Genomic DNA, 144,179 nt, shown 5'->3' on the forward strand with positions numbered 1-144,179 from the left:
GCTGCCTATTCCGTATGTTATTTTGCATTGCTCCAAGGACAAGTTGGAGAGAAGATGCATGCATAGGCTAGAATGAGCCGGTGCCAGCTGGTAAGTGATAACGTTGTTATGGAATCTGCTAATGCCGAAGGGAAGTCATGTCATTGTTCATTTGCTGCTTTCTTGAGAAAGGGAAGAGTTTTGCCTTTTGGGGTTGCCAGGGGTAACTCCGGCCAGGGGCCCAAGAGAACTGTCAACAAGTAGAGAATTAGAAAGCCACAAGGTTCTGGAAAATGCCATCACGCATTTGCAGATAGTTTAAAACGAGGCGCGCCAGGGCAGTCAGACAGAAAGCTCCACTGGAGGAAGGGACACATCGCACCAGGCCTGTTGATGCCAATATCTAACCGCCTGCCTGTTTGGGAGCTGTACAGAGACTGCTGGTAAGATGAGGATGTACTTTGTAGCTGTGTCAATGATGATGTAATTTTGTCTAGATTTCGTTTATTCATTTATTCATATATTTATTCATATATTCATTCATGTATGCTTTTTGTGAATAAAGGGGCCATATAAGAGCCATTTTACAGCTTAGCTGAGTGTGTGTGAATATTTTCTCTCCAGTGTCCAAATGTATTTTCATTCAGTGCACTGCTGGAGAAAAATAGAAATATATCCATGCACTCTGTGAAAAGCAAAACATTTGGCGCAGTGAGCCGAGTCCCTTGTAATGTTAATATTAAAGGTTACTTGTACCACGCACTATCAGCACCAGAGTGGTCCCCTGGCGTTCTGACAGATCTGAAAAAGGATGGTGTGAAACAGGGAGGCTGTGGGAGCAGTTAGTAGGGTGCAGTGGGAATAGGAAAATGAGATATGATGTTCTGTTGGAAGCTTCAGTTCAGTTTGCATGAGCGACACAGATGTGCTGTTGTGCATAGTTATGTGTTGTTTGTATGTTGTTGCAGTGTGGTGAAGTACATGTGGTTTGCTGTGCAGATATGTGGAAGTCTGTAGAAGAGTTTGCGGTAAAATTAGGTTTTGGTATTGGGTTAGCAGGGTTTTTTTTCTTACCTCTTTGCTTTGGTTTCTGTGGTCGGCATCCATGACCTTTCTGTGTTTGCTTTGATATTGTTTGGCATCCTAGTCAGCAGGTACATTGTGGTGTGGTAATTATTTTCTGTAGAAGTCTAGCGGTATGTGGGCATGGGTCCTGGAGGTGTGTTCCCCCGCCCTAGGGTTAGAGATGGTTAGATTTGGAAGGTTACGGGTCTCTCCCTTGACTTCTAGCGGGGGGACCCTGCCTACTGTGGTATTCCTCTGTAAACCTGGCAGTGTGTGTGCATGAGAGGTCCAAAATGTCCACCCTATGCCCACCAGTTAGGTATGGTTAGGCAATGGTTTGGGTGTAGCTGAAGGGTGTCGAATTCCAGGCATCAAGGGTTCTGAGCTTGAACGCTGGTGGGCAAGATTTATAGTGAAAGTTCATTTTTTTTTCTTTCTTCTTTTCTCTTCGCGGAGGAAGTCAAGCTGTGTTAATAAGTGTTTTGTATGACTGCATTTAGGTTATAGTGAATACGTTATTGTAGATAGATTCTTGTGATTTATGGTAAATATGAACAATTTGTTTAAGAAAAAAGATAAGGGGTCCTCCGCTGGCGGAGACTGCCTTGGTGTTATTATTCCAGGGTGGGCAAGCATGGGCGTGTGGTGCCGGGTTGAGTGAGCCATCGGACAATAGCTTAGGGAATGCAGGACCGGCACAGGTCGTGTTTTGTTTACAACAAGGTTCAGTGGAGAAGGGAAAAGAATCTGCAGAGCTACACAGGCGGGGGTTGATTCTATTGCATGCATACAAAAAAAATCCACCAGAGTAATGTTGAGCTAAATGAAGATATTTTGCATTTAGAGAAAGAGTTAGCTGCTGAAAAACACATAACACCAATGCAGCAGTTACAAATGAAACTTTGTCATGACAAAGCCGATAAATATCAAGTAGTGGCTGAGCGGGCAGCCATAAGGGTAGCCCAATATAAGTACAAAAAAAATGAGCTAACAAGAGGAAAGTGGCAACTGTAATTGCAAAAGCAGGGGTAGATTGTGACCCCAATCATTGGGATGGTGATATTTGGAATTCCACCGACTTGGAGTGTAGCTCGGAGGGGGGTGTAAAATCTGATTTGAAACCTGACAAAAAGACAGTGGGCCTCATTACGACCCTGGCGGAAAGTGACTGACCGGACCGCAACAGCGTAAATAGCGTTTCCGCCATTGCACGAAGGAGCAAAGTGCGGCTAATTACGACCCATCGGGCACGAGCATTACGCCATGGCGGAATCCGAAAGGCTGCGATGGCGGAAATGACCCCAAAACGGCCCTTACCGCCGCCGTACGCTGCACCAGGTGCAATACCGCCACCCATCTTAGCGGTCACCGTAATGAGCGGTCACCGTAACGAGCGGGCACCGCAAATTACGGGCACCGTAAATATACGGAAACGGAAGTAAAAGCATGTGGCCGGAACGGGAAACAGCACGCCGCACAACTATAAAATCCGAATCCCAACACAACCATTAAAAATCCGACCCTGACACACATCCCAACCCGTTAGCAACCCCAGTTAAAAAAATAAATATGGGAAAGGTAGCCAAGAAAGCGTGTGATCGCAAGCGGCAGGTCCACTTCTCCCGAGAGGAACTGACCGTGCTCACCGAGACCCTCCAGGAAAATGCCGCCGTCGTCTTCTCCAGTCAAATGACCAGGACGGCCCTTGCCAACAAGAAGGCCATATGGGCCCTGGTGGCACAGCGCGTAAGTGCGGTGGGGACAACACCCCGCACGCCACAGCAATGTCGCAAGCGGTGGGACGACCTGCGGATCCGCGTACGCAGCATACTTTCTGCGAACAGGAACATCGCCACAGCTACCGGGGGGGGTTCAGAGTCGCCCATCAAGTTGACCCCCTGGGAGGATATCTGCGCCTCCACCATAGGAATGGAGAGCATAGAGGGAGTCGGAGGGATGGAGAAAGGAGTGCCGACATCCGGAGAATCAGGTAGGTTGGCCAAGAGAAACAATGCGAAATCCACAAAACACGAACATGTGCAGTACCATGTGACCCCATAGTGCAATACATACTTTGCCCTGACAGCGCCCTCTAAAAGTCAGAATGAATAAACAAATCAATCAAGATGCCATAAACAACCCCTACATGTGCAGCATGCACCCCCTAACTGCAGGCAGCCAAATGAATGCATCCTCAATCCACACGAAAATGAGACCACCTCCAAGGCCCAGTCCCAAATCAGCCTCATGTACCACCCCAATGCATTTGATACGTTGCCATTCCAAATCCGACAGACCCATAACTAACGCTCGCCCCTCTTTACTCCACCACAGGGTCCGATACCAACGACGAGCTGCAGGACACCCCTACCAGCACGCCTGCAAAGAGGGCCAGGACCAACGTCCCAAGAGCCTCCACCTCAGGTGCAAGGATCAAGACACGGCAGCAGCAGGAATCAAGTGGCAGCACACTGGAGGGGACTGCAACAGGCACCCCAGCAGCCAGCAAGTCCACAACCCCAGCACCACAGGTCCCCCCAAAGAACGTATCTGATGGCACTGCCTCTGGTGGTAGCAGCACCATAGGTGACACAGCTGTCATGCCAGCATGCTCCGACACGGAAAACAGTGCTGGCGACGTAGGTACCATCCATGACCTTTCCCAATCCCCCTGCATGTTCCATCCCCTACACCATGACGAAACCACGCAGGGGCACCCTGAAGACGACGACTGGCCAACCCCCACAAGTCCTGTGCCAAGGCAACATGTGTTGAGCAGCCCCCCTGTCACACCACCGCAAATGTCCATGGCCCAGCAGAGGCAACAGTCCCTCGACCTGCTGATCGAGCAACAGCAGGAAGTGTCCACGCTACTCAAGGACCATGCAAATGAATGCGGGGGTTCCAGGGCAGCCATGGAAACATCCACCGAGACACTCAGGGCACAAATAGAGAAAAGTAGTGAGAGCCTCAGGGGAGAAATGGAGAGAAGCACCGAGAGCCTGAGAGCACAAATGGAGAAAAGCACCGAGAGACTGAGAGCACAAATGGAGAAAAGCACCGAGAGCCTGAGGGGGGAACTGCATGCGACGTCCAAAGACGTTTGTGCTGAACTTGCTGCTGTGCGCCGTGTGCTCTCGGAGCTCTCACAAACCCTCAGAGACATGCATGGACGCGAGCAGGCAGAGACATCATCCGTGGCAAGTTCCGTCCAGGGCAGCCCCCAACGCAGATCTGGCAGGAACCTGCGCTCCACGGGCAGGGGTGCCCCTGATACCCGTAGAGGGGGCTTGCAATAGCGTCTACCCACGGACAGCATGCATATTTGGACACTGGTGTTGGGGGGGGAGGTAGTAGGGTGGAGGGGGTGTGTTGGGCTTCACTGGGTGGCGGGTCCATAGGGTGTATAAATCAAATCACATTAACAATACAGCACCTCTTTATCATCCAATGACATGTGTGGACATTGATATTTGCGTACGAGGCCTTCATAGGCGTACAGTCCACAATGTGCCTGTACTACACACACACAGTGCCACAGGTCCCCTTTCCGTGTAATAGGCACCATGCGTGGTTGCTAGAAGCATGCATCTATGATGCTCTGTCGGATTGCACGTGCATCCTGTGCCTCATGGACTCCTTGAGGTGCCTCCACATCCCCACCCTCATCATCATCATCATCTTCAGGTGCATGCAGTACAGCGTCAGGGGGCATGGGCACATTCCTACGTATGCACATGTTGTGCAGCATGACACATGCCATGACCATCTTAGAAACCTTCTCATGGCTGTACATGAGTGCCCCGCCAGACCTGCTGAGGCTGCGGAAACGAGCCTTCAGTAGGCCGAATGCCTGTTCAATGACCACACGGGTACGTGAGTGGGCATGGTTGTAGTCCTCCTCATGCTCGTTCTGTGGGTTCCGGATTGGTGTAAGGAGCCATCTCTTCAGTGGATACCCGGCATCACCTGTATGAGACGAATAAAGGGTGTCAGTGGAATGATAGTGCTAAGTAGCCCCCCCCCCCCCTCCTGCAAGGTCATTGACGCATCAAATGGGCCACGATGTCATGCATGGAATGAGACTCACCGAGTAGCCAGGATCTGTGCCCTGCGTGTCGCTCCATGTAGCGTGGTATTCTTGTGTTCCTCAGGACCATAGAATCATGGGTAGATCCTGGAAATCTGGCACAACAATGCGTAAAGATCTTGTTGGAGTCACACACCATTTGCACATTGATTGAATGAAATTGTTTCCGGTTGCGGTACTGGACCTCCATGGCATGTGGGACAACCAATTCAACATGGGTGCAGTCGATGGCACCAATGCAACCCGGGATGCCGCCAAGTGCATGGAATCCCACTTTTGCGTTGGTAATCTCCTGGTACGTGCGTGGTAGTGTGATGTGGTCGTCGGCGTGCTTCAGGAGGGCATCGTGCACTTGGAAGAGTGTCCGTGAGAACAGTGGCTGTGAAATGCCATGCAACTGTCCCACTGTGTGCTGGTAGGTGCCTGTGGCCAGGAAGTGGAGTACAGACACCACCTTCAGTAGGGGTGGGATGGCGGTTGGGCTATCTATCATGCTCACGAGGTCAGCATGTGTCATGTCCACAATGGCGATTATGGTGTCCCGGTCCAAACGGTAGAGGGTGTGGATCTGCTCAGCAGTGAGGTTGAACGGATCAGCTCGGAGGCGTGGGATTGCGGGCCGCCTGCGTGGTGGTAGTGGCAGTGCTTGTGGGCCTTGCTGACCCTGCCTTGCCCTCCTCCTCCTCCTTCTCCTCCGTCTCCCCTGTGCGCCCGGTTGTTGTACCTGTTGTTGTTCGTCGTCTTCTTGTAGTTGTAGCACTTGCAGTGCTATCTGGTCCCCCAGGCCCAACATCGCTAGTCCTGCCGGTAGCATTTTGGAGTGGGAGTGGTTGTGGGAGGGGTTTGGGTCTGCTATATATGTGCTGTCGGCCTGTATGGCCTCCACCTGTGCTGATTGAATGAATCTGTGGCAGATGCAATCCCTTCTGGCCGAGCACGTCCCGCACGTAAGGCTGCATTTGGCCGCATGGCATCTTGGGATTGGAATCATGTATCAAATCCCGATGGCAGTGTGATGTACTTTGACTGATTTTCATGCTATGCTCCCATTGTTACACATGCTATAATTGCAGCCGCTTACATACCTGTGAAGAGTCAGTGGTATGTAGGGCTCGATCGATGGCCGACCCTCATGCAGCACAGTAACGTACTTCACCGACGGGCGTGGCGTCCCATTTGTGATTGCAGCCAGTTAGCATTATGACACACAGCCGCACTACATTGATGTAATTGTGAATGCAAGCGTTCACAGAAGCCTTTTCGACGTAATGTTGCAAGTGAGGAATTCGAAGGCCAGCATTTTTGGTTTTGAAGTAGCGGCGAGGATACGCCCACAGGTCTGGCTGGAAATGTAACGTTCTATTGTAGAATGTCCTTGGGACATGGCCCATAACGAGCAAGCAATGAATGATATGAATTGAATGGGATGCGCAATAGCGTAGTGGACGATAAGGCAGGACGTTCCCAAATCCATCTTGCTTCACAACACTACAGATCCGGCCAGGAGCACAGTGGTTTTTGCAGACTGCATTACGCACAGACGCGATGGAAGTTTCACATATTATGTGAGTGAATATTCATGCGTTTTCATTGCGGGATGAGGGAATGATGAATGGATGCATGGACAGATGATTCCATTTAGGGTCTGCCATGTACATGGGTTTTTTGAATCACTCCCCTTCCCCTGCGCTATGTGATGCAAGGCTGCCATAGTGGGACTTACGTCTATCTGCCCTTGTCGGATCCTCCCTGTCTCGACGCGCCTTCATACACTTGTGTCTAGGCACGTTACTAATCCCATGTCATGGGTTCTATCTTGACGGACGCATGCACAGTAACCGACGTTGCCAATGGTGTATTTACCTCGATTGATTTCGTTATGAATCGATACTGATTTAGGGGTGTGTATATTCCTTTGGAGTGGGCTAGCATGCATATGGGTGTGGATTTGGTGTGTTGAATGAAGATTGTAATGCATCATGAGTCCCGTAATGCAATCGGTTAATTTGTGTTTCATTTGGGTGACAGGTATCTCCTGCCCTATTGCAGATGCCATCTCTACGCCACTCCTCCAGATGGGTTTTACTCTCGACACCTGCAGCTTCGGGTGAATCAGTGGAGCACCATTACGATCTTATGGGACGATCGCCAATGGGCCACATGCCCTTACGCTGTACTGGTGGCTAGGTGCAACATTTCGGCCTTTCAGCTCGACTAGTGCCTGCCTCATGGGACGGACCTGCGGTTCTTGCCGCTTCCATGTTGCCTTTTGGAACGTTGATGTAGGCCCTGTGTGCCATGATGGTACAGGGCGTCACACAAGTGGAAGCTGGTCAATTATTGCAGATGCAGCCCTCGGTGATGATGGATGTTTTGGTGTTATTTTGCAAATTGCTGTGGGGCCTTTGTCATTTGGATGTGCATTTAAATTGTATTCCGATATTTGTCGTGTTGCGTTATTCTTTGCAGGTGATGTGGCGATTTTCGATTTGTGGCGGTATGTATTGCGAGATGATCTGCATTGTGTTCCGCCTTCTGAGTTGAGTTGTGTGGTACAGTACTGGCCGCGTTTGCCTACGTAGCACAGTATGGTCACGGATAGGGGCTGCCATTGTGACTGTTTACATGATGTGCTGTTCAGGGGCGGGGGATTGGCTTTTGGCCGACTGGTGCCTGTCAGCCAGGTCGATTGGTGGAATGATGGGATGTTCAGAATGTGGCTGGTCACAGGTGCCTGTGTTTGCCTGCGTTTGTTGGAGGGGGACTGGGGTCATGTCCATTGGAATAGCTTCTGTATTCATGCCATCTGTGCCCTGCAGCTCCCATCGGCCCCTCTTGGGATGAGCCTGGCTGCTCAGTCACTCTGCCAACTTGTGTGGTACATGCTTCTGCTGATGGTTGGTTTGTTTACTGGCAAGAGTACAGGGCTGGTGCAATCCCCCTCAGGATGCTGTTTTGGATGTTGCCTTGCGCTGGTGGCAAGCGATGGGGGACTACTGTTGTTTTGTGTCATGTGTTCTTGATTTTCATTTTGATGTATTGTACCTTCACATGCCTGTGCTGCATCAGTACGGCTATGGTGACATGCCGTACATGGATGCCCACTCACGGGGCGCTTTGAGCCCCTGCATGCATTTCTACGTTGGCATGCATGGGTGAATTGTGGATTTCACTGGTTGCATAGTGTGAGTACATTGCGCCTGCCAGGAGTTGTGCAATGTGGCCAGGGAGTGGAGTACAGGCACTCAGTGGGCCATTTACGGTTGGTTCACGATGCCGTATTTCTCGCCATGGCGGAATGGTACTTTACGACGTGCTTGATGGCGTTCAGTACATGTCCGCTAGGGTCAGAATTCGCGTACCGTTGCGCCATGGCGGTGATTCCGGTTTTGCAAGGCGCGCGTGCGCGTACTTGGTGCAGTTAGCGTTGTCGTTCACTGCGGTGTCGCTAATGGCATCGTACTTTACGGTGACGGGTCATAATCGCAACGAGCGGTGTTCGATGGCGGTATTGCATTTCCGCCATCATTTTTCCATTTCCGCCAGGGTCGTAATGAGGCCCAGTAACTGACAAGCCAGTAATGAGGTATAATGCTGGACCCTATCCACATAACCCAGGAGGGGGTGTTGTGGATTTGACTATGCTAGAAGATTATACACAACAAGAGGTTGGGGAGATTATTACTTGGTTGAGGCAGATAACAGACGAGCCCTTGCTTACATGGATGGTTTGAATGTTTAATGCGTCTTTTGGTAGACTCCACAGATTCCCTGTGTTTCTTACCTCTGTCCAATGACACCAATATACAAGAAGTATTGAGGGCAGGGCCTCCCCCAGACACAAATGGCCAAGCTTCGCAGGAGTCACTGTTGCCCCTTGCGGCCCAAGGGTGTAATTGTAAGTATCCTATCACGACTGACTGGCCCAGTGAGGAAAAGAAGTGGTACATGTTGAAAGATGCAATTCAGAAAATCAGGGAGCATGCCATGAAGGAAGCAATTCATGTAGACAAACCAGTACATGTGGGGGTGGTGCCACTGTCAGTGTCAACCAGAAATATGGTTATAAGAATTGCCCCACCTGCATATCAGAGTGTCATTATGACTTTGTTGGTAGGGATAACTGGAAAACCAACTGGTGAGGTGGTTGATGCAATTCGGAAACTGTCAGACCTCGGTGAATGGGACAAATGTGAGGATAAACAGAGAGAGAGAGAGAGAGAGAGAGAAAGAGAAAGAGAGAGACAGAAAGAGAGAGAGCGAGAGAGAGAAAGAAAGAGAGAGAGCGAGAGGGGGGGCACAGTGAGAATAGAACACAGAGCAAGAGACAGGATAGTAGAGACTCCCGGATGTCATGAAAGGACATGCTTTTGGCATTGTTAAAAGATGGTGTACCCCGATATTAGATTGTTGGTATTGAAACCAGGGATATGTATGAGTTATACAAAAAGAGAGGGCTTGCTGGGAAGTAGCGCTATAAACAAGTTAAGAGGCAGGTGGTGATTAAGCCAAAAAGGGACACTTCACCTTCGGGTCCTCCTGAGGACGAAAAGGAAGATGGGTCTATGGGGACCCCTTGCCCATACCAGCCAACATGTTCATTTCAGAAAAGTGGTGAGTGCAATGTTAGAGTCCGGATACACTCATTAATAATTTGACTAGGATTATAGGAAAGCCCCGGCAGCGTCTGCTCATATAAAGGTTGACAGATGACCTCATATTAATGTTAAGATATTTTGGAAGCCTGGAAACACACAAGAGGTCCGAGCTTTGATAGATTCTGGGGCAGAGGCCTCATTGATTCATGGAAATAGTTCAAGATTTAAAGGTCGACCCTTTATCATTACCGGGCCGGGGGAATGGTAAGACCCACATTACAGATGCAACCCTACTCAGTTGAAGAGATTCTGATATACTGGGAGATAATGCCAGATTCTGCGCAACCCCAGAATCTGCAGGGGTAGACTTGCATTCTCATCAATAGATCATGTTACAATCAATATGAATAATAGTAATTGAAACTGGGATTGGAGTACAAATTCCACCAGAACATATGGGATTGATTGCACCTAGATATGGATTAGCATTAAAGGGCACCTTGGCCCGTGCTGAAAATGTGGGGAAGAGAACCTTATTGCTCAATCATATGGAGATATCATTTGAAGACTAATTTTTCTTTACATATACATTTTTCCCATGCACATTTGCTATATTAGTGTAAGGGCAGGCAATAGGTTTTGTTAGTATAGTCCATTTTCATTTGACTGGCACCACTATGACTGTTTTTAACTTTTATTTGATGGTTGAGCCTACTGCCATCCTTAGATGCACAGCTAGATGGGCATTTTTCCAACTCTCATTGTTCGATTAAACACCCTTGAATTTTGCATCTCTTGTGTCTGTCATCACTCAGGATACTATGCCTTCCTTACACTGCATATACATTATGTGGATATGTTGCAAACATGCAATGGCTACAGATATATGTTAGTAGTAGTGTGTACTTTTTCCCACTGGATTAAGGCAGGTCCAGGCTTGCACCCTGATGCCACATGTGCTGCCAAGTTTCTTGTAGGTGAGGTGTTTCCTAGATTAGATGGAGTGGATGCAAAGTCCTACAGTCTAATAATTGGTCGCATTTCATAAATGAGATGTTCAAACAAATTACGTTTCTGTTAGGCATAAAGCATAGGCTTTCATCTGCTTATCACCCATAGGCAAATAGTGTTTGTGAGCATTTAAATGGACTCCTTAAAGAGAGGATAGCTACAGTAAAGGTGACTTTGAAGAAGGGATGGCTACATTGCCTACCCCTTGCTCTATTCGCATTGAGAAATCAGCCTGCCTCAGATCACGACTTGACTCCTCATGAGTTGGTGACTGGACACCACATGAGATTACCACTTGCTCCTGCCACTCGAATAGAAACTGATGCCCATAGTATAGAAAAACATTAGGAGATGAGATGCATGATTATCTGATGAATATGACCACTAGTGTTTTTTTTATTTCCCAACAGGTTAGACATCGGAGGGAAGGGTCGAGGAAGATTGAAGAAGACAACCAAATGCTCAATCATATATAAAAGCCACCTAGATTTTGTCCAGGGGGACCAAATGCTTATTTTTTTATTTATTTATTTATTTATTTATTTATTTAGCATTAGGCGCTTATACAACTATTCAATTGCATTTAAAAGCGCCCATAGGCCAACAGGGAGGGAACATGGAATAGAAAACAATTATAAACTGGAAGATAAAGACAAACCTACTAGGCCTTGTGAGCATTCAGAGCGTGCAACTACACAGAGAGGAGATAGTGAGAGAGGGAAGAGGGAGAGGGGGATAAGTGCTGGAGTGCATGTGCCCGTGAGTGAGCAGCAGGTGTAAGTGCTCAAATTAGCAAGTGCAAAGGAATAATCATCTGTAAGAAATACATGGGGATATGCAGGCCTACAGTGGTGAAGGCCAGTAAGTTCCAGAGCAAGTGCTGTGTGTGGTCAGAGGCTGAAGGAGACTGGGTGTGAGATGCCGAGGGCCCAGAGCCAACAAGATCAGATGAAACAAAAACAATTTGAACTTTCGATTATTCTCAAGTTTAAAGGGAAACAAAAACACTTTTTAGTGCTTACAGAAATATTCCTGATTGGTTAAAGAGACAATGATTTGAAGACAGAAAAAGAAGAAGAGCACACAACACTTTGGGCCTCATGCTGACCTTGCCGGCCTGGAAATAAGGGTGCCGGTAAGCTCACTCAAGTTACCGGACCAGCAAACTATGGGTTTACCTGCCAGAGCCGATGTGCACGACAGGTCTGACCCTGCCGGGCACAGCGGTCATGGTAGGCAAAGCCGTCACGGAAGCACTGTCACTGTTAGCAATTGTTGCTGGTGCTTCCGTGTCCCCAAACCAACAAAATTACCAGCGCATGACTTCCTGGCTGCTGGTCTTGTAATGGCCCGGTGGCACCGGGAAGTGAGGTGCCAGTAATTTTTTACAGGTCTGGCGGCAACCCACCCATAGCACCGGCAGGTTTACTGCCAGACCCATAATGAGGACCTTTATGTTGCCTATAACGTTGCACACATTCTTGTATGTGTGTTCACTTATATACAGATAAGACCTAAGACAGCCCCTATTACAGGATCATCATTGCAATATTATTACAATTTCTGCTACAAAAGAGTGTGGTTGTTATAAAGAACAAAAACTAAACGTTGACAAAAGAGAAGAACAAGTTACTCACCAACTGGTAACGTTCTTTCGATTGGATGTTCCTCCAACGTATTCCTCATCTTAGATGTATTCCATCCAGCTTTAGCTGCTTCAGAAAAAAATGTCGGCAGGGGGCGCCGTGCATCAATGTCATCGAGTCGATGGTCCCTCAAAGGCCTCCATCGAGGGTGACATCATCGGGTGTATAAGTAGCATGCGCGGTGCCCTTTGGCCTCAGTTCTGTTTTTCCCCCTTTATTATTGATTTTTCACTGTGTAGACTGTGCCGGCAGACAGGTATTTGCCTTGCGAGAGTTAGAGTGGCAATAGCTCGGAAAAATCTACAGAGGGGCAGGATGGGAGGGCGATGAGGAATACGTTGGAGGAATATCCAATCGAAAGAACGTTACCAGTTGGTAAGTAACTTGTTCTTCCAGTGGATTGTGTCCTCCAATGTATTCCTCATCTTAGAGAGACTCTCAAAGTAGTATGGGCAATTTCTCTGGAGGAGGAATCAGATTTTTTCGATACCCTTAGATGGCTGAATATAGTACTGCTTTACCAAAATTCAGCTCCTTAGACTGGGAAGCATCCAGTCTATATAATTTTGAAAAAGTATGCAGCAAGGACTGAGTTGCAGCTTCACAAATGGACCTTATAGGAACACCTCTTTGTAGGGCTGTCGAAGAGGTGATGCCTCGGGTGGAATGAGCTCTTAGACCTTCTGGTGGGTCTTTTTGTGCTAATCTGTAGCATTCTGAAATACAAAGCACAATCCAGCGTGATAGTGTTTGCTTTGTCACTGACTGACCCAACTTCTTTCCTGTGTAGCCAATAAACAGTTGATTGTCCACTCTAAGCTTAGAAAGCCTAGAGATGTAAAAGCTTAAAGCTCTTTTTGGATCCAACCTGTGTAATCTTTCCTCCTCCTTACTAGGATGAGGCGGAGGATAGACTGCGGGTAAGACAATTATTTGACTTAAATGAAAATCAGATACCACTTTTGGTAAAAATTAGTGTTTAACCCTCAACACAACTCTGTCCTTATGGAACATAGTATAGGGTGGCCCAGAAGACAGTGCCTGCAATTCGCTCACTCTTCTTGCAGATGTTAAAGCAACTAGGAAAGCAGTTTTCCATGTCCGTTATCTTAATGGACAAGTGTGCAAAGGCCCAAAAGGAGCACACATTAAGAATTTTAGGACCACATTGAGAACCCAAATTGGGACTTGAAAAGGGTGAGGAGGAAACACATTAGTGAGTCCTTTTAAGAATTTCAATATCAAAGGAATTTTGAAATAGGAGCATTCTTCCAACGAGTGCTTGAAGATGGAAAGCGCTGCAAGATAACCTTTAATGGTTGCAACATTTAGACTGCTATGTGCTAGGGACAGGAGGAAGGACAATACTTCAGGAATAGAACATAAAAAAGGATCAACATTCTTTTCTCTGAACCAGTTGCAGAATGTTTTCCAACGGCAACGGTATAGAGACTTCTTTGCTGGCCTTCTTGCCGCAAGCAACACCTCCATGACGTCATCTGGGAGGTCCCAATCCTTGTAACTCAGCCTTTTAGATACCAAGCGTGAAGGTTGAGTGTTTTGACCTCTGGATGGAGAACCTGACCCTCCATTTGAGAGAGAAGGTTCTCTCTATGAGGAAGACAGATGGGCATGTCTAGAAGGTCCGGTTCTCCTGGCCCAATCCGGGACAATTAGAATCATGCGACTCCCGAAGCGTCTCTGTTTCCTGATGACCTGAGGAATGACAGGAATTGGAGGGAACGCGTATAATAGTGGGAAATTCCACTCCACTACGAACGCATCCCCCAGGGCTCCTCTCGGGGGAAATTTCCTTGAGCAATACCTTTCGCACTTCCGGATTATTCTGGTCGCAAATAGGTCTACTTGAGGGGTTCCCCAAAGGGCGAAGATCTCTTGAATGACTTGCTGAGCCAGTTCCCACTCGTGGGACACCGTGCTCTGCCTGCTCAGAGCATCTGCCGTCATATTCTCCTCCCCGGCTAGGTGAACTGCTGTTAAAGAGATTCCTTCTTGAATTGCCCAATACCAGAGCTGCATTGCCTCTCTGCACAGAGGTAGTGACCCTACACCTCCTCTTTTGTTTAGATAATGCATGGCCACTGTGTTGTCCGTCATTATCAGGAATTGTTTTCCTCTGACAGACGGCAGGAAAGCTTTCAGCGCTAGTCTGATTGCTCTCAGCTCCAGAAGGTTGATGTGTAGTTTGGACTCCGATGGAGACCAACGACCGCTGATTGTCAGACCATTGGCATGAGCTCCACACCCCTTGAGTGAGGCGCCCGTCACTGCTGTGATCTCCGGTCATGGTTGCCAAAAAAGTTCTCCTTTCAGGATATTCTCTGAACAAGTCCACCATAGAAGATCTTGACGTACCTAGTTCGGAATCTGGAGAAGATCCGTCATTCGACTTGAGAACTAGGACCATTGAGTCTTTAGAGCCCATTGAAGGGATCTCATTCTCAGACGTGCAGGAAGATGCAGGATGCCATGAGGCCAAGTAACCTTAAGAAGTTGTAGGCCTGAAGATTTTGAGCATTTTGGAATTTGGAAACCATCTGAAGAATGTCTTGAGCCCTTGACCTGGGAGGCAAGCTCTTTCCAAGGGATGTGTCTAATATGGCTACTATATATTGGAGCAGTTGAGAAGGTGTCATTTGTGACTTGTTGAAATTGAGGGAGAAGCCCAGTCTGTGGAGGAAGTGGCAGGTGACTTTCAGGTGATCTAGTAACTGTTCGGCAGAACGTGCTCTGATCAGCCAATCGTCCAGGTAGGGGTAGATGTGAATCCCCCCTCTCCTAAGGTGCGCTGAAACCACTACCATCAGTTTGGTGAAGACCCTTTGGCGGAGGTCAATCCGAATGGCAGGACTCTAACTGATAGTGTGAGTCGCCAACTACGAACCTCAGGTATTTTCTGTGCTTGGAAAGAATCAGCACATGAAAATAAGCATCCTGGAGGTCCAATGACACCAACCAATCCTGGAGTTGAAGGGCCTGAAGGATCTGAGAAAGGGTAACCATCTTGAACTTGTCCTTCCTGAGGAACTTGTTCAAGTTTCTTAAGTCCAGGATGCGTCTCAGTCCTCTGTCCTCTGTCCTTTTTGGGGATCAAAAAATACGGGGAGTACCATCCCTTGTTCCTCTCCGCTGCAGGTACCGGTTCTATAGCACCTTTCTCCAGCAGTGTTAAAACTTCCTGCTAAAGGAGCGTGTCTGAAAACTTCAAAGGGTGTCTCCCTGGTGGATTGCCTTGAGGTTGCGTTAGAAAAGGAAGGCAGTAACCTTGGGCTATTATTTCTAGAGCCCAAACACCTGAAGTAATGGCTCGGCATTCTTGCAGATGCTGTGACAGCCTGCCTCCTACAGGTGTCTTGTGATGTAAGTCCTCAAAGCGGTTTTGAGGCGGTTGCTGCAGCAGCTGATGGCAGAGAGGCTGTAGCTGGAGCTGGCTTTGCACGTTTTCCTCGTCCACCGCGAGTGGCCTTTCTCTGGCCTATTTGACTGGCCATTCCTCTCGCCTTTCCATATGAGGAGTAGTAATGATAGGATCGTCCCCTCCAAGATTGACTTGATGCACAAAAAGGCTGAGGTCACCTGATGGCAGCTCCCAAAGACTTGGCAGCTGCCTTTGAGGTCTGCAACCTCTCAAGGCGCTCGTCAGCCTTGTTGCCGAAAAGGTGAGACCCGTCAAAGGGCATGTTTAGAAGACGGTTCTGCACGTTTGCTGCGAAACCCGACTTCCGTAACCATGCAAATCTGCGCATTACTGTGCTAGTGCCCATGGACCTGCTCACACTATCAACAGTGTCCAATGCAGATTCAAGGGATTCCTGCATAGCCTCCTTTCCATCTCTAACGATGGCTAGGAATCCTTCCCTTTCGTCCCCTTCTGGTATGTGCTCCGCCGCCATCGCACTGCACTCCCACAGAGTGTACGAAACCTATGCCAAGGCACATGTGGAGTTGGCTGATTTTAATGCCATACTCCCAGCTGAAAATACCTTCCGTGCCCAGCCATCCACACGCTTATCGTCCCTGTCCGGAGGGATAGAAGGGTACGCCAGTTTGTTAGAAGCTGTGGCTGCTTGTATGACCAAATTCTCGGTGGGTGGGATGTTTAGACAGATAGCCCGGGTCGCTACTGGCAGGGCGGTATTTTGAAGTAAGGGATTTATTCACTGGCGGAATAGAATCCGGAGTCTCCCAATTTTTGGCCACCCTATTTTGCAAGGCTACGTGAAAAGGTAGCATTGGGACTTCAGTAGGACCATGATCCAATATGTCTGTTAGATCATCTTGGACGAATTGGGCTCGAAGTCTGTCCCATCCTAAATAATCTATTACTTTTGTCATTAGTTGACGGTATGATGGACTGGCATGTTCTCCTGGTCTGGTCTACCAAAATCATTTTCAAGAGACGTATCAATACCACTTGCATTGTGCAGTGATTCAACCAAATCCCTCATCCTGCTTTCTTCTGAAATCAGGCATTCTGGGACATTTGGAGTGCCATATTCTAGCCCAAAATGTACATTCTCTTCATCGGATTTCTCCTGTTCATCAAAAATTGAGGTCAGGGACTTGAAAAACTCTTTCCTAGGAAGAGGTTTGAAAACCTTTTCCGGGAGAGGTGGAGGAGGAGTGTTAATGGGTCCTGAAGGCATCACAGGTCTTGTAGCCTTCTCTTTCGCTTTTTCTGGCTGACCTTGCCGAACTGGAGGCTTTGGTGTCGAGGGCTTCGGGGCATTGATGGCGTCAACGTAATACCCGTCTTCGATGGCGTCGGCTTCGAGGTGCTCTTCGAAGACTTGCCCTTCAAGAGGTGTTCGATTTCTCGGATGGTGTCGTTGACCTCGAGCGGTCGACTCGACTGGCTTTTCTCGGCATCCTAGAAGGTTCTCTATCCTTCCTCTTTCGATCACCTGGGCTCAAGGGCGTGCGAGTGTCGGAGCGATGATGCTCCCGGCCGGCTTCCGAGGAAGGCGCGGACCGAGGCTTTGTTTTCTCGAACACCTCCATCATTTTGGCTCTGAATGCTTCCCATTCTTCGGATGATGAATGTTTAGTGGGACATTTAATCCTTTTTGGGGATTCGTCCGAGGAAGAGGTGGAGGGGGACCTGTGGCGTCGCTTCTTCGATTTTATCGTCGAAGACGACGAGCGATGGGAATCGCTTCGGGACCTGGACCGATGCCTTTCGCGTCGAGGAGATTTTTCCTCACGGGACTTCGACTCGACGCTAGTGGCTTTATGGTCGGATTTACGACCTACCTGTAGTTTTCCCCTCCTCTCTCGCAAGGCCTTCCCCATCATCGCCTGACATTTTGTACATGCCTCCATGTTGTGGCCTTCTCCGAGGCACCACAAACACTCTCGGTGCGGGTCGGTGATCGACATTTTTGAGCCGCACGACTTGCACTTTGTGAAACCCGATCTCGGAGTCGTGGTCGGCGTCGATGACGTGGACATATTTCGTATTTATTCTTTATTTTTCACAGAACTCGAGGCGCACCGAATCTCCGAAGCAACGTTTACTGCAGAAAAACTGAACTGAGGCCAACGGGCGCAGCATGTGCTACTTATACACCTGATGATGTCACCGGAGGCCATCGAGGGACCATTGACTCGACGACATCATCGCACGGCGACCACTGCCGAAAATGTTTTCCGAAGCAGCTAAAGATGGATGGAATACATCTAAAATGAGAAATACGTTGGAGGAAACAATCCACTCGAATGGGAATTTTCCAGTTCGTAAGAAACATATTGCCAGCAAGAACATCTATGAATTCTCTTGCAATATTTCTTGTAATTATGTTTTGTAGAATGTGCTATCTTTTTTCCTTATATTCATAGCATTTTTCATGAAATTATGTTTTATAATATAGATGAATTGTCCAACAATGAGACATCTATTGTTATCCCTAACAAAAGCACGAGTGATATTTTCCAAACAACTTAACCAACTTAAGAGGGATGCTGGAGAAGGTATAAATACATACCTTGATAACTCAGCCCATTTAAAGAATAACAAGTGATACCGTCACATGAGAGACGTGGGGAGCAAAACGTCAGATGAGAGCTGCTATGTATGTTCTCTCATCCCTTATGCCATGAGCACAGCCAGAATATTTATAGCAAGAGAAATACCTACACATGATGCAAAGTTTCTCATCTTGCAGCATGCATGATAAGAGGACAATTTAAAGGAAAATGGGCAACCCTACGAGGGATGTCAAAGAGAAAGTTCCCACATGAAGCTGCTTACATGAAAAAGCAGGAGATCATATAAGACCCAGGTTTGAAAAGCACAAAGCTCCTGTACTCATTCAGTGGTCTGACTTGAGGACAGATAAGGATTGTTGGAAAAAAATAAACTGGATTGTGCTGACACTTAGGAAACACCAGAATTGACATGATGCTGGGAGAGACCTCAGGTATTAGATATGGACAAGTAGCCACCAGTACAGGATGGAAGAAGGAATGATGGGATGCAGTGTAGACTTATTGATGACAGCACCAGTACAGATAGTGCAAGTAGTAAATGATGGATGCCCCAAAGAATGGGCCAAATTTTCAAAGTTACTAACGTGGGTTGAAGATGAAGCAGCAGTATCCATACTGCCAATGAAGAATGCAACACTGTTTCAGAAACCGTGTTCTCCCCAAAGATGGAGAAATTGATGTGCCAGAAATAAATGGAGGAACTGGTGTGCTAATGGACCACTGTTGGGCCTGTGCATCCAAAGCTTATGTGAAGCTACCTAAGAATTGGGGAGGAATATGTTCTATAGTAATGATACGTATTCCTGCGTTGGTGATTCCCCCAAAGTGATCCCCACACCGCAGACTTTCCAAAAATGGATACACACCAAAGGAAAAAGAGGTTGCTCAACCACAACCAACAGAAGAGAGAGAACTATTTTTTGGCAAAATTAATAGATGCTTATCATTGTTAATTGATAATATCATAAATGTCAATAATAAAAGTTTTTTAAAAAAGAATAGACGCTTATCACGACATTCCAGATGAGCAAAAATTGTTTAACAGAGCAGCAGTGATATTTACACTATATTCCTGCCAGGACTTCAGGCTGCAGCAAATGCCAAGTGGTTACAAATCACCAGATGGGAGCTGCTGCAAACGATTAACACGACAAGAAAAGGATTTCATCTGATTAAAGAAGAATTGAGGCCCATCTGACTCATGACCCTCCAGAACTGGTATGTCCTGGACTTAATTACAGCAATGGAATGCGGCGTGTGCAAAAATATCAGGCCTTCTTGCTGTACATTCATACCTACCCATGATGTAGAAAATGGAACCCTGACAGAAGCAATAACTATGCTGTCAACTCTGCATACGAAAATGGTGGAAGAAGTAGATGAGACTGAAGATGAAGAATGGTTTTCATCTCTATTCTCGTGGGTTCCAACCTGGATTTCAAATGCCTTCAAATTTTTGGGAGCAATAATAGTGTTGGTGTTGCTAGGATTCTGTCATATAAGAAGGATCATAGGACAACATAAGAAGACAGCAAAGAAAGCTATTGGGATGAAGATAATGATCGATGTGAATGCTGTGGCTGACGAACACACGCAGACTGAAAGCAACACCTGAAAGCAAGCCCTTTGGGACCATCAGGAACACCGTTTTATAACTGCTCCCCTGAACACCTGTGAAGGATTACTCCCTAACATGGACTCTGTCACTCCCTCTGTTCTGATCCTCCTCACGCTATCTTTTGCCTTTGACACAGACAACCACTCCATCCTCATAAACCATCTCCATGATACCCTAGGCATCACAGACTGGCCACTGGCGTGGCTGACCTCCTTCCTTTCAAACAGACTTCTCAAGTGCATATGGGCACTTTTCATTCCTTCACCTCACTCTCTACCTGTGGCATCCCTCAGGGCTCTATCTTATCGCCATGGTTTGTCAACATCTACCTTGCCTTTTTGGCCTACCTTATCTCCACTTTCTCCCCTCATTTCCAGTGTTATGCAGACAACACACCGCTCTCATTGAAGCTCTCTCCCCCTACCTCCTCCTCCTCCTCCTCCTTCTCTTCCTCCCTCATACCAGATGGCTTGACTGCTATTCAGGCATGTTGCTCTGCCAATGATCTTTGCCTTAATGCCATTAAGACAGAGATCCTTCTCATTGGGACGCCTGATCCTGTTCCCTCCGCCACTCTCTGGCCAGACTCCCTGGGTCCTCTCCCCTCATGCACTTGTGAGGTAAAAAACCTGGGATCATCTTTGACTCTTCTCTCTCTTTCTCTACACACATCAAGAACCTTGCCAAGAAGTTCAATATTCAGTTGCATCTCCTCAGGGGCATTCTACCTTTCCTCACCTTCCTCCAGAAGCTCAACATCTCCAGAGCCCTGGTTCTCTCTAGGCTAGACAGATTGGTATGATTTGACTGTGACATAATTGTTTGTGGTGGATTTGACCGTAGTCAATTTTGACACAAACCCAATTTTGACGCGGGCAAAATCATATTAATCCATCCCCCTCCCACCCTGACTCCCCCAATACATCACCACCTCCATCCCGCCCACTTCCCCCAATACATCGCCACCTTCCTCCCCCACTTACCTTTCACTGTCAGCTTTACATCTGACCCTGTGCCGTTAATTCCGTCCCTGCAACGCGACTTGGCCTTTCCAACCCAGAGCTGCAAAGCCTTTGATAAAAGAATAGTAATACAGAGAATTGCAGCTAGCGATTGGTGTGACAGATGTCAACGGTACATGTGGCCTTCCCGCACTTATATCCGTTGAGTCGGAGGAAACCGATAGTTGCCTGGACTGTGTTAAGTTCGGAGTTGCAGTGGCAACATTCACATAAAAGAAAAGAAATTAATAGACAAAGGTCTTTTGTGGTATTAGGATTAGAGTGGTCCGGCGCTGCGTTGGCGCTCTTTCGAAAACAACGAATATCCCACTCCCGAACAAGGAGGATATGTTAAAGTGAGGAAAACTACAAAAAACAAGAGGCGCTAGCCGAGGCAGGCGTAGAAGTCAAAGTGGTCATACAAAGGCCAAACCAAACCCCTTGTAAAGTCAAAAGTCTGACACGTTGTGAAAATGAAGTGAAATGTGTTTCTGAGGGGAAGGCCATGAAAATTGTGATAGCGTGAAACTTGCACTGGCCAAAGAACCACGGAGTGACCCTGCGAGACTTAAATGCCTTCGGAAGTCTCTGTGTGAACCGGCAAATGCTTTGGGAGGCAGGTGTGGGAAAGACTGAGCCCGAACAAGTGGGACCTAAGTAAAGTGGAGAAGGTAGCCCAGAGGATCGTTCAAAAGACATTAAGATTCCAGACTTTTGTTTGTTGTTTGTGATATATCAGGCCCTCTGAAGCAAGAGACTTTGCATAAAAGAAACTTGGGCAGAGAAGCCCTGATATTGAAAAAGGACTGTAAACTCGGGCCGGAGAAACGCAGAAGTGTGCTGTGCTTGCCTTTTCCCGTGCTTCCAACGTGGGGAAGGGAAGGGAGACCCCGATCATAACATGCTGACTTATCATTTGAGAACACTTTCTTTCTTTGTGAACATTAGCCCACACTCTTTTGTAGCATAGCGATGAGAATTGGCAGTAATTTCTTTTAGTATAGGCCCTTTCTATTTGACTACACTGCACTAGGACTGTATTATTATTGTTTGATGGTCGTCGCTTGTTCCCATCTTAGATTTAGGTTTAGATTAGGGGTTTATCTCACCCATTTTTACAGTTCAATAAGCACCCTTGAACTGTGATCACTTGTGTCTGTCTTGCTTTGATACCATGCCTTCCTTACATATGGTGCCAGTAGTGGGATGTGATTCAACTGATAGAAATGTATACCCATGCTGATAACTGTTGTACCACTGGAAAGGTAAAACAAAATCGTCAAACTTCTCGACTCTGACCACATATCCACACTCAAAGAGGAGTCATTCTCCCAATAAGATTTTGGAGGCATTTTGGAACCACAGCCACAAGGACGTAGAAAGCTAAGTAGGCAAACCTTGAACTTGCATGCATTTATGACCGCATAAGGAATAACAATATTTTGGTGCATCATCAGAGTAGAGATTAGCCTTGATAAATCCCAGTGGGCGAAACTGATGGCCATGGAGTCAGCCTTTTTGCAAACACACACAACAGTATACTTATTTGACTCAACAAATGTTTATATATACGGAACAGTGTCTCTAGATCATTTATGTGATACAATGTGTAGATTCATATATGTATGAACTGCAATAGATTGTTAGGAGACAGTGTCAAGTAAAGTATTCTCATAAAAACAAGTACTCCAGGTGCACTGAGTTTATCTAAGGAGCGCTTGTACAGGAGCCCACATAATCTTGCTAGAATATAGAGGTGCTATGTTTTGCAGGCATCATGTTGTTTGTTCTAACACAACAATTGAAAGATAAACAGTATTTGTTCAGAGTAAAAGATTGTGTGCATGATATTACTAATGAACATAGAAAAGTGCTTTCCTACTAAAACAAATCCCTTCTAACTCATCATGCATTTCTAATGTAATAGAGCTTAATGGATATGCCCGAAGCTTCGCATTTGTCATTTATAGCTGACATGTGTGTACTTCAATTCATGTAATATACAAGGAAAGAGGTGTGTTTTTGTGCGTTACATGTGTTGGCATAAACACGTGTCAATCCCAACAGTTATGAATTCACAAAGTGTCATGCTTAACACCTTGCTTTGGCTAATAACATGTTCGACGTGGAAACATACACACAGTATGTGACACTTCCTGCCTCTGCAATAGCAACCCTCTCTAGCACCCCAGGGTCACCTATGATGAGTGCACTCCACTATATCACTGAGTGTAAATGCTTCTCCCCTGTGCACAGAGGCATCGCTGCAGGGTTCTCAGCAGTGGAATGCGGGGCTTATGTCACTGCTGCCTGAACCAAATGACATCAAATGACAGAACCCCTCTGAGTGCATCGTTTTCAGCAAATAATCAGCGGTCCTGCTGCCATCTGGACTTTGCACATCAGTGCCGAGAGGTGGTTCCTTGGTTCCTTCTGTGGTGTGTGATTCAGAAAGCATCTCGCTCGCGCTCTCTCTCTCTCTCTCTCTCTCTCTCTCTCTCTCACACACACATGCATGGAAATAATTAAAGCAAAGTGACATCTTCTTGCATTGAAGAATACACGCATACAGAGTAGAGAGTAGAGAATTAATTTATTTTTGTTACAGTAGTATATTATATTTATATTTTTAGATATTTCATAGAGTGTTACATGCAACATCATTCTACTCCTGTGCATCGAATTTCTATGTCTTCAGTACTGCATGCACTACATCAAAAGTTGTCGAATTACCTAACTGGCTGCACAGTGGCAAAATTGAGCTTTTAAAAAAGATGCACGCCCCATGCAGAAGACATGCTTCCAGTCCATGCTGCAAGGTAGAGTATCGGAATGATCTCATCCAGACCCCCTCCCCCACCCGCCCCCCCCCACGCGATTAAGGAAGATCAAATGAAAACAGCACATTTCCTAGTATAATTATATCAGAATCTTGGGAACCGCCTCCACGCGCTGAGGATCATCTCATGGGATAAGTGGAGCGATGTTGGCACGAGGATCAGCTTCATTCTGATTCTGCATCCGGAACCTACTTGTGGTGTGGAGGCCCTGCAGACAAAGAATAGAGGGATGGAGTCAAAGAAAGCGGATGTGGTTTCGCCTTGTGCTTCCAGTGGGCATTAATAAATGAGAAAGCCTGATTTACACACATAATACACACATAATACCCATTGAAAAGCGATATTAACCTAGCAATCGCATAACAAGGTGCACTCCACTGAAACAACCTGTTTCTGCCTTTACTGGGGTCCCTGCAGGAAACTGCTGAGTTCTGGAATTGAACCCGAAAGGCAATTTTAACATATTTTAAAAATGTCAAAATCATTCTCCACATAGATAATAATTTGTACTATGGCAACACTTGCAGGATTAGGCCGCCTTTTCCAGTTTGTTGCAATCTTTGCAACATATGCATGTTTCCAAATTCTGCGGATTTGAACCTTGAACTTACACTTACCATTCTACTCCGACCTGGTTAGAATAGCAGAGTAGGAATTCTAGTTCAAGGCAGATGTGGCAGCAAGTAGAATGGGGCTTCATGCTGGGGTCCTCCGATTGGTAAGGACTGCACATATGTAACCTTATAGACAGAGAAGGATCATGATCAAGGGATAAGGGTCATTATCAAGGGATAATGACCTGACACCAAGTTATCCGAAGGCCATAATTTGGGCAAGGGGCATAATGCGATAAGGACCCCTCCCGAGGTCTACATGGCTATAAACACATAGTGGTAAAAGCAACACATGTTTTGGGGGAGAAGTATAAACATTACTTTAAATACACAAACTGAGCAAGTAAATGAAATGTTTTTATTTTTTCTGTTTAAATAAAGTTGTCTTCATAAGTTTAGCATTTACATTAAAAATCTGGTTATAATGGAGCGGGATTAACATGTGCAGTTAGATTAACATGTGCACTTATAAGGGGGCATGTAAAAGTAAACCATTTCTCTATAAGAAAGTTAAAGCATTTTCCAGTGTTTTAGTGTTGTCTTTGTTTTGGGAAATGGGATGTTGCAGCAAGAAAATCTCCTCCCAGAGAGGAAGTGGCTTGTTGAAAAATATCTTGCCTGAGAAAATTGCATAGTTGTTTCCCTGTTTGCTTTTGGAGAAATAATGCAGTCAATACCAGTAGTTACTGACTGCATTCTGATTGGCAGAGAGGAGGTCAATAATGAGTTCCATGTGCTAATAGGTATTATTATCAAAGTCAATGTGCAGGATTCAAGATTAAACTGTTGAAGGGATGAGTCCAGAGGTAAATGCCCTGCTGGGCAGGTTGCACGCCTACCATTTGCTTTTTGCCACAGTGCACACCCGGTGGAACGGGGACGACATAGAAAGAGCAACGAGAAAGCAATGGCCACCTAAAGACTGACACTCTATAACAGAAGTCCCTCAGAATTAAAACAAGTTCAAAACTATGTAGGCTTCAAGGGGGCTGTTAAGAGGCTTCAAATTGAGTAGTAGAACACCCAGTGAGACGTAGCAGAAAGATAGAGATAGATAAGCACCAAGCACTCACTATCACCGATGACTCAGGTTCCCAGGACCTGGCATGGAATGCTGTTACCTTGTTTGTTCCCTTTATATCCTTTGTCAAATTGCTCTCAGCTTTCTATGTGATCCTCACCAAATTCCATATCAGTAACCCTGAAAGAGCACAATCTTACAGATCATAATAAATATATTAATAAACTTGTCAGCAAGTGTATCCCATGTATGTTGTTGTCTTGTGGCTATGGTGCCCTTTAAGCTAAGACCCCCCTGCCCCCACCCTTAAATCTGCTTTAAGACACTGCATCAATTATTTCTGGCTTGTTTTTGCGACAATAGCCCTAACCTACTCCTAATTCTGGACTAGGCTTGTCACTATGGAGAAAGGAGGAGGTAACATCTGTGGCAGATGTTGTGGGCATGAGGCATCATGACTCAGTCCCTGGAGATGGCCCGGGAGAATATATCCCACGACTGTGGGCAATGGAATCCAGAGGCAGGAGTCTGGGACTTGCATATATCTGAGTGTCCATGTAACAGAGGCAGGATTCTGGGTCTTGCATATATCCAAGTCCCTGTGTAACATCGGCAGGATTCTGGGACTTGCATATATCGGAGTCCCTGTGTAACAGAGGCAGGATTTTGGGTCTTGCATATATCCAAGTCCCTGTGTAACAGAGGAAGGATTCTGGGTCTTGCATATATCCGAGTGCCCATGTAACAGAGGAAGGATTCTGGGACTTGCATATATCCGAGTGCCTGTGTAACAGAGGCAGGATACCGGGTCTTGCATATATCCAAGTCCCTTTGTAACAGAGGCAGGATTCTGGGTATTGCATATATCCAATTTCCTGTGTAACAGAGGAAGGATTCTGTGTCTTGCATATATCCGAGTGCCCATGTAACAGAGGAAGGATTCTGGGACTTGCATATATCCGAGGGCCTGTGTAACAGAGGCAGGATTCTGGGTCTTGCATATATGTTCGAGTGCCTGTATGGCAGGATTCTGGGACTTGCATATATCCCAGGGCCCGTTTAACAGAGGCAGGAGTCTGGGACTTGAACATATCCGAGTTCCCTTGTAACAGAGGCAGGATTCTGGATCTTGCATATATCCGAGTGCCTGTATGGCAGGATTCTGGGACTTGCATAAATCAGAGGCCCCGTGTAACAGAGGCAGGAGTCTGGGACTTGCACATATCCGAGTGCCCATGTAACAGAGGCAGGATTCTGGATCTTGCACATATCCGAGTGCCTGTGTGGCAGGATTCTGGGGCTTGCATATATCAGAGTGCGGGTGTAACAGAGGTAGGATTCTGGGGATCTGGTAGGGAAACCAATTGGGAAGCAGCTTAAGCGGCTGGTTGATGCTCAGTGAGCAGTTGTGCATTGATTGTAATCCATTTTTGGTCTGTTTCATGTACTGTAGTGGAGGGGTTTGAGTGTTTTTTCAATCATTTTTCTTTTTAAACTTTGGTTTTATTGGTAATTTTTCAGAAAAAGAAACAAAGACAACACCGGGAGCAATATGAATATCACATTTAACATCGTCATCAAACCCCCGTGGTCTCCTTCCCCTCCCTCCCCCCTGCCCCCTCTCATCCCTCCCCAACTCCGCCCCTCCCCCTAGATCAGTGTCCCATCGAAAAATCAATCGCAGGAGTCGTCCTCATTACTCATAGTTCGGAGTCTTGGAGCTGTGCTATGCGTTCCCGTAAATACTGGCCTAGACGGATCCGCTGTCTCCCGGGCCATGGGTCACACCATTGTCTTTGAGTGGTACTCTATGGGCTCCATCGCCCTCACGGCCTATGTTGTCCGCATAATGTCAGTGAGCATCCCACCCCCATGCCTTGTAAACCCCATACCAATTTGCCTGGAAGGTGCTCGATTCATTGTTTACCATGGCCGTCAGTTTGTCCATGAGGAACATGTTCTTAAGTTTTTTTAACCAGTCTTCCTTAGAGGGGGTCTCCGGGCTTTTCCACCTTTGCGCTAGGGCCACTCTTCCTGCTCGCAACATGGTCTCCCACATTCTTGGGTACCTGTATATTCCCGCTTCCTCCGGCGGGAGGCCCAACAACATTCTCAACGGATTGAGTGGGAGTAGTTCCTCGGTGACCTCCGCCATCCATCCCCGTACCTTCTCCCAGAACCCCTGTACCTTAGGGCAGAACCACCACATGTGACCCCTCGTCCCCACTTGGCCAAATCCTCTTGGGCATCTGGGGGACACCCCTGAGAACATCTTGGATAACTTCAATGGGTCTCTATGCCATCCCTGTAGGATCTTAAAGTTGTGTTCCATGTCCGATGTAAACAGGTTCCCATGGAATGCTATTTTGAATACCCTGGACCATGCGTCCTCCGAGAGAGCCTCTCCTGCCAAGTCATTCCAGAACCCCCGAAACCCTCTCCTCCCTTCCAAGTTAACAGTATTCAGTATCTGGTATATTTTGGATACTACCCCCTTCCTTGTTGTGGCCGTGTCTAGTAATTTTTCAAAGGGGGTCAACTGTCTCTGCAGATTCAGGCCCCAAGTCTGGTCACAGAGGATGCCCTTTAGGCGCAAGTATTCAAAGACTGAGAGAGACCCTCGCCCAAGCGCATCTCGCAGCTCCTCGTATCCGAGGAACTCACCCTCCTTGAACAGTTGCCCCGCCCATTCCAGCCCCCCATCCGACCAGGACTGGGCATTCCTGAATCCCCTGCTACCCAGTCCGAGCGGGTGGCCCCAGAGCGAAGACATCGGGGAGGGCCATGAAGTGAGGTGTGCAGTTGTGGGACCTTCCTTCCAGATCGAACAGAGTATTCCTAGGGTTGGGTGGGTCTGAAATTTATTTGGGATGTGTTTGCGCGGCAACCATAGGAGGTTGCGTACTTTCAGAGGATGGGCATCCATGTCCTCCAGATAAGACCAATAGGTGCCCATCCCCTCCCTCATATGCTCCAACAGGACCCTTAGCTGGGCGGCCCGGTGGTAGAGAAGGAAGTCCGGCAGCCCGAAACCACCTCCTCCCTAGGTAACGTTAGAATGGCCTTCCCTATCCTCGGGTTCCGCCCTTGCCATACAAACTCTCGGACTGCCCTCTGTAAGTCTCGAAACATCTGGTCAGGGACCCCGTTGGGAGTGCCGTGAAAAGATACAGCAGTCTTGGGAGGATGTTCATCTTCACCGCTGTCATGTGCCCGTACCAGGACAGGATCGTACCTCCCATCTCCTCAGATCTGATTTAATCTCCACCATAATGGGCCCATAATTTGCCAAAGCCAATTTTGAGAGATCCCTCGTGAGGAGCACACCCAAATACCTGATGGAGTCCCCCCCACCACAATCCCCGCACACCTATCCCGGTGGTCCAGCCCCAGGTCCTGAGCCCTCATAGGGAGTAACATTGATTTGGATGCGTTAATTTTTAGCCCCGAGAATTGCCCAAAGGTCGTCATCAGGGCCAGGAGGGGGGGAGCGAGGAGCTGGACTCCACCAGGTATGCTAAAATGTCATCAGCAAATAGGGAGAGCTTGAACTCCACCTCTCCTCTTTTAATCCCTTTAATGTTGGGGTGGGGTCGGACCGCTATGGCCAGGGGCTCCATCGTCAGGACATATATTAGAGGGGAGAGTGGGCATCCTTGCCGCGTCCCCCGCGTGAGAGGGAATGAGTTAGAAAGTTCTCCATTCACCTGCACTCTCGCCTTTGGGTCCCCGTATAGGGCGGAAACCCAGTTCCTGATGTGAGCTCCGAAGCCCATTCGACGGAGGAGAAGTTGCATGTACCTCCACTCTATCCTGTCAAAAGCTTTCTCGGAGTCCAGGGAAAGCAGACTTGTATCTAGGTCTGATTCTTGGGCATGGTGGATTAGGTCTATCGTCTTCCAGATGTTATCAGAGCCTTGCCTGCCCCCTATGAACCCCACTTGATCCCTGTGAACCAGCTTGGGCATTATCCCCTCCATCCGTTTGCCTATCACCTTGGCCAGGATCTTAACATATATATTGAGGAGGGAAATCAGGCGATATGAGGAGCATTCAGTGGGGTCTTTGCCCTGTTTGGGCAGAACCACAATTATGGCCCTCATCATGGTATCCGGCAGAGAGCCCCCCTCTAACACCCTGTTAAACACCCTCACCAGGTGTGGGGCTAGGCTAGCCCGAAACCTCTTGTAGAAGTACACAGAGAAGCCGTCTTCCCCGGGGGACGTTCCCAATTTCATCCCACTGATCGCGTGCTCCACCTCCTCTTCCGTCACCCGGCCCTCTAGACCCTCCGCCATTTCACCATTTCAGTCCAGGATACCCTCTATCTGGGTGTCATCCCCGTCATACTCTGACGAGTATAACTTTTCATAATAACGCGAAAGGCTGCTCCAATGCTCGGGGTGTCGTGATCCAGTGATCCCCGATCATTCTTCACCGCCTTCACCGTTCTGTTCCTCTGAAGCTCTCTGAGTTTCCAGGCCAGGATTTTGTCGGCTCTGTCCCCCTTCTCATAGTATTTCTGTTTCACTAGTTTGAGGCTCCGCTCGGTCTTATGTAGCAGGAGGTCTTTCAACTGGAGTTTGTAGTTTTCTAGGGAGGCAATCTGATCCCTTTCCAGGGGTGTCTCCGGGAGGTTGCCCGCCTGAAGTTGGGCTATCTTTTCCCTCAGGGACTTTTCCTGGGCCTCCCTCTCCCTCTTTTTCTGGGCTCCCATTCTAATGAGGACACCACGTAAGATCGCCTTGAAGGCGTCCCACAGCACGTGCATGCCCACCTCTCCATTGTCGTTCAACTCGAAGTACTCTGAGATGGCGTTGTGCACTTCCTGTGCCAGGATTTTGTCCTTCAGCAGGGAGTCATTACATTTCCATCGCCCTCTGCTACCACTCCGCCATCCCCCTATTATGGTGGTGCGGACCAAGTCGTGGTGGGACCAAGGGACCGGGTCAACCCTGTGGCCAGAGACATGTGGAAAAAGGGATTTGTCTACCACGATGTAGTCTATACGGGAGTATGATGTGTGGATTGTTGAGTAGTATGTGAAGGAGGGGAGCCCTGTCCTGGGAGTCGGAATGGTGTCCACCAGGCCCAGCTCCGCAATGACCCTCTGGAAGGTACGGGCCATGGTTTCATCTGCCGCCCTAGTGGATTGGGGCCCCAAGCGTTTTCTATCCGCAGGTGGGTCTAGGACCATACTGAAATCCCCCCCCACTACCAGCATCCCGTGAACAAACGTTTCAGTCTGTCCTTCACTCAATCCCAGAATTGCGCCTGGCCTTCATTGGGACCGTACACAACTGCCAGAGTCAGAGGGGAGCCCCGCAAAGAGCCCCTTGCCAGCAGATATCGGCCCTCTGGGTCCTTCACCGTGGCTTCCACTTCAAAGCCAACATCTCTTGCTAGCAGTATGGCTACCCCCCTTTTCTTGGTTCTGTGAGATGCGCTGAGGACCTCCCCGATCCCGCCTCCTCGCAATTTTGGTTCCTTCCCCCGAGCCCATTGTGTTTCCTGAAGAAATAGCAGGTCAAGCTTTGCCCTCCTGAATTCCCTGCAGACTAAGGATCTCTTGGTTGGGGTGTTCAGTCCCCGCACATTAAGGGAACCCACGCCCAGGGCAGGCAAATCCTCAGCCATTGTCTAGGATCAACCTCTTACTGGATAGCTGGCTCATGGCACTTTTCCTTTCCTGCTCCTTTTGTGTTATAACCTGATCTCCCTTGCCCCCTCCCCCCGCCCCCGAGGTGGGCCTTAAACCTGACCCCAACTGCCCCCTGCTCCCCCCTTCAAACTGAACAACCCCAACTATTCCCTCAACCCCCACCCCCCACCCCGGCGTCCAGCCAAGTAGTTCCACCATTGCTGGTAATTGGCCGGACCACCAGCCTACCGCCTCCGGCTGGGCTAATGTCAGAAATCGCTTCTCCTTGAGCCCCCACCTTCCCCCTGCCCCCCCGAGCCCCCTCCCCCAGGTAGCCGCCATACTTGCTGTTTTGTGAGGCCCCTTGCGTCCTTAGTCCCCATGGTCCTGGAAGTCAACTCGTCTTTGAGCCAGGCCGGACGTCGTGATCGTGAACCAAGTGCTTTGCCCGGTTTCCCCGTACCCCTTTTGCACTTCCGGATTGGTGTTCAAGCTACCAGACTATCCCAGGCCCGACCGACCCGCTTCTCCGTGGCCGGGGTCGGCGTCCTCCCCGTCTGTCATCGGGGACGGCGGGTTCAGTTTCTTAAATTTCTGTGGACCCGTCTTCTTTCTCCTCTCTCCTTGTGACCTGCGTTCTCTGGCTCTTTCCGCTGCGAATCCCGTGGGTTCCCTCCGCAGGGACGGGTCCGACACGTACTCTTGGATGGCTCCCCTTATGTCGTCCTCTGTAATCAGGGTCAACCGTTGACCCTCGTACTCGAACGAGAGGGAGAAGGGGTACCCCCATCTATAGCGCACCCCCTTCCCTTTTAGCATTTGTGTCAGAGGGCGGCACATCCTGTGTTTGGCCAGCATGTATGAAGAGAGGTCCTGGAAGATAGACACTTGTGCATTGTTATAGGTAATCTCCCGTGTCTTTCTGGCCTCCTCCAGAACCTTTGAGTAGTATTGACCGGGGCCCCCAGCTCTGCCCCTCGCTCTGTGGACCCGTTCAAACGTTGGTTCGGTCGTCACCCATTCTGAGAAAAGGAGAGTGATGTCCCTCACCACCTGGTTTAATTCTCTTTCCGTTTCTCCCTCCGACTCCGGCACCCCAAAAATTCGGAGGTTGTTCCTCCGTTCTCTATTTTCAAAGTCATCCATTTGCCTGGCCCTCTCCTTGTCTCTTTTTTCAAGGGCGGTTATTCTCAGGGACATGTCCATCTCTTGGGTCACTGCTGAGGACTGGTTGGCCTCCAGCTGTAACAGTCTGTCCTCGACCTTGTCCACCCTACGGTCCATGTTCTCCATTTTCTGGGCAATGTCCGCCCGCATGTCTCTGATCTCCTGCAGGACCGAGGCAAAGCCTTTTTCCATTGTAAGGGTGGGCGGGGGCGAGTTCTCGGGCCGGGACATTCTGGTCGACCGTTCCGGGTCGCTAAACTCCCTTCTGGCGTCCTGGTAGCGGTACTCCTGGAGTGTATGGCGCCAGCTCATCCGATCTCCCTTTCTCTCCCTCTGGCCGGTGGTCCTCGGGGGCCGATGATCCCGCTGGGGGACTACCCTCTCTCCTTCGGGCAAAAACACTCCGTGGGGAGCTAGCTTTGAGTGGGCACATGCCCCACCAGCCTCCGGTGGGGGCCTCACACTCTTTACACTCTCCCTTTTCCGGCTGCTTGTGGTCGTCTGTCCCTGTGGTGGGGAGGTGGCGACGACGACGTGTGTCGAATTGTGATCGGGTGAGGGTCCCGGCTAGGCCTCCGGTGTGCTGGTTAGATACTATCGGCCATGTTTACTTCAGAGTTCGTCTCCAGACGGGCACTCGTCATGGGAAGGAGCCCAGGGGCCACCACCTGCGTAAGTCTCCTCTCGCCTGGGCCTCTCGCCAGCCGTGTCCCGCTGCTGTCCGCTGTCCACCGCTCTGATGGCCCTCGCCAGGGTTCGCTGGACGGGGCCTTGGCGCCCCTGTTGCTCAACTCCGTGTCCGGGAGCTCGGGTCAAGCGGGCTGCCTCTCCTTTGGCGGGTCCGCGGCTTCCGCTCCGCGCTGGTACCGTTTTCCTGTGCCGCGGGGCCCCGACGTTGGTATCCCCACCGGGGTGCCGGCGTGCTCTGTGACCAGAGTAGGGAGGAGAGGCAACCGTGCACCACGACTCCCCACGCAGCTCCCGAGGCGAGCAGGGCCTATCGTGGATTCTCTCGTTGGGCTGCGAGGCCTCGTTCTCGGGCACCCGAGGGTCTTTCGGCATCGCTCTTTTGCCGGGGGGGTCCCCTGTGGTTCACCGCCACTGAGGGCCACAGATATTTCATGGAGGGGTCGCAGGGAGGGTTCAATCTCTCAACACAGCCCAGTTTCGGTGGGAGCAGCGTCTTCAGGCAGCCATCGCCTGTGCGCCCCCTAGTGGCCTCCTTTTCAATCGTTTTTTTGACCTACTTGTGCTATTGTGATGCGTTTCTCTTGTGTTTTGTAGCTTCTGATCCTGTTTTTCTGTGCTTGCCTGCATGTAGAGTATGCAGTCCCTGGGGTGTAGTCCTTTGTTTGTGTCTGACTTTCTCCCAGTCCCGCCCTCCCTTCCCGCCTCCCAACCCACCCACCTCCTTTGATTGGTACGTCCACCTGGTCATAACTGACCTTCCCAGGGCAGCCCCTGCGGCTAAGGGGCCCAAGGAAAAGGGAGGCTCCCACAGAGGCAGCTCCAGATTGTGTCTGCAGGTGTCAGGAGGGGAGGCCAGCGTCCAGCCATCAACCAGCAGCAACCACCAAAGTAGGTGTGGCCTGGGTGGGGAGTAGAGCAATCGCTCTACTCCAGAAGCCCTGCCACGCTACCTGACCTGTAGACCATAGCAGACCAGGACAAACACTAATCTGCTTAACAACTAGATAAAATGATTAACATTAGTCTGCGTCACATCGAGATAGGATTGTGAATGTTAGCAAGTACCACATTTAGATAGAATTGTGAACATTAGCCTGTGCCTGACCCAGACAGAATTGTGAATGATAGCAATTACCACATTTAGTTAGAATTGAGAGCATTACCCTGTCTGCTTAGTTCAGGTTTGCTTGCACAGTGAGAGGAAAGTGTTTTAACTTACGTTTACTGTGTCTATTTTAACCCTGTTTTTAAAATCAGTATCCTTATTTTATAATGTGTAATTTTTCATGTGCCCTTCCCTATTGTGCTTGAAATCATCTCCTGCCATGCTTCCATACTGTAGTGTCTACAAATCTGCAGATACTTCAGTTGTTAAAGGTTGCACGCGTTTAGCATCTTAAAGAACTACAATTCCCAAGAATTTGTAGTTCTTGCACAGATAAATCAACCCGACAGGCGCGTCAGCGCCGGCGCACCCGGGACGGTCTATAACGGTCTGTATAAGGTACGGGAAGGTTCGGGGCTACAAGCGCTATCTCCAGCCTCAATATTGGGCCTGTCAGAAGTTATAGAGGCAATAAAAATTACCCGTCAAAAATCAGAGATAAGAAGTAACAGCTTAGAAGCCCATCTACTGGCCAATACAACCAATACCCCCATGATCCTCACAAAGAAATTGGAAGAAATTATTAATAATATTCTCCATGTTCCCACCCTTCCGACAAGGCTGTTATTAAGGCACATGGGACCGTTGAATTAATGAGAAAGGCAGTGGAAATCTGTTCTGAAAAAAAAATAGGTGGGGCCGATAGAAGAAAATATCTCTCTGCCTCTGTTAATAACATATTTCCCCATACTACTTCGGTTCCCATAAGTCCTAACACCATTGATGATCTCTTATCCCGTGAGGTAGCTTTTAAGGCCCACGGGATTGGAAAACTCTTGGCGCAAGACAAGGCTGATTGTTCAAATCAGGACGATAAGATAAAAAATATTCAATCCCCTAATGGTAAACTTAAATGTTGTTTACTAAATACTCAATCTCTTATTAAACATGCTTTGTAAATTTCTGACATAATCTCTGAGCAAAATGTGGATATTTTATTCATTACGGAAACTTGGATGACCAAAACGACACATCATGCTATGCTACTGGCCACTCCCGAAAGCTACTTGGCCCTTCACGTTGATCGGGAAGAGGGTAGCGGAAGGAATGGGGGTGGCTATTATTTTTAAACAACCCCTGAAACTTCATACCTCTTGTGTTCTGGATATTGAAATTTGTGAAGCTATATTAGTGAAGCTTAAGGTCAATCCAGTTTTCTCTATCAGCCTGCTGCTATTATATCACCCCCCAAGACTTACTCCTCTGTTCGAGGAACAGTTATTGGCCCTTATAGGTAATACCTCTAAAGATTCTGCGGCATCTATTATCCTTGCAGACTTCAATCTATGGGAAAATAACCCATTAGATGAGGAGGCCAAGGATTTTAAATGGTCACTCGAATCTATTAGTTTTAAGCAGTTGGTCTCAGATGCAACTCACAGTGATGGTAACATCCTAGATTGAATAGTGGTAAAAAATATGGAAACACTAATTAATTCAATCACAGATTGTGCCTGGTCTGATCATCGGCATGTACATTTTGACTGCATTATACCATCACTCCAGGCCTCACATCACTACCAATCAGGAATAAGCCACTCGTGAACTGGTGAAATCTTAAAAATGTAACTAATGAGGCTTTTAAGGAGCAAGTTATACCACTCTTGCCATAACTTCAGGACTACACTTCCCTTGATAACTTTACGCTCTCATTCAGAAAGGCCACTAATCAAGATTTTGACTTGTTGACCCCACTTAATCTGCCAATATCAATAAATCCACTGACCAAAATAAATGGTTTGCAGGGGAAATATTAGAAGCCAGGAGAATTAAGTGAAAAGCGGAGCGCTGCTAGAGAAAGGCTCCCTCAACTGACTAAATGTTGAGCTATAAACAGGCTGTTAAAGCCAACAAACAAACAATCTTTACAGCTAAAGCTAAAAAGTTTAATGAGACAATCCACCAAGCAAAATCTCAGTCAAAAAAGATATTCTTGATTTTATAGGAGCTAAAAAAAACACACCAGCTAGTTTTCAGGAACAAGAGAACAACGCTTGGTGCCAAGCGATAGACAATGGGTTTACTCAAAAAACTGAAAAACATCAACAGACCATTAGAAATCAGATAAGCTTACTCTCTGACATTGAAATAACATCTAGACCTGCAGTTTCTCAGGAGCTAAACTATCTAGAAGCTTTTGCCTTTGAAAAGGTATCGGAGATGGAAGAGTTAGAGGTTATTCGTAACCTCAAATCCTCTTCATGTAAGGGGACATCTTCCCTGCTAGGCTTTTAAAAGATTTTGTGGATACATTAGCCACTTGGGTCACCCAGTTCATAAATCAGTCCTTCGATGAAGTTTATGTTCCAGAACACAAAATAAGCTTGCATCACTCGGCATATTAAAAAGGACAATTTAGACTCCTCAGTCCGAGGAAATTTTAGGCCAATCACAAATGTGCCGTTCCTACTAAAAATTATTGACAGGATTGCATATCGACAGTACCAGAAATATGTGGAAAATAATAATCTACTCGCTGCTGAACAATCTGGATTTCGAGCAAAGCACATCGCGGAGACAGCCCTCCTAGATCTTCAGGCGAATAGTGCCATTATTATTGAAAAAGGGAACGTAGCATTACTTCTGCTATTGGATCTATCCTCTGCGTTCAATTTGATAGATCATGACCTTCTAGCAGAGAGAATAAAAACAGTTGGTAAATGCTCCCCTTTAGCAGCTAATTGGTTTAAATCCTTTCTGGGACCTAGAATGGCAGCTGTGGCAAAAGGAAATTTCTCCTCCCTAAAAACGTTGCTGACATGTGGAGTCCCTCAGGGGTCATGTCTGTCCCCCTTGCTTTTTAATATTTGTTCCAAGCTATTGTGTGACATGCTGTTAACACTTGGCGTTCGGTTTACCAGCTACGCCGATGACACACAATTGGTCTATGAGCTGTCAGGAATATATGAAAAGGATGCTCAAAGAGTCAGGGATGTGTTCTGTGCAATCCAAAAATGTCTGGCGATAAATTCATTGGCACTGAATGAGGAAAATACGGAACTACTAATAGTTGGAACCCCCCAAAGGCTAAAAAAAAAAACTAGATTATCAATACAGAAGCTTTAAAAATTAATAACAGCATTCTGGTATCAGATCATGTAAAAGCTCTGTTTTTTTTATGGACTCACACTTATCCTTTAAGAGGTGCACTTCATATTTAAAATCAACATGTGCTTTCTACTCTAATCTATTGTGGCAAATTCGCCCATATCTGACAGAGCAAAATCTTGCTTTGATTGCTGGTGCCATAATAAACTCTAAACTAGGCTATTGTAATAGCCTACTGATGGGTACCTCTAAGACTAACATCAAAAAAATGCAAACAATACAAAGCGGAGTAGTCCAGCCTGTTTTTGGCCTGAGTCGACGCACCAAGATCTCATCAGCCAGGAGGAAGCTCCATTGGCTGCCGGTTGAACAAAGGATTACATTCAAAGGTGCAACTATGGTCTACAAATGCTTTGTAGGCAATGCACAGATCTATCTTGCAGGTAAGGTAAAAGAACCCACTAGAAGAAACCTTCGTTCTAATGGCAACCAAGCACTGTATCAGCCACACCTAACTCTAAAAAAAGTTGGTGGAATGAACTTCTATTTCTGGGCACCTATGGTCTGGAATTCCCTCCCACTCAACCTCAAGAACAGTGCGTCCCTCACCATATTTAAGAATGTTGGGTGTCCTGACCCACGTTTGAGCTATCATGCTGCAACATTTGGTGCTGTGGGCTTAGAAAATCCAAGTTGGCCAAAAAGCCCACAAGTGCGCCAGAATCCAGGAGAACCACGCAGTTTGTGCGCACACCAAAATGGTTACCTAACTTGCCACCCACCACTGTAAAGAAAGATCTTTGTTAACAAAATCCACTGTTACTGATGTCAAAAAGTTGCTGAAATCGTGACTCATTGGACCACTTTAAAGATTCAACCCTTTTGTGGGGTTCCACATAACCATCTTACTGTAAGGAGCCCCATCAAAACAATGTTAAGCAAGGATTATTTACTACCATGTAAGAACCATTCCTGTTTAGAATGCATTAATCCAAGAAAGATCCCAAAATTGCATGCAGTACCAACAAAATCCTCAAGGCGGCGCTAGCGGTCTAAACTCTGACAGGAGAACTGAGTGCAGTTGCTGACAAAGGGATTTGACTCAGCTGACTTCAAAGGCTGCATTTTAATTAAAAATTAGCCACCTGCTGTTCCCAGCGGCCTGAAGCCTGGGAAACCCTCTCACCTCCAGAGATTCACACCAGGAGTTAGAATCTCACATGACCTCTTGATTGATAGAAGGCAGACTGGCTGGGAGCCTCCTGGAGACCACACAATAGGCTCTTGCAATTGAATAGGATATGTTGATTTTGACTGTTTCCTGTCAACAAAGGCCTGCCTGCCAGAAGACACATGTGAGTGACCCACCCAAGTCTTGGAGGCGGACTCCAACACACTGAGAACTGAATTGAAAGCAAAATATATATTTTACAGAAACACTGATAACTCTTTGTAATCAAATGACAGAAATGTATAACTTTGAGAGCCTTAATTTAAAAAATGTACCTTCAATTCAAGCCCAAACTCCAATTTGTGTGATGTTCTGGGGCAAAACCCTGCTATTTATGTATACTACAGACTCTGTGTTTAAGCTAGAAACATGTTAATTTACTGGAGTATGTATGGACAGGCCGTGTACATGTGTACAAATCTGGAGAAAAATCTGATGTTGCAAAACCACTAAAAAGCACAAAATATTGCCATTTCTGAATGCAAGCCCCCAGGAAGAGCAGAGTTCGAACAGGGGCTACCATCAGTAAATGCATGATGGATGCATGTAATTTCAAACCACTGTGTAGCTAGGAAATATGTCTTTTTGATCAAATATAGATTGTGTGTAAAGTTGACAGGGGTGGGTTCTCTGTATCATAAACAGACCTCATCATGATGACACTTCATTTCATTCCCCCAATCAAGGGGAAGAGGAGGAAGTGGCCAATGACAAGTGGAAAGGGGTAGGGCCTAGGAAACTAGCCTTTCCACCCACTTTCAAAACACATAAAAGCAGACAGTCAGGACAGATAGGGACATTCTATTCCATCTGCTGCGGGACGCTCTGCCGGGAAAATCCATACTTTACCTCCATCAACCTCCAGAGAGCCAACATAGAGACTTCAATCTATCCACCTTCAGAGACCAAGACTTTACTTCAGAATTTGTAGCAGAGAGGTCAACGACAAGCTACATCCCTCTTTAGCAGGCCTCAAATCATTGCCATTATCACAGCCAGGCGAGCTGTTTGAATTCTTTGCAAGAACTCTTGCCATTTGCCAGAGAGCAGTGTTGTATCCAGAGAGAGACCAGCTGAACCGGAGATCGCTGTATCCGGACCCACAGACCTGATCAGAACCAGAGACCCAGACCAGACCAGCAGAGTAGAGCTGACCCCGACGCTGTGCGCAGAGACCGTCCGTGGCGAGTGAAGAAAACCTGACCAGATCCCGGACGAGCCCCCAATTTGTAAGAGGATTCAATTCAACACTACAGCTAAGTCAATGCCTAGTCTGGGATACTGAACGGAAACCCTTATTGATATATCTTTATGTCCAGTTCCTGCGTTCTGGATGATTACCCCTATATAACACCCCTCTCTTGGAATCCCCCTGACCCCACTGAGCCAAGAAGTAGTTCTGTTTTGCAAGTTTAAAAGGTTTATTTGATAATTTAAACAATCGATATATATATCACACTTTATAATAAATTAATAATTGAATATCACGCTTAATCTGAGCAGTAATCAATAATGGATAGTCTGGCACTAGCACACTTCTTTATAATCAATGATGAGTGGTTATAGGATGGATAAGATAGCAACAATACTTTGATGGTTTCAAATGGATGCAATGTGGAATGAAATGCAGTACAGAAAATAACTTGATAGGATTTCAGCAAAAGACAATGTAATCACTTTCTTGGACAATTCACCCCCCCCTTTTATGCAATGCAAGGAAATGGAAGGAATCTGCAAATTTTTCCACGTGTGAAAACAGCAGCTTCCTTGCTTTCCTTGCTAAAAATTCTTTTGCCTCTTAAGAACCATCACTGAATCATTGCTAGAGTGAGCCTGGACTAATATTAACTTGACTAATATTAACTTGATACCGCTCACCCTGAACCTCTAGAGGGAATTAAAAGCATTTTAGCATATTTTACACTTCATTGCTATCACATATAAAAACATTTTGGGGCCTGTGTTTCAAACTTCTGTAGTCTAAGCTTGCTGGGGTGAACTGAATTACATTTGATTGCATTTCTGAGAACTTTGTGCTTTCCTTCCATTTCCTTGCATTGCATAAAAGGGGGGGTGAATTGTCCAAGAAAGTGATTACATTGTCTTTTGCTGAAATCCTATCAAGTTATTTTCTGTACTGCATTTCATTCCACATTGCATCCATTTGAAACCATCAAAGTATTGTTGCTATCTTATCCATCCTATAACCACTCATCATTGATTATAAAGAAGTGTGCTAGTGCCAGACTATCCATTATTGATTACTGCTCAGATTAAGTGTGATATTCAATTATTAATTTATTACAAAGTGTGATATATATATCGATTGTTTAAATTATCAAATAAACCTTTTAAACTTGCAAAACAGAACTACTTCTTGGCTCAGTGGGGTCAGGGGGATTCCAAGAGAGGGGTGTTATATAGGGGTAGTCATCCAGAACGCATGAACTGGACATAAAGATATATCAATAAGGGTTTCCATTCAGTATCCCAGACTAGGCATTGACTTAGCTGTAGTGTTGAATTGAATCCTCTTACAAGAAACATCTTAAGACTTGGTTGTTTGATGAAAGGGCAGATTAGTTATTCGATACCGTCGCTCACCTTCTAGAATATCGAAACCTTGCCGTATTGATGTTTTATCTACCTTTGTCCTTGTGAGTGCTCTGAGGCCTGTGGGTGAACAGAACTATATAAAAATAAATATAGATAGCCTGTGTTGCATCTAGATAGGACTGTAAATGTTAGCAAGTGCCACACTTAGAACTGTGAATATTAGCATGTGCCACATTTAGATAGCATTGTGAACATTAGCTTGCGTCACATCTAGACAGGATTGTGAATGTCGGTCAGTGTCACATCCAGATAGAATTGCGAATGTTAGCCACTGTCACATCTAGACTGCATTGGGAATATTACCAATGTCACATTTAGATAGCATTGCGAATGCTAGCTTGCTTCGCATCTAGACAGTATTTTCAAGGTGGGCCAGTGCCACATTTGGATACAATTGTGAATATTGGCGTGCATCAAATATACACAGGATTGTGAATATTAGCCAGTGCCGGATCTAGATAGAAATGTGGAGATGTTCACGCACAACAGCTAGAAAGAAAGTGGAAATTTAGCACATAATACTTCTAGATAGCAAGGCCAATAACCAACCCACTAAGAATCTCACCCCTCTGCATACACCCCTCACACTCTAGCCAAACACAACCACAACCCTAAAGCACAACAAACTACACAAACCTCACTACACCGCAACAACAAAATAACCACACATAGCTTCGCACAACAGCACATGACAGCTACTGACCAGAAAGCAACCCCAAGCTCAGCGGACAAAGTTAACCGACCCGTAGCTGCCAACAGCATATCACTGCTTTCTTGCACTTATCCCGCTCGTTCCCACTAACTCACTCCCGACCCCCTTTCCTTTTCATATCCGCCAGAGCACCAGGGGAACACTCCGGTGGTGATAGTCCGCGGTACAAATCTCCTTTAACATTAACATATATAAGAGTATCCGTGTAACAGAGGCAGCATTCTGGGTCTTGCATGTATCCAAGTGCCTGTGTAAGAGAGTCAGAATTCTGGGTCTTTCATATATCCAAGTGCCTGTGTAACAGAGGTAGGATTCTGTGTCTTGCATGTATCCGAGTGCCTGTGTAACAGAGGCAGGATTCTGGGTCTTGCATATATCAGAGTGCCTATGTAACAGAAGCAGGATTCTGGGTGTTGCATATACCAGAGTGCCTGTGTAACAGAGGCAGGATTCTGGGTTTTGCATATATCAGAGTGCCTGTGTAATAGAGATAGGATTCTGGGTCTTGCATACATCCGAGTGGCCGTGTCGCAGAAGCAGGAATCAGTCGGAGTGAAAGAGATGAGGAAGGCCAGAAGATTAGGTGATGCAATTTGGAAGCACTTCAGACATTGTTTTTTTTTTTTTTTTTTTTTTTTTTAAAGTATTTTTATTTTATCTCAACCAAACAACATTACAACGAAACATAAATAAAACACTTCAAACAACAAAGCCAAACGAACAAAAAGTAAGGCACTGCAATCCCCATCCCTCCCCCCTATGAGCCTGTAGAGTGTTCACCATCAGTGTCCGTTCCGTGCGGTGGGGCCTCATCGCTCTCAAGTCCAGCCGAGGCCGATCCCGCACAAAACAGTTCGGCTAACAACAACTTCCATGCCATGAGAGAGCCTATTTCTTCCCCATCGCCTGCCATACTGCCATCTTGCCACGCTGTCGTTTCAGCATCCGCCCATTTTTGGAGATCCCGCCACCAGACCTCCACTCGCGGCTTGTGACATTTCTTCCACTCCATGGCTATCCTACGTTTGGCAAGCACATAGGCCAGATCTTTAAGTTTATCAACATGCCGAAGCTTACGCGCCCTGGGATACCCTCCCAGCAGACAAGCCCACGCCGAATCCACCTTAAGTGTAATACCCCTTCCTGCCAGCCTCTGCGCCACTTCACCCCAATAAGTTGCGATCACTGGGCACGCCCAGAACATATGTATCATGTCCGCATTCTCTTCGTTACACTTGGGGCACGCCTGGCGCCCACTACCTAGGAATTTGGAAATTCTGAGGGGGGTCATATATGCCCTGTGCGTAATATAGAGCTGTATCTGCTTGAACCTGGCGTTCCTCGATACCTTTTTATGGTACCCCAGGGCGCGCTCCCACATCCCATCCGACATCGGAGCCCCCACCTCTGCATCCCACTCCAGTCTCAGGTACCCTAAATCCTTCCCAACCTTTGTCATCAACATCTCGTACAACCTAGAGACCTCGTGTCCGCCCTCTGATGCGTCATACATCGTCTCCAGCGTGGCATCCGGTTCATCGGCCAAAGTAGTTTCGGGCCACGTGCTCCGGACCTCCCGGGCCACCCTGTGATATGTTACATATTGACCCCTGTGTAGTCCCGACCCTGCCTCCAGTTCATCGAACTCCATCAGGGTCCCCTCCTGCCAGATGTCGCCCATTGTAATCAATCCCACTGACTCCCAATACGTCCGGATAATAGTTCTCAGCTGCCCGTCCTCCTTTGCCAGGGCGATCAGAGGGAACTGCGGCATACACGGCGCGGGGTCACCCATCATCCGACAGGCACGCCGCCATATGTTTCTGCCAAGGGCCAGCATCTTAGGACGCTCTCTCATCCATGAGCCAGTCACCCAAATCACCTCCCGCAGATAGAAGGGGGAACAGTCTTTCCCTAGCAGCCTATGTTCGGGGGTCTCTTCATCTGAAAGCCACCTGGCCACATATTGCAGTTGCGCCGCGATATAATAGGCCTCAAAGTTCGGCAGCTTCACGCCACCTTTCTCGTAAGAGTTCTGCAATTTCCATAATGCGACCCTGTTGCGCGTGCCGTGCCACAGGAAATTCCTACACACGCTATGCAACCTGGCGAAAAACTTCCTAGGTATCATATGCGGGATGTTATTAAAATAATGCAGGAGCCTGGGCAACACCACCATTTTAAGCATAGCTCCGCGACCCATCATTGCTAAAGGCAATCTTTCCCAGAACCTCATGCACCTCTCAATCTTTCCCACAGCTAGTTCAGTATTATACTTGTGTTCTTCCTCGGTCGTGTGATACACGTCAATGCCCAAGTACCGGAAGGAGCTCGTTGCCCACGGAATCCGCAGCACCGGCAACCTCTCCGCCGGTATCCCCACATAACTGCCCAGTGGGAATAATACGGATTTCTGAGGGTTAACCGCTATGCCGGACAACCAGGCGTACCTCTCCAATACCTCCAAGATATACTGCAAGTTCTCTTCCGGGTGGTTCAGGTATAACAGCATATCGTCTGCATACAGGGATATAAGATGACACTCTCCTCCCACCTCTATGCCCACCGGATCATACTGCTGCCGGAGGTAAACTGCTAAGGGTTCGAGGGCCAGTATGTACAACATTGGAGACCAAGGACATCCCTGCCTGGTACCTCTGCCTAACTGCCATCTGTCTGACACTACTGCACCCGTACGGACCCTAGCCAGAGGCGCACTATATAATAGCTCGGCCCACCTCATGTAGCATGGTCCCAGTCCGAACCGCCCCAAAGCCGCCAGGAGCCATGGCCATCGGACGGAGTCGAACGCTTTAACCGCGTCCAGCGCCACTATTGCCATTTCGCTGTCGTCACTGCCCCCCTTTTCCACCACCCTGTGAAGGCGCCTGTGATTGTGGGTAATATTCCTGTTCGGGACATAGCCCGTCTGGTCAGGATGGATCAGCTTGCCTATTACCCTCCGCATTCTGGCCGCCAGGACAGCTGTTAGGATCTTGCTGTCCTGGTTCAGCATCGACAGGGGTCGGTAGGAGCCACAATCATGTCCCGGTTTATTGGGTTTGGGGAGCGGTACTATAATCGCCTCCCTGAGTGATTCCGGCAACCGCCCCACCTCGAACGCTTCATGAAACATCTCCAGCATGGGCGGGAGCACCTCCTCCCCATATGCTTTATAAAATTCACTGGGGAACCCATCCGCTCCTGGGGCCTTGCAAGTGGGTAGCTGCCGCACAATCTCCTGCAGCTCCTCCAGAGTGATCGGAGCATCCATCTCCTCTCGCTCTTCGTCACTTATCTTGGGCAGGCCTATGTCTTCAAGTACTACTTCTATATCCTCCCGGCTTCCCCCCTCTCGATCCTCATATAATGCTTGATAATATTCTGCGAATGCTCCATTCACCCCTTCCTGGGTGTTCTGTTCCACTCCCTTTTCAGTGATAACTGACCGGATCGGGGATCTTGGGGTCTCGCTCTTATACAGCCAAGCAAGAAGTCTGCCCGTCTTGTCTCCCCCGGCATGCAACCTCTCAATGTACTTCTTGTAATTCAGGTTACAAAGCCTGTCCCAATGTTCTGCGCACCTCTGTTGCAGTTTAATGACCTCCTCCATGTCCGTCCCCCCCTCCCCCAGCTCTCTCTCCAACTCAGTCTCGGCTCTACGCAGATCTGCCAGGACTCCTCCCATTAGTCCTTTGGATTTAGCAATGGCAACCCCCCTCATTACAACCTTAAAGGCCTCCCACAAAGTACCAGCCGACTTGACGCTGCCTGTGTTCGTTTCAAAATAAGCAACAATCTCCTCCCTCACTTCTTCTCTGAAGACTGGATCCCTGAGCGCTTCCGCCCTGAGGCGCCATGTTGGAATACGCGCACGTGGGGGACAAAGCTGCCAACGCATGACCAGGGGCGAGTGGTCCGAAAGGACTCTCGCCCTGTAGTCTATCTGGTCACACTCCGTGACAATGTCCGGAGTGGCGAAAAAGTAATCCAGCCTTGTGTGTAACTGGTGCGGGGCCGAGTAATATGAATATTGCCTCACGCCAGGGTGTCTCGTCCTCCACACATCTGCCAGGCCAAGGTCTACCAGCAGCGCCTGCAGTACCCTAGCCGCCGGGCTGGGCCTGTCCACCCTGTCGTCTGACCTGTCCTCCTTGGGGTCTAGTACACAATTAAAGTCCCCTCCCCAAATCACAGGCCCCCCCATCCCCTCACCCAGTCTAGTGGTCAGTGTCCTGAAATATGTCGCCGTGTCACGGTTGGGGGCATAGGTATTTATAACGCACACTACTTTATTTTCCACAAGCCCCCTTACCATGACCAGCCTCCCATCAGCCTCCACAACCTCCCCAAGTAGCTTAAACGGGACATGTGGTGCAACCCAAATCAGCACACCTCTAGCATAGGCAGAATATGTGGATCCAACTACAGTCCCTCTCCACTTTCTCCCCACCAGTTCCAACTTATCCCGTGTCAGATGTGTCTCCTGTAACAGGGCGATGTCTATCCTTTGTCTTTTTAGGTACAACATGACCTTGTTACGCTTAAGATAGCTGTTAAGACCTCTAACGTTCCACGTTAGTATCCTAAGGTCCCCCATGACGCATCCGTAGCTCCCATCCCTCTCCCAGGACCACTCGCCTCCCCCCTACCGCACGGGCCCCCATCACCAGTTTCTCTCCCAGGCTCATATAAAAACTGACCCACCCCACCCCCCTAACCCCCTTAACCCAACCAACTGCCCAGCTCCATCCCTGGATCTCAGGCATCCCTGTGTTCGGTTCTCTCTGGAACCCAAGTAGAGAACCCGACAGGGTGTCACCCCACACACAGTGACTAAACTAAACTCAAACTGGGGTACAAGGACCAGCCCTCGGAGGCTCCCCTCCCGCACTTCCATATCCGCGCACACGGACCATGTTTCAAAGTCCTAACGCATACACTACCAAACAGAGTCATCCCGACTATATTCCAGTCCCAGTGTTCATAGCCCAACCGGGCCCGCAGCATCACTTATCTCTTCCCGTTCCATCCGCCGTCCGCTCATCTGGCTCCTGAGGACAGTTTTGTGCATCGAGCCATTCCATGGCCTCCTCCGGAGTGTCAAAGAACAGCATCTTAGTCTTGAAGAAAACCTTCAATCTGGCCGGGTAAAGCAGCATATACTTGTACCCTGCTGCCCGCAATCGCCTCTTGACCGCCCCAAAGTTCATGCGACTGCGCTGCACTTGCAAGGTGTAATCGGGGTAAGCAGTAATGGTCGCCTCTCCTCGCCGTATGGTGCCCCCCTTACGAAAGTGCTCAAGGATCCTTTCCCGATCCCGATAGTTGAGGATCTTGGCGATCACAGGCCTAGGTGGGTTCCCCGGCGGTGGTCTTCTACTCAAGGCCCTGTGCGCCCTCTCCACCGCAAACCCCTGCGACAGGGCTCCCCCAGTGATCTCCTGCAGCAGCAAGTTCTCAATAAACTCCGTGGGATTCTGGCCTTCAGCCCCCTCCGGCAGGCCCACGATGCGAACGTTGTTTCTCCGGGCACGTCCTTCCGCCTCTTCAGCCCTACTTTCCAAGTTGCCCACCCGCTGCACCAGGGCATGGATATCGCGTTTATGTGCAGTGCAGTCCGCTACAGTAGGGCTCATCTCCTTTTCCAAAGTTTCCGTGCGCTCAGCCAGGGCTCGCACATCCTGCCTCAGGAGGTTCACGTCCTCCTGCACCGCTCCAACCTGTAGTTCCAACGCGGTTTTCAATTCGACCACAGCAAGTTGGAGCCTGGTCTCCCACGTCGCCTTCAGATCCGCGATCGCAGCGAGAACCTCCTGGTTCGCACCACCAGCGGCCATCTCCTTGGTCTGAGCCTTATCCTTGCTCCTGGCACCCTCCAGGCCAGGCGACGTCTTGGCGTATTCGTCGAGCGTGGGCTGTTTATTCTTCGCCCTCAGAGGCTTGTTCGACATATCTCCAGTCAGGAGCGTCCCTCCAATCGCGCCCCGGTCCCAACCAGGGAGGCACTGTGCCCATACACCACGACTCTGTTGAGAGTCTCAGCTCGCCCAGCAGTCTCAGGCACCGCTGTTATCCGGCGCTCCCCCCAGGTGGGCAGGGTCGCGCTGCCCCCTTCGTACCGCTGAGAGGGCGCACGTATGTTGTGGTCCCGATCTACCGCTCCTTTGTCCCCTCGTCAAGCGGCGGCGGCCATTTTGTCATCCGCCGAGGTTTGGCCGCCAGTGCTTCATTCGGCTCTTAAGTGTCCGTGCGCACTACGGACCCATATAAAAATGTGTCCTCGCGTGCAGCCGGACTTCATGTACACAGTCTTCCAATTTTCGCCAAATCACAGCGGTCCTTGCGCGGTATCAGTCGGATTATGTACGGATCAGCGGGAGCTCCCGTACAAGCACGTCCTTTCACATGGCTACCAAGCCACGCCCCGCACTTCAGACATTGTTAGTCTGCTAGATACACTAGATACACTGAAATACATTTGTGAAAAGTCCCACAATTAAAAAAAAAGCACAGAGGAAGAGGTTTGTTTTTTTAAAGATAAGGGCATGTCTAGCCAACCTCCTCAACTTCCTCCAGAGAGAAGCTCTCATTCTACATCCTTGGACCGGGCTGACAGTTTGAGCTCAGTCACGGCCTTCAGTTTAAGGCCTTCCATTTTGCTTTTTATGAGACATGAAACAGTACATGCCAAATGAAAGGAATACAAGGTCATAATGCATGGGATGGAATATATGGTACACAACAGAGCCAGCACCTTTGCACTAAGTCAACAGTATAACCATGGAAGGCATTTGACAGTGTAAGGCAGCGGTAGACTATACAGATACAATATTATTCTGCGGACACAGGTGATACTGGCGCGATAGCTGAATGGCATCATCTGGCGCAATAGCAGAAATCTCAGGATGTGAGGTTCACGCCACATCTCATCCTTCGTATTACACCAGGTAAGGACTCCTCGACATTCCTCACAGTCAGGTTTGGACCCCACCGCCACTTCCTCGCTGTGATAGGCTTAGCCGCAAAGCCAACTATTCCCATCTTTCTATGTAGGGAGGTGTTATTGAGGGGCTTTGTCTGACGCAATATCAGAAGAATATGAGTTTTTTCTATAATTTACAAAATATAAACACAACAAAAATGCAGAACTTGTTGTCTCCCCTAAAAATCTTTCTACATATAAAAAAGCAAAGTGTGGAGATTTGTCTGCAACTTAAAACAGTGGCTAAATAATAAAAAGTGTACTCAATGATTGGTTTTGCTCTTCTACTTCAAATGAAAGCTAGCTAAAAACAGACCTTTCCATACAAAGCATAAGAAATAGAAAGTCTTTACAGAGAATGTGTATGCAAAGAGTTAAATGTGTGTGGTAGGATGCCACCTTTTGTTTCCTTAGTTAGTAGCTCATAAACCCTCCCACAAAATGGAGCAGTCCCTTCAGTTATCCAGCAAATGGAGCAAATGGAGGGAATTCCCCTTGCCCTTTTCAATGCAGACCCGCAGAGCCTCTGAGAAGGGAAACGTAAGACTGGAAATCACAGCTGGCGAATGGTGCGAAGAATGTTGGCGGTACATGGGACCCTCCCTCACTGATAGCCAGGGTGCGGAGAAGCAGTTGCCATTGTGGTACCGTCCTTGACTCCAGAGGCAGGAGACACCAACAGAGTTCGGCACAGCTGGTGAGTCAGAAAGATCTGATAATAGATCGGACTGCGTTGGGCTCAAGGTTGTGAAGAGCAACATTGTATGAGGAGAGAAGTCTAAAGGACAAAGGTCTTTTTTAAACAAAATAGGTATCAGTTAGAGTGGTCTGGCTGCTGGTGGGCACTCAATCGAAGGACTCTGACTGATGTCCCGCTGCTGAACAAGGAGAATGTGTTGAACTGAAAAATCGAAGTCATCATACAAGGGTCACACCAAACCCCTTGTAGAGTTGAAAGTCTTTGGTTGTTGTTGAAACTACAAGTATCAAGAGGCCCTAGAGGAAGCCGGCGTGAGGTGTTGAGGCAGGTATACAAGGGTAAAGCCAACCCCCTTGTACAATCGAAAGTATTTGACACATTGCAGAAGTCTTTGAGGAAAATAAAATGTGAACCCGACTAAAGGAAATGTGAAACTGGCATTTAAGCCCAGATGAGGGGAACACCATCTGAACTGTGATATTTTGAAGTACGCACTGGCCAGAGAATAACAGTCACCCAGCGAGACATGACCGCCCCTCGGAACTCTTTGTTGGAACTAGCAAGTACTTTGGGAGGCCAGTGAAGGAAGGTCTGAGCTCGGATGAGGGAGACCTGACTAAATTAGATGGTTGTTTAAAAAGACATTGAGACGTTTGAATACTACAAAGGAAGAGCTTGTGATTGAAAGGCAGTAGTGAACCCGACTGAGGTTCACCAAGCGAAAAGCTAACGGAAGTGAATCTCACATTGTGAAAAAACTAAGTGAACTACATTGTGACAAACGTGAACCCGACTGAGGGATGTTCACAGTGAGTGGTTGGCCTGAGCCCGACTGAGGGAGGCTAATGTTGAGTGAAGGATCAGAGCCCAGCTGAGGGGGATTTAAGGGTGAAGAGTAATCACCTGATGTGAAGGTAAATAGACAGCACTTTTGCTATTTATGATACATCAGGTCCTCTGAAGCAAGAGACTTTGCATGAAAGAGACTTGGACACAGAAGGTACCGATATAGAGTAAAGGAACTGTATGCTCAAGCCGGAGAAGCTGAGGAGTGTGCTGTGATTAAGAGTCCTGCCTTGTTCCGTGCTAAAAACGTGGGGAAGGGAGACCCCAGCAATAAAATCCTGACTTATTTTGTGAGCACTTCTTTCTTTTCTTGTGAACACTATCCCACACTATTTTGAAGCATAGCGGTAAGGATTGGCAATAGGTTTTTTTGTATTTATTTCACTAGACTCCACTAAGACTTATTATAATTTGATGGTCGTAGCTTGCTCCCATCTTATATTTAGGTTTAGATTCGGCATGTTTCTCACCCATTTTACAGTTTAATAAACACCCTTTTGATGCAATATCAGGAGTCCCAGGATGTGAGGTTCACGCCACGTCTCATCCTTCTCATTACACCAGGTAAGGACTCCTAGAGATTCCTAACAGTCAGGACTGGACCCCACCTTCTCTTCCTCGCTGTGATAGTTTCAGCCACCAGGCAGACTATTCCCATCTATCTATGTAGGGATTCGTTATTGAGAGGCATCGACCTCAAGCTATTTCAGGTAGCTTGAAGTGCAACCTGTTATGGTGGAGTTTGCTTCCCATACCTAGTATGAGAGCATTTGTAAGGCTTATCAACTCCATGCTAAGTCCAAAAATGTAGCTTTAAAGACGTCACACCTGTGGCAGTTGCTGGAGGGGTCATGTCCAGATGTGGCTACTTTCATAGATTTTGTTTATTGTTTATTTAATGTACTGTATAAAGCACATACCTAGCTCAAGAGCAGGGGAGTGCTGTACAGGCTGTGGGTAGCCACGTTTGGGCTGGCGTCTTCAATCAGCAGCACAGTACTGAGAGCTGAGGATATGAACCCAGCTCTCCAAGTTACAGGGGGCCACTATACCACATCTCCTCCCGCCAATAATCTCCCTAGAGGCTGCATACAGTCTCTGCCAATGTCCAAGGACTGCCCATGAACGGTGGTCGCGTGTAATGGCTGCACGCTGTAGAATGGCATCGGAATCAATGAGGCAACGCGAAAGGAGGAACTGAAAGTAGCCTAAATCTAGAGACATTGTGGCGACTCACGTGACCGACCATTGACAGACAGGTCGCTGCAGCCCGGTGCATTCCTCCACCCCGGGTGTGGATGTGTGATAGGGTCAGTGTCTGTGTGCATTAATCATGAAGCTTCTTACCAAGGTTTCCGGATGGCTGTAGGCACTCAAGCCCACGTGCCCCAGGGCAGCATCTGTACTTTCCTGGGCAGTCTTTGTCTGTGTTACATTTATTGCAGGTTTCCTGTGGTTCATGATCGCTCGGTATTTTGGGGCACTCGCCCATTTTGACTGAAATTGAGAAAAAAGAAACAGAATATTATACATCACTTTTACTAAACATGCAGACCATCATAGGAAACACAGAAGGGGTTTGAGTTCAATGTGTTGGTCAACCAATGAACATACTGAAGGCATTAATAATAGGTGATACTACAATTCAAATGGACAACCAATGAACAAACCGCAGACATTAATCACAGGTGATACTACAATGCCACTGCAAACAATATATGCACCACATGGGGAGAGGAGGAGAGCGCGACTGGAGGACACTCCCGCACCACAGGCCGTGCACCACCCACACTCAACTGCAGCACCAAATGCTGTCCATTAGGGAAACCCTAATGCAACACCCACAATTCCCTAAAGTGGGGCCTCGTGCTCAGTAAAAAGCTGGACATAGTGTGAGACGCTAGGCGAGGAGAAAAAATGCTGCTGGGGCCATCAATATCATGGGTTGGCGCTGTCAACAACATCACCTGTAGTGCCTAATTAGTTGTCATAAATCCAATTATTGGTATCCCTACAATTCACCACAGTCGTTCAATCTGAAATGGTAAGTGGACATTGTATTGACTTGTATGCAGTGTTTTGGGGGCAGTTATAGGGACAGGAGTAGTAAACTAGGGAGTACGGTTGGTGAGGAGTAAGGACATGGTGGTAGAACGTGGCATATGCAAGCTGATCCTCCAATAAAAAGCTGCAGTAAATTGTGGGGAAATGCCCACTGTGATCAGTTGCCACAGAGCCCAGGTTAATAGCTCAACTCATTTGCAAGTTCAAATCCTTCTGACGGGCCGACTCAGCCCTTCATCTATATGATGTCGATAAACGGAATATCTTCAAATTGATCAATTGTAACATGTGGGAGCAGTTGTCATAGATTCTAAGAATGTGTGTTCTACATTAGAGCTTTATGCTGTATTTGTCTCGCTTCAAAGCACTGCAATGGTAGGAGTCATACTTACACAATTTAAAGGTATTGAGTGTGTCCACGTCATACAAATGGTGGTGTTAGTCGGCTTTGATGGGGGAGTGGAACTTGCAATCGAGGTGAGAGCTTAACATGAGGTCACCCAAGCTAACAGAGGGTATAATTCCCAGCAAAGGACAGCTATTGTTAGGGACTGCAAGATCCACAATTCTCTGCAGCGGTGGCATTAAGGAGAGCCTCCAAGCTCAGTGAAAGGCAGTCAGTGCAGCGAGACCCTGGGAAAACAAGAAATGTTCACTGGCGACCACCAAGTCTGCAACTATTATGCCAGTGTTGTCATCTTTAGCTCCGAGCACTGTGCTTTTCCCCCCAACAGGAAACACCTCCTGGGGACACATCCCTGTAGCTCAGACATTATGGTGACCCGCCCACTGTGCAGTGAAACTCAATGCCCTCTCGCAGAGTGCAAGGGACAAGCGCAGGCCTGCGTGTGCCTGTTATTGACTGTGAGATATTCATGTGAAACTCCTGTGAAATTACTCTGCATCACTAACTGGTAGCAGGGGTAACAGCTTGAACCGGGTCTATTGGGGCCCTCCAAGTTAGTCAGGCTTCACTCCTGTCCTTTCCTTTCTTACTCTTGTATGGATCGCCCCTAATCACCTTAGGCCCACTGCTTAAGAGACGAGCGCAAGTTTGCATGCAAAGCAAGTTTGTTGGACAATCATCCTGGGAGGGGCTATATGACCCTATGGAGTCAAACTAACACAAGTCTCACCAAACCACACAAGTGGCCACATTAAATACATTTTGGCAACAGTTAAAACCCTCCCCTATATATTCTATTACAATCCACCCCCCAGATGTGATTGGAAAAGACCTACGCAAAAAAAATCCAATCTTTCTTCAATTCAATTGACCAAGATAATCTTAAATGCCATCTTCAAATCATATTCATCGCACATCCCTTTTGGGATTTGTCCATGGTAGGTCATGACATCATCATACAGTTATACATTCACATATAAACAGCTGGTCTGAGACTTCTTAATCCTACATGAAATGTGCACATAATTTGCACCGATACTTCAAATGACATGAGAGAGAGCAGAATAAACAGGTTCCCTTTGAAGTATCGATAGCTATCTCATTCACCCCGGCTTCATTGTCATTATTTGAACATTCTAATGTATACGACCAACAATTCAACACACATGGCCTCTGGCCACATCCTGAATAACTATCGAAACACAGAGAGCTTCGATCACTTGGGCCTCGAGCATCACTTCACCCCACATTTATTGTTGGTCAAAAACAAATAGGTGAAACCCCCTGGCAAGCTCTCATGCACAAAAGAGATTCCATCTGCTGTCTGCAAAAATACCATGCCATAAACCCGTGGCCAGTTTGCTAGCTGCCCAACGGCTCGGTTAATCATAACTTCTCCATGAGCCTCCAACTCTGCAGAAATAGATTTTCCCAGTCACTTAAAATTCACCATGCGAACTCCTGACTGCAGAGGTTTAATGAGTTAATGAAAGCACACTATGTCTAGATTTATAAATTCCCTGTGTATGCATCTCAGTGTGCATGCATGTTTAATTAATATTGTGTCTTCTCTACAGTAGGTCCTCGTTGCCCAGCCTCTAGGCATTTCATAGCACATTATATCTGGATCATGTCGGTATTTCATTTGGCGCTTTTAACTTTTGTCTTGCTGTGTGGATGCAAATCTAATATGTATGAACTGGAAAACAAAGTAACACTTAAAGCCACACATCTTATTCCCATTTAACTACACTGGGTACGCATATTAAATTGCAACCTTACGCTATCTTTGCTGCACCCCTAGTCACAAATATGTCATGCACAAAATTAACCCCTCTTTATCATTGGGACCTTTCCTGACCACCATAAAACTCTTTTTTCTTATTATGGCTCAATAATGCAGCTGGCCCCATTACGAATGTGGTTGTGCAGTAAAAAAAAGAGGCAGTAATTACGTTAAAGCCACTTTTTTGGGCAGCAATGGAATTAATGCCACTTTTACTGTACCGCCAAATTATTTTATTATTTATTTGATATTGGTCTTATAGTTCAAGAAATAACACTTGACCATTATACTACAAAGATTACATATTGACCCCAATTCATACACATGTAATACAGATATTCAATTTCATAAATGTTAGCATTTAAAAGCCCAATCATTTACAATAAAACTGTTAAAAAGGACAATACATTCATTCCCACATCTCTAAAAAAGGACTACTAGTATGGGCTGATCCAACTGTAATCTATCTAAAAAAAACTACAATAGATGTTACCACAGAGTTGGTACGAGACACGCCTTCCAAAATACTCCACTGTTAGAACTGTAAGGATTTCTCCAGTCAAAATGTTTAATAAGGAAGGGTCAACTTTTCCCTTCAAGGGCTGAACACTGTCACAGAGTGGATAAGGGATTCCTTGGCTGCTCTATCACTACAGGAGCGGCATGACGATTCTTCCCCTGGAAGCTTATGGTATTTACCAACAACCTCTCTAGACAAGTGAAGGTTCAATTTACATTTTAAAAACAATCTTTTAAAGTGTCAATTTGGATATCTCAATGTATAAACTGCAGTTATTCCTAATTCTTTATGCTCCATTTTTAGATGACCGACGGATTGGTAAGAATGGCATTCTTCTACCGTGTTTATCCAATCCTCCCTATACAATGTTCTTTTAACTTTTACTGGATTTTCAATAAGATCTTTCTCAGACAATCCAATTTTACTTAAAACACTGGAGCACAGTTGCAAAAAATCCTTTAAATAACAGACTCTTTGCTCATTCTTGACCAAACACAGATCACAAATTAAGGAATCTCTCGGTGGGTAGAGTATTTTCTGATCCAATGAGAAGAGTCTCCCTTGCGCTCTATTTTCAAGTGAGCACATAACTAATTCATATCGAAAAACGGAAATGGGGGTTGATTTTTGGAGATTTAGAACTCTCCTCCAAATGAAACCCTTTAAGCTCTTTAAGCTCTTTAAACATTCTCAAATCCACATAAATAGCATTTCAATGATGTATAAAATGCTAGGAATTCGTTTTTCTTCAGAAAACTTTGGTTGTGTTCCGTTATTGATGATGGTTGTCTCACATCAATGAGTAATATTTAGACTTGTAGATTTTTGTCCTCAAGGTTGTCGAAATCTGAGGACTTTCATATTCTTAAAAGGGTAGAGCAAAATACAGGACAATAACGAGAGAGTACTGCAAAAAAAAGAAATTAGACAGTCCGGTAGCCCTGGATGTGCTAATCTTTCCAACAATTTCTAAGGTAGTCTCTTCATCAACCACCATATTGTCATGGAACACAAAATTGGTTATAGATTCGTCTTGGGGAAAGATAGTTTCAAAATACGCAACCCACTCGGATTCTGCAACAGCATGTATTTGCTTTGTGGCCTGTGGCAAGGAAATGATGTTAATTAGTCAGCAAAACAAGGGGGGTTCTGGGAGTCCCTGGACAGGCACGAACATGGCTCACTGACCTATTCTTGGATGAATGGCCCTTGGGAGAGTCTCAACCAAGTCTTTAGCTCACTGTCCCTTTCACAGAGGAGAAATATCCCTGCATAGCAGTCTTTCTCCTGCCCAGGGGCAGTCCAGCACTGAAATGCTAGGCAATTCTCCTCTGAACAAGAGTAGCAACAGCAACCCCAGATACGTGTTTGGGCCTAGTCGGGCCTGATCAGTTAGGAGAAGCTGTGCCTCTCTAAGAACAGTGAGCAAGGGGTCCACATCTGGATTACCCTGGTAACTTAGGGTGAACCCCAAAGTTACTTAATATGCAAAACAAGGGGGGTTCTGGGAGTCTCTCTACCTGCACAAACACGGCCCATTGACCTGATCAGGTCAATTAACCCGGATCTAATTGCAGGCAGGATTAGAATCAATGACAAGTTATGTGGTGTATCAACAGAGTTACACCCTGAACACCATGCTAAGCACTGTAATGCGAAGCTGTGTACTGGAATGCTGCTTTTCCAATCAATCAAGTTGCTGGTACTCCATGAACCAAACATGTTCCCATATCTGTTATGTCCTAAACGTTCAATTTACCTTTATTTGGCATGAAAATGATCAGGTTATACAAATAAACAACTTACATACATAAAACAACAATTCCATCATAATATAAAATCTATACCAGTCAAACATCGTTAAACAAAAATCTCACATAAATACAAAGAAATTGGTTGTCAGAATTCTGAAATCCCTAAATTCTCTGTTCTTTCCTCATGAAGGTTTTTCTTAACCAGGCATGGTAGATGTACTTTTCTACTGCTGGGATCCATGTCCAGATCACTGCCCCTCCCAAACGAATTAGATTGCGGAAAATATATTAACGGGCAGAGAATGCATAGAGAGTGGTGTTGGGGGAGGAACACATGGCAGGACACACATGCATTTTAAAAGGTTATACCGGGTGAAACCATTTATAACATGAATTAAAACTGCATTTAAGAGTAGGCCTGACTCAGAATAACAAGGCCCCATTTCCTGCTTGAGTATCACGTTCTGATTCCCAGGCATGGTAGGGAACACGCATGTACACCCACACATAAATGTATCTCGGTAGGCCTCTGAACAATTAGGCAGGATTGCAAGCAGCAAATGGGAGAAGGGCTATGGCCCTGGACAAAGGTCATACTCGTGGGAGCCGGGGCAGAGGTCTTGAGCTGCCAAAACATGAACTGAGATTTAGGACACAAGCGCCCCTCAGCATAATGGTAATTTCATTTCAACTAGCAGAAGCACAGGAGAAACGCTCTTAAATCCTTCACGAATTGGATGGATTAGTGGGACACTAGGCCTATCTCTGTGGAGGGGTAACTGATACAGGGGGGGAGCAGAGAACAACAAGGTTTGTGATTTGCACCAGGGAGAGCAAAGGGTGATGCCAAAGTTATAGGATTGCAACAGGAAGGCATGGTGGGAGAACCTATGTCGTGAATGATGATTTGTACATTTATAAGATGAAATTCACTTTGATGAAGGGAGAGAGCTCTGAGGCAGTGGACTTATACTGTTGCCGTTTCCTTTTTGTATTCAGAATAAAGCTTTTGTTCTTCTCGAAAAAGGGTGCATCTAGCCTTTCTCTCTAGCAGGTTCTTTTTTCTATGTCTGGTTGTTGTGGAGTTACCCTACACTACAAAATAGACCACATCCAAATTAGCCTTTTAATTTACAAAAACGCATTGCCTGCGCTGTAGTAGGAATAGAATTTGCATTAAAAAAGGGGCTTACGATATTTAACCTGGTTTGCCCTGGAAGTCTCACACAAGCATATAAAATGACACATGGCGTCTTCTTCTGCCCCAAATAGCAGAAACTTGTTGCTTCTAGATCCTTTCCATGTAGAAGGTGTGGAAGGAAACGTGCCCCCTACTTACAAGATCTAAATACACTTGAAAACCAAAATCTGGTTTTGAGGATAAATAGTGAAATCCAGTTGACAAGAGAGCACAAGTGTTTCCCATCGTCCTTCTTGAATAATAAGGGGCTGCTCCCTTCACCCTAACTTTAGATTCCCTGTTGCTTTTCTCAGAAACCTCCTAAAAGCAAGAAAGATCTAACGCCATGAGCCATTTCTTAATAAACCAGGGAATGGATTGCCCCCCCTCTAACAAAATTATATGCGACAAAGCAATATTTATAGAGGCCATGGGTGCTCCATATCCTGACCCAGTAGAACACAGGTCTTAGTCCACTTTCCTCATTAATAGGCCTAAGATCACACTATGTGTGCGCAAACGCATTGGGAGAAATGCTAGGGAGTAAAAGGAGACTTTTCAAGCGTTTCTTCTCAGTTGTTATCAGATTCTTAACATTTGAATCACTGATAAATCTGCTCCATACGCGGCTGACGATTATATTTGAAGTTTATATATTTCTAACACAGGGGTTGCTGCACCCCCCAACCCCATGCTTGAAACAATAGATCTTCACGGACCCACTGTTCTTCTCTAGAATGACGCCAGAAGACCAAAGGCAGTGATCCTACCATGGCACCTGCTCCAACCTATAACCGGCGATTTCAATTTGGAAATTCTGCTGCTTAGAAGATCTTATTTCCTAATGTCTCTCTGTTCATCGCCCAGAAGCGAGGACTTGCAGCTTTGTTACCCCTCATGTACCTTTTAGAGGTTTGATGCATTCCCGACCGCAGCCAGAGTCGCAGCACTTTTCATTCTCCTCGCAGTTCCAGTCGTGGTCGCAGGAAGGCGTGTAGATGGCGGGACAGATCATCGGTTTCCGATCACAGGATGGGCAGATCCCAGGATGATCTGTAGCAAGAAAGATGTAGAAAGCACTTGAGTGAGTAGCATCAATCATGTGGACCGCGAGAGCACATGACCTGCCTCATGGCAGGCACCAATACACGCCAACATGTCGATAGCCATTAGCGGGTCTTGCAACCAAAAGCTGTATTGCTTGTTTATACCTCCTGCTGTATTTAAAAGTGCCTTTCACAAAGACCGATGCCGAATTAACTGCAAAGCGAAACAATAATAAGCACTTTGCTTAGCACTCGCCCACTCTTCACCTTGCCACTGTGAGCAGAGTCTTGTCCACTGCGCTGCTTGCAATACCCCTGGGGGTTCTTCAGCACGCACTGGGCCTCATTACGAGTTTAACAGGAAAGTACCTGTAAATCTACCGAATTACTGCCAAGCTCGTTTACTGTTACCACCATTTGGTCCCGGGGTCTTACCACAGGATTACGAGCGGGGGTATGGCAGTGTAAATCCCCATTTTTTTAGGTTAGTGAAAGATTTCAAGTGAGCAGCAATTCTGCGTGGTAAACCTGCCGGGTTTTGACCATAAAGTGGAGGTTTTACTTCCAGCATCTTGCAGTACGTAAATCCTTCACTTCAAGGTTAAACCCAGAATTCAGAGGTGCAGTCAAAAGTGGCAGTAATTCTATTAACACCCACAAACAGTTGGTAACTGGATTACTGACACTTTTTTACCCCATCATTGAGACCCACTGTTTGATAAATTCTTTCCTAACACAAACGAGCCAGTTATTAAAAAGACTCAGAGGGGAAAAAGCAGGGTAAAGGAGGCCAGCGGATATCCATGGTGCCGTTCAGTGTGGCTTTCTGTGGTGTCTCACGGTACCTCCACGCGTGGCAGTAGAATGTTGGCGCCTGTGGGTGAATGACAGCTCAGAGTGTGATGTGGTTTATCCAATGTGCGTTTGTTGGAGCTGAGCGGGTATGCCTGGTATGGTACCTGCCACCTGAGCCTACCTGAGAGCGAAGTGCCCGTGTAAGATATAAAAAGCCAGACTTTATCTCACTTCCCACAGTGAGGCCGGGCCACCACTGTGCTCTACATTCACGTGGTACCATTCTTCCATGGCACCCCTGTGGCCCTAGTGCATGGCTTCGGCAGCATGGCGAAGCAAGTGTATCGCGCCCACTGCAAGCATCAGCCAGCATCCTCACTGGATATTTCCATGGCGTCATCTGCACCTCATCTTACTCCAACCAGACACTAGAGGGCAGCCATGTTGATCTCAGCTCTGGGACATTCCACTGTTTCTGATAGGGAAGGCTTCACCAGCTGCACCTTTGGACTTAATGAGTGATCAGAAGCAATCGTACTGGTATTCATCAAAAAAATTGAGTTATGTTTCAGGAAGGAGGGTCTTCTCTTTAACACCTAGGTCCAAAGCCCTTCCTCTCCCCCTAACCTGAGACTGGGTCATGTGCCCCCTCCCGGATTCTTCCCCAGTTGATTGTAGATCCCTTTCTGCCAAATTGCCTGCCCTCCCCAAACCTGATGCCATCACCCCCTTCCTGGGTTCTCTCCTCTTCTCAATGGGCCCCCCCCATGACTTGTAAAGTGCTGTGTTGCTTCCCAAAGCTAGGTCTGGGCTCAATGAATACAATAATTATAACACTATAACAAGAATGATAATACTGTTATGATTATTAATAACTATGTGAATAGAGCCTATGGTACTCGTGACGAGGTTGATTAGTGTCAGATAGGTGTGGTTATCCCCAATAGTGTCCCGCTCCGTGGAAAGTCACTGTCCATCAGCAATCCTTCAAGTGTGTACAGAAATCTGGCATTATTATGGACCTTGGGACAGTGGGGTATCTCCCAAGACATCATTTTAGCATGTTCGCTCCCTGAAACAAACAGTCCTTATCTCTTTAAGGGCAGTAGTACGGAAGCTTTGCACTGGTGCAATTGGCATTAGGGCAATTATTGACCAGTGCTAAAAACATTCTTTCAATGCATTCTTCCACCAGGACAATGTTTGCCTTAGAGCCAGTCCTTTGGCCTGGTCCAAAAAGGCATTGAAGGAATATGATCTGCCTTAATGCTAACAGTACTTGCACCAGTGCAAGGTTTCTGTAATGTCATACTCAGTGTTTTCACTTGTATTATACTGCATCTTGTACCCCCATCACTTCCTGCTGGGTTCAATAAATCTACCAAACAGTGAACCGAAAGGTACTGTGAGGACACTTGTATCACTGCTGGCCTTGAGTGAACTTAGCAAGCGCGGTGGGAGATAAGATCTAGAATGTTATGTTAAAGGTATTTGTATAGCACACCGTCACCAATGGAATTGGTGCCCAGGCACTCAGGCGGATCTGTAAACAAGAAGGCGGGTTGGGTTAGTAAGGTGAAGAGGGAGTAGGATAGTGAGAGAGGTGGTGTCCTGTTGGCAGCTTCAGTTCGGTATACACAGTCCGCTGACCTTTGGTACGAGTATCGGATCGAAGTCAGGCCTCGTGTGCTGCTGGTGCCGCTTATGAGTTTGTTGTTGCAGTGTGGTGAAGTGCGTGCGTCTTGGTGTGCAAGAGGTGGTTTGAGTGGATTTCTGTATAGTTTAGGTATGCAGATTTTGAGCTTTATTGGTTAGTGGGTTATATTGTTCACTGCTCTTTCTAAATGTGGCGCATGCTAATATTCATGCTAATATTCACAGTTCTAGACTTGGGACTTGCAAACATTCACAATTCCATCCAAGTGTGAGGCTTGCTAACATTCACAATTCCATCCAACTGTGAGGCTTGCTAGCATTCACAATTCCATCCAAGTGTGAGGCTTGCTAGCATTCACAATTCCATCCAAGTGTGAGGCTTGCTAACATTCACAATTCCATCCAAGTGTGAGGCTTGCTAACATTCACAATTCCATCCAAGTGTGAGGCTTGCTAACATTCACAAATTCCATATAAGTGTGAGGCTTGCTAACATTCACAATTCCATCCAAGTGTGAGGCTTGCTAACATTCACAATTCCATCTAAGTGTGAGGCTTGCTAACATTCACAATTCCATCCAAGTGTGAGGCTTGCTAGCACTCACAATTCCATCCAAGTGTGAGGCTTGCTAACATTCACAATTCCATCTAAGTGTGAGGCTTGCTAACATTCACAAATTCCATATAAGTGTGAGGCTTGCTAACATTCACAATTCCATCCAAGTGTGAGGCTTGCTAACATTCACAATTCCATCCAAGTGTGAGGCGTGCTAACATTCACAATTCCATCTAAGTGTGAGGCTTGCTAACATTCACAATTCCATCCAAGTGTGAGGCTTGCTAGCACTCACAATTCCATCCAAGTGTGAGGCTTGCTAACATTCACAATTCCATCTAAGTGTGAGGCTTGCTAACATTCACAAATTCCATGTAAGTGTGAGGCTTGCTAACATTCACAAATTCCATATAAGTGTGAGGCTTGCTAACATTCACAATTCCATCCAACTGTGAGGCTTGCTAGCATTCACAATTCCATCCAAGTGTGAGGCTTGCTAGCATTCACAATTCCATCCAAGTGTGAGGCTTGCTAACATTCACAATTCCATCCAAGTGTGAGGCTTGCTAACATTCACAATTCCATCCAAGTGTGAGACTTGCTAACATTCACAAATTCCATATAAGTGTGAGGCTTGCTAACATTCACAATTCCATCCAAGTGTGAGGCTTGCTAACATTCACAATTCCATCTAAGTGTGAGGCTTGCTATCATTCACAATTCCATCCAAGTGTGAGGCTTGCTAGCACTCACAATTCCATCCAAGTGTGAGGCTTGCTAACATTCACAATTCCATCTAAGTGTGAGGCTTGCTAACATTCACAAATTCCATATAAGTGTGAGGCTTGCTAACATTCACAATTCCATATAAGTGTGAGGCTTGCTAACATTCACAATTCCATCTAAGTGTGAGGCTTGCTAACATTCACAATTCCATCTAAGTGTGAGGCTTGCTAACATTCACAAATTCCATATAAGTGTGAGGCTTGCTAACATTCACAATTCCATCCAAGTGTGAGGCTTGCTAGCACTCACAATTCCATCCAAGTGTGAGGCTTGCTAACATTCACAAATTCCATCCAAGTGTGAGGCTTGCTAACATTCACAATTCCATCTAAGTGTGAGGCTTGCTAACATTCACAAATTCCATGTAAGTGTGAGGCTTGCTAACATTCACAAATTCCATATAAGTGTGAGGCTTGCTAACATTCACAATTCCATCCAACTGTGAGGCTTGCTAGCATTCACAATTCCATCCAAGTGTGAGGCTTGCTAGCATTCACAATTCCATCCAAGTGTGAGGCTTGCTAACATTCACAATTCCATCCAAGTGTGAGGCTTGCTAACATTCACAATTCCATCCAAGTGTGAGACTTGCTAACATTCACAAATTCCATATAAGTGTGAGGCTTGCTAACATTCACAATTCCATCCAAGTGTGAGGCTTGCTAACATTCACAATTCCATCTAAGTGTGAGGCTTGCTATCATTCACAATTCCATCCAAGTGTGAGGCTTGCTAGCACTCACAATTCCATCCAAGTGTGAGGCTTGCTAACATTCACAATTCCATCTAAGTGTGAGGCTTGCTAACATTCACAAATTCCATCCAAGTGTGAGGCTTGCTAACATTCACAATTCCATATAAGTGTGAGGCTTGCTAACATTCACAATTCCATCTAAGTGTGAGGCTTGCTAACATTCACAATTCCATCCAAGTGTGAGGCTTGCTAACATTCACAATTCCATCTAAGTGTGAGGCTTGCTAACATTCACAATTCCATCCAAGTGTGAGGCTTGCTAGCACTCACAATTCCATCCAAGTGTGAGGCTTGCTAACATTCACAAATTCCATCTAAGTGTGAGGCTTGCTAACATTCACAATTACATCTAAGTGTGAGGCTTGCTAACATTCACAATTACATCCAAGTGTGAGGCTTTCTAACATTCAAAATTCCATCCAAGTGTGAGGCTTGCTAACATTCACAATTCCATCCAAGTGTGAGGCTTGCTAACATTCACAATTCCATCCAAGTGTGAGGCTTGCTAACATTCACAAATTCCATCCAACTGTGAGGCTTTCTAACATTCACAATTCCATCCAAGTGTGAGGCTTGCTAACATTCACAATTCCATCCAACATTCACAATTCCATCTAAGTGTGAGGCTTGCTAAGGAACACGTTACTTACCTGTAACTGTTGTTCTCCAGCATGGGCCTGGAACATATTCACATGCTCAGTTTCAATACTGAGCCTTTGGCAACTCTACCCACCAGTGGGCCAGTGACTTCCATACACACAGAGGAGGAGGTCAGGGGTTAGCTGGAGACCAGGGGCGAGGCATAACCAAGATGGTCTTGACATTTTCTTGAAATGATATCATGCCCTGGACTGTGTGTAACACATGTAAGCTACTTCAGAGAGAGAGGCAACAGCAAGAGCCTTCAGATAAACATGAGACCCGCTGCTGATGCAGGTTTGGGTTAGCAGAACAAGAAACATTACAACTCGAGTTGTAAAGAATAACTGTATTACTTATTAAATGCTGCCAATACCGAAAAGTATTGATTGTACCCTTACCTGGCACAGCCTCAAGGCATTTGTTTCCACACAGCTGGCAGCACTTTTTGTTTGCCGGGCAGTCACCATCAAGCTGGCACTCAGGTTTATCTGGGGGAGGCTTGCACTTGGCCAGTAGAGCGGGGCACATGCCCGGTTTGACTGTTAGAGACATAAGAATCATCATGAATGTAGGTTTTCTGAGCCGCAGAGAAAGCACACCAAGTACTGAATCCATACACACAGTTATCTTTCCCTTTCCTTAGAAAGACAGGCAGTGAATGCATACACACAGTTATCCTCCCCTTAGAAAGACAGGCAGGGAATGCATACACACAGTTATCCTCCCCTTAGAAAGAGAGGCAGTGAATGCATACACACAGTTATCTTTCCCTTTCCTTAGAAAGACAGGCAGTGAATGCATACACACAGTTATCCTCCCCTTAGAAAGAGAGGCAGTGAATGCATACACACAGTTATCTTTCCCTTTCCTTAGAAAGACAGGCAGTGAATGCATACACACAGTTATCTTTCCCTTTCCTTAGAAAGGCAGGCAGGGAATGCATACACACAGTTATCCTCCCCTTAGAAAGAGAGGCAGTGAATGCATACATACAGTTATCTTCCCCTTAGAAAGACAGGCAGTGAATGCATACACACAGTTATCTTCCCCTTAGAAAGAGAGGCAGTGAATGCATACACACAGTTATCTTCCCCTTAGAAAGAGAGGCAGTGAATGCATACACACAGTTATCTTCCCCTTAGAAAGAGAGGCAGTGAATGCATACACACAGTTATCTTTCCCTTTCCTTAGAAAGACAGGCAGGGAATGCATACACACAGTTATCCTCCCCTTAGAAAGAGAGGCAGTGAATGCATACACACAGTTATATTCCCCTTTCCTTAGAAAGACAGGCAGTGAATGCATACACACAGTTATCCTCCCCTTAGAAAGAGAGGCAGTGAATGCATACACACAGTTATCTTTCCCTTTCCTTAGAAAGACAGGCAGTGAATGCATACACACAGTTATCTTTCCCTTTCCTTAGAAAGACAGGCAGGGAATGCATACACACAGTTATCCTCCCCTTAGAAAGAGAGGCAGTGAATGCATACATACAGTTATCTTCCCCTTAGAAAGACAGGCAGTGAATGCATACACACAGTTATCTTCCCCTTAGAAAGAGAGGCAGTGAATGCATACACACAGTTATCTTCCCCTTAGAAAGAGAGGCAGTGAATGCATACACACAGTTATCTTCCCCTTAGAAAGAGAGGCAGTGAATGCATACACACAGTTATCTTTCCCTTTCCTTAGAAAGACAGGCAGGGAATGCATACACACAGTTATCCTCCCCTTAGAAAGAGAGGCAGTGAATGCATACACACAGTTATCTTCCCCTTAGAAAGACAGGCAGTGAATGCATACACACAGTTATCTTTCCCTTTCCTTAGAAAGACAGGCAGGGAATGCATACACACAGTTATCCTCCCCTTAGAAAGAGAGGCAGTGAATGCATACACACAGTTATCTTCCCCTTAGAAAGACAGGCAGTGAATGCATACACACAGTTATCTTCCCCTTAGAAAGAGAGGCAGTGAATGCATACACACAGTTATCTTCCCCTTAGAAAGACAGGCAGTGAATGCATACACACAGTTATCTTTCCCTTTCCTTAGAAAGACAGGCAGGGAATGCATACACACAGTTATCTTCCCCTTAGAAAGACAGGCAGTGAATGCATACACACAGTTATCTTCCCCTTAGAAAGAGAGGCAGTGAATGCATACACACAGTTATCTTCCCCTTAGAAAGAGAGGCAGTGAATGCATACACACAGTTATCTTCCCCTTAGAAAGACAGGCAGTGAATGCATACACACAGTTATCTTCCCCTTAGAAAGAGAGGCAGTGAATGCATACACACAGTTATCTTCCCCTTAGAAAGAGAGGCAGTGAATGCATACACACAGTTATCTTCCCCTTAGAAAGAGAGGCAGTGAATGCATACACACAGTTATCTTCCCCTTAGAAAGACAGGCAGTGAATGCATACACACAGTTATCCTCCCCTTAGAAAGAGAGGCAGTGAATGCATACACACAGTTATCTTCCCCTTAGAAAGACAGGCAGTGAATGCATACACACAGTTATCTTCCCCTTAGAAAGAGAGGCATTGAATGCATACACACAGTTATCTTCCCCTTAGAAAGAGAGGCAGTGAATGCATACACACAGTTATCTTTCCCTTTCCCTAGAAAGACAGGCAGTGAATGAATACACACAGTTATCCTCCCCTTAGAAAGAGAGGCAGTGAATGCATACACACAGTTATCTTTCCCTTTCCCTGGAAAGACAGGCACTTAATGCATACACAGAGTTATCTTCCTTTAGAAAGACAGGCACTGACTGCATACATACAGTTATCTTTCCCTTAGAAGGACAGTCCTTGAATGCACACACACAGTTATCTTTCTCTTAGAAAGACAGGCAGTGAATGCATACACACAGTTATCTTTCTCTTAGAAAGACAGGCAGTGAATGCATACACACAGTTATCTTTCCCTTGGAAAGACAGGCACCAAATGCATACACACAGTTCTCTTCCCCTTAGAAAGACAGGCACCGAATGCATACACACAGTTATCTTTCCCTTAGAAAGACAGGCACTAAATACATACACACAGTTATCTTTCCCTTAGAAAGACAGGCACTAAATACATACACACAGTTATCTTTCCCTTAGAAAGACAGGCAGGGAATGCATACACACAGTTATCTTTCCCTTAGAAAGACAGGCACTGAATGCATACACACAGTTATCTTTACCTTAGAAAGACAGGCACTAAATACATACACACAGTTATCTTTCCCTTAGAAAGACAGGCAGGGAATGCATACACACAGTTATCTTTCCCTTAGAAAGACAGGCTGTGAATGCATACACACAGTTATTTTTCCCTTAGAAAGGCAGGCACTAAATGCATACATACAGTTATCTTCCCCTTAGAAAGACAGGCACTGAATGCATACATACACACAGTTATCTTCCCCTTAAAGACGACAGACACTGAATACATACACACAGTTATCTTTCCCTTAGAAGGACAGGTACTGAATGCATACACACAGTTATCATTCCCTTAGAAAGACAGGCACATTTCACATCCTTTGTGGAAAATAACTCTGGTCCCTGTCTGACTTTGTTCCCTTCTTCCCCCTTATTGCTCTCTCATTTTTGGGCAAGTTTCTTAAGTGGTGTACAGCAAACAAATCTTCCCTCATTCAACCAAGCACAATCTACGAAGTGTTCCTTAATGTGGCTTCTGTCCTTGGAGTAGTACTTCAACCGAGGCAATTCAGGTTGAGGGTGATGCTAGATGCAGTCTGGCTTGGGGGGTGCACCCATTTACTTTAATCAGCATCATTCAAGTTATGATCATTGCCAGATGCACTCTGGATTGAGTAATGCAAACATTTATTTAAGCCACAAACATTCAGGTTGTGGGCAGTGCTAGACGCACTCTGGATTGAGGGTTGCACACATTTACTTCAGCCACGCACATTCAGGTTGTGGGCAATGCTAGACGCACTCTGGATTGAGGGGTGCACAACTTTACTTCAGCCACGAACATTCTGGTTGTGGACGATGCTAGATTCACTCTAGATTGAGGGGTGCACACCTTTATTTCAACCACAAACATTCAGGTTGTGGTCAATACAAAATGCACTTTGGATTGAGTAGTGCAAACATTTACTTCAGCCACACACGTTCAGGTTATGGGTAATGCTAGATGCACTCTGGATTGTGTTGTGCCCACATTTACTTCAGCCACTAACATTCAGGTTGTGAACGGTGCTAGATGCACTCTGGATTGAGGGTTGCACACATTTACTGCAGCCACTAACATTCAGGTTGTGAACGGTGCTAGATGCACTCTGGATTGAGGGTTGCACACATTTACTGCAGCCACGCACATTCAAGTTGTGGTTGATACTAGATGCACTGTAGATTGAGGGGTGAACACCTTTATTTCAACCACAAACATTCAGGTTTTAGTCGATGCTAGATGCACTCTATATTGAGTGGTTCACACCTTTATTTCAACCACAAACATTCAGGTTGTGGTAGATGCTAGATGCACTCTAGATTGAGGGGTGCACACATTTATTTCAACCACAATCAGGTTGTGGTCGATGCTAGATGCACTCTAGATTAAGGGGTGCACGCCTTTATTTCAAGCACAAACATTCAGGTTGTGGCCAATGATAGATGCACTATGGATCGCTGGGTGCACCCATTTCCTTTCATTAACACCATTCAGGTTGTGGACAATGTCATATACACCCTGGATTGTGTAGTGTACACATTTACTTCAACCAAGAATATTCAGGTTGTGGATAGTGCTAGATGCACTCTGGATTGAGTAGTGCACACATTTACTTCAACCACGAACATGATGCCAGATACAGCTTGGCTTGTGTAGTGCAAACATTTACTTCAGCAGTGACCATTCAGGTTGTGGATGATGCCAGGTGCACCCGGGAACGTGTAGTGCAAACATTTACTTCAGCAGTGACCATTCAGGTTGTGGATGATGCCAGGTGCACCCGGGATCGTGTAGTGCAAACATTTACTTCAGCAGTGACCATTCAGGTTGTGGATGATGCCAGATGCACCTTGGAGCGTGTAGTGCAAACATTTACTTCAGCAGTGAGCATTCAGGTTGTGGATGATGCCAGGTGCACCCGGGATCGTGTAGTGCATACATTTACTTCAGCAGTGACCATTCAGGTTGTGGATGATGCCAAGTGCACCTGGGATTGCGTTGTGCACACATTTACTTCAGCAGTGACCATTCAGGTTGTGGATGATGCCGATGCACACGGGATTGCGTTGTGCACACATTTACTTCAGCAGTGACCATTCAGGTTGTGGGTGATGCCAGATGCACCCGGGTTCGTGTAGTGCAAACATTTACTTCAGCAGTGACCATTCAGGTTATGGATGATGCCAGATTCACCCGGGATCATGTAGTGCAAACATTTACTTCAGCAGTCACCATTCAGGTTGTGGACGATGCCAGATGCATCTTGGATCGTGTAGTGTCAGCATTTATTTCAGCAGTGACCATTCAGGTTAAGGATGATGCCAGATGCACTCTGGATTGTGTTGTGCACACGTTTACTTCAGCAGTGACCATTCAGGTTGTGGATGTTGCCAGATGGACTCGGGATCGTGTAGTGCAAACATTTACTCCAGCAGTGACCATTCAGGTTGTGGAGGATGCCAGATGCACCCGGGAACGTGTAGTGCACACATTTACTTCAGCAGTGACCATGCAGGTTGTGGAGGATGCCAGATGCACCCGGGAACGTGTAGTGCAAACGTTTACTTCAGCAGTGACCATTCAGGTTGTGGAGGATGCCAGATGCAACCAGGATTGTGTTGTGCACACATTTACTTCAGCAGTGACCAATCAGGTTGTGGATGATGCCAGATGCACCCGGGATCGTGTAGTGCAAATATTTACTTCAGCAGTGACCATTCAGGTTGTGGATGATGCCAGATGCACCCGGGATCGTGTGGTGGAAACATTTACTTCAGCAGTCACCATTCAGGTTGTGGATGATGCCAGATGCACCTTGGATCGTGTAGTGTCAGCATTTACTTCAGCAGTGACCATTCAGGTAAAGGATGATGCCAGATGCACTCTGGATTGTGTTGTGCACACATTTACTTCAGCAGTGACCATTCAGGTTGTGGATGTTGCCAGATGGACCCGGGATCGTGTACTGCAAACATTTACTTCAGCAGTGACCATTCAGGTTGTGGAGGATGCCAGATGCACCCGGGAACGTGTAGTGCACACGTTTACTTCAGCAGTGACCATTTAGGTTGTGGAGGATGCCAGATGCACCTGGGAACGTGTAGTGCAAATGTTTACTTCAGCAGTGACCATTCAGGTTGCGGAGGATGCCAGATGCACCCGGGATTGTGTTGTGCACACATTTACTTCAGCAGTGACCATTCAGGTTGTGGATGATGCCAGATGCACCCAGGATCGTGTATTGCAAACATTTACTTCAGCAGTGACCATTCAGGATGTGGATGATGCCAGATGCACCTGGGATCGTGTAGTGCAGACATTTACTTCAGCAGTGACCATTCAGGTTGTGGATGATGCCGGGTGCAAGCGGGATCGTGTGGTGCAAACATTTACTTCAGCAGTGACCATTCAGGTTGTGGATGATGCCAGGTGCTCCCGATATCGTGTAGTACATAAATTTACTTCAGCAGTGACCATTCAGGTTGTGGATGGTGCCAGGTGCACCCGGATTGTATTGTGCACACATTTACTTCAGCAGTGACCATTCAGGTTGTGGATGATGCCAGGTGCATCCGGGATCGTGTAGTGCAAACATTTACTTCAGCAGTGACCATTCAGGTTGTGGATGATGCCGATGCACACGGGATTGCGTTGTGCACACATTTACTTCAGCAGTGACCATTCAGGTTGTGGGTGATGCCATATGCACCCGGGTTCGTGTAGTGCAAACATTTACTTCAGCAGTGACCATTCAGGTTATGGATGATGCCAGATTCACCCGGGATCATGTAGTGCAAACATTTACTTCAGCAGTCACCATTCAGGTTGTGGACGATGCCAGATGCATCTTGGATCGTGTAGTGTCAGCATTTATTTCAGCAGTGACCATTCAGGTTAAGGATGATGCCAGATGCACTCTGGATTGTGTTGTGCACACATTTACTTCAGCAGTGACCATTCAGGTTGTGGATGTTGCCAGATGGACTCGGGATCGTGTAGTGCAAACATTTACTCCAGCAGTGACCATTCAGGTTGTGGAGGATGCCAGATGCACCCGGGAACGTGTAGTGCACACATTTACTTCAGCAGTGACCATGCAGGTTGTGGAGGATGCCAGATGCACCGGGAACGTGTAGTGCAAACGTTTACTTCAGCAGTGACCATTCAGGTTGTGGAGGATGCCAGATGCACCCAGGATTGTGTTGTGCACACATTTACTTCAGCAGTGACCAATCAGGTTGTGGATGATGCCAGATGCACCCGGGATCGTGTAGTGCAAATATTTACTTCAGCAGTGACCATTCAGGTTGTGGATGATGCCAGATGCACCCGGGATCGTGTGGTGGAAACATTTACTTCAGCAGTCACCATTCAGGTTGTGGATGATGCCAGATGCACCTTGGATCGTGTAGTGTCAGCATTTACTTCAGCAGTGACCATTCAGGTAAAGGATGATGCCAGATGCACTCTGGATTGTGTTGTGCACACATTTACTTCAGCAGTGACCATTCAGGTTGTGGATGTTGCCAGATGGACCCGGGATCGTGTACTGCAAACATTTACTTCAGCAGTGACCATTCAGGTTGTGGAGGATGCCAGATGCACCCGGGAACGTGTAGTGCACACGTTTACTTCAGCAGTGACCATTTAGGTTGTGGAGGATGCCAGATGCACCTGGGAACGTGTAGTGCAAATGTTTACTTCAGCAGTGACCATTCAGGTTGCGGAGGATGCCAGATGCACCCGGGATTGTGTTGTGCACACATTTACTTCAGCAGTGACCATTCAGGTTGCGGATGATGCCAGATGCACCCAGGATCGTGTATTGCAAACATTTACTTCAGCAGTGACCATTCAGGATGTGGATGATGCCAGATGCACCTGGGATCGTGTAGTGCAGACATTTACTTCAGCAGTGACCATTCAGGTTGTGGATGATGCCGGGTGCAAGCGGGATCGTGTGGTGCAAACATTTACTTCAGCAGTGACCATTCAGGTTGTGGATGATGCCAGGTGCTCCCGATATCGTGTAGTACATAAATTTACTTCAGCAGTGACCATTCAGGTTGTGGATGGTGCCAGGTGCACCCGGATTGTGTTGTGCACACATTTACTTCAGCAGTGACCATTCAGGTTGTGGATGATGCCAGGTGCATCCGGGATCGTGTAGTGCAAACATTTACTTCAGCAGTGACCATTCAGGTTGTGGATGATGCTAGGTGCACCCGGGATCGTGTAGTGCAAACATTTACTTCAGCAGTGACCATTCAGGTTGTGGATGATGCCAGGTGCACCCGGGAATGTGTTGTGCACACATTTACTTCAGCAGTGACCATTCAGGTTGTGGATGATGCAAGATGCACCCGGGATCGTGTAGTGCAAACATTTACTTCAGCAGTGACTATTCAGGTTGTGAATGATGCCAGATGCACCCAGGATCGTGTAGTGCACACATTTACTTCAGCAGTGACGATTCAGGTTGTGGATGATGCCAGGTGCACCCAGGATCGTGTAGTGCACACGTTTACTTCAGCAGTGACCATTCAGGTTGTGGAGGATGCCAGATGCACCCGGGAACGTGTAGTGCAAATGTTTACTGCAGCAGTGACCATTCAGGTTGTGGAGGATGCCAGATGCACCCGGGATTGTGTTGTGCACACATTTACTTCAGCAGTGACCATTCAGGTTGTGGATGATGCCAGATGCACCCGGGATCGTGTATTGCAAACATTTACTTCAGCAGTGACCATTCAGGATGTGGATGATGCCAGATGCACCTGGGATCGTGTAGTGCAGACATTTACTTCAGCAGTGACCATTCAGGTTGTGGATGATGCCGGGTGCACCCGGGATCGTGTGGTGCAAACATTTACTTCAGCAGTGACCATTCAGGTTGTGGATGATGCCAGGTGCACCCGGGATCGTGTAGTACATAAATTTACTTCAGCAGTGACCATTCAGGTTGTGGATGATGCCAGGTGCACCCGGATTGTGTTGTGCACACATTTACTTCAGCAGTGACCATTCAGGTTGTGGATGATGCCAGGTGCATCCGGGATCGTGTAGTGCAAACATTTACTTCAGCAGTGACCATTCAGGTTGTGGATGATGCCAGGTGCACCCGGGATCGTGTAGTGCAAACATTTACTTCAGCAGTGACCATTCAGGTTGTGGATTATGCCAGATGCACCCAGGATCGTGTAGTGCACACATTTACTTCAGCAGTGACGATTCAGGTTGTGGATGATGCCAGGTGCACCCAGGATCGTGTAGTGCAAACATTTACTTCAGCAATGCCCATTCAGGTTGTGAATGATGCCAGATGCACCCAGGATCGTGTAGTGCAAACATTTACTTCAGCAGTGACCATTCAGGTTGTGGATGATGCCAGGTGCACCCGGGAATGTGTTGTGCACACATTTACTTCAGTAGTGACCATTCAGGTTGTGGATGATGCAAGATGCACCCGGGATCGTGTAGTGCAAACATTTACTCCAGCAGTGACTATTCAGGTTGTGAATGATGCCAGATGCACCCGGGATCATGTAGTGCACACATTTCCTTCAGCAGTGACCGAGCATTCAGGTTGTGGATGATGCTAGACGCACTCTCCCATGTACTCATGCTTCATATTTCAGCAGACCTTGACTTGGCCATCTGATGACCATCTTGTGCGTATGCAGGGGTTTGGGAGACGGCATTCAGGAATGCTTCTCATTCATCTTTACGGCTTGTAGGAAGTGTATTCAGCTGGGCTCCTTCTAGTCCTCCCCTTGCTATTTCTCAGGGCTACATCTGGGGGTGCTGGGTGATCTTGATTCTGGGCCGGGTCTCACCATACATCTTTTTGCTGATAACACTCAACTCAGTCTTATGGAGTCCTGCCCAGATGAGGAGCTCCACTTGAGGGAATATCCTGATGCAATTGAGGGCTGAGCGTCCTGTGACTCCGTGAAATGGACCCCTTGTGAAAGATCCTTTATTCTAGTGTTTTCCCCCTGTTGTTCCCTCTGCCCAGGGCTGTCTTTCCTCTCTATCCACCCTAGCACCAACCACTACTTTGTTTCTTAAGTGAAATCTTTAAACTTTTAATGGGTGACAAACCTCAATTTCTAATCTCATATTTATGCCATAGTCTAATTGCACTCTTTCCTAGAGCACCTATTATGGAGAAGATGATCTCCTTACTCTCCACTCAGACATCGGATCAGTTGGATAAGTTTTTAGTTCTGTCTAAAATGGATGGTGTCAGCGCCATCTCAGTAGAGTTATCGCTGGCTACTCTTTATACATTTTTAGTTCTACCTAGAACTAGCTGGGGTACCCAGCGTTGCACGTGTCCTGATCGAGTGGTGTCTCGTGTGCCCTGGAGGATGCTGTTCTTGTCCTCTTGTCAGCAAGTCTTGCTTCAGTTTGCTCGGGCATCTCATTTGCCATGGAGAAAGTTGATGTCCTCTGGTCGGCAAGTCGTACTGCTGTTTGTTGTTGTGTTTCAGAAGCTCTTGACATTGATTTTCGCTTTGCATTAGATGTAGCTTTTCCAAGTGATGTTTGTTATTTGTGCAGTATGTTTCAGTCACTCAATGGCTTCAGCACATTTGAGAAAATGTCCAAGAAAGATTGATTGGTTGTGTTCTCTTCTTGTGAATGAACCCAAGTAAACTGTAACCTTGCCATATCCCATATTTGGGGTGGCGTGATAAAAAAGAACACGTTACTTCTTACCTGGTAACGTTCTTTCGATGGGATGTTCCTCCGACGTATTCCTTATCTTTGATAGATCATCTCCCAGCTTGCTGGCCTCGGAAAAAAATTTCAGTAGAGGGCGCTGCGCGTCGACGTCCCTCGAGCCGATGTCCCTCGACAGCCTCCATATCGGCGCCGACATCATCACGCGTATAAATAGACTCGTGCAGCGTCCGTTGCTCAGTTCCGTTTTGACGTTAACAGTTGTTTTACATGAATTGGTTATTGACCTTGAAGGAGCGTAAGCTGCAACCACAAGGGAAGTATTACTGCGGGGATGGATGGGAGGGGCGATAAGGAATACGTTGGAGGAACATCCCATCGAAAGATGGTTACCAGGTAAGAAGTAACTTGTTCTTCGAAGGGATTGTGTCCTCCAACGTATTCCTTATCTTTGATAGACTCCCATAGCATTGGTGTGTAATTGGAGGTGGGAGTAAAACGCCATGTTTCCTTTTAGGAATGAACAGAATGTAATACAGCTTTGCCAAACCTAGTCTCTTGACTAGAGGAGGAATCCAGGTTGTAAAATCTTGTGAAGGTATGTGCGGACGACCATGTGGCAGCCACACATATGTCTCGAACCGGAACCCCTCTTTGGTGGGCCGAGGAGGCTGCGACACCCCTGGTTGAATGAGCCCTAAGATTTTGAGGAGGCTCTTTCCCTGCTAGTTTGCAACATTCCAGAATGGCCAAAATAATCCATCTGGAAATGGTTTGTTTTGTTATCGGTAGTCCCAATTTGTGCCGTGAGTAACCTACGAACAGTTGGTCTGCTTGCCTAATCCTAGCAAGTCTGCTGATGTAAAAGCTTAAAGTCTGCCTTGGGTCCAGCCTATGTAGCCTTTCTTCCTCTTTCCCCAGATGGGAAGGCGGATAGAATTAAGGTAAGGTAATTTTCTGAGTGATGTGGAATTCAGAAACCAGACTTTGGGAGGAAATTAGGCTTCACCTGTAGGACAACTTTCTCTTTATGAAAAATTGTATGAGGGGGTTTACAAGATAGATCTTGTAATTCGCTCACCCTTCTAGCAGATGTTAAAGCCACTAATAAGACAGTTTTAAGGGTGAGAAATCTTAGCGAACAAGAATGGAGTGGTTCGAAAAGAGTACCCATCAGGAAATTTAAGTCTAAATTTAAGTCCCATAAAGGAACCTGGAACGGTCTTGGAGGATAGACATTAGTTAATCCCTTTAGAAATTGTACTACTAAGGGTAATTTGAAATACGATGGCTCCTCTGCAGCGCGCTTGAAGATCGGTAGCGCTGCGAGATAGCCCTTGATAGTGCCAACTTGAAGGCCTGAATTTGCCAAGTAGGGTAGAAAGGATAACACTGTTGGTGTACCACATGAAAAGGGGTCGATATTCTCTTCTCTACACCAGCTGCAAAATTTGCTCCAACGGCAGAGGTATAAAGACTTAGTTGCTGGCCTTCTGGTCGAAAGCAACACCTCTATGACGTCATCAGGGAGGTCCCAATCCTTATATCTCAACCTTTCAGAAGCCAAGCGTGAATGTTGAGGTTTCTGATGTCTGGATGGAGAACCTGACCTCCCTTCTGTGAGAGAAGATTCTCCTTGAGTGGAAGACGAATTGGAGAGCAGATGGACATGTCCAGAAGGTCCGGGTACCACGTTCTCCTGGCCCAGTCTGGGGCAATTAGGATCATGGTTCTCCTGAATCTTCTCAACCTCCTGATCATTTGAGGAATGACAGGGACTGGCGGAAACGCGTACAGGAGTGGAAACTTCCAGTCCACTACGAACGCGTCCCCTAGAGCTCCTCTCGGGGGAAATTCCCATGAACAAAACAGGTTGCACTTCCTGTTGGCACTGGTGGCAAACAGATCCACTTGAGGGGTTCCCCAAAGGGCGAAGATCTCCTGAAGGACTTCCTGAGCTAGTTCCCAATCGTGGGAGACTGTGCCCTGCCTGCTAGGTGAACTGCCGATAGAGAGATTCCTTCTTGAATTGCCCAAAACCAGAGCTGCATTGCCTCTCTGCACAGTGGCAGTGATCCTACGCCTCCTCTTTTGTTGAGGTAGTGCATGGCCACTGTGTTGTCCGTCATTATCAGGACATGTTTCCCCTGTACAGATGGCAGAAAAGACTTCAGTGCTAGTCTGATTGCTCTCAGCTCTAACAGGTTGATATGTAGTCTGGACTCCAATGGAGACCAACGACCGCTGATGGTCAAGTCGTTGGTATGGGCCCCCCACCCCGTGAGTGAGGCATCTGTGACTACTGTTATCTCCGGCCAAGGTTGCCAAAACAGTTCTCCCTTCAAGATGTTTTACTGGCAGACCCACCACCGAAGGTCTCGAGCCACCTTGTCCGGAACCTGAAGGAGGCCTGCCATTCTCCCTGAGAATTGCGACCACTGAGTTCTCAGTGCCCACTGAAGAGATCTCATTCTCAGGCGAGCCTCTGGCACAAGGAAGATGCAGGATGCCATGAGGCCTAGCAACCTCAAAAAGTCGAAGGCTGGGAGACGTTGGGCATTTTGAAACTTGGTGACCATCTGCAGAATATCTTGAGCCCTCACCTCTGGTGGCGAGGCTTTTCCCAGGGAAGTGTCCAGGACCGCTCCAATGAACTGGAGTCTCTGTGATGGTACCATCCGTGACTTCTTTAAATTGAGGGAGAAGCCCAGTTTGTGAAGGAAGTGGCAGACATAATCCAGCTGAATCTGAGCTTGTTTCAGAGATACAGCTCTGATCAGCCAATCGTCCAGATAGGGGTAGACGTGAATCCCTTCCCTCCTTAAACTTGCAGCCACTACCGACATTAGCTTGGTGAAGACCCTTGGGGCGGAGGTCAGCCCAAATGGCAGAACTCGAAATTGATAATGAGAGCCGCCAATTGCGAACCTCAGCTATTTCCTGTGTTTGAGATGGATTGGCACATGGAAATAAGCATCCTGGATGTCCAGAGATACCAGCCAGTCCTGGAGCTGGAGGGCTTGAAGGATCTGAGAGAGAGTTACCATCTTGAACTTGTCCTTCCTGAGGAACTTGTTCAATTCTCGTAAGTCCAAGATAGGTCTCAGTCCTCCGTCTTTCTTCGGTATGAGAAAGTAGGGGGAGTACCAGCCCTTGTTCCTCTCCGCTACAGGTACCGGTTCTATGGCACCTTTCTCTAGCAGGTCTACAATTTCCTGCAAGAGGAGTGGATCTGGAACTTTCAGAGAGCTGTTCCCCGGTGGATGACTCTGAGGGATGCGTAGAAAAGGCAGGCAGTAACCTTGGGCAACTGTCTCCAATGCCCAAGCATCTGACGTAATAGCCTGCCATTCCGTCAGATGTTGAGTTAACCTGCCCCCTACTGGTGTTTTGTGAGGAGAGTCCTCAGAGCGGTTTGGAGGCGATTGATGCAGATGCCGAGGGTAAAGAGGCATATGCTGCTGCTGCGGCTTTTGTATTTTTAACCCGTCCACCTCGGGTGAATTTATTCGGACCCCTTTGAACCGGCTGTCCTCTGCCTCTTCCGAATGCAGAATAGAAGTGAAAGGACTTACCTCTCCAAGAGGTTCCTGAGGGACGATATGATGTCTGACGGATTGCAGCTCCCAGGGATTTTGCTGCTGCTTTTGATGTTTGTAGCTTTTCTAAACTGTCATCCGCCTTCTTACCAAACAAAGAAGAGCCGTCAAAGGGCATATTCAAGAGTCTGCTTTGCACATCTGGAGCAAAACCAGACTTTCGCAACCAAGCAAATCTCTGGGTTGTTGTACTTGCCGCCATGGCCCTGCTGATGCTGTCAGCAGAATCGATGCCAGTTTGAAGGGATTCACACATAGCGTCTTTACCATCCTTGATGATGTTTAGGAACGCTTCCCTTTCTTCTCCCTCCGGGAGGCAGTCAGCCGCTGATGAAGCACACTCCCAAAGTGTGTGGCTGAACCTTGCGAGCGTACAAGTAGCATTGATGGATTTCAACACCATGCTACATGCAGAAAATACTTTTTTGGCCATAGAGTCATATCTCTTATCATCCCTGTCCTGTGGAACAGTAGGGTCAGCCGATTTATTACCTGATGAAGTAGCTGCCTGAACAACCAGACTCTCCGGAGTTGGGTGTTTGGATAAATATTCAGGGTCAGCAGAAGACACTCTATATTTAGCTGATAATTTTTTGTTAACCGTCGGGATTACCTCAGTTTGCCAATATTCTCCTTTGTAATGCCGCATGAAATGGCACCACAGGATCCTCCTGTGGACCTTTGACCAAGATGTCTGTGAGGTTGTCTTGCTGAAAAGCAGGTGTAGACCACCCCATAAGCTCTATTATCCTTGCCATCAAGGTTCTACAAGGGGTTTCAGCATGTTTCCCTGGGTCTGGTCTGGCAAATTCCACTTCTGGGGAAGTGTCCAACCCACTTGCTTCTAGTAAGGATTCTTGGAGGTCTTTCAACCTACCTTCCTCAGATGTAAATTCCTCTGGTACAGGAGTTGCAGATCCCTGCAACTCAAAAGGTCTTTCCTGATCCGAATCCTCCCCTTCTTCATAAATAGATGATAAGACTCTGGAGTGATCAGGTCTTGAAAATGGTATAAATCCCATTTCCAAAGCAGAAGGGGCCAAATTCGTCATGATTGGCTGAGAAAACGTTGATGTCGTTGACGCGATGATTGAAAAAGGCATTGAGAAAGGTGGTAGAGGCCTCGATGAACTCGAGAGTATCGGAATTCTACTTTCGGGTGTTCGACGACATTCTTGTGATCGAGGCTCTGGGTATGGCCACTGGCTGTGAGGCCGTGGGTTTGTCCTTTCTCGGCGTAGACGTCGGCGTTGAAGACGGCTTCGACTCGACTGACCTGTGCGTCGAAGAACCCTTCGATAACGGTGTCGAAGACGCCGATCTATGCGTCGAAGGGATCTTCAACGAGGGCGTTGAAGACCCGACTTTGCCTTACTCGAGGGTTCGTGACGCTCTCGAGTGGCTTCTTTCGCCGGGTGCTGCGACTCACGCCGTTTTGATTTTTCGGGTCTTTCACCCAGGGTATCACCCTCAGCAGTCTTTGAGGGGGTTGAGGCCGCTTTCTCGAAGACATTAAGCATCTTTTTCCTGAATTCTTCCCACTCAGCCTGAGAGCTATGTTTTGTGGGGCTTAGATCTCGAAGAGTGATGGGAACTGCTTCAAGACCTAGAACGAGAATGTCTTTTGTGATGGCGAGGAGACAAATGTCTCGACTCCGGCGAGGAAACTTTCAAAGAAGTTTTAACTGCCTTACCTCTCTCGAGCTTCCCCTTACGCTCCTTCAAGGCTTTCGCCATCATGGACATGCAGTCCTCGCACTCCGAACAATAGTGCTCGACTCCCAGGCACCACAAACAGATCCTGTGAGGATCCGTCAACGACATTTTCTTTCCACAGTCTCCACATTTTTTGAAGCCGGGCCGTGGAGTCGTCGGTTAGGATGAGGAAGCCATTGAGTACGAGTCGGTATTCATGAGGAATAATGAGGTATATTTGACTGAAGAACTGAGCAACGATATTCCGAGGCCCCACGAACCGCGGAAAAACGGAACTGATTAACGGACGCTGCGCGAATCTATTTATACGCGTGATGATGTCAGCGCCGATACGGAGGCTGTCGGGGGACATCGGCTGGAGGGACGTCGACGCGCAGCGCCCTCTACTGAAAAAATTGTCTGAGGCCAGCAAGCTGGAAGATGATCTATCAAAGATAAGGAATACGTCGGAGACACAATCCCTTTGAAAAAAAGTTTTTTTAATTCCCTTTTAAAATGCATTAATAAACACCTTCAAACTGGATACAGTAGTAATATATTTCAAAGGAATAGGCAACACATCAAACATTTTGCTTTGGACACTTTTCCAAATTGTGCCTCCTTCTAGTACCTACTGTAGTGAATCGGGGTGAGCATCAGTAAATGAGGGTGTCTACAGAGTGAATTTTTTTCATGTAAACATGAGACTACAATCTTGCCCCAGACAAATGAGAAATCCAAATTTGGTAGCAGTGGGTTCAACAGTGTGGATTTGTATAGCCGGACAAACATACACACACACAAAAATGTTTTGCATATAAGGTTTTTGCATCCAAACATAGACTGCGATCTTGCCCAGACAAAAGAGGAATCCATGCAAAATTTGGTAGATGTGGGTTCAACTGTATGAATTTGTATAGCCGGGCAAACATATATGCATACATATATTCAGCTTTATATGTAAAGTTGGATAGTGGGAGCGCCATCTCAGTAGAGTTATCGCTAGCTACTCTTTCTATGCTTTTAATTCTATCTAGAATGGATAGTGGGAGCGCCAGCTCAGTAGAGTTATCGCTAGCTACTCTTTCTATGCTTTCAATTCTATCTAAAATGGATAGTTGGAGCGCCATCTCAATACTGTTATCGCTAGCTACTCTTTCTATGCTTTTAATTCCATCTAGAATGGATAGTGGGAGCGCCATCTCAGTAGAGTTATCGCTAGCTACTCTTTCTATGCTTTTAATTCTATCTAGAATGGATAGTGGGAGCACCAGCTCAGTAGAGTTACCTCTGGCTACTCTTTCTACGTTTTTAGTTCTGTCTAGAATGGATGGTGGGAGCGCCATCTCAGTAGAGTTACCGCTAACACTAACCATTATTTTTTCTGGTTCTAAATTGGCTGATATTATAGCTTTGCACAGTTGTTATTCAGGTGCAATTTTAATTGACCTCCAGATTTGACTCTATGTTGGGGTTTCAGATATCAGTATGCATGACTTGTTAGAGCACCTTGCTGACCCTAGGGAACAGGGCACACTTTCATGATATGTCCAATGACGTCACTGAATGCACCACCAGAACATATCAAAATAAGCCAGTTATGCTGGGAGTTCACAGCAAAACCAGACCAAGAAAGGAAGAACTAAACTCTTGGGAAACGTGGCATTCACGAGTTGCACTAGAACAGCAGCCATTGGACTTTGTGAGTGGCTCCAAGCACCACCAGGTTGGACTCCTTTGCTCCTTGTAGTGCGTTTTTGCATGTGTAGTGTGTGCTTGCATTGCATTGGCAATGCAAGCTAATGGAATGCTGGTGTTAGTGGGACACAGTGTTCCACATATGTCGGTTTGACGCAGAAGGATGGGAGATGGTAGCTTGAAGATGTGGCTACCTTACCTCTCTCCCTATTTCCTATCTGTGACCCTGGCTACAATAAAGCACATTCATTTTACAGAATGCGAACCTCTGAGTGCTAACAGACAAATTGCTTTTGCCAGACATTGTCAATATTTGGGTAATGTTTCACAGGATGAATGCTGGCCGGTCCTGTTGAGCACAAATAACATTGCAATCCAAATAGCAGCTGTTAATTTTCTCATCAGTCTTAAACTAGACAATTAATTTAAATGAGATTTTAATTAAATGTTGCAAATTATAGCTTTCTCAAATCCTTTTAAGTGGTGAATAATGCATACACATGTTGCCTTTTAAGATTTTTGTATATTGAGCATTGACCAAATGTCTCTTTCTATATAATGATCGTTGGAATTTATGTTAAATGTTGTATTTTTGTACTTTTTTCCTTTTTTTGTGTTTGAAAGGTTGATTAAATTCAACCAAATCAATAAAAAAAAAAAAAAAAAAAAATAAAGCACATTCAACGTTCTTACCATATGACAATCCAGCCTGGTTCCTGCTTCTTATTTGCCCTTCCTGAGGCTCTATGTTGCACTCCTCTTAAAGACTACGTGTAGGGTGATACTCTGTTCTTCTAGATAGTTTAGTTTGTGGTCTACAAGAGCCTGGTGGCCATACATGAAGCAGGAACTGCATTGCCAATTTGTATGACATCGGCACAGAACACAGAAAGGGAGTCGGCGTAGCCAAGTCTGATCTTTGGTATGAGGAGGGGTTAAATGATTTGAATGAGAAGCAATTTGCATGCTTTTGAATTAAACATTGTGTTGGGAATCGACTTCAGGAGCCCTCATTCTTGGCTCTCTCAAGAATGCTTGTCTCTATTGGACATCACTACCTGGCAGAGCTTTCACACACTGCACTCCACAGTCGAACAAACAGCACTTCTCATCAGGCCGGCAATCTTTGTCATTGGTGCAGCAAGGTGGGCGGAGGTAACCGCATTGCTTCTCCAATCCTGGGTCCACTGGACAAAATCCCGTGTTCTCTGCAACACAAACAAAGCCACAATTCAGGATGAAACATTTCTGATTAGGCGCACTTGTGCATGCATTGTGTGTCCCTCTGCGCTCCCCCACTTTCTCATGTGCCCGACCTTTAAGGATTAAGCCAACTCATGCACAGCCCACATGCTGACCTCCTTTCTCATGTTACATTATAGTCCCTACCCGCAACAGTCTTCGAAAGATAACTTTCCTTGTAACCTGTACTTTTGGGACAGATTTTCATTCAATAAATCTTTTTAAATTGTGTTTAGTTCGGATGTATGTCTATTGCTCATTCTTTTTGTCATCGATTTCCAACTGATCAAATCTTTTTGTTCACATTTTCTTTTAATTAAAAGTGGAAAGAGACCCCCTGTTATCCCTCCAATACCTCTCTCCCTGCCCCATCAACTACTGCCACCAATATTGCCTAGCCACAAAATTCAATCGACATATTTGTGGGGCAATTCGACGAGAAAAGTTGTAGGTCGAGCAATTAGTTCAGTATCCTCAAATCTCATCTTCACACTATACACACACATGTTACTAGGGATTGCGCCTGCACTACTGAGAACCTTTGAGTTTTTCAAGATTAGACCTTTTGCACATTTGTGACTGAGACTTAAACTGTGCATTCACACGAGAAGACCACCACAACTTATGAGAACACACCATGGAAGTTGCCACAGAATCCGGTTAGGTGTGCAGTGTTCACTGCAGTTTAAGCATGCATCAAGCGCATGCTGTTATCTTGGCTATGTGCCACTGCCATCTCTTGCACTATCATGCCCTGCTTGTGTTTCCACCCCTTAAAGCCTGAGTTACCCTGGCCTTTCAAACCTTTAGGTGGCTTGCTTCTTGATGCACTGTAAACTAGGTGGTTTATCGATGCAGGCCACATGCTCCGAGAGCTCTCACAGTTTTCAATGGTCTGATTTGAAAGTCTCTTAGCAATGACATGGATGCAATGGACCAGTGATTACCGATGGTACCTTGATATCAGGTGAGACTGTTACACGTCTACATGGAGCTTCTGCCCCTGGTTCCCTGGAGCACCTGATTTCTCAAGGAAGCTGGTGGTATCTTAGACCTGAGGTTGTTGACAAACCTCTAATTCAATTTAAACTCAAGCAACCCTTGTTCCAGCGATGCCAGAGACAGCCGCCCACGCTTCATCTATCCATAATGGACCACAGTGTGACATACTGCATCTGAATACTTGTTAGTGCTTATGGTATGTTGTGTGTGGTCAGGTGCATGTGCATGAGTGTTCTGAGAGTGAGTCAGTGAGATGGGAGAAGATGTAGTACCAGGAGATGGTCTTTGACAGTGCTCCTGTTCCTACACCTATGATGCCAATGTAGTCTTCCTTTTGTATAGCCACTAAACTCCTTCCAGGTTCCTTTACCTCCTCCACAGCTTAGATGACAGGCAGCATACTTCGCTGAGGGTTTAGGGATGGTGTTGGAGAATTTCAAGTACATCCTCACACTGGGATGCAGACTTCTGTGGGGAGAGCGGATAACTTGGAAAATCTTAAATGATAACCAGATTCTAACAATGTTATTGTCACAGTGACTTGTTAAGCCCAAGTTCATCTCCTCATAAATTGCTGGTCTGCGATTGCGTGAAGCACCTCTGTGGCTATTTGCCAAGGCATGGAAAGAACAAGTTACTTCTTACCTTGTAACGTTCTTTCGACGGGATGTTCCTCCGACGTATTCCTCATCTTAGATATCTCCTTCCAGCTCTGCTGGCCTCGGAAAAAATTTTCTCTAGAGGGCGCTGCGCATCGACGTCCTCCGAGTCGATGTCCCTCGACAGCCGCCGTATCGACGTCGACGTCATCCTGCCTATAAAGGCCGCGCGCAGCGTCCGTTGCTCAGTTCCGTTTTGTAGCCCACAATAATACTTTCTGGACTAACTAATCAGCCTGAAGGAGCGTAAGCTGCAACAACAAGGGAAGTAGAACTGCGGGGATGGATGGGAGGGTCGATGAGGAATACGTCGGAGGAACATCCCGTCGAAAGAACGTTACAAGGTAAGAAGTAACTTGTTCTTCGAAGGGATTGTGTCCTCCGACGTATTCCTCATCTTAGATAGGCTCCCATAGCAGTATTCTATTATCGGAGGAGGGAGTACTGACTTCACGCTGTCTTCTATTGATGAATAGAATGCAGTACAGCCCTTCCAAACCTAGTCTCTTGACTGGAGGAGGAATCCAAATTGTAAAAACATGTAAAGGTATGGACAGACGACCATGTAGCGGCCGCACATATGTCTTTAACCGGCACGCCTCTTTTGAGGGCTGATGAAGCTGCAATACCTCTGGTCGAATGAGCCCTAAGGTTTTGAGGGGGCTCTTTCCCTGCCAGTTTATATCATTCCAGAATGGCTAGAATAATCCATCTGGAAATGGTCTGCTTAGTTATTGGTAACCCCAGCTTGTGACCTGCGTAACCTACAAACAGCTGGTCTGCCTGTCTTATCCTGGCTAGTCTACTGATGTAAAAACTTAAAGCCCTCCTAGGGTCTAGCCTGTGTAACCTCTCTTCCTCTTTCCCCGGGTGAGGAGGAGGATAGAAAGATGGTAGGGTAATCTTCTGAGTGATATGGAATTCAGAAACCACCTTTGGGAGGAAATTAGGCTTCACTTGCAGGACAACTTTGTCTTTGTGAAATATTGTGTGAGGGGGTTTACAAGAAAGAGCTTGTAATTCGCTCACCCTTCTAGCAGATGTAAGTGCTTTTAATAAAACAGTTTTAAGGGTAAGGAATCTTAACGAACAAGAATGGAGAGGTTCGAAAGGTGTACCCATCAGGAAAGTTAGTACTATGTTTAAATCCCATAGGGGAATTTGGAATGGTCTTGGGGGATAAACATTGGTTAACCCCTTTAGAAACTGTATTACCAAGGGTAATTTGAAATAGGATGGTTCTTCCGCAGTACGCTTAAAGATGGATAGCGCTGCGAGATAGCCCTTAATGGTGCCAACTTGAAGGCCTGAATTTGCCAAATGTAGTAGGAAGGACAAAACCATTGGTGTACCACATGAAAAAGGGTCGATATTCTGTTCTCTACACCAGCTGCAAAATCTGTTCCAACGGCAGCGGTATAAAGACTTTGTTGCTGGCCTCCTTGCCGAAAGCAACACCTCCATAACATCATCAGGGAGGTCCCAATCCTTGTACCTCAGCCTTTCAGAAGCCAAGCGTGAAGGTTGAGGGTTTTGATGTCTGGATGGAGAACCTGACCTCCCTTCTGTGAGAGTAGGTTCTCTCTGAGTGTAAGTCGAATTGGAGGGCAGATGGACAAGTCTAGAAGGTCCGGGTACCACGTTCTCCTGGCCCAATCCGGGGCAATTAGGATCATGGTTCTCTGGAATCTTCTGAACCTCCTGATCATTTGAGGAATGACAGGGACCGGTGGGAACGCGTACAGAAGCGGAAACTCCCAGTCCACTATGAACGCGTCTCCCAGAGCTCCTCTCGGGGGAAATTCCCTTGAGCAGAACAGGTCGCATTTCCTGTTTAGGCTGGTGGCGAACAGATCTACCTGAGGGGTTCCCCAAAGGGCGAAGATCTCTTGAATGACTTCCTGAGCCAGCTCCCACTCGTGGGAGACTGTGTTCTGCCTCCTCAGAGCGTCCGCTGTCAAGTTCTTCTCTCCGGCTAGGTGAACTGCCGATAGAGAGATTCCTTCTTGGATTGCCCAAAACCAGAGCTGCATCGCCTCTCTGCACAGGGGTAGTGATCCTACGCCTCCTCTTTTGTTGAGGTAATGCATGGCCACCGTGTTGTCCGTCATTATCAGGACGTTCTTCCCTTGTACAGCTGGCAGGAACGCCTTCAGCGCAAGTCTGATGGCTCTCATCTCTAACAGGTTGATATGTAGTCTGGACTCCGATGGAGACCAACGACCGCTGATGGTCAAGTCGTTGGCATGGGCTCCCCACCCCGTGAGTGAGGCATCCGTGACTAATGTTATCTCCGGCCAGGGTTGCCAAAACTGTTCTCCTTTCAGAATGTTCTCCTGACAGGCCCACCACTGAAGGTCTCGAGCCACCCTGCCGAGAACCTGAAGAAGATCTGTCATTCTCCCTGAGAATTGTGACCACTGAGTCCTCAGTGCCCACTGGAGGGATCTCATTCTCAGGTGGGCCTCTGGCACTAGGAAAATGCAGGATGCCATGAGGCCTAGCAACCTCAAAAAGTCGAAGGCTGGGAGACGTTGGGCATGTTGGAACTTGGTAACCATCTGTAGAATATCTTGAGCCCTCACCTCTGGTGGCGAGGCTTTTCCCAGGGAAGTGTCCAGGATCGCTCCTATGAACTAGAGTCTCTGCGATGGTATCATTTGTGACTTCTTTAAATTGAGGGAGAAGCCCAGTCTGTGAAGGAAGTGGCACACATGATTTAGCTGGATCTGAGCTTGTTCCGGAGAAACAGCCCTGATCAACCAATCGTCCAGGTAGGGGTAGACGTGAATCCCTTCCCTCCTTAGACTTGCAGCCACTACCGACATTAACTTGGTGAAGACCCTCGGGGCGGAGGTCAGCCCAAATGGCAGCACTCGAAATTGATAGTGAGAGTTGCCAATTGTGAACCTCAGGTATTTCCTGTGTTTGAGATGGATAGGCACATGGAAATAAGCGTCCTGAAGGTCCAGAGATACCAACCAGTCCTGGAACTGAAGGGCCTGGAGGATCTGAGAAAGAGTGACCATCTTGAATTTGTCTTTTCTGAGGAATTTGTTCAATTCTCGCAAGTCCAAGATGGGTCTCAGTCCTCCGTCTTTCTTTGGAATGAGAAAGTAAGGGGAGTACCAGCCCTTGTTCCTCTCCGCTACAGGTACCGGTTCTATGGCACCTTTCTCTAGCAGGTCCCAAGTTTCCTGCAAGAGGAGCGGATCTGGAGCTTTCTGAGAGCTGATCCCCGGTGGATGACTTTGAGGTATACGTAGGAAAGGCAGGCAGAAACCTTGGGCAACTGTTTCCAATGCCCAAGCATCTGACGTGATAGCCTGCCATACCGCCAGATGTTGAGTCAACCTGCCTCCTACAGGTGTCCTGTGAGGGAAGTCCTCAGAGTGGTTTTGGGGCGGCTGATACAGATGCCGATGGTAAAGAGGCACCTGCTGTTGCTGCGGCTTTTGAATATCTACCCCATCCACCTCGGGTAGTTCTTCTTTGTCCCCTTTGAGCCGGTCGTCCTCTACCTCTTCTGAATGCGGAGTAGAAGCGAAAGGACTTGCCCCTCGCAGAGGTTCGTGTGGGACGAAAAGGAGTCTGACGGATTGCAGCTCGTAGGGATTTTGCTGCTGCTTTTGAAGTTTGCAGTTTTTCTAAACTGTCATCCGCCTTTTTCCCGAACAAAGAAGAGCCATCGAATGGCATGTTCAAGAGCCTGGCTTGCACATCTGGGGCAAAACCAGACTTTCTCAACGAAGCGAATCTCCTGGTTGATGTACTTGCCGCCATTGCTCTGCTGATACTGTCAGCCGAATCAATGCCCGTCTGGAGGGATTCGCACATAGCGTCTTTACCGTCCTGTATAATATTCAGGAACGCATCCCTTTCTTCTCCCTCCGGGATGCAGTCAGCCGCTGTAGAAGCACACTCCCAAAGTGTATGGCTGAACCTAGCAAGGGTGCAAGTAGCATTAACAGATTTTAACGCCATGCTACATGCTGAAAAGACTTTCTTTGCCATAGCATCATATTTTTTATCGCCCCTGTCCTGTGGGACGGTAGGATAAGCCGTCTTGACATCGGTAGAGGATGCTGCCTGTACCACCAGACTTTCTGGGGATGGGTGTTTAGACAAAAACTCTGGGTCTGTAGAAGATACCCTGTACTTTGTAGACAGTTTTTTATTTACTGCTGGTACTACATCTGGGGTTTCCCAGTTTGTCATGATCTTTCTCTGAAGAGCTTTATGAAAAGGCACCACAGGATCCTCCTGTGGGCCTTTGTCACGAATATCCGTGAGGTCATCTTGTTGGAAAGATTGTGAAGGTGCAGACCACCACATGAACTCTGTGATCCTGGCCATTAAGGCTCTATAGGGGGTTTCAGCATGCTCCCCCGGGTCTGGCTTAGCAAACTCCACCTCAGGGGAAGTGTCTAACCCACTTGCCTCATGTAAGGAATCATGAAGATCCTTTAACCTGCGCTCTTCAGAGGAAAATTCCTCTCTAATTGGGGTTACAGGTCCCTGCAACTCAAATGCGTCTTCCTGTTCAGACAATTCACCCTCTTCCAAAATTGAGGACATAGTTCTCAATTGTTCTGAACTCATAAAGGGAGTAAATCCCATTTCCAAGGCAGAGGGTGCCGAACTTGTCATTATCGGCCTCGAAAACGTCGATGTCGTCGACGCCGACGTCGAAGGCTTCGAGCGTGGCGTCGAAAACAAAGGCGGAGGCCTCGAAGACCTGGACAGAATTGGAATTCTACTCGACAATCTCGAAGCCATCGACGTCGAGGACCTGTGGATAGTCACTGGGTGTGTCGTAACCGTGACTTTTCTTGGCGTCGACGCCGGTGTCGAAGCTGGCGTCGAGTCGACAGACCCGTGTGTCGAAGGTCCCTTCGACAACGGCGTCGAAGACATCGACCTCGATGTCGACGGAACCCTCGTCGACGGCGTCGACGGAACCTTCGAGGAAGGTTTGGAGGTCATAGTCCTACTCGAGGGTTCGAGACGCACTCGAGAGGTTTCCTTCGCCGGGTACTGCGACTCGCGGCGTTTTTGACCTTCGGTTCTTTCGACCAGAGCATCGCTCTCGGCAGTCTTCGAGGGGGTCGAGGCCGCTTTCTCGAAGACGCTCATCATATTTTTTCGGAATTCCTCCCATTCAGCCCGGGAACTATGTTTCGTGGGGCAAGGGATTCTTTTTGGCGAAACAGAGGAAGAGGATGACGGAGAAGGGGATCTTCGACGTCTCCTCTTCGAGTGCTTCGATCTCGAGGAGTGATGAGACCCACTCCGAGACCTGGAGCGCGAATGGTGACGAGGAGACGAATGTCTCGACTTCGTCGATGAAGAAGAAGCTTTAAAAGTCTTACCTTTCTCCAGCTTCCCCCTACGCTCCTTCAGGGCCTTAGCTGTCATGGACATACAGTCCTCGCATTCCGAACAATGGTGTTCAGCTCCCAAACACCACAGACAAACTCTGTGAGGGTCAGTCAACGACATCTTTTTCCCACAATCTCGACATTTCTTGAAGCCGGATCGAGGAGTTGTCGGTTCCGACGAGGAAGCCATCGAGTACGGATCGAATGACTCGAGGTAAATAGGATTAATCTGACTAAGAACTGAGCAACGGTATTCCGAGGCACTGAGTAAGCGCGGAAAAACGGAACTGAGCAACGGACGCTGCGCGTGGCCTTTATAGGCAGGATGACGTCGACGTCGATACGGCGGCTGTCGAGGGACATCGACTCGGAGGACGTCGACGCGCAGCGCCCTCTAGAGAAAAAATTTTCCGAGGCCAGCAGAGCTGGAAGGAGATATCTAAGATGAGGAATACGTCGGAGGACACAATCCCTTCGAAATGTGTATTTTAATAAGACACCAAAAATGACATTGGCCCTCATTACAAGGTTGCCGGTAGGCCGCTGGTAGTACCAGTGGCCTACCGGCAACATCGTCAACCATTGCCACCTGATAGGCAGCTGAGGAACATGAATTCACATAGCAACCTCACCTATACTAGAATAGTACTGTTTTGTTAGCCTGTACCATGCTGAATTGCACTGTGACATTAGTGAAAGTATTTAATTGCATTGTAAAAACTAGGCCTTTCTTCCCACTTACAGGACCTTCAGACCTAGGTGGGCTGTCTCTGTTGTTAAACTACCTTTTGAAAGTAGTGCTGTCTCTGTTTCTTGCCTTCTTAGCAAAGCGTTCACCTAGCAAACTGTTCTACTATTGCCTGAGCCCTTCTTGTTTTGCTCAATTGTCTACTATTGTCTCATCTCTCCTTTGTCTTGCCTGCTTGCACCTTTCCCTGCGTCTTTCCCTAGTGTTCTTCCCTCCCCTATCACCGCCTCCCACCCCCACCCTTCCTCTTCTCTCCTCTCCCTACCTACTCTATGGTGCTCTCTGTCTCTTCTATCTTCTGTAACCGCTTCTTTACCGACAATCCTGCTCTCCTCACTAAGTCTGGTAGGAAGAAGTTTAAAAAGGACATCCTGGTCTCCAACCCAGGCCTCCCTATCGCTGACACCCATACCAGTGCTTCCTCCAGGCAAATCCTCACCGACATCCTCTTTTTCATTCCCTCGCCAGACCTACTGACTCTTCATATGATCTCTGTACTTTCTCTTTTCTCTTCTTCTGCCATTTATGGTGGCACCCAGTGGGAGGCACTCTGACCTCCTTCCACTCCTCTAAGTTCATCATTAATGTTTACCTGAATGGCACCGTCCTGGTCCAAGGCCCTCAGGCCAACCTTCTCCTCGTTGATAGACGCTTCCTGTGCATCATCAATTTCCTTACTTCTCCCGCTGTCCCTTCTCTTCCCTCCATGTCCTCTTTGCCTCTCCCTGCTATCTCCTCCTTGGCTGCCTTGCCCTCCTCTCCCTCCTCTTCTGCCCTCCTTTGGGCTTCTTCTACACCTTCGCAAGGCGTACCTCTGATTTGTACCCATCCACCAAAGTCTTTCAACCTTCTCCATATTGCCACTCTCAACTCTCGCTCAGCTGACAAACGCTCCTCTTAAATCTGCTGCCTCCTTGAAGAACTTGACCTCGATGTCCTCTGTCTCACGGAGACATAGTTCACAGCCAGCTCTGTCATGAGCTTTGACACTCTCCTTCCTGATGGCTACAAGATCCTCTCCGCGCCCAGGACCAATCGTTCCAGAGGGGGTGTAGCCCTGATCTTCCCTGAGTGGATTCCTGCCTCTGTCATTCCTACGCAGGCCTACTCCTCTTTCCAATGCCTCGTCTGTAGGCTCTCTCTCTCTCCTAGCCATTCCCTCACTGTGGCTAACATTTATCATCCACCTGGTCAGATCTCCTTCTTCCTCCCTGAGTGGGCGGACTTCTCCTCTTTCCTCCTGGTCTCGACCACACAACTCCTTATTTGAGATTTTAACATCCACCTGGATGCTTCTTGTCCTTCCTCTGGACTCTTTCGCAACCTCTGTGACTCGCTCTTTCTATTCTCCCCTCCAGCCTGACTCATTGTGCCGGGCACACCCTGATCTCTTCAGACCTTCCCCTCTCTATTCCTCTCACCACATTCCCTCTCCTGGAGTGATCACTTTCTCCTTTCCTCCCAGCTCATTTTCTCCACCCCTCAGGCCAAGCCAACTCCGGCACTGCCACCTACCTTCTTGGTTATCCGACCCATGAAGCGTGTGTCAGTTGAGGCTTTCGCCGCCAATTTCTCCCCCACCCCCTGGCTGACTCGCACCCTGACAAAGCCCTTTCTTTACTCCCCTCTGCTATATCTGATACTCTTGATGTTCTTGCCCCTGTCATGAGGTTCCAATTGAAGCCCAAAGCCAAGTGCAACTCCTAGTATGACTCAAAACTTGTCACCCTTAAACGCAAGTGCAGGGTGGCTGAGAGGAAATGGCGTGCTTCCTGTACATCCTCTGACAAATTGGCCTGCTGCCTGCTCGAAAAGCAATACCGGCTCTCTGTTCGCACCAAGAAGAGAGCCCTCATCGAAGCCTGCATCTCTGCAGCATCCAACCACTCGGCCGAACTCTTTAAAATCTGCAAGCAGCTCGCCAATCCTGCTGCAGTCTCTACCTCTCCTGTCCCCTTCCAGGCCTTCTGTATGGCCCTGGCTTCTCATTTCATCTTTAAAACTCAGGACATCCTGTACTCACTCTCTTCCTCTCCTCCTCCCTCTACTCCCCTCTCTTCCTCTGGCTCCTCTGTTGCCACCCCCCCCCCTTCTCTGCCTTTCCCCTGTTCTCCCCAGACAAGGTTTCTAGACATGTCCGATCTATGAAAGTCTTGTCAAAACAGTTTCTCCCCATTCCTCTAAGACCATCAAGGACCACATTGACACCCTGGCTCCTGCTTTGACCGACTTCTGCAACCACTCCTTTGCCTCTGGAGTCTTCCCTTCCCCCCTGAAGTACTCCCTTGTTTACCCATCTTTGGAAGAAATCCTCAGCTGACCCCTCCTGCCCCTGCCAACTACCGTCCAATCTCCATCACTCCTTTCCTGGGCAAACTCCTGGAAAAGCTGGCCATCTCCCAGCTTAATCTTCACACTGAATCGGTTGGTTGTCTTCATGACCATAAGTCTGGCTTCAGAGCTGCTGCAAGAAGCACAGAAACTGCTCTCCTGAACATCCGTGAAGACCTGCTCTCAAACCCAGTGTGTCCTCATCTTACTTGATCTCTCTTCTGCCTTTGACATGGCCAACCATGCCATCCTCCTCAACCGTCTCCGTGATATTCTGAGTATCACCGATTGGGCCCTGGCTTGCCTGACCTCTTTCCTCTCTGTAGAAGAAGGAAGAAATCCAGTACTCAGCGCCACCAATTTGAACGGCATTTAATTGTGTTGTATTGTCACACATTAAATGTTGAGATAAAGCCCATTGCCAACGCGTGTGATTTTCTTTGCTTGTTGTTAAGATTTAGTTCTGGGGATTTGACCCCGTTACAGGTATACTGACATTTTGTCTTTTGGATCGGCTAATCGAAATTTGGCCCAGATTTGAGAAAGGCTTTGAGGGAGCCGAAACATGTTATCACTAATGGGCTTTATCTCAACATTTAATGTGTGACAATACAACACAATTAAATGCCGTTCAAATTGGTGGCACTGAGTACTGGATTTCTTCCTTCTTCTACATTATATGTGGTGACGGTTAGGCTTTACCACCGTCTCAATCCAGAAACCTGTTACACCCACTTACTCACAGATGCAAATGTATTGATATCAGCTTCTCTATTGTCTCAAATTGGGATTGTAAGGTGTCGCCTCACAGAGCAGCTTTCTCCAAAGCCAGATTACCCTCCTCTTTCCTCTCTGATCGACCCTGCCAGGTCCAACTTGGGTCTTTCCTCTCCTCCATCTCTATTTCTACCTGTGGTGTTCCCCAGGGGTCTAACCTCTCTCCCTGGCTGTTCAACCAAAGCCTGGCACTTCTTTACCACTGCATTGCCACTCTCTGCCCAACTTTCAGTGCTATGCAGACAACACTCAGCTCATTTTCAGGCTCCCTGCAGCCACCGCTTCTCCTTCTGCCATTTCTGACTGACTGTCTGCTATCGAGGAGTGGTGTGCAGCCAATGATCTCTGCCTTAACGCCAGTAAGACTGAGAGTCTCCTCATCGGCACACCTGCTCCCACCTTTCCTATTGCTCTCTGGACAGCCTTTCTTGGCCCTCTTCTTGCTCCCACCTGTGAGGCTAAAAACCTCAGGGTCATCTTCGACTCCACACTCTCCTTCTATCCTCACATCTCTGACATCTCTAAGAAGTCAAATTACCAGCTGCACCGCCTCAGAGGTATTCTTCCTTTCCTCTCCTTCCCCCAGAAGCTCACTGTCTCCAGAGCTCTGGTTCTCTCTAGACTGGACTATTGCAACAGCCTCTTTCTAAATCTGCCTGCCTCTACTCTCCGCCCTCTGCAACTCATCCAGAACATGACTGCAAGACTTGTCCTTGGCCTCAAGCCCAGGGATCGTATCTCTCCAGGACTGAAATCTCTGCACTGGCTCCCAGTGGCTGCAGGGATTAAGTTCAAAACCCTATGCATTGTCCATAAGGCCTTCTGGGCTTTGGGCCTCAATACCTTCAACTCTCTCTTCCTAAATATCTTCCTTCTCGAGCTCTTTGCTCATCCGCCTCCAGCTCCCTCAGGGTCAATCGCTTATCCAGGCAACAAGTTGGTGGTAGATCTCTTTCTTCGGCTGGGGCCTCCCTCTGGAAAAAGCCTCCGTGTCTCTCGAGAAATTTGAGTAGAACCATCTACAGTTCCGGAAGCACCTCAAGACCTTCCTCTTTACTTCTGCTTTCTTTCCTCCTCTCCCTTGCTGAATTCCTGGCCGAATCTGAAACCGCACTGGTCACCTGGTTACCCCCTGTTATCGGGCCCAGGTCCCCATCCTGCCAGTTGCACTCCTGCACTGCCCTCCCCTCCCAGAATTCGGGAGGCTGTTTCAGTATCCCCACAGCCCCCTACCAACACTTGACACCTGCTGTCGGCACTTAACTTTGCACTTGCCACCAGCTGGCTGTACTTCTTATTTATTCTTATTTATTTTTGCTGTTTAGCCTATGTACTGCCTATGTACTGCACTTCCGCTCCCCTCGCACTTTTTCAATTCCCCCTCCCCTGCACTTGCGCAATCTCAAAGTCACCTGGCCTAGTAAGATCGTTGTCACTGTCTTCCCTCTGTTCCCCCTCCCTTGCCTCATCGCAACTTGAAACACTTGTTTATAGGCGCGTTATAAATGCCATATTATATCATAATATATTCCCATGGGCTCCACGGGAATGGGAACCATGAAGCACTGTTAGTAATGGTGCCAGTGCTTCAGTGAAAAACCTGTCGGTAGGGGCCTGAACTACCAGCAGCTCAGGCCTGCCGGTAGTTCATAGCCCCTACCGGCAGACTTAAAGTGAGCTGGTCCGGAAAGGGTGTCGGTAATGTTGTTACCAGCACCTTTATTTCTGGACTGGCTCACTTGCAATATGGCCCATTGTATTCAGTTTCAGGAGCTCTGCTGTTATGAGACTGAAAAGCACCAGCTTGGCACCCAGAACTGGATGTCCACTATGAGGCTGAATTCTCCACCCTCTATCTCTGCAACCTGACCATGGTTCTGCTCCGTCCTGTGTAAAGGTCTAAACCCTTTAAGATTTTGGACCAAGCCATAAAGATCCAACCCCATAAGGCACCCAGTGACAGGAAGCAGTTACTAGGCATGTACCTGCTGCAGGATCCATGCACTGGAATCCACAGTATAGGCAGCACTTCTTTCTGCCCACACAGTCGCCATCATCCTCACACTGCTGAGCAGGTTCACTGGGCCCGCAGAGTGCAGGAGGTCGTGGACATGTTCCTGGTTTCACTGTAACTGAGGGGAGAAAGCTTGAGTTAGCAACACCTCGGCCCACATTCTGGTACATTGCACATCATATTAGCCAAAGTGTACCCCAGCACTCCCAGAATGCTCATAAATCCTGCGGCGATTAACGGTCATGAACCACTGACCTCTCAGAGGGGTTCATGGTCTGATATCACACACGAAATACAATGCAAGCTAAAATGCGTTTCTGGCTCCTATGAAAATGTCCAGAATTTAAAAATGTTCATGCTGGAGGAGGGTAAAATTAGGTATTTGGAAAGTAAGTTGCACTTTCACAACAATTGTGCTTTTTGTATAAAGGGTGAAAAATGGCCACACACCTGTGCAACATGGTGTGGACCGGGCTGTTGCTTTATTCAATACCCCATGTTTAGCTGTAGCGGAATATGTGTATTTTATGGCAGTTACTAGTAAATTACCAGGTTTTGCCATATAGCTACTTTCTGACTAATGTTTACATGAAAAAGGGTGAATTTCAAATGGGAGTTGCAATATTTCAGTTCTAGACTCATGAACCAATCCTTAGACAGGCGATGGGCTTGGGGGTTGGAGAGAAAATGGAAGGACCAATCAAAGGTGTGAGAATGTTTGCAGGGCACTGCCCATATTGAACTCTTGATGGGTAGAGCTGCTGAAAATCACCAACAGGGAAAGCTGCCAGAAATCCTCAAATGAGATCTGCAAAAAATATAATTGGAGAAAATATTGCAAGGGCTGAGTATTTCTATATTTCTATTTCTGAGGAAACTAGAAAGCAGAGGCTGTGATTCTTCACTGGAGCCACAGAGAGAGGTGCTGTGGGATCCAATTGGCTGAAGTGCTGTCTAGAATCCTGGTTTTCCCTACAAGCAAAGCTGCTCAGTCCCTGAGTGCCCATCCCAGAGATTTTCAAAAGTAAGCAGGTCAGCGGATGGGGGATATATTTCATTAACCCATTCCCTTTCCTTTGTGGGCACTTTTCCATTAGTGGGTGGGAGGGTATTATGTTTAGACCCTCAGCCTATTTGACTGGATATCATTTAATTAATTCCCATTTAGCAAAACACTCTGGGGTGATTTTTTGCTAACAAACGAAATTAATAAAGCTCATTCCCAGTGTATGCTGATAACTATAGCCTGTAAATTAATTGAGTAATCATTAAAGATGTCGGGGTCAACAGGACAAATAGTAAGAGGGGTGTCCTTGGCCCTACACTAGAACAGTCCCTAAACTGTCAACTTCCCCAACACAGGCCTTTAAGTGGAGGGGGGGGGGTCTGAAAATCCAAAATTCCTAATCATCCCCATTTTAACTGTCCAACTTCCCTAACACAGGCCTTTACGTGGAGGGGGTATGAAAACACACTTCTAAAACTGTCCCGACTCCCTAAACCTGGCCTTTGAATAGAAGGGTGCTTCATGTAATTGATGTGTGTGTTTTGGGTTCTGGGGGAGAAGTGCTTGCAAAAGTGAGACCTCATGTACCCAACATTGTGAACCCAACTGCTAGCATTTTTAAGCATGCAGGAAAATCAAAATCGCTCAGCACTGCATATGTAAACTGATTGTATTCATTGACCAGTGTTGATTATTCCTTGAATTGAGACATGTATAAAGTAAAGTATTATGATTTGAGTTTTGAGTGAGCCACAGAGACGGTGGCATGTGTAGTTTCAGTGCGATCTCCATTACCTGTGATTCAAATAAATTTAAATACATTTTAATACACCGGCCTGGTTCTTAGCTCATTGATGGCACAGGGAGAGGGACCCATGGGGCATGATTTGAATCTGAAATAGGACTGAACAAAGAATCCATGAAACTGTTTGCCATGCAACACCTTGATTGGGGAGGGAAGGGACTCTCTGTGTTGAGGGTGGACTCTCAATAAACTGCTACATGCCCATCAACTCAGGCTAGTGGGCTTTTACCGGCTGTGAATGGCGTTATCGCCTCAGTAAATCTTAGGTTCCACTGGAGAATCCAAAATTGAGCAGATCCAAATCCAAGACTTTTCTCTTTACTCCCGTGATGTGGAAGGCCTTTCCTATGAATTGGTGTTCAGCGTTGTGAATGCTAGTCTTGTGCAAGGAGTTAAAAACCCTCTAAACGTAATAGTGCCTGGTATAAAATAAAATGTCTCTATAATGGTAATGTTTATTTGTAAAGTGCCTATACACAAAGAAAGTGTTTCAAAGTGCTCAAGGAGGGTGGGAAGAAGGGGAAAAAAACAAGTCATTCAGAGCCCTTGAATTTCTGAATGTTACAAATCTGCACTGGCAGAGTAAGTGGATATAATACAAATAACAGTGTAGATAAGAGTAAATGGGGCTGACAACGATTCTGCAGTTTTTCCAAGTGCATTGAGGCAACACCATGCGAGGAGGGGGGGCAAGGGAAGACAGATAGACGAATCTTCAAGGCATGTAACGTTCAGAACGTGCAAGTGCTCAGACGGTACAGGAGAGCTGTGTGGAAAACGAGGGAGAGAGGGAAAGAGCGGAGAGCGGTTAGCAGGGTAGAGGGAGAGAGAAAGCAGAGAAGAGGAATGTAGTAAGGAGTTTCTGGAATTTAAGGAGGTCTGGCTCAAGACAGAGGGCAGCAGGGAGGCTATTGCATAGGGAGGCCCCTGCTGAGGATAAAGAGCTCCCTCCAAATCTTTGCTTGGAGTACCAGCTCACTCGCAAAAGGTTGGAGGTAGATGAGCCGAGGGCTCGGGAAGGATAGTATTTAGGATGGCATTGTTTCAGATAGGTAGGTCCCAGGCCCCTGAAAGCCTTGTGGACAATGCAGAGAGTCTTAAACTAGATCCTTGCGGCCACGGGGAGCCAGTGGACCAATTTCAGCACCAGAGATATGCAGTCTCTGGGCTTGAGGCCAAGGATAAGTCTCACGGTTCTGTTCTGTATGAGTTGCAGAGGGCACAGGGCAGAAGCAGGGAGGTTGAGTAAGAGGCTGTGGCAGTAGTCCAGCCTTCAGAGAACCAGGGCTCTGGAGACAGTGAGCCACTAGGGGAAGGTGAGAAAAGGAAGAGTACCCCTGAGGAGCTGCAGCTGATAGTTGGACTTTTTGGAGATGTCCGCAATGTGTGTGGAGAAGGAGAGAGTGGAGTCAAAGATGACCCCAAGGTTTGTTGCCTCGCAGGTGGGTGAGTCACATACTCAAGCCACTTCAGGATGTGCCCTGCTCGAACGCTGCTCATTTCATGGGCTATAATCCTGGCTCTAAAACGTCTTTTCGTAGCCGACCGACTGGCAATGAGGCTTCCCCCGATGAAACACATTACATACAGTCTTCCCTTCCCCCCACCTTATCTCCGGACATTCCTCAATGTTCACCTCAAAACACCCCACTCCATCCTTCTTTGCTGCAGTCACCGATTATATTCACGTCGCCCTCCTCATCTTCTTTGACTTCTCCCCTTTCCTTTGCCAAGCCCACTCCACGTCGGCTTTCCTTTCTGCAACACACTGCCCAACCTTTCCTTGAAGTCACATTGGGAGCAATGAACACCGCCTTGATTAGTCTGACGAAGCTATATGAATCTCTCCAACAAAAAATAATTAAAAATCGCGACATGATGCTTTCACTAGTTGAAGCGAACACTAGCAACAACTCTGTAGTTACATCCTTACATGAGGAAGTTGCGAGAAAAAAAAGGATGCCATAGAAGTCGCTCAACACAGTGTTATGCTGATTGCCCCCTTTGAACAACCAGAGACAGCCTCGAATAGAACCGCCTCAAATGTGTTGACAGATGTTAATACTGCCCATGCTCGCGAGCACTCACTCAATCACCAACATCTCTGACTCGCATCCCATAGCTTTTGCTTGTCATAAAGTTGATGAGAATTCAGCTAAAATAAACAGCCCTTCACGGGTGTTAAGAAACACAAGCATGCAGTTTCACCAACACAGAAAAAGTCCAAAAATCTAAACTTGCCTAAATCGATGAAAGCGAATTCACGAAAATGTCTCCAATCACTTACTATATATTTTTTTTTATTTACTTGTTTATAATCAAAACAAAATTTGATTTTTACAAGAAATCACCTCTCATATGTCACATGAAAGCGTTGCAGAAAGTACAGTGTGTCGTAGGAAGCGGTGCCGAATGGCGCGTGTGGGAAGGGACTTTGTTATGGAGTACTGGGAGAGGTTACACTCTCTGTTGCTCGTTTCAGAACGGCCTCCAAAACTTTTACCGCCGCCGTGGACCATTTCGTCTTTTCGCCCACAATCAAACGGCACCACCATGTATCTACCTCACAAAGTGTTGCGCCATACATTAGGGGCAGTAAGAAAGCTTCTCGCAGGTGCGCCGTTTTGTCACAATTTAGTAGTAAATGCTTTACAGTTTCCACCTTTTGCATCTCTGGGCATAGTCTGCATGTTTTAGTAGTGGATTTTGTCCGAATGGCTTTAATTTCTTGAGTTAACATGAGGTTGAATCTTATTTTCATGACATTTTTCTGTAGCCTTTTGTCAGGAAATTTTATACAGTAATTTAAAGGTCTATTAAGCTGATTTGTAGTCGGTGGTAAATGAGTGAGCAACTTGTTTGCCATCGTTGCCTCGCATGTTTGAATCCATTCCTCCTGAGCTATTTTTCTTTTTATCTTGGCGGGGTTATGAATTAAGTCTTCAGATGTACAGGCTATGTCCGCCAGATTTTTTTGCAGTTCTTGCTCCCATTTGTTCAGCGCTTTGTATTGTCCTTGGATAAGTTCCTTTTGGATTGCTGTAAAACAATGGTAGAGCGTCTGGAGAAATGATTTTGCACAAAAGTCTTATTTGGCTTTGCTTGACAGATGCTTTCAATGATAAGAGGCCCAGCTCGCGCCTGATAGCTGAGATAGATGTTGATTTCGGGGGGTCCAAAACTGCTTTCCACAAATAACCTTCCAACTTTGGCCAGATCGTATCTTGAATGTTTAAAGCTGCATCCATTGCGTAGGTTATTGATGGGACCACCTTTTGCTTATAGAATTGGATTGCTGGTAGAAGAGAACATTTTCCATTTTTCCGATCTGCAAGTTTGGTCTGAGTGGCCAACGTTTTTATTTTTGACCACAAGGCCAAATGGATAGCTTTTTCTGAGCGCGTTGCATCGAACATTATTCCTAGATATTTTATACTGGAGACAACCTCTATCTTCTTGTTATTCAGGAAGCAGTGTCCGTTGTTGCTTGCAGCTGAACAGGTTTTTCCCATGATCAGAATTTTTGATTTGTTGGTGTTTATTTCCAAATCGTTATCTTCGATATATTTGGCCAGGTTGTTGAGTTGGCGTTGAAGCCCAATTTGGGTCTGAGGTCTGATCTATAAGGATCAGATCGTCTGCATAGAAAAGTCTGGATATTGCGGTATTTCCTATTTTTGGGGGAAAATCTCTTATCGCCGATTGGGTGTGTTGGTAATCTCACAGAAATGCTATGGAGAGGGCCGGGGCAAGCGGGCACCCCTGCTTCACGCCTCGTTCTGATGGAAATTGCTCAGACATCAGGCCTTGTTTGTTGAGCCGAACTCTCAGCTTTGTTTCTGTGAGCAGAGCGATCACGGGTCCTAGGATTTCACCCGGGCAGTTCCACTTTGATAGCTTTGACCAGAGTTTCCTACGCCCAATTCTATTGAAAGCTTGTGTCAGATCTATTAATGCAATGAACACTTTCGGGGCGCCGTTCTTCACTTTTTCTTTTATGATGTTTAGTATCATAATGTTGATGCTTGTGCTCGCGTTTTTGACAAAGCCTGTTTGGAGTTCGTCGAGGCATGGAGCTGTTCTTGCCCATCTGTGAAATCGGGATAGGAGAAGAGTTGCGAAGATTTTCCCCATTCGCTGGATTGTCTCTACTTCCCTTTTTGAAGATGGGCACTATCAGTGCTTCTGTCCAAGTTTTAGGGATTTGTTTCTTGGCCTGGCATTGGTTGAAAATTTTGGATATTAGGAAGGACCATTCCTTAGGATGTTGTATTAGGTCCATGTTGGTTAGACCATCAGGGATCGGTGCCCTAGATGTTTTCAGTTTAAGTATCGTGGTCAAAATCTCTTCTTGGTCTGTGAGATCAACCCAAGGAGTCGCTGTAGGGAAAGCAGTTGCTTCTGTTGTTTCAGGCAATGGTGCAAATTGGGCTGCAAAGAAGGAAATCCAGGTTGATTCTGGTATAAAGTTTGATAATTGGCTGGCTGACTCGATGCTTTTATTTTTGGTCAGTGCCCAGAAGTCTTTTGTATTTTTGGACGTTAGGATTTTCAGCATTTTTTCCGCATCGTTCTGATACATTGTCCCTTTATGATGTTTCAGCCATGCTTTATATGATTTTGCAGCCGCAATGGCGATTTCTTTTTGTTCGTTGTTAACAGAAACTTTTGCCAAACGTCTCAGTTTACAGAGTACTCTTCCTTTCATCACCACTTGCAAGTCATATTCATGGGTCTTGTATTCAATCGATGGAGCTTGGTTTCTTTGCTTTTTCCTGTACTTCACAAGTAACGGGAAGTAGTTTGGCCTAATTTGTGAGGATATGTTGTTATCATCTGCCTCATCAAATTTCCAGGAGATATCCCTGATGTTAGCTGCTGAAAGTTGGATTCGAGAGGAGTTACGTAAACCTTCCAAGTCAAAGGGATAGAGTTCTTTGGGAGTATTTACTGACACAAAGGTCGTTGACAGCAAATTGTGATCACTGGCTTTGGTTCAGTAGACTTCATAGAGATCGATAGATGAGAGAAGGGAATGTGAGACGAAAATATAATCCAGTGTGGCTGAGGTGTCCAAACGTTCCCAGGTTGGAATCATTGGAAAGCGGCCGTGCAGCGCTGCCACGTTGTGAAAATTTAACTTACTATTCAAAATAAGAATACTCATAAATCCAAAACAATCTCCCAAAAATATGGCAAAATGGCAATTGCACGGAATATACGAGAACCTGCATGGAATATACGAGAACCAAAAGCCAGCAAGAAATCTTCTGATTGTTCCATCATCTTGGCTTCTAATTATGAACCTCTCAATGACTTCGTATCAGAGGCAGAGCGAATAAATAGTACTAGCAACCCTAAGGGAGGCGCATCCATTTTACCCATGTCAGAAAAAGGTCCCAGACTACCCCAAAACTCAGGTATTTTCACCAACAATGAACTCATTCGACCTCCTTTGAATTTGGACTATACATTTTCCACACTTGATCAAAAAAGGAATACCCTTCTGAATGCATCATCGACTCATCCAATCTCATTAGTTCCTAAACTTAGCTTAGCAGTAACAACTTCGATAAGACACCTGCCTGAAGCACAGTTTGCTTACAAACCTGTAAATAATAAGGCTTCCCTGGAACTCACCACAAATAACAGTAATGAGTCAAACCAAACAAGCATGAACAATAGCCAGAAACAGATCCATTTGTTGAGACAGAATGACCACTCTTTCATTCTGCAGTGCAGAGGTTGGGATTTTCCTTCACACACACTAAATAGAACAAGCATCTTGGCTATTTTTGGTGATGGGCAATCATTATATGATCTGTGTTCTTCTTATATATCTTTGATTGAATTCATTCAGGATCCTGACTTAATCCAAGTAAGAATATGGATCCCATCAGAAATTGTCATGACTAGCGAAAATTACACTGTTCCATATGGGCTTTCAATTGTCGCAAGATTTTCACTGCAAAGACAAAAACATTTCTCCAAATTCTATGGCAAGACTGGAGGCGAGCATTATGCTTCCACGTCTTTTATTACTACTGCTCAGCAGTTTCAACAAACAAATAACAGAACACTGCTAAATGTCCAACGTGACTTTGTCTTTCTAGAACTACAACTCTCTCTCTGCAGTCCATCTCCCTCCATGCTCAGCTATGGCCACATTCTGTCCCTGAGCTCCTTTTTTTACTGCTCTTCAAGCAGAAAAGTACCATTTTTACCCCTCTTCATGATACGATTTGTAATGTATTTAGCAACAGTATTTATGGAATGAAAGTTATGCATAGCGTTTTGTGACATTTAGGAAGAGTATATACATACTTTAATCAGACTAGCATACTTTAATTAGACCAGTGTCGAGGCCTCGTGCCTTTACTAGTAAGTAAACATTTGGCCAAATTTCGTAGTTTTCCTAGTGCCCGCTGCGGGTGGCCCCGTGCTGTATTATCGGCACAATAGGGGTGCGGCCCCACCGCGGAGCTCGGCGTATGCTGGGGAGCTTCAGCTTTGCAGCAGAAGCGCACAGAGTGCTCTGCGCCCCAAATTTGGGGAGGCGAAGCCAGAGCCTCTACACAGTGCCGTAGGGTCATTGTTTCTACGACACAGCAAGAGGAGTAAGCCAGCCTGGCGGTGAACATTCTACGCACTCGAACGAGTGCTCAAACAGGAGATTAGCATTGAAATTGCAACGCTGTGAAATGGCACAGCAGGAATCGGCTGTTCAACAGAATGATCACACAAAGCCTCCTCGGAGAGGCAGCTTATACATATTCAGCCTACCTCAGGCAGTGAAAAGAGTCCAGGTGCAGCCACAGGTATACATATAAAAAGAAAAAAATAATAATAATATTATTAAAAGTTTGAAGATAACAGAGTATACAAGCATCAGACCAGGCAACTTGGGAGTGCCAAGAAAACATCCCAGGTACCAGGCACACAGCACACTCGCGAAGATGTTGGAGTTCAAATGGAGTGAGGAGGAGCAGTCCCTAGATCTTGCTGCCAGCTTCAAAGAGGTACTGGGTAATTCACTGGTCAATGCTATGGCTCATGGAGTGAGACCCCTGCAAGAAAGGTTGGAGACTCTGGAAGCAATGGTGAACCAGCCCAAAGATGGCACCATAGGGACAGAACGCACGGCCACCGAACCCTCTGAAACAGGGTCTAAGGGGAGTACTCAGGCCCGGAAGAGGAAATCCTCTGACGACCCCCAGGGCCCTTCGGATGGGGCAAAAGTAAAGGCCCCAGAGGTTGCTGACGCTTTTGCAATGCTCAGAGAAGCCTACTTGCAGCGCCAGGCAGTGCCAAGCCTCACAACCCCCACTCCAGGGGAAGACATTGCTGGAGGAGAGGACCCAGGCTCAGAAGAGGAGCCAGTGGAAGATGACCTATCCTCACACAAGGGTGAAGAAATAGTTGAGGAAGAAAGGGGGAAAGAGAGCCTGCGAGGAGAAACACCTTGAGAAGGACCAGGAGGACATTTTTGACCCAGACAGTATCCGGAACCCAAGGTCTTCAGACTGGCAACCATCTCCCAGGGTTGCGCAGTACATGACTGTAAGGTTGAGGAAAGCCCTCGACAAAGAGGTTAGACAGCGCCTTCGAGTGGAGTGTTCAAAAACAGATCTTCTGGGGAAGGTGGCAGAGACCCCCGAGCTGGACCCCAAAATGTTAACATTTGTGTCCAAAACCACTAAAGATCCCAGAAAAGGCATTGACAGATCATGGAAGAGCTGTCAAGAGAAGGTTTGGATTTGGCTGGCCCGCTAGTGAAGATCATGGACCTAGCAGAGAGAGATAAAGACACGGGGGAGGATGTGGACACCGATGCCTTGGCAGGCTGGGCACAGAGGGCCGTCTGCCTTCTGGGGAACGCCAACTGCGCCATTGCCTCAGAGAGGAGGAGAGGTTTGCTATTGAAAATAGACCCCAAGCTCAGCGACCTCGCTTCGTACGATGCAGGAGAGGCAGCGCAAGTTTTCCTTTTCGTCAAAATGTTTGGGAAAGAAATGGGCCGGTTTATCGGCACTTAAACCTCCTTAGAGAAAGCTCAGGCTTCCATTCGTAAAATTTTCCCAAACAGAGTTTTTGACGGGACCGATCGCACTTCCGGTTGATCGTGGTGGTGAACAGATCCACTTGAGGGGTTCCCCAAAGGGCGAAGATCTCCAGAAGGAGTTCCTGAGCTATCTCCCACTCGTTGGAGACCGTGCTCTGCCTGCTCAGAGCGTCCGCTGCCGTGTTCTTCCCTCCGGCTAGGTGAATAAGGGAGATTCCTTCTTGTATTGCCCAGAACCATAGCTGCATTGCCTCTCTGCACAGTGGTAGTGACCCTACTCCTCTTATTTTGTTGAGGTAGTACATGGCCACCGTGTTGTCCGTCATTATCAGGAGATTATTTCCCTGTACAGAGGGCAGAAAGGTCTTCAGAGCTAGTCTGATTGCCCTCGGCTCCAACGGGTTGATGTGTAGTTTGGACTCCGATGGAGACCAACGACCGCTGATTGTCACATCGTTGGTGTGTGCTCCCCACCCCGTGAGTGAGGCGTCCGTCACTACTGTTATCTCCGGCCATGGTTGCCAAAACGACTCTCCCTTGAGAATGTTGTTGTTGCAAGCCCACCATAGAAGATCCTGAGCAACTGCACTCGGGACTTGCAGAAGATCCGACATATTCCCTGAGAACTGGGACCACTGAGTTCTGAGTGCCCATTGAACGGATCTCATTCTCAACCTGGCCTCTGGTACTAGGAAAATGCAGGATGCCATGAGGCCGAGCAACCTGAGAAAATCGAAGGCCGGTAGACGTTGGGCATTCTGGAACTTCGTTACCATCTGCTGAATGTGGAAAGCTCTCACTTCCGGAGGCAAGGCTTTTCCCGAGGAAGTGTCCAAGACTGCTCCGATGAACTGGAGCTTCTGGGATGGTATCATGTGGGACTTCTTGAAATTGAGGGAGAAGTCCAATTTGTGGAGGAAGTGGCAGGTGATCGAAAGATGTTCCTGAGCTTGTTCTGGAGAACTTGCCTTGATCAACCAGTCGTCCAGGTAGGGATATATGTGAATACCTCCTCTCCTGAGACTTGCTGCCACAACCGCCAACAGTTTGGTGAAAACCCTCGGGGCGGAGGTCAAACCGAATGGCAGAACTCAAACTGATAATGAGAATTGCCAATCGTGAACCTCGGGTACTTTCTGTGCTTTGGATGGATTGGCACATGAAAGTAAGCATCCTGAAGGTTCAATGATACCAACCAATCTTGGAGTTGGAGAGCCTGAAGGATCTGAGAAAGAGTCACCATCTTGAACTTGTCCTTCCTGAGGAACTTGTTCAAGTTTCTCAAGTCCAAAATGGGTCTCAGTCCTCCGTCCTTTTTTGGGATGAGTAAATATGGGGAGTACCAACCACTGTTCCTCTCCGCTACAGGTACCAGTTCTATGGCACCTTTCTCTAGCAGGGTTAAAATTTCCTGCAACAGGAGCGGATCCGGAATTTTGGAGGGGTTGGTTCCCGGTGGATGATTCTGAGGCCTTTTTAGAAAGGGGAGACAGTAACCTTGGGCTACTGTTTCTAGTGCCCAAGCATCTGAGGTAATGCCCCGCCATTCCTTCAGATGTTGAGAGATTCTGCCTCCCACTGGTGTTTTGTGTAACAAGGCCTCAGAAGGATTTGGAGGCGGCTGCAGGAGTGGCTGAGGGTACAGATGCCACTCCTGAGGCTGATTTTGCACCTCTTCCTCGTGCTCCACGAGGGAAGTTTCTTTTGCCCCTTTGAGAAGCCTGTCCTCTTCCTCTACCAAAAGAGGAGTAGTATCGAAAAGAACGACTCCTCCAGGAAGATGAGCCGGAATAGGGTTTTAGAGGCTGGCGCAAAAAGGCGCTAAGTGATTTAGCTGCCGCTTTCGAGGTCTGAAGTTTTTCTAGGTTTTCATCAGCCTTTCTGCCAAAGAGCCTCGAGCCATCAAAGGGAATGTTGAGGAGTGTAGCTTGCACGTCTGGTGCAAACCCTGACTTCCTCAACCACGCAAATCTGCGTAGCACAACACTTGCAGCCATGGATCTGCTGATACTATCAGCAGTATCCAGTCCAGATTGGAGACATTCCCCCATTGCCTCCTTCCCGTCTTTGACTATATTCAGGAAGCCTTCCCTTTCCTCGCCTTCCGGAATATGATCAGCCGCCGCCGAAATACAGTCCCACAGGGTATGGGTAAACCTGGCTAGGGTACAGGTGACATTTGCCGACTTAAGTGCCATACTGCCTGACGTGAAAACTTTACATGCCCAGGCATCCATTTTTTTATCCTCTCTATCTGGAGGGATAGTTGGATAAGCAGTTTGTTTTGAAGTAGATGCTGCCTGAATGACTAAACTCTCTGGAGTCGGATGTTTATTCAAATATTCAGGATCTGTTCCAGCTGGTCTATATTTTCTTGGAAAAGTGCTATCTGCAGCAGCAATATTCTCTGGTTTCTCCCCGTTTTTCTCCACAGTCCTTGGAAGGGCCCTGTGAAAAGGGAGAACAGGATCTTTCTGAGGTCCCTTGATGATTATATCTGTCATGTCATCTTGTTAAAAAATGGGTGAAGTATTACTCCAACCCATATATTCAACTACCCTGGTCATAAGACCCCTGTACCCAGCATCTGCATGCTCTGCAGGATCAGGATTGGCGAACTCTAATTCTGGGGATGTGTCAACTCCACTGGCAGAATGTAGAGTATCACTCAGGTCTCTCATTCTAGATTCCTGTTCAATAAGTTCCTCAGAAACTTGTCTTGTACCATAAGTAACTCCCAAAAGAGTAACCTCGTCTTCTTCTGAAGCAGACTCTTCATAGATTGCTGACATAGATTTGAAAAAGTCTGACTTGGGAAAAGGAGTGAATCTCCTTTCTCCCTCTTCCATCTGCTTCGAAGGAATTGGCAAATCCTTCGAAGTTGTCGAAGGGGTCTTCGAAGTCTTCGAAGATGACTTTGATAATGGCGTCGAGGATGTCTTCGGCTTAGGAGTCGAAATTATCGACGTGGAAGGCGTCGACGAAGTCGTCGAAGTCTTCGACGATTTGTGTTTCTTGTATGGCACTCTTTGACGGTTTTACGTGGACTCGAGTTTTTTTGGATTCCTCGACGCTACTGGTCTTTGCCATGGTAGCCTTGGACTTCCCTTTGTCGTCCAATGGAGCGACTTTAGGGGTATGTCTTTTTCGAGGGTCTTTCGAGGGGGTCGGGCCGCATTCTCGAAAACCTCCATCATCTTTTTGCGGAATTCTTCCCACTTACTGGGAGAATCCGATATAGTCGGACAACAAATTTCTTCGGTCGACTCTGAAGAAGAAGATGATGATGAGGGAGATCTATGTCTCCTCTTCATTTTTTTCGATGATGACGAAGAGTGTCTCGATCTACTCCTAGATCGAGATCTCTTTGAGTGCCCATGGTGATCCGATTCCTTAGAATCAGTCGCTTTCTTGTGTCTTTTTGACGTAGCCTTCTTTGAGGCCTCCCTCCCCACCGACAGTTTACCTCTCCTCTCATGAAGAGCTTTCTCGGTCATAGAATGGCAGGACCCGCAGTCGTCGGTTCGGTGACTGGAACCAAGACACCAGAGACAAATCCGGTGGGGATCGGTGATCGACATCTTAGACCCACAATCTGCACACTTCTTGAACCCAGTCCTGGGTGTCGAAGGCGTTGAAGATGACGACATTTTCTTCACAGAAAATAGAAGTGTGCCGTTCTCGATAGCGAATCGATCGGAAAAACGGAACTGAAGCAACGGGCGGGGCTCGAGCTATTTATACCATCGGTGACGTCCACACGGTACGGAGCCCGTCAAGGGACAATCGACGCCACGACCTCGAGCACAGCACCCTGAATTTCTTTTTCCGAAGCAGCGAAGCTGGAGATAACGAATTATCACAAGATGAGGAATACGTGGGAGGACACAATCCATTCGAAGAATGCCATAGAGAAGTGCCAGAGGACACCCAGTTTCGTGAGCAACATGTTCCTGGTGCACAGGAAACAGAAAGTCCGCCCGGTGATAAACCTGAAGGAATTGAATGGCTGGGTAGTTTACCGGCCTTTCAAGATGGAAGGCATTCATCAGCTCAGAGACTCCCTCAGTGAAGGAGACTGGCTGACGAGACTGGACCTGGAGGGTGCCTACTTGACGGCACCAACCTTGACGGTTCCAGTGCTAGAAAAATACAGGGCATTCCTAGCTTTTCACTGGAAAGGGCAGTTCTGCTAATTCAAGATGATGCCTTTCGGTCTTGCGTCTGGGCTTTTACCAGACTGATGATGCCAGCGGCAATCTGAGAGAAAGGGATAAGGTTGATCATATACCTAGATGACCTGCTGCTGCTGGCGGAGGACCGAGAGATGCTGGTCTACCAGACGAAATGGGTGCAAGACCTGCTCTTGTCCCTGGGGTTCCTGGTGAACGTGGAAAAGTCAGACACCGCTCCAGCGCAGAGAGTAGATTTTCTAGGATTCGTCCTAGATACCAAGAAAGCCACACTTTAACTTCCAGCCCAGAAGATACGAGATGTCGAAAGGGGGATCAGAGGATGCTTACAGAAGAGAGTGGTTTCCCTCAGAGTACTAGCAAGGATCGTGGGGCTGTTAGCAGCCTCCATTCAAGCCATATTTCCGGGTCCTCTGCACTATCGGGTGCTGTAGAGGTCGAAAGTAAGACACTTGCAGCAAGGTTTGAAATATCATAGAATCATAGAATCAGACACCAGTCGTCTGTGCTGGAGAGCACGATGCAGAGACTTGCAGACAGGAGGGAAGTGGAGCGAACAGGAGCTTCGCTTCACAAACTGCCTGGAGCTTCTAGCAGGATCCTTCACGATCAAAGCTTTCACAAAAGGGAAGTTGAAGTTGTGCGTTCTACTGAAGATGGACAACATCTCAGCAGTCTGCTACATAAATCATCTGGGAGGAACGAAGTTCAGGATGCTAGCTCAGCTGGCAAAGGATTTCTGGCACTTTTGCCTCCAATCGGAGACGCCAGTTACAGCAGAGTGTCTGCCCGAAGCACTGAATGTAGTGGCCGACTGGAATTCGTGTTACCTCACGGACTCCAGCGATTAGAAGTTAGATTCAGTAGTGTTTCAGACTCTGGATCAGAGTTGGGGTACAGTACACATAGATCTCTTTGTGTCTCGCCTCAATGCGCAGATGACCGATTACTTCAGCTGAAGGCTGGACCAAGGAGCGCGGGGAACGGATGTATTCCTACAAGAGTGTTCAGGCAGGCCACACTACGCGTTTCCCCCCTTCGTGATGCTGAGCAGAGTTCTAGCGAAGTGTCGGAGGGAGAGAGCGGAGTTAGTTTTAGTCGCACCACTGTGGAAGCCACAAGTTTGGTTCCCGACTCTGATGGAGCTGGCAGTAGACCTGCCGAGAAGGAGACCGACTACTCACGGACCCACTTGGGTCGTGTCATCCTCTGAGAGTGAGAGGGACACTCACGCTCATTGCGTGCAGGATATCAGAAGACGCTGGGTGCTGCCATGCATTTCGGTGCAAGCTGCAGAGCTTATCACAGAATCCTGGGCTCCCTCCACTCGGAGGAGCTACGATGCGGCTTGGGCCAAGTGTACTAATTGGTGTAAGGGGTGAGGTGTTCATCCCATTTCAGCCCCTGTAGTAGTCATCTTGAACTTCTTAGTGCAATTACTGCAAGACGGGAGAGCATTCCGCACCATAGCGGTGTACAGGTCTGCAATCTCAGCAGGACATTTGCCGATTGAGGGAGTGCCAGCAGGAGGGCATCCGGCAGTGGTGAGGCTCATCAGAGGAGCCAGATTTAAAGTACCCCCGGAGCCTAGGTATAATACGATATGGGACGTGACAGCAGTCCTGTGTCTGTTGGAGGACTGGCCCACGGACAGATACTTGTCCCTTAAGCAATTATCAGGCAAGCTGGCGATGCTATTATGCCTAGTTTTTTGTAAACACTTATCAGACGTCAAAGCACTGGAAGTGAACAGGAGGTTCTTCGGAGGTTCGGAAGGAGTTACCTTCTCGATAGTGAAAAGGACCAAGACAGGGACTTCGTCAGTCCACTATCCGTATTTCCCGAATAAGACCAAGTGGTGTGTAGCGAGCTGCATTAAGTATGAGAGTAGAACAGAGTGCAGATCAGCTAGTACCATACAATTACTCATAGCACATAGGAAGCCTTTCCTTGCTGTATCGAATGCCACCATTGCTAGGTGGGTTAAAGAGGTTATGAAAGCAGTGGGTATTGATTTAAGGAGATACGGAGCACTCTCAGTCAGAGGGGCTATGGAATCCAGGGCCTTTACAGCTGGGGTGTCATTGAGAGAAATTATGTTAGCGGCAGGTTGGGCTAGTGATCGTACCTTTAAAGAATTCCACTTTAAGCCAACCGAGAGTTTCGTGGTAACAGTGTTGGGGAAGCTTTGAACAAGCATAATGCTCGCCACCAGTCTTGCCATAGAATGAAGATTACCCCTGCTAACTGCGCAGGGAGTATTAATTCTATTAAAGACTAGGAGGCGAGCATTAATTTCCCACCCAATCATGTATTGTCTATGATGTGTTTTGTATGATGATAGAAATACATGGGCGCCACCCTGATGCTTCTGTTTTGTATTGAGCAGAAGAATAATTGAGGAATGAGGCTACCCGCCGAGGTCGACCAGAAAGCCGAGGAGTATCGGCGCTTCAGTTTGATTGGTTGAAGTCTTTGCTCTATTGGCAGGACATAGTTTGGAGTTCTCGAGTGACAGTTCAGAGCATGGAAAAGAGAGGAGGAGCTGAGGGACAGAATGTGGTCATAGCTGAGCATGGAGGGAGATGTACTACAGAGACTATGAGAGTTGTAGTTCTAGAAAGAAAAAGTCACTTTGGACATTTTGCAGTGTTTTGTTATTTGTTTGTTGACACTGCTGGGGAGTAGTAATAAAAGAAGTTGAAGCATAATACTTGCCTCCTAGTCTTTAATAGAATGAATACTCCCTGCGCAGTTAGCATGGGCAATCTTCATTATCATTGTAAAGCGTTGAATGAGTCTGATTCGACGCTAAAAATGCCTGTGATACTCGGCGAGAAGTGAGCACAGAATATTTAAGTATCCAACATGATGTCCACCGCTGATCCTGACTAATATCTTTAGCCTTGTGGATTACACAAGGCTTCAAACATCTTCTTGCAGATACATTTAATCATTTAATCCTCTTGTCGGCTTTGATATTATTCTCTTTCTAAGAAACTTGGCTCATTGAACCACCAGTGTGCCATGGTCACTCTCTGTTGATAGTACCTGCTATATCTCACACTCGGGGTAGGCCCCGTGCTGGCCTCATGACCGCGGTCAGCACGAAATCACAACTTATTCTAGAACCTTGGGCATCCCCAAATCCATACATGCAACTGACAAGAATAAAATCACCATCTAGCACCGTAGCGATTGTGAATTTATATTGGAATCACGATGACATTACAGACTCCTCTTTTTTATCGATCTAGATCAAATGTTAGAATTAATCATGCTCGACACCGATATTGCTTATACCATCATATCTGGTGATCTGAATCTTCATTGTTTTGAGAAAGACTCACTTATTGCAACCAAACAGAATCGGTTATGGTTGGAAAACTAGGGAGGATAGACAATTTCTAATGCTAAACGGTTCCCTTAAACATGACATTCCACCCAGGTCGACCTGGAAACACAGCTTTCAGTCTGCCATCATTGACTATATATTTGTTTCCCTCAGCATGTTGAATATCATAGGAGATTTTCAAATCCTCCCTCAAACAAATATCGATCATAATCTCTTAACCATGCAGTGGCATTGCGCTGACTCTCCTCACTTTGTGGATACCTACTTTCCCAAACTCGAGATTAACAATTGCCGTAACAGATTCCGCTGGTCACCTTCCTTGCTATTAGATCTAGAGTAACGTCTTCATGAGGCGCCGTTTGACCTGGATCTGGGTTTAATAAGAGACAAAGGTCTATATGTAGCAGCTATGTGTCTATTTAAAATAGAACCTTCACTTAACACAAGACCAATTTACAAACATACATATCCCTTTAATTTAGAAATGAAAAATAAAAAAGCTAATTTTCATAGAGAACAAAAGCAACTAAAACTTCTACCCTCTACAATCAGAGGAATTGCCCTTCGTGCATTTAAGACAAGATTGAAAAACTGGGTTAAAGCACAACGAATACTTAATTATCAAAAGCAATCGGAGCAAATGATTGCAATCTTAGCATCCAAAAACAGTGCTGAAACTTGGAAACTACTTAATACAGCATGTCAGAATGGTCAAATAACTTATCAAATTAATTCAGTACCCAAAGACATCTGGGTCCAACACTATAAAAATCTATATGCCAAGTGTGACCAGGAGATAGACTGTACTCCATTACCTGGGGCTCCCAACGAAATTTACAGTTTGACCAAGAGGACATACTGTAACAAATTAAGAAATTAAGCACTTTGTGCGCACCTGGCCCTGATGGTTTACCAAATCAAACGCTAAAATCCCACCCAAATGAATGGCTCAGATTCTCTACCTCATCTTCACAAGAGTAATTAGACGAAAACCAATTACCCCCACCTGGAAGCGATCCATCATTGTGCCTATTTTTAAGAAAGGAGATTGTGCATGTCCTAGTAATTATTGCCCCATTACCCTACTTGACATACCGGGATAAATATTTGCCAGGCTACTACTGAGAGACTTCTCAGCATGGGTCCAAGAAGCAAAACACTTTGACAAATATCAAACTGGATTAATTCCTTGTATGGGGACCTCAGATAACATTCTCACACTATGGCTTCTCAAAAGTCAGAGGGCGTACACCAAACAACCCTTGTACATGGCCGTCATAGATTTGCGTGCCACTTTTGACTCTGTAACAAGGACTAGACTCATGCATAAACTTACCACGGCACAGTACCCACATTATGCTCGAACCTTGATCACTCAGTTTCATTCAGATACGACTGTAAAAATCCTATTGACTCCTGATGGCAGCCTCTCTAAGCTCATACCCACCTTCTGTGGATTAAAACAAGGGTGCATTTTAGCATCACCACTGTTTAATTATTATATTGCAGACATTGTGCAACATCTTGAACCAGTAAGATCAGATCCCCTAAATTAGGCCAATATCCACTGCCGTTTCTCTTGTATGAGGACAATCTGATATTGCTTTCAAAAACACCAGTAGGTCTGTAGTTGCTCATAGCGGCCCTTGAAACCTATGTCAACTCAAATTCACTAACCATCAATCTGGCAAAAACGAAGATCCTCATTTGTGCATCTAAACAGCACATCAAGAAAAACAAATACACTTGGCGAATGTATGGAGAGTCAGTAAAAACAATAGATGAATACATTTACCTGGGGCTTAGCACAAACAATAGTCCCACTGATCTCCCCTACAATGAGTAGTGTCGAAAACAACTCAGATGGCTGCTTCTAAACCACAACTACATATAGGAAATATGGAAAAGGTACGCGTCTACTTGTCATTCAGTTCTATAAACAAAAGGTTGCCCCAGTACTCACATATGGAGCTGAGACTAGGACTCACCAATCGATAACGCATTGAACTAAATTGGAGGGCTATTATTGCAAAAAGTGTCTTGCCCTCCCTCCATCTACCCCAATGTGTATTTTGCGACATTAGCTGGTACTAACCTCTGTAAATGCGATGACTATATGGAAAATGTTTAATATATATATAAAATGTATGATGTGCAAAACCAAAGGATCCCTCTTGAGCATCCAGGCAGAATATATAAACAAATCCATGGATAAGAGTGTACTTACATGGAAAAATCACATCACAACTGCCATGGCAGCTCCTGACCGAAGCCTGGAGTCATTAACTATCCAAACTGTGCCCCAATTTTTTTTTTTATATGATTGCATATGTACCAGGAAACAATGCACACAATACAAACTCCTTCGCGAAAATAATGTTCAAATTAAAGCTCTAAACTACCCTGAATCGCCTTTGGTCTACCCATGAAACCCCTGGAAGAAGGTTCAGACTACCTTACAACTTGAGAGCATGTCGATTCTGTAATGATCCAACTCAAGTAGAAACATTGAGAGCCATCATTACAGTGTGCCCATGTCTATTGCCGGCGCGGAAAAGCTATCAGGAAAAACACTAAGAAGACTTCCAGTCTATTACCCCAGATATCTTGTGGGCCTCCTTATCGATGGGAAATGCCATTCTTTAATTTTTGCTGTCATAAACGTCTTCATATTTTTAGATCTTGATAATTGTTAATGATTAATAATGGCATTTAGGTGATCTGTAACGTCATGTGAACATGTTACACACAAAATGGTGAAGTGATGGCAGCCTACTGAATATGCGATATAATACTTCTCAGAGATCCCACCACCGGTGATAACGTTTCTGAGGTTGTACCTTTATTGACCCTCTGCTATAACTGTTTGGGGGTAAATAACATGCACTCAATTATTTATTTTATGATTGGAGATGTAGACACAATGAAACCTTTTACATTTTGCACAATCGAAATCAAAGCATGTTTGAACATACACAAATATGTTAAAGACGACCAGTCCTAATACATTTTGCACACATTTTACATAAAGTAAGTTGATTTTAAGTGTACAAGATTGTACTTTAAGTATGTGTAAAGTTGCATTTTAAACACTGAAAAGTTGTATATCAACTATATCAAATAAAACATAAAAAATAGTGGCCTGCCCTGTGGCATGGTGTGGGTCAGGCCTCCATCTGGTGGAGTGTGTCATGTCTTCATTTGTTGGAGTTAAGTATAATGTGAGTACAGGGTTGAGTGGCCTACCCTATGGATTGGTGTCTTGTGTCTTCATCTGGTGGAGTGATGCCTAGTGCGAGTACAGGGTAGAGTGGCCTGCCCTATGAATTGGTGTCTCATGACTTCATCTGGTGCAGTGAAGCATAGTGTGAGTGAGGGGCAGAGTGGCCTGCCCTTTATATTAGTGTGTCATGTCTTTATCTGGAGGAGTGAAGCCTAATATGAGAGCATGCTAGAGCGGCCTGCTCTATAGCAGTGTGTGCCAGGTATTTAAATTGAAGCCTACTGCAAGTGCAGGCTAGTGTGGCATTGCCTGCAGAGCAGTGTCTCATGTCTTTATCTAGTGGAGTGAAGCCTAATATAAGAGCAGGATATAGTGGCCTGCCCTGTGGCATGGTGTGGGCCAGGCCTCCATCTGGTGAAGTGATACCTAATGTGTTAGCAGGTAGGGGTGGCCTGCCCTGTGGAATGGTGTGGGCCAGGCCTCCATCTGGTCGAGTGATGCCTAATGTGAGAGCAGGCTAGAGTGGCCTTCCCTGTGGAGAGGTGTGTGCAGGTCTTCATCTAGTGGAGTGAAGACTAATGTTAGAGCATGCTAGAGTGGCCTGCCCTGTGTTTGCCAGGACGCCATATGGTGGAGTGGCCTGTGATTAGGATCAGTAAGCTACGTCTTTATCTGGAGGAGAGAAGCCTAATATGAGAGCATGCTAGACTGGCCTGCCCTGTGGCACCTTGTATTCCAGGTTTTTAAAGTGAAGCCTAATGCAAGTGTAGGCTGGAGTGGCCTGTCCTGTGGAGCGTTGTCTCATGTCTTCGTCTGGTGGATTGATGCTTAATGTGAGAGCAGGCTGGTGTGGCCTGCCCTGTGGAGCGCTGTGTTCAGGTCTCCATCTAGTGGAGTGAAGACTAATGTTAGAGCATGCTAGAGTGACCTGCTCTGTAGAGTGGTATGTGCAGGTCTCCATCTGGTGGAGTGAAGACTAATGTGAGAGCAGGCTAGAGTGGCCTCCCCTGTGGTTGCCAGGACTCCATCTGGTGGATTCGCCTGTGATTAGGATCAGTAAGCCATGTCTTTATCTGCAGGAGTGATGCCTAATATGAGAGCAGGCTAGACTGACCTGCCCTGTGGCACCTTGTGTGCCAGGTTTTGAAAGTGAAGCATAATGCAAGCGTAGACTGGAGTGGCCTGTACTGCAGAGCAGTGTCTAATGTCTTCGTCTGGTGGAGTGAAGCCTAATGTGAGAGCAGGCTGGCGTGGCCTGCCCTGTGGAGTGGTGTGTGTGAGGTCTTCATCTGGTGGAGTGAAATCTACTGCGAACGCCAGATTTCTTTCTTCCATCTGCTGGAAAATCAATTAAGATCTTGCATGAGTGGATGATTTTCTACAGAGCGTGTGTGCTGTACATGGCCTTCATTTGAATGGTGACAGGAAGCAAACACTTATGTGCCATTGTTTAGAGTCTGGATGGCAAAGAAAGCTTTAGAGATTAAAGTGAGGAACGTTGAGGCACAAGATGGTGAATTAAACGTCATTAAGAAAGGTATCGAAAACGTACTGTATTTATTTATTTATATTCATTTTTTTATTTATTTAAACTTTTATCACACGCCACATGTCCAAGGGCCTCAGGGCGCACACAGAACAAACCGGATGCAACACATATAGCGGATAAGTTGGTTAGAAGAGTCTGTAATGAGGAGCTCAATCAAGAGTGAGGTTGAAGAAGCAAGTCTTAAACCTCTTGTTGAACTCGGTTGTCAGTTCATCTGTTCTGAGGACAGTAGTGAGAACATTCCAGGCTATCGGCCCTGGCACATCAAAACACGATCCACCAGACTTCACCAGCCTAGGCTGCACAAGTCTGGATTGATCCTTGTATCTAAGACTGCAAAAAGGTACATATGTCTTTAGGCGATCCCTAAGGTACTTTGGAGCTGTATTGCTCACGCACTTATGAGTAAGCATGAGAATCTTATGTGTAATCCGATGTTTCACGGAAAACCAATGCAGTTCCCGCCTTGATGCTGTTATATGGGCACGTTTGGCTAAGCCCAAGGAAGCACGAACTGCTCTGTTCTGGACAACCTGCAAGACAGCTAGGTTAGACTGGGAGGACCCACACAAGAGGCTGTTGTAATAGTCCAGACGGGAGTTTATGAGGGTGGAGGCCAGGACAGATGCATTGGTATACGACACAAAACTGGCAGATGTGATAGAGCAGTTTATACATCAGGCCACAAGAAAACCAAATCTGAGAAACGTACTGGTTAATTGTCAACTCTGCGTCCAATATAACGCCAAGGGTCTTCAGCTTCTTTGCCACTAGAATGATGATGTTGGAGATGCTAAAGCTATTGTACTCAGAGGACAAGGTTTTGAGTTTAGGACCAGAGGCCACAATTAACAGTTCTGTTTTATTGGTGTTAAGAGACAGAGAATTGGCTTCCATCCAGTCCTGGATGGCAGAATAAATGGCATTTAAATCCTGTGAATACAGGCCAGAGAGCTTCACGACGACCTGGGTGTCATCAGCATAGTTGGTATAAAGGACACCCAGGCCGTCTAGAAGTCTCAGTAAAGGGATAATATAAACATTGAACAGTGAAGGCGAAATGCACGATCCCAGCGTAACTCCACATGTAATAGGTACTGGAATGAGCAGAGTCAGTGGCAACTCTGACATTGCGAGGGCCAAGGAAAGAGGCAAGCCACTGTGCAGCAGAACTTAAGCAGCTCACTATGGATTCCAACATGTCCACCAATAAGGTATGATGCACCAGATCAAATGCGGCGGACAGGTCAAGAAGTATCAAGAGGGCCGGCTGACCACGATCAACAATATTAGACAGGCTTGATTTGAGATCCAGCATGGCATTCTCTGTGCCATGTCTGGCTCTAAAGCCTGACTGACCTGCTCAAAGAACGTTGTTCTTTTCAATGAAGCCCTAAAATGGAAGCTATGCAACCTTGTCCAGAATCTTAATAAGAAATGGCACATTAGTTATAGGATGCTAGTTTTCTATGGACATCTGGTCCAGGTTATCTTTCTTCAGGAGTGGGGTAATCCACGCCTCCTTAAGGGTAAGAGGTACACATCCCTCAGAAAATAAAAGATTGACCAGTTTCATCACCCAGGGACTCCACACATCCAAGCAGCCAATAAAGAGTCTTGATGGGCAGACATCCCTCCGACACGAAGTAGGTTTCATACTAGCAACAATCTGGGACATATCAGTCTCAGTGCTAGGTATGAACTGAAATACGGATTTATTCAGAACTGGTGGAGAGCCGGATTGGGTGGAATCAGTCATGGGGTCCCCCGCTGTATTGCATGAATTCCTAATATTCTCAATAGAACTTTGATGAGAAGCAATCTTATTGCCGAGAAAATTATGCATTTTCTGACACCAATCAAAATCCTTTATGGGTACAGCCATGGTGCCCAGCTTCCCTTTAAATTCTTTTTACGATGGGAAACAACTCATTGCAGCTGGATTTAGCTTGTGTAATACTGATATTGTAAAGAGAAGATTTTGCATAAATAATAGCGTCCTTAAACTGTTTAACCACAAGTCTATAGGCAGCCAACGTGGCAGGAGAAGGATTTTTACACCAGTCATGGTCTGCTGATCTCTTCTGGCGCCTAAGTTCAAGAATGGTATAATTGAACTAGCACTTATTCAGTGTCAGGCTTCACACGCCTACTTATCATAGGTGCTAATTGGTCTTATGGTTGGTCTGGAAGGAAGGGGGTTATTACAGATGGCTCACAACCTGGCCCTCTCCGTTGAGTTGCATTTGGGCCCCCCGTTCATAGACAAAGTTGCTGAACCGGCCGCATTCCAACAGTGGTACAAGGCCGGTCTTACCAGGGCGGGCCAGCTATGGGTGGAGGGATCCTTCATACCCCTAAAAGATCTGGAGGAGGCCCTGGGGTTAGGCAAACTATCACCGTTCCGTTACCTCCAACTCAAGGGAGTCCTTACCAAACCTTCATGGGGGGACACTCTTAGGAGAGACCTGACAGACTTCGAGAGATTGCTAATCTCCACCCTGGGCTCCAGGGGGGTCATATCCCGTCTTTACAAACTCCTCCTGCTCTCGGCTCCAGGGGAACCCCCGCCAGCCCGGACACAATGGGAAAGGGACCTGGGGGGAGCAATTGATGACAAAAGATGGTCCAAAATGTGCACCCAAGCCAACTGATCAACGGCCTCGATCCATTACCAAAACAAAGCCCTGAAGATACTGCATAGATGGCACTATCCCCCCCCAGAGGATCGCTAGGATGAGGGCGGGATATGACCCGCACTGTTGGAAATGTTGGAAAGTAAAAGGTGACTACATACACATGTGGTGGAAATGCCTCATGGTCCAGACATACTGGGGAGAGGTTCTATCCTGGATTATAGGGGTCGATGGAGTGGGGAGGTCCCTGTGCCCTTGGCTTCTCCTCTTTGGGATCGATGCGGGGGATGACCATAAGGAAACCCGCGTCCACATGTTACAGGTCATGTTGATGGCGGCCAGGTGTTGTCTGGCCCAGAAGTGGAAAAGCCCACACATGCCAGGCGAAAAAGACTGGGTCACTAAAGTCCAGGCCATTTATAACATGGAGTTCCTAACACATCTAATTGATGAATCTAGATCTAATATTGAAGAACTCTGGCTCCCCTTTGTTGAGAAGTACAGGCGCCTGGCCTGAAGTGACAATTACACGCCCGGGGACCAACCCAGACATGAATGCTCACCAGGAATGACATTCTACATGCATGAGGCTCTACACTAATAATACCTCACAGGGGCTGCAAAAAGCTGAGCCCAAGACACCAGTGTGGAAGGAACTGATATATTGTGCCTTGAAACGTCTTCCCTGAGCTCGCTGGACGAACTAGACACCAGTGCTCGATCTATGGCTGAGGGTGGGGGAGAGGGGTGGGTTGGGGGTTAGGGTTATTGTTATAACGTTCTCAAGGTGAATATGGTTGAAATATAGTGCGTGATGTGATAACCTAAAATGCCAATAAAATATGATTTGCAAAAAAAACAAAATGCTCAGCTTTAAATGATCAATAAGATGGGTGTAAAACAAAATGTTTCGATATATGTTAATTGTGTAGGCAAATATGGATAGTTTCACACCGAAAAGGCTCATGGTAGTGATTCATTTATCCTAGCACACATACTGGTGAGGCCGTTACTCTGTGCTGAGCTTGGATCAGTATTGTTAAAAGTATATGTGTAAAAAGCCAACATTTTAGCACACATTTCCCATGTTGTGCCGAGATTGGACTAGCATCATTTAATTTACCTGAGTCAAAGCAATCTGGTGTTATAAATATGTATAATTGTTTAATGTCAACATCTCTAAGATGGCAGGATGAAGGAAATTGTGTTTAGTAGTCACTCCCATTAGACTGTTCATTAATATGCCCAATGATTATGGAGGGGTTGTTTAGTGTGATGCCACTTTGGAACACTGTCCAATCACATACATTGACTAATTAAATTAGAGAAATTAGAAATTAGAGAAATTATTTACAGACACTCACTTGTTCACTCTCTGATGGAGGGGCGAAGGAGAGAAAGGAGAATATAATAGATTGCCTTCCTTTTTGGACCTATTTTGGATTAACAACAGAACACTTAAGCGAGGCCAACTTGAAGTTAAAGTCTCAGGCCTTCTTCAGTGGGAAACCCAGCAGACAGGCCCAAATCTAAAAAGAAGGGAACCAGACTTTGAAGTGAAGCGGACACTGTCTTGCTGAATAATGTTCCCCTATGGGGGATGGGATATTAAACAGGTCATTAAGAGTGTGCCCAACAGTCTGTCAGACAACCAAAATAAATTCTTATGAAAGTATGAACCTCTAGCCACAAAAATGCCAAGGGGAAATATAATTCTGAGTGGAAAAATACTTTTAAGGGGAATAGATTAAATCATGGCCCCTTTGCTTTGTAAGTACTGATGATCGGAGGTATATAAATTAATTGTACACCCTGAGAAATTATAAAACATTTCAGACGCATATGAAGTTATGGAATTATAGATTTGATCAAATAGATCCTATGGTCTGCATATGGTGAGATCCCCTAACTCCTTTTCTGTGCACTGCAGTAAAGGGCATGTTACTGTGTGCATACCTAGAAAATACAGTAACTGAAGTCCTTCTTTGGGTGCGCCACCAAGGAGAATCCTATAATTATTACTGAACCATCCAACACAAAACGGAAAGGGTGATTATTGGTTACCCATTTTCCTGCCTTTTTTCATTTTGTAAGTGATTCACATGCAGAAAGGTTAACTAACTTGTTTGCAATTCAGTTTCCTAGAACACGATTTGAATTTCTGGCAGGTTCATTGAGTGGGGGGAAGTTTATTCACAATTAATGAGAAGTAAAGAAATTTAGATACTCTGAGATATTCGGAATTAATTTGGTAAAATGACAATTTTATACCGAGCTCTCATTCACTGTTTAACGCATGGTGGGGGCGCACTAAAAATAATTCAAATGTACACACAGTGATGTATGCGCTTTAAAAGTTCACATTCATAACAATGCCCTTTTGACCACTGATGTTAGAATGCCATGGATGCATAATTTGTGTATATTTATATTGATTCAATTATTTCTATTTCATTAATAAATAGAACTTTTGTGCAACCCTGTGTGTTTCTTGTCCAGAAAAGGGAGGACAGCTGTAGGGAATCAATAGTTAAATTTGGGGTTTCAGGTTTATAAAAAGAACGTTATTAAGTAAAAGAAAATTGTGCCCCCCTGATTTGGGGTGGTTTGAATATTCCCCAAATTAGATGTTGCCCGATAAAACATCCTACATGGCTTATGTCAAAGCTGCTGCCCTGGAGAAAGGGTTCCTGTAGGCAGAAAGGGCTGCTTTTTTATACACATAGTGAGGCAATATGGTATGGGTAGAGTGGAGGCTGGGTTGAGTTGTGGGTGGCATCAGGTGGTGTGTGGGAGTCTCCCCCCACATTTTGGCACCAAATTAATTTGTAAAAAATGACAGTAAAAATACCCTGGCCACATATTTGTCTTAAAATCATATAGATATACGGTCAAGGTTATTGAGGGTCTGGTAAGAACTACTGAAGGTTTGTGGCAAACAGGCTCAAAAAGGGGTTGGAATCAAGGACAGTGGGTTCAAATATAGATGATGTTGTCATGACCCTAGCATCATTCCACCTACTTACTGTCAACTTTTCCCACTTTGAAGCCGCCACCGGATTCCCTTGGCTGGGTCAGAAACACGTTAATTGTAGATGGACTTTCTTATCTCCTTACCTGTCGCTGTGCACTGCATCCTGCAGTTGCCATGGCAGCAGCAGCGTTCAGTCCCTGGACACTGGCTGTCGCTGCTGCATTCGGCAGGTGCTGGGCGGGCATATAGGCAGATGGACCTGTCAAAGGATGGGCAGTGGCCAGATTTATCTGGAACAGACAAATTCAGAAAACAATTACACGTTTCACATGTTGTTGCCAGCGATGCATTTTAGAAATTGGGCATAGTTATACAAATCATTATTCTACACAATTTCTCTATTTCTCCTATAACCGCCTATAACCCAATTGTATGCTAAATTACGGTCGGAGTCGTGCAAAGGTCATTTGAAATGTATGCCTTGCTACGTTAAACTTGAACATATGAATGCATTTTAGGGTTTTAAAAGAAACATCGCCAGGTGACTTGGTGCAGAATTTTGAAACCTTTTATAGAAATCCTGTGAGAATGATATGTATACTATTAATGGAGGCGTGTTATGGAGTCTAGTGTGTTGTGTCTAATTCCTTCTTTGCTTTATAAGAATATCCTTATTTTTCTGGTTTTCTGCAATACTTGTTAAACATTTTTCAAAGCATTGCAGACCATTAGTTAACACTGTTTGCTAATTAAACCACTGTACCCTGTTTTGTGTGCACAGAATGTGAATTTGAGATCTTTGCATACATAAGTGCATACAATAGGCGGAGTTTAGGGTACAAAGATCCCCTAGGTTGGGTGTCTGCAACATTTGCTCACCAAATGTTTTGGATAAGACTCCCACAACCCCGCAGCCAGTATGGTGATTTGTGGGGGACATGGGAGTCGTGCTCCAAAACAGCTGGAGAGCCGCATGTTGCAGACCCCTGTTCTAGATGGTTACCTGCTTTTGTTTAGTGTACCCTGCAGTGAAACGTCATGTGCAGGGCTTGGCCATCTTTTGGACAAGGCATACGCAAGAATCAGAAAGTGCATCTTCAGTTGTTTGTGGGTTCAATCATCCCCAGTCTGGTGGACTGTTGGCTCTATGTTGTCATGCAGTACAAATTCATGGGGCAAAGAGGCTATGAAATAAGTAAGAGGGCTCAGCATATAGGTTTATTTCATCCCTTCTAAAGACATATGAAACACACAGATCCCATTAACAGTTATTCCCATCAGTACTGAGGTTCTACCCTGGTGCTGGGTGTGGGGGGGGGGGTGGAATGAATGGGACAGTGTTTCAGTAATTGGGAGCTTGTCCTGATAAGACTCACAGGTCTTCCCAAAGGTGTCCGCCTGAACACTCAGAACAGGAGGTAATGCCAAGGGTGTAGCCTAGGCTGCTTCTGTACCTTGCAGGGGCTTCTTGCACTGCAGACTACAGCCGTACTGGCAGCACTTCTCGTCTCCCGGGCATTGCTGGTCTGTGGCGCATTGGTTCCTTGGTGGGGTGGGGAAAATGTCACATGTCGGATAGCTCGGAGGCAACGGGCACGATCCAATCTTTTCTGGAGCTGAGAAAATATTTATGAATTAAAACAAAACCAATTCTGGCAAATGTAAGAGAAAAAAGTGCGTGGAGAACAGAAGAATTCAATCGACCACAACATATCAACATCATATTAATCTGTGGGATAAAGTAGGTAATCAGTCTGTGTCAAGCAAACCGAGGCATTCCATGACCATCTAGGGGAAAGCGGTGCAGCGGGCCAATCGCATTCATAAGTAAGTCCTTATTGAGTGGCATTATAATTCTTATAATCAGTGCTTTAAGTGGGATGCTAATTTGTGGGAGGGGCTCTCATTAGAGGCATGGCCTAAGGTGTAATTAGACTGCACTCCTAAAGGGAGCCCCCTCACCTAGGTTGATCCCCCTCTTTCTCTCGGAGTGGGCCGACCTCTCTTCTCTCCTGACCGCTACTTCTAAGCTCCTACTCCTCTGAGACTTCAATACTCATCGCGACTCTCCTGATGCCGTCACTTCACTCTTCCATAACCTCTAGGACTCTTTTTCCCTCACCATTCTTCCTTCTGGTCCAACCCACTCAGCACACCTTGGATGTGTTCATCACAGCTGTTATCCCACTCTCTAACCCTCTCACCAGTCCTCTCTCCTGGTCTGACCACTCTCTCCTCCCATCTGGAGCTCCTAGGCTCCCCAGCTAAGCCTCCAACTGCATTGCCAGTCTCCTTACCTGTTATTCGACCGATGAAGCGAGTGTCAGTTGCTGCTCGTGCCTCCTCCTTCATTCCTCCCCACTCCCGCTACTGACTCTCACAATGACGCAGTCCTTGCTGACCTTCACCCCTCCATCTCCAACACCCTTGGCATCCTTGCCCCTGCCATGAGTATCCGCATGAAGCCTGCTTCCAAGTGCAATCGTTGGTATGATTCCGACCTGGCCTTGCTTAAATGCAAGTGCAGAGGGGCGGAACGGAAGTGGATGGCTTCCTGCACATTTGCTGATAAACTGGCCTGTCGCCTGCTCCAGAGGCAATACAGACTCTCCATCTGCTCCAAGAAACGGGCACATATCCAAGCCTGCACCTCTGGGCCACAAACAACATGGCTGAACTTTTCAAAATCTGTAATTAACTTGCCAATCCTACTGCAGTCTCCACTTCTCTTCCTTCCCGGGCTCTCTGTACGGCACTGGCCACCCATTTCACAACCAAAACTCAGAACATCCTGTCCTCTCTTTCCTCTACTCTGCTCCCTTCTCCGCCCAAACACACAGGCCTCACTTGGCCCCCTGCTCTCCTTCCCCCCCTACTCAACTCCTTCTCATCCATGGCACCCGATGAGGTCATCAAAATAGTTTGCTCTATGAAAGTCTCCTCCAAACAGGTGATTTCCCACTCCTCTAGAACTATCACGGATATGATTGTTATGTAACCACTCCTTCGCCACCAGCTCCTTCCCTTTACCCTGCAAGAGCTCTCTTGCGCACCCCCTCCTAAAAGAAGCTGTCTGCGGATCCTTCCGGCTCGGCTTACTAGCGCCCTATCTCCACTACCCCCTTCTTGGGCAACCTCTTAGAGAACTTGGTTATCTCCCAAGTGATCTTTCACACTGAATCTGTTGGCTGTATCCATGATCACCAGTCCAGCCTCAGAGCAGCCACAGGCATGGAAACTGCTGTCCTAAACACCCATGATGACTTACTCTCAAATTTTGACTCTAACTCTCCTTCCATTCTCAACCTACTCGATCTGTCTTCTTCCTTAGACACAGTCAATCATTCCACCCTCATAAATAGGATCTGTGATACCATGGGCATCACGGACCGGGCACTGGATTGGCTGACCTCTTTCCTTTCAAATACGCCCTCCCAAGTACAACTAGGGCCTTTTCGCTCATCTACCTTGCTTTCTATTTGCGGCGTCCCTCAGAGCGATATCCTCTCGCCGTGGCATTTCAATGTTTACCCTGCCCCTCTGGCCTACTTGATCTCCACTTTCTCCTCCCATTTCCAGTGTTACACTGGCGACCCACAGCTCTCCTTTAAGCTTCCCTCCTCTTCCTCCTATCCTTCCTCTCTCATTCCTGACTGTCTGACTGCTATTCAGGCATTATGCGCTGCAAATGATCTCTGCCTTAATGCCAGTAAGACCGAGATCCTTCTCCTTGGTATTCCTGCCCCATCCTTCCCTCCTACTTTCTGGTCGGCCTCCATGGGCCGCTTCCCCTCACCCTTGTGAGGTAAAAAAACTGGGTGCCATCTTTGACTCCTCTCTCTCCTTCTCTCCTCATATCGCTGACCTTGCCAAAAAGGCCCACTTTCAGTTTCACCTCCTCAGAGGCCTTCTCCCTGTTCTCACCTTCCCCCAGTTCTCTCCAGACTGGATTACTTCAACTAATCCAGAATAGGACTGCAAGACTTATCCTTGGTCTCAAGCCCCGGGACTGCATCTCTCATCCCTAAAAGCTCTCCACTGGCTCCCAGCCAAGCTCGGACTGGCCTGTAGGGAAAAAGGCCCATAGCTGAACCAAAAATGCCAAATGCTGGTGTGGGCCAGTTTTCTGGGTCAAAGTGGGCTACTTTTTGGTCCATTGTGGGCCAGTTTGATGAGTTACTTCACTATGCGTCTATAGTTTTGACCAGTGTTCCTGAATAATACTCTTTAAAATTGGCATCACATTTTGTCAAAGAACTCCCTGTTGTGTAATATTCAAACAGTGTCACAAAAAGAATGAATAGCCATTTGTAACTGTGGGCCACTTTTTTATAGGTGCCCAAGACAATTTTATGGCCAAGTCTGACCCTGCTCCGAGTGGTTGCAAAGGGCAAATTGAAGATCCTTTGCATCATTAACAAGGCTGTCTGTGGCCTTGGACCAGCTACATTCAACTCTCTCTCCCTAAATACCTCCCTGCTAGAGTCCTTTGGCCTCTAGCTCCAACTCGCTGCAGTTCAGACGTTTCGCCAAGCAGAGAGCAGGGGTAGATCTCTTTTCTTCGGCAGGAGCCTCCTTCTGGAATGGCCTACCTGCCCCACTCCGACTTGAGCTGAATTTCCTTAAGCTTCTCAGACCTTCCTTTTCTCCTCCGCCTTGCCTCTCCCCTCCCTTGCCAATTTCCACCTGCCGCTGCAACTGGTTGCCTGTAGCCCTTATGAGTCTTACTGTTGCCAGGCCATCCTTCAATCAGTCTTCCCTATCACCCCTTACCAGCACTTGCCCTCGGGCACTCTTCCCTGACTAGCCTACCGAGTCTGGTCCACCCCCAACCCACACTAGCGGACCCCTACCCCTGTTCTCTCGGTACCTGCCCTCCTGGGCTTCGCTTAGCACTTGCCCAGCCACTTAGGCCCCCTCCTCCTGAACTTCCACCCCCTTCTCCCTATCCCATCCCTTCGCCCTGTCTCCCACTGCATTCCTTATAACTGCACTTGCTCGATCTGAATGCCACAAGGCCTAGTAGAACTGCTATTGCTCTTTTCTTTCCTCTTTCCCTCCCAACCCCCTATTTTTGTCTTGTAGCACCTGGAAAAACTATTTGCTGTGTATTCGCTATACACATGTTCAAAAATGAAAAATTATATTAGGGGTGGGGGTTGGTGAAAGAGGGGTCTGGGGAGCACCAGCATTATTACCTTTGGTGCACCTATCCCCATCATTTTAAGCAAAAGATGTGACGCCAGTGTGCCCACCTCTGACACGCTGCAGGCAGTCCTTTCATTCAAGGAGCCGCGTGATTACTGCTCCTTGAGACAAAGGTTTGTCTGCTGCGTGAAGTCTCTGCACTCGGAGACAGGAGGAGGACTGGAGTGCTCCGTCTCTCCAGCCCTTCTCCTGTCTCCAAGTACAGAGTCATAAGTCAGCTTGTATAGCCAAAGCAACCGTTACACGGGCTGTATGTCAGTATCAGCACTTTGGTTTCAAAAATAGAAAAGGCAATGCCTTTTCTTTTTTCTAATCCGATGTGCTGACACCTGCAGGCAGTTTGTGTAACCGTGCAGTGCTTTGACTGCATGGGTTGCCTGAGGTGTCGGCTTGGATAGGGCTAGTCAGGGGTGAGCCCTTTCTGGAGACTGCTGGGGCTTGGCCCAGCTAGCCCAGGCCCACTTAAAACCCTGCTTATGATTCATGATCCTTCAAAAACTGTACATATAGATTATCAAAAAGGTAAATGTGCAAAGTGGACACCATGCACCCATTGTAAACAGAAGGTTTGCAAACCCACTCAAATGTAATCATAGGTTGCAAACACCACCAAGAGTGGTTTTGCCACCACCTCCTCTGATACCAATATCCACCCGTTATGATCATAGCAGCAGCAAGAGGGCAATATCCACTCGTTGCGACCACAGGAGCAGCTAGTGTGAAAAGGATGCTTCAAAATAGTAATACCTATAATTCTTCTTCCTTCCTTGGATGATTTTGCTAGCTTCCCATTTTAAAGCTAACTCAAACCCTGCAGTAACAACCTGTGTTTGGGGTTCCTGGCCTTTTTCATGCTAGTAGGTGGTGTATGATGCTGGCCTAGTGTGCTGGTGTTGATGCATTCCACAAGATTAAACTTTGTTGCTGATGCCCCTTCCTGGCATTGGGGGCCCTCTGAAGTTGGTGCCCCTCAGTATAAGAAACACAAATGGGCCATCCTTTTCTGCAGATAATGTGCCTTTGTCTGACTTCAAAAAGGTACCTTGGCTCCAGCTGGGGGACAGGAGATCTTAGTTCTCGTTGGGTCGCTGGGGGACAGGACATATTGGTTCTCGCTGTGGGATAGGAGATCTTGGGTCTCACTGGGGAACAGGAGATCTTCCTCCATTGTATACAGCTCTTCTTCCAAAGACCATTGAAACCTTTTTCTATCCGAGCCGGATTGAACCATAAATAAAGACTCTGGCTAAGAAACGGGTGAGTTGAGCTGGAAAGGAGCACGCAGCAGAGTGGATTATTTGTGATCAGTGTCCGGGTATATCTCTGGGGTCTGTTGTGGACAGTGTTCGGAGATCAGACGGGCACTGCCACAACAAAGAGTTGCAGCCCTATGCATTGCATGCACAAACCACAAGTAATACAGACATATAATGGTCAGTTAAATTGACTTTGTAGAGTTATTAGATAATTCACTGAAAATCATTCTCTCACTTCTGCAAACAAAAGAAGCTTTAGGGAAGTGCAGTGTACGGGAGGACCTGAGAAGTGTAGGGAAAATGAGCATATGTGCAGTAACAGATGTGCAGCATAGTGCAATGTAGGGTGTTAGTGATAACAATGTTAACATTACTAACTGCTAACAATACTACACTAATTTGCATTAGTAATTAGTTCTGAGGCCAGAGTGGGTTTGCTTAGGCCATAGGCCATGTTGCAGGTTACAGGTGCAAGAACATTCACAATTCAATGTTAGTTTAGGAAATAATTCCAAAATGAAAAGCTGAACAGCGGTGTGCCTTGCAGATGCTGGATTTGGGGCACAATGAAACAGCAGAATGAGCTCTGAAAGAACAATTCCATTGTTCAGGCTGGTGTAAGTAAGGAAGCAGCTAGGAGGTTTTGTTTCACATTCATCCGGATTTGGTGGCATGTTGGCAAAAATTGCTTTGCAGAGGTCATCCTAGAAAAGACCAGAAGAAGCCAGAAAGTTACCAGGAGTGGTGTCTAAAAGGGGTTAGTGATTGACCAGAGACATCACTAATGACATCACGTGTATGAGAATAGGAGGGAAAAAAGTAAAGAATCCATATGGAAATATAGGTAGATGGCAGGTGAATGAAAGAGGGCTTAAAGGGTGAAGGAAGGAGAAAGAAAAGGAATTGACACGCAAAAAGCAAGAATAGAGAGAGAAGACAAAGGAAAAAAACAATCATTAAGGAAGTTGGATCAGTGTTGCTGGCTGGCTGGCTGAGGTGTGACAGTGCAGGATGTTGAGAGACAAGAACAGCATAGACGGGAGCCGAGTGCTGAGGGCTCGCTGTGACCCTGGACGCAGCAGATTGTGGGAGCAAGAGATAGCAGCTGTGAAAAAAGTGTACCTGCCAGTGCACACAGAGGCTTCAGACACTAAGATCTTGGTGAGTATAGGTAATAAAAAAGATAACTAATTAGGCACCTCCCATAGTCTAATTAGTGAAGTGTCACAATGGACAAAAAAGGGCAGGAGCTCATTTGTTCTTGAGGTACCAAAAGACAACTGGGTTTACCTGTGTGTAAATTGTAATTTGTTGAGAACGGGGGGCGTTTTACAAGGATGCAAATAAGGAATGCATGTCTTCTGCCAATTTTGCTAATGAGTACTAGATAGGTTCGCTCAAGGAAAGATGAAATCACTGTTATGGGGTGGGGGTTGTCAGTGGAGTTTAAAAGCATGCAGATAAAATGTGAATATTAACATAATGATGAATCATGAAAGCTGTATTTGTGCAAAGCTGTGTTTATATGTTTTTTTTAAATAATGGTATTATTCACGTGTGCTCATGTGTGATAAGTAGTTATTGCGTGTTGGCTGTTTTTGATGAAACATAATATAGCACAAAAAAAACAAGTGAAAAAGAGTGTCATGGTTATCATTGCCTCTTAATTTCTTTCGGTTTCTGAAAAAGGTGTGAGAGTGTTTGTTCACTGCATGGCATGATACCAAGCTTTACAGATGTGCTGCCTATTTAGGCCAGGAGCCTGTGATAAAAATATAGTGACAAAGTCGTGGCGATAAACAGTTCTTACATTTTGGTGGAGAATCTATGCACTTACTTTGGGTAAGGGCATTTTTTAGGTGTGGCACCTTATAGTGATCATACTGTGCTGGGCACAATTTAAATTGTCTTGGTGAATGGTCTTAGTGGTACTGTGTGTTAAATAATATTGGCGCTCCACTGGCACGGTGTGTTAAGTCACATTGGCACACTACAGGCATGGCAGAAATTACAGACCTCTGTAATTATGCTGAAACCAAATTTTATGCTTTAGCAACATGGACATCAGAAACTGAGTTAGCTAGAGCGAATAGTGCCAGAAACTGATACGGAATGGCTTGGGCAGCTGTATGCAGAGGGGATGGAGCTACATTCGAGCCTACTAAGACTTTTTCACTCAGATGACCGAAAAGCGCAACAAGATTATTTAGTTCTTCTGGGAGCCAAGCCATGGTTCATTCTGCACAGGCTCATTGATCTGAGAATGAAGGATGTTGAGGTCATTGCAGGCTTGGCAATTGAACTGGCAGCAATGTGTGAAAAAGTGTCTCAAGTAGAAGGGATCCCAGAAAAGTGCACAATTGCAGGCCAAATGTGGTACTTGAAATGTGGAGATTGTGCAAAGAGAGAGGCTGGTGGGGGAAATGGAGGAGGACATTGCCCATATAAAAACAGTTTTAGAAAGTATCAGAGCAGATAGGGATCTTGCTTTGTCAGAGGTGCAAACGTTACACAAACAAAATAGCCAATCTTCTAGAGGTATGCCATCGTTAGAAAGTGAGGTGTTTAGGTTGATGTCTGATGATGAAAGGAATATGGAAAGACCAATGACTACAACATGCAGGTCATAGAAATGAATGAGTTAATAGTGAAACTGAGGAAAGAGAGCTCTGCATTTTATAAAGAAAGACAAAAGTTGCAATTTAGAGAAAGGAAACAATAAAATGTGGATTTTAGAAATCCAGAGCTGTCCTCAATATTTTGTGGGCAGGATGGCATGACTTTCACTGAGGCCACAGTCTGGGAACATTGCCAGCTGATGTGCACTTGACGGGGGCTAGCCACACTCCAATGTTAGAGACTGGGCCTATTTCTTCTGCAGATCAGAAAGAGATGGGTCAAAATGTAGTGCATTTTAATCCAATTAAATTCATACAAAATATCAAGAGCTTAATCAAACTGTTTAGAAAGGATTTGAGTGTGACTATTGAAGAACATTTGGAATGTGTTCTCTGACTGTATTGTACTTTGGACATTACAAAAACTCATTATGTTAGATTTTTTCATCTCACAACGGATGCGAGTTCTGCTAGTTTTTTACATGGCCTGAATGAACAGGAGAATTTACCATGGGATGACAGCGGGAGATTAGAAAACACTTCTCTCCATTTCGGTCTATTCGGGATGCAACAAAGGCAGCATATACGTTGACAGCTCAGCCGGATGAATCTCCAATATACTTCTTGCAAAATGTGAAATAGGCGTTTTCAAGATTTGATGTGGGCTGGGATATAAATTTAGTAGAGTTCAAGACCACTTTCTTTTACGGATGCAGAGGGAGGTAGTCTCTCAACTGGCCCGTGAATTCACTAGGGACAAGAGCTTGCAGTGTATTCTTGATCAGTTAACCAAGCATTTCGAGGTATTATCACATAATGAGAATAAAGACAAGGCATCAAAGCAGAAGGAAAAAGACACTGGCCCTGCACTGCTAACAATCAGATAAGGGAAAATGCCATTAGAGACCGCTCAAAGAATGACACAAAGCACCAGTAGAGCAGTGGCATAGGAAGGAACTCTTATAATATTAATGCCTGATCTCAACAGGAATTTTAAGGGGAAGAACATCTTTTAAAAAGCAGAAAGTATCCCTATTGGCAAAGCTAATGACTTTTTACTCCCTGAAATATCATTTGACTCCAAGTAGAGAGCAAAATCTGATTAGAGCCTTATGTCAGCTTATCCCGCTGACATAGGAAGTTAAATGACAGGGCACATAATAAAGTCTATAGTTTTGCCCACCCTCCCGCACCACAGCTTAGATACAATTTGAATAAGAGCCTTACTGAAGTTTATTATGGAGGCCTGCTGAAGATCGCATATATACCTACTTGATCAAGTGATTGGTTTACCGCGAAACGTGTTGTTTTTGTCTTGGTTGCTCGTTTTTCCTGACGCACCTCTACTAATAAAAAAACTGTGTGCTGCCTGGACTCAAAGTGGTGTTTTTTCCTCTTTTTGCTGAAAGGACATTTATACTTTACAGCTGCTCTCAGGGGTGCATTACACTTGTTGCACTTTTAACTAAGGCTTCTTTCTGGATATATATATATATATATATATATATATATATATATATATATTTAAATATATATAAATATATATATATATACATATACAAACACATATATATGCCTTTTAAGTTAATAGCATCAATTCATCAGATTCATTCAGCAGTGGATGGAGTGGATGGAACGGATGGGAAGGATGGAAAGGAAGGAACGGATGGAACAGATGGCAAAGGTGGATGGAGTCGATAGAAAGGATAGAGTAAATAGAGTGGATGGAAAGGACAGTTCATGGAGTGGATATATCTCTGTATATCTCTGTATCTCCTATATATGCTATGTATATGCTATGTACCTGTACTGTATACCCATGTTATCTGTATCACACGTTTACCCTACCCATTCTGTCGCTTTATATACGTATGCCGCTATGTACGCCCCCTGTCCTGCTCTCGTGCTTGGTCGCAGGCGCTTTACTGATAACCACCATATCACACTACTACGCTTACTCTCTCCTATACACCATCATTCAACTAGAACACAGCTATACTATGACACATTCGGCCTAGCTGTTCTCATACTAAAATGTCCCCACGATCACCTCATCACCCTAATGAAACGCAGTTAGCTGAGCACATACCGGCTAGCTTAGGCGTCTCCTCAGGCCTAACGCAGGCCAAACTCAGTCTGGGTGTCCACCCTCCAGACTGAACACATCCAACTGATTTCCTCAGCACCACACCCACTGCTAAGAAGCAGCTATCATGCAACAACCACACCAGCTGCACACATATCCGGTGCACCCACGTACCATACGACACTCTCTCTCTCTACTGACTTGAACTGCGGTTCCCGAGGGCGTTCAAAATACCAGCGCTTTGAGGTCATATCAAAGATACATAAGGTGCTATATAAATGGCAAGTAACATAACATAACATAACCCGAAGGGTGTGGCCACGCAGGGAAAGGCAGCGCCCCAGGCAACTGTATTTAAATCACATAACCCTATACAAGGCATTCTTAGAATAGTCCCTGGGATGCAACAAAATATCCAGAACAGAGTCAGAAGATCAAGAGAATAATTTAAAGAAACTGGGATGGTCTCCACATTGGCCCAATTATTTGATGAATTACCCACCTTTGTATACAGGATGAGCAAATCAGTGCAAGAGTATTTTATTTGAGCTGAATATAGTGAAGATAAACAACCACAAAACTATTGTATAAGAGAACATTGGCATGCAACAACTGCCAACATTGTCACAATGTGATAAAAGGGAATTACATCAATCATCCTTACACTAGTAAACAGATTGAATTGCGGCATACAACAAGGATAACAGATCCATCTCCCACATCTTCCGCCAGATATAACTCTGGATGGCCTCCAACTGGCTTTGTCTGAACACCAACAAGACAGAGGTGGCTCCAGGCAGGCCCGGGCAAACTCAATCCGGCTTTCACAAGTTTTAGAATCGGAGACAACACCATTCAGATTCAAACTAAGGTGAAAACGCTTGGTGTTCAGCTGGAGGCCACTCTGAGTTCCGAGGCACATGTCAATCAGCTCATACGAAATTGTAATACCACCTGCACCTTCTCAGAAACATTCGTCTGTACATTTCGGAAGAGAACAGTGCCACCATAACTCGAGCAACTATCAACTCAAGGTTAGATTATTGCAACTCCCTATTGATTGAAGCCTCAAACTCATGCCTAAAAAAAGGTCAGGGTCTGAAATACGATGTTGCACGTATCATCAAAAAGGCTGCTAGGCGTTCCTAACATCTCCAATCACTGACATAACCTACACTGGCTTCCTGTCAAGGAACGAATCCTGTTTAAGACAGAAACTATGGTTTTCAAATGTATCTCTAGACAAGCCCCTGCTTATTTAAAATCACCCATTCCACAATATTGTCCGCCAAGAAATATTCTCTCTCGTGCAAAGAAGCAGATCATCTGCCCTGGTCATAGACATACTAATGGACTTGGTGGATCTTTTAAAGCCAAGGCAGCAATCTTTTGGAGCGCTCTCCCCATTACCTTGAGGTCAGAAGAGGCACTAGGAACTTTCAGAAAAGCTTTGAAAACGTATCTTTGCAAGTGATTCCCCGCCCTCCCCCCCCTTTTGTCCTGTTCCTTGATGGTCTTCATGCCGTGTGAGTGTTATGGGTGCTCTGATACCCATGGGCTTTCGGCGCCTTCCAAATAAATAAATAAATACAACATGTGTCTCCACAAATAACATTTATGGACAGAACATAAATCAAATGTCTGTACAGAACAACTACATTCACCAGTAGCGCAACATTTTAAGGATGAGCGTCATACTATAGCGCAGATGAGAATTGTTATTTTGGAACAAGTGAAATGTCCAAAACGAGGTGGTGATTTAAATACCTTGCTCCACCAAAAAGAAATTTGTTGGATAGAGCGCTTAGTGGCCTTGACTCCAAAAGGGATGAACATTGAATTTGATGAAAAACCGTTGTTGCTGTGATACATTGTAGTATGTTTATCTGTCTATGTATTATCCATCTGACATGACGGTATTATCCTGCGTGTTGTTGTAATCACAAATACATCAGCAAATCATGGGGATCGCTGTCATGAGCCTGGGTCATGCCCCTAGATTAGCCTCTAAGAATTCGTGGACCATGGCTTATCATGCTTGGTCTGTAACACGGAAAGAACCATGTTTGGGCTATGGGGGAAAGACACTTCCTCATCACCTAAGATGGCGGCTTATGGGGTTCTATGGAAAGTGACCGTCACGGTCTAGTGCTTCACACTCACTGCATATATAAGTCCCTTCTCTCACCTGCTCCGCGCTTCGCGTCGTCTGCTTCGCAGTGTACGCTTACCGCGGCTCCGTTTTCGTCACAGTTTACCTCAGCCATTTCATATCATCTCCTGTCATAGTTCCATGGTTTTCCCTCTGTAGTTTAGAGTACATTCTGTCACTTCCACAGTATTTCCCTGGCGTTAGATTTTAGTAAGTGCCTTCACAGTTACCTCATACATTACCGCGCTCATTCCTGTCAGCGGAACATTCGCAAATCTCCTTCAGCAGTTCGAAGCTGTGTTGTTTTCGTCAAGCGACAGTTACCGCAAGTATAGGCTGTTGTAGCGCATTTGTTTTTAGCGTGTCTTTTCAGTCAGCAGAGTGTTCATGTTGTAACTACAGTAATAAGCTGTTCTCCTGTCAATCCGCCCTTCCACACATGCTAGGTAGGGCTCCGAGTTGGTGACAAGATTATTAGTTGTCAATTCTGGGGAAAAGTTACAGTTGCTTCCTGTCAGCTAGATTACTATTTTGTTGGTTGTGGAAAGTGTTCTTCACAAGCTAGTATGCACCACATGTTAAAGTGACAAAGAAATATTACTAGTCTCTGCAGTTAACCAATTTCCTGTCCAATAGCTCACACGCAGATTGAGTTGCTTCTCATAGTTGGATTAGATGTGACTAGGTGTTCATTCACGTCAATATAGAGGAACAGCTTCTCAATTGTGCCCAATTCCTCGCATCCCCATTATTTACTAGTCACACCCTCCCGCCATCCTTCCTTCCCTCAGAAAATCGCATTCCATTTCCCTTCTTCAGAACTAGCGCCCCTGCGTAGAAGCAGGATGGAGAGCTCCCAAAACACAAACTACAGGTAACGCCTCCTGATGGGTATGAGAGATAATTATTGAACGGGCGCATTAGACTAGTAGACTTAGGATTACTGAATGTTCTTGTTTGTAGATAACCAGACTGCATAGATTAACTACGCACCCTGAGAATAGCGCCCAAACAGAATTCCAGAGAAGTGCTCCCGCAGAGTTTCTGAGGTAAGCGTTACAGAACGCGAAGCCGTGCTGAAATTATACTCTGCCTGAGCATTCATGGAAAATACAGAAATGGATCAGTTAACTCAACTTCTGGGGGAATTACGAGCTGAAGTCCACGCAGCTCAGTCAGAAACCAATGCCCTGAGAAGAGAGCTGGTGGTGAATAAGGATCGAACAGAAGAATTGGCTCGTCAGCTATTACAGACTCAAGCAGGGCAGGTACCGCTACCATTAAATAATTCCCAGGCTTCTGCATCTACGGTGCCCCAGGCTCCAGTCCAAGTGGTCATTCCTGGAAATGTTCCGTTGGCTCCTCCTGAGCGCTTCACCGGAGATCCAAAGAAATTTGCTGTGTTCTTAAATCAATGCAGACTACATTTTTTGTGCAGACCGGCCGTGTTCCCCACAGACCAATCAAAGGTGGCCTTCGTTTTATCTTATTTGGGCGGATATGCGGCCGACTGGTCCATACCCCTGGTGAATAGGGATGATCCGGTGTTGCAAAACTTCCAGGAATTTCAGAAAGAGTTGGAAAGACTTTTTGCTCGACACACTCAAGGGCATGCATTGGATGGTGAGTTGTTGTCATTGAAGCAAGGCAATCAAGAATTGCTGGCCTATGTGGCCACATTTAATAGGTTAGTGGCAGAAACCAATTGGCCTACAGAAAAAAGAACGACCTTATTTTACCGAGGTCTGCGCAGTGAATTAAAGGACGTTTTGGCACAAGTGGTGAACCCTCCGGAGGATGTCAATGACTTCATTGATCTGACTATTCAGTTAGACCACAGGCTACAAGATCGTAGAACTGATCGCGCTCGCCTAGACAGTCGAGCGTATGTGATTCGCCCTAGAGAATCAATTGCAAGATCTGGCCCAGAAACTCACTCCGAACCCATGCAGTTGGGGGGAATTCGAGGCCCAATTTCCCAGACGGAGAGAGAGAGAAGACGTCAACAGAAGCTATGTCTATATTGTGGTAAGGCGGGTCACTTTTTAAAGGACTGCCCAGTGAAACCGGCACGAAAACCTTTGGGAGGTGTGGGAGAAGATCAGAAGGACCAGAATTCGGAAAACTCCAGTGCCCGGCAAGTTTAGAGGTCAGCTTGTTGAGCGTGAATAAGGTTGGAATGACCTCCCACTTTGTGTTTCCAATCATCCTATTCAGTCCTGAGTTTCCTACAATCAGACATGAGTTGACTGCATACATTGACTGTGGAGCTGTGGGCAATTATATGGATCTTCACCTGGCTAGCAAATTGGGATTTCCCTTAACGGATAAGTTAAAGGCAGAAAATGTATCCGGGGTCGACGGCACTCCCTTAGTGTCAGGGCCGGTTACACAATGCATTAACAATCTATCTATGCTCTGCCAGGAGGAACACAGAGAGAGGATCTCTTTTGACCTGATTCGAGCTCCCCAGTTCCAGATTATCTTGGGAATGCCGTGGTTAGAAAAGCATAACCCATTGATCAATTGGCGAACACGAACCTTGACCTTTGCTCTTGACTGCCAAAACTCTTGCCATTCCATGGAAGGTTCAGTAAAGATGATGCCACAGGAGGGATCTGCAGATGTTACCTTAGGTCTTATAGGCTCCTTGCCCCATGAATACCGGAAATTTCAAGATGTATTCCAAGAAGAAAAACAAGCCGAAGTATTGCCCCCTCACAGACCTTACGACTGTCAAATTGATTTAATTCCTGGATCTCAGCTTCCGTGCAGTCGAATTTATGCTTTGACAGAAAAGGAAAATGTCCATTTAAAAACCTATTTGGATCAATATCTGGCTAATGGATTCATCAGACCATCTACGTCCCCGGCAGCATCGCCCCTATTTTTTGTCCCCAAAAAAGAAGGAGAATTGAGAACGTGTATAGACTACCGAGCTCTAAATCAAATCACTGTAAAGAATCGCTACCCTCTTCCACTCATTTCTACATTGTTGGACCAAGTAAAAAAGGCGCAGATCTTCACCAAGCTAGACCTCCGAGGGGCATATCATCTAATTCGCATAAAGGAGGGAGATGAGTGGAAAACTGCATTTCGAACCAGATACGGGCTTTTTGAATACATGGTGATGCCTTTTGGGCTGTGCAACGCTCCAGCAGCCTTTCAATCCTTTATGAATGACATTTTCAGAGATATGTTGGATATTTTTGTGGTGGTCTATGTGGACGACATTCTAATTTTTTCTGATGAACCTCTTGAACATGTCAAGCATGTAACTGCTGTTCTCCAACGACTCAAGGAAAACGCTCTATATGTTAAACTGGAAAAATGTCACTTCCACGTTCCAGAAGTTGAGTTCTTGGGGTTCATATTGTCGGCGCTAGGAGTCAAGATGGACAACCGAAAAGTTGATGCAATTCTCACCTGGCCTGCACCCACGTCAGTTAAGGGAATTCAAAGTTTTCTAGGGTTTGCAAATTTTTATCGACGGTTTGTGTCCGATTTCTCACAATTGGTTCATCCCATCACATCTTTGCTCAAGAAGAACACAAAATTTAATTGGACTACAGAGGCAGATGAGGCTTTTAAGAAATTAAAAGAAAGATTTACCGCAGCCCCTGCCCTCCAGCATCCCCGGCCGGACCTTCCGTTTGTGGTGGAAACAGATGCTTCAAATGTGGCCATGGGAGCAGTGTTATCACAGCGAAATCCGGACTCCCACGAATTGCATCCTGTGGCCTTTTGGTCTAAAAAATTCTCCTCTACAGAGCTCAATTATACAATTACGGATAAGGAATTGTTGGCCATCAAGTGTGCCCTTAAGGAATGGAGACATCACCTCCTTGGGGCAAGACACACCGTTACCATTTTTACGGACCACCGCAACCTGCAGTACCTCCGTTCGGCTAAGGCACAATCCTCCCGTCAACTACGTTGGGCCCTCTTCTTTGCCGAATACGACTTCGTCATCACATTTAGGCCGGGGGTACGAAATGGAAAGGCGGATGCCCTATCTCGTATTGGAAAAGGTGAAGAAGCTTATGTGCCTCCCACTCCTGTGGAAATAATTCCTGGGGAAAAAGTGCTTGGAGTTGTGGGTGCTGCAGATTCGTCTTGGGAGAAACTGAGAGAGGAAATCAAAATCAGCATGAACACTGACGAACTGCAGAAATGGGAGGCAAAGGGTGAACATTTTAGTGTTCTGGATGGTTTGCCATTCTATCGGAATCGCCTGTATTTGCCCACGCACAGGTTGCGAGTTCAAGTAATTTCCAACTATCATGGAGCCTTGCTGGAGGGTCATCCTGGAATTGCCAAAACCCTGGAGAAAGTGAAAAGATCGTATTGGTGGCCCACATGGCGAAAAGATGTAGTTCAATTCTTGAACACTTGCGGAATTTGTGCTCAAAACAAGAATCAAAAGAGTAAACCTGCTGGTCTTCTTCAACCGCTGAGTGTGCCACCTGCTCCCTGGCATACTCTCTCTATGGACTTTATCACAGATCTACCCATGTGCGAGGGATTTGATACCATTTTGGTGGTGGTAGACCTTTTTTCAAAAATGGCGCATTTTGTAGCCTTGAAAGGGTTACCTACAGCATCGGCTCTGGCTAAAACCTTCTTGGAGAATGTAGTAAAACTCCATGGTTTTCCATCAATAATAGTGTCTGATCGAGGAAGCCAGTTTGTTTCTAAATTCTGGAAAAAATGCTGCGAACTGGCCAAGGTGGAGATTCGCTTGTCCACCAGTCATCATCCCCAAACGGACGGTCAAACCGAGAGAACTAATCAAACCTTGGAACAATACCTCCGATGTATGTTGCATCAGTCTGAAGACACCTGGTATAATGTCTTGTGGGTAGCTGAATACGCTTACAACAACTCTGTGCACGCCTCTACCGGTTTAAGTCCATTTTTTACCTTATATGGCCGGCACCCTCGGACGTCTGTCTATGATCCTCCTGAATCCTTAGAAATGCCAGCTGTGAAAACCCTGCATGAAAAAATTGCCACCACATTGGTCAAGGCACGAGAGCATTTGTTAGCTGCCAAAGAGGCCCAGAAGAAATTTGCTGATCTCAAAAGAAAAAACCCTCCCGATTACAAGGTTGGAGATTTAGTGTGGCTGTCTACCAAAAACTTAACATTGAAGGGGTCACGAAAATTCCTTCCAAGATTTCTGGGACCATTTCCAATCGAAAAAATGATTAATCCTGTGGCCTTGAAGTTGACTCTTCCAAAAAATTTGAAAATCCATCCAGTGTTGCATGTTTCCCTGTTGAAGCCAGTCAGCCCAAATACCAGAATTCCTGAAGTTCCACCCCCAGTGGAAGTTGAGACTGATCAGCCAGAGTATGAAGTCAAGGCTATTCTGGATTCCAAGGTGGTGCGCAAGAAATTGTTCTATTTGGTGGACTGGAAGGGGTATGGTCCTCAGGATAGAACATGGGAACCCCAAGAGAATATACATGCGCCTAGATTGTTGAGAGCCTTTCATAGAAATAACCCGTGCAAGCCCACCAAGGGGAATGCTGATTTAGGAGGGGTTTTGGGGGGGAATACTGTCATGAGCCTGGGCCATGCCCCTAGATTAGCCTCTAAGAATTCGTGGACCATGGCTTATCATGCTTGGTCTGTAACACGGAAAGAACCATGTTTGGGCTATGGGGGAAAGACACTTCCTCATCACCTAAGATGGCGGCTTATGGGGTTCTATGGAAAGTGACCGTCACGGTCTAGTGCTTCACACTCACTGCATATATAAGTCCCTTCTCTCACCTGCTCCGCGCTTCGCGTCGTCTGCTTCGCAGTGTACGCTTACCGCGGCTCCGTTTTTGTCACAGTTTACCTCAGCCATTTCATATCATCTCCTGTCATAGTTCCATGGTTTTCCCTCTGTAGTTTAGAGTACATTCTGTCACTTCCACAGTATTTCCCTGGCGTTAGATTTTAGTAAGTGCCTTCACAGTTACCTCATACATTACCGCGCTCATTCCTGTCAGCGGAACATTCGCAAATCTCCTTCAGCAGTTCGAAGCTGTGTTGTTTTCGTCAAGCGACAGTTACCGCAAGTATAGGCTGTTGTAGCGCATTTGTTTTTAGCGTGTCTTTTCAGTCAGCAGAGTGTTCATGTTGTAACTACAGTAATAAGCTGTTCTCCTGTCAGTCCGCCCTTCCACACATGCTAGGTAGGGCTCTGAGTTGGTGACAAGATTATTAGTTGTCAATTCTGGGGAAAAGTTACAGTTGCTTCCTGTCAGCTAGATTACTATTTTGTTGGTTGTGGAAAGTGTTCTTCACAAGCTAGTATGCACCACATGTTAAAGTGACAAAGAAATATTACTAGTCTCTGCAGTTAACCAATTTTCTGTCCAATAGCTCACACGCAGATTGAGTTGCTTCTCATAGTTGGATTAGATGTGACTAGGTGTTCATTCACGTCAATATAGAGGAACAGCTTCTCAATTGTGCCCAATTCCTCGCATCCCCATTATTTACTAGTCACACTCTCCCGCCATCCTTCCTTCCCTCAGAAAATCGCATTCCATTTCCCTTCTTCAGAACTAGCGCCCCTGCGTAGAAGCAGGATGGAGAGCTCCCAAAACACAAACTACAGGTAACGCCTCCTGATGGGTATGAGAGATAATTATTGAACGGGCGCATTAGACTAGTAGACTAAGGATTACTGAATGTTCTTGTTTGTAGATAACCAGACTGCATAGATTAACTACGCACCCTGAGAATAGCACCCAAACAGAATTCCAGAGAAGTGC

Source organism: Ambystoma mexicanum, chromosome 4p, assembly GCF_040938575.1.
Source record: "Ambystoma mexicanum isolate Mex_15411 chromosome 4p, UKY_AmexF1_1, whole genome shotgun sequence".
In the NCBI taxonomy this organism is placed as follows: Eukaryota; Metazoa; Chordata; class Amphibia; order Caudata; family Ambystomatidae; genus Ambystoma; species Ambystoma mexicanum.